This window comes from Phaethon aethereus (genome assembly GCF_964289735.1).
Source record: "Phaethon aethereus genome assembly, chromosome: 14".
Taxonomy (NCBI): domain Eukaryota; kingdom Metazoa; phylum Chordata; class Aves; order Phaethontiformes; family Phaethontidae; genus Phaethon; species Phaethon aethereus.
In genome coordinates, this window is record NC_138590.1 from 9,866,699 (window position 1) to 10,010,877 (window position 144,179).

At 48.4% G+C, this 144,179-nt stretch overlaps 1 protein-coding gene across 2 annotated transcripts; it reads right to left on the bottom strand.

Moving 5' to 3' along the window:
• Window positions 1–247: 247 nt before the first annotated feature.
• On the bottom strand, window positions 248–95,777 carry NEURL1B (neuralized E3 ubiquitin protein ligase 1B; the record flags this gene model as incomplete). Of its 2 annotated transcripts, none has more annotated exons than XM_082005978.1 (5): window positions 248–492; window positions 1,283–1,408; window positions 2,367–3,074; window positions 5,881–6,441; window positions 95,717–95,777. In XM_082005978.1, the coding sequence occupies 5 exons, from the start codon at window positions 95,775–95,777 to the stop codon at window positions 248–250; spliced, it is 1,701 nt and encodes a 566-aa protein (XP_081862104.1). The 2 variants fall into 2 exon arrangements, with proteins under 2 accessions (XP_081862104.1, XP_081862105.1); XM_082005979.1 differs by lacking the exon at window positions 95,717–95,777 and adding an exon at window positions 32,002–32,801.
• Between the last annotated feature and the right edge of the window lie 48,402 nt (window positions 95,778–144,179).

Genomic DNA, 144,179 nt, shown 5'->3' on the forward strand with positions numbered 1-144,179 from the left:
TCCAGACCGCGATTCCCCGGGTTCGCCCGTGGGCACACAGCCTGGCCGGCACAGCTGCTGTGCCCTTTGGCCCCACATGATCCTCAGCTCAATTTTATCCCTGAATTGTGCCCTACCAGTCAAATTAAGGAAACACAGATAACGAGCCACTTGATAACAACTGACCAGCACGATAACCCATAAGCAGGGACGGAAAGGCATGGTTACTGCTAGCGGCATTCCCCCTTCCTACAGCCCAAGCCGGGCACTAAGGGCGGTATATTTTAATAACATCTTTGATGACCCGTCGGCAGATTGGGCAGCAGGCATTGAGCTGCTTCTTCAGCTTAAGACCGCAGGTGTTGCAGAGGCACATGTGTCCGCAGGTGTAGATCACCGTGTCCACCTCACTGTCAAAGCAGACGGTGCATTCCCCGTTCTTGCTGCATGATGGCTCCGGAGGGGGGAAGACGGGAGAGATGGGGGGGCTCAGCGGGGAGCTGGGAGCAGTCACTGCAGAAGAGGAGGAAGGAATGAGATCATTTAGTCACCGGGATGGTGCAAACCTGACACTGCACAACACACACACACTCAAGGCAATTTTTAAGGCTCTTCCTTCCTTAGTCATTACCTGGTTGGTTTGGCCAAACAAACGGTATTTTAATTGGTAGCACAGGTACAGCTCCGGGCAGAGCCTGCCATCCCCTTTCTACAGATGGGGCAAGCACAGCTCGCCTGGGCTTCCCCAAGCAGGGCTGTGATTTTGCACGCCCGTTTCATGGTGTGGGTGTGCAGAGCTCCGCTCTCCCCGAAGGAGCCGTGCTCCACGCAGGGTGCTCCTGCGTTGCGCCAGCGTGGGCGGCTGCGGCACTGCACAACGGCAGCACGGGCAGGGGACGGTGCTGGGCAGGGCACCCTGGGCCGTCTGCCTGGGACCCAAACACCAACACATGAGCGGTTACGTGGGCATTGCAGGAGGGCAGTGGTCTGGGTGGTGCAAGACCCGCAGACATGATATCGCAGCCCCGCTACTGCGGCACTGCTGCTGCAGCAAGGGCAGCCGCGCAGGGACCACTTCTGTTAGACGGACTGATGCAGCAGGAAGCGACAGGCAGCCCCTGCTCAGGCTGTGAGCATCTTCCCACCGCTTTGTGTTTTCTTCCAATTATTTCTGTTGGCCTCGCAGGAGATGCACCACCTCCCCCCTAACCTTGCCCTGCTGTCTTACGTAGACCCAGCATCGTCCATCAGCCCCGACTCCTGTCTCGGCGCTGCCGGGTGCCGAGGGCTAGGCTCTCCTTACCGAGCGATGACTCTGAAGCAGACGACGACCTGTTGACGCTGAAGGCCATGTCCGAGTCGCTGTCATACTGCGAGCCGCCGGGGGATCCTGAGGGAGAGACGGTCACTGGGCTGGACTGCACAGTGCCTGCAAACACAGGAGACAGCTGAGCCCACCGCGGGGCCAGTGCACACCCAGACCCCAGCTAAATGCCCCTCAGCCCCGTGAGTTGCTCCCACCCCATGTGCGCAGGGTGCTTTAGGAGAAAGTCCAGCTGCTGGGTTAAGTGCTGCCCCTCAGGAGCAATGCAGGTGCGTGGTTTTGGATGCGACCTGCAGGGCCCGGACTTTGCTATGCCGTTCTACAATTTCTAGTCAGTGCTTCCGTGAAGTGACCATCAGGTTATCTGATGCCATCATTTGGGGTGTAAAGTCACTTCCCCGTGGTCCCGATCTTTCCAGCAGCAGCAGCCTCAAGCTATCACTGTCTTGCTGTCAGGTCAGGGGCAGCTGGGAAAGGGCGTTGGTTTAAATGAGAAAAACGTGCTTTACAAAGTCATCAACATCAGCTTTTCTGACAGAATCCTTAACAAGAGGCAAGGAGAAGCACTGTAACCAGTCACCAAATCAGCAGTGACATCTGATACCCAAGCTGTGGCAGTGCTTGGGGAGTGATTGCTGCCCATCAGTGCTTAAACCAGAGCTGTGCTCACAGAAATCATCGCCCTTACCAAGGCAGGAGTTTAATACCTGATGGCTGCAATAGTGGGTTTATAAAGAACCCTTTTTAAAAACAAACCCTCCAAAAGCCAGCCACTCACACTGCCCCCTCAGCCATACCTGCTGCTCTACCTGCTGCTTATTTTATCTCTCAAGTCTCATCATGTTCTGGGGGACTGATACAGGCTGCATACATCTATGTGACAGCTACCATGTCTCACTCAGTCTTGTTTGCAAACACAAGGTGAGATCAGGACCTGCCTACTCACGTCAGTGACCACCTGCTAAAGGCAACGCTGTGAATGCAAACCCGTAGCTCCCTTTCTGTCCCAGGGAACGTCACCAGCCGGGTCCTCCCCGTTATCATTTCTTTTGGCTGCACTTACCCAGTATTTTGAGCTGGTTGATTACACCATGGATTGTAAAAAACACCCAGAGAGACTGTGAGGTGTCCACGCACATTAGCATTCCTCGGCTGGCTCCGTTCACCCCGTGGTGCACCTCTCCGTTCGGCAAGACCATGAAACTGAGAATGTCGCCGCTGTTGAGGACCGGGAACGCTCGGTAAACCACCCAATACTCCTTGCGGTCCAAGAGGAAGTCCGGATCTGCTGGGAGCTCATTTGTCCGTAAAGTACTCGGATCACAAGAGGTGACGCCAAATGAAAGGGCCCCATAGTATGGCAACCCAAGATGTCCTACTTCCACAAAGAGGCTTTCACCGATGTGCAAAGGCCGGTCAGAAAACACCAAAGTCCTATTGCTTTCTTGCCAGTTGGTGCATGCAACCATTCGGTCCTGAGAAAAGGTGATGTCAGGTCCACGGGTGGGGTGGAACCGCAGGTCTGTGTCCAGGAAGGCTGGGACCCCCTGGGCATGCTGACGTCGGTTTGGGCAACAGGGGATGATGTGGTTGTCTGTCACAAGTCCTGGTACCCGACTTAGGTTTAGGTTTGCAATTTTGGCCACCACTTGATTATTCTCCAGTTCATTGTTATTGAAGTTGGCTGAATCATGGCTGCTCTGCGGAAGGCAAGCGCTGAGACGGGCAGTGCTGAGACGGGCAGTGGTCATGGTCTCTGCAAACATGCTGTCTGTGAGATAAACCCAGTGATAAGGGACATTAGAGTCAAGATACAATTACCTACTTTTATGGTTACAATTGTTATTATTTCAGCCTACAGATTATCTGAATTCTGTTCCTCTGAATGGAAAAACAATGGAAAAATTAGCCAGAGGTCAACCACTAATGAACAGCTAATGGTGGAGAGTCACATGTGGAGCAGGCACAGAAATAGCTGCGTCTTGGCACTAGCTGAGGAAAAACAAGTGTTTTGAAGTACCCATGTAATCTGTGAGCTCCTTGCATTGGTGAACTGGGAGAGGCTGGTGGTCCTACCAGCTTTCTCAGTAGAGGGGTCTAATAGCTTTGAGGTTACTCTGTAAAAGAAGGAAACATCTCAATACCTTGTTGTCCAAAGGTCTTGTGCAAGCCAAATCCACAATACAGTGAGGGGCAAAGGAGCACAGGCATGAATAGATATTCTTCTCACACTCCTTGTCATTGCCTTACAGCTGTGAGGTGTCTGGGCACAGGTGTGTCCAAGAGAGGTCATTTTACAAGAAGATTTCAAGCCTCGTATCTCAGGGGTGTTCACACCACTGCAGAGATTTTTCGTTGAGAGCTTGTCACAAAAGCTACTTGCTGCAGGTGTTACAAAGATTTTTACAGTTGAGAGCTATTTTCCCCTTTCACAGCAAAGGGAAAGTCAGGATGCTGAGTCTTATTTCATTTCCCAGATTTTCACCTTGGCCACGCCAGGCCAGGGGCGGATTAAGGTGTGGGGCAGTTCGGGAATGCCCTTCCTTCTAACTCCAGCACTGCTCGGGGTGGCTTGGATGCTTCACTCCAAAGGTAAGGCATTGACCAGCTGAGCAAAGTCAAAGCACATGGAAGTTAAGAGTGTGTATGAATGAAGCAAACTCCTGGTCTTCCCAAAGACGGAGAGGAGGGAAGCATCCCAGCACCAACACTGCCTGCTCCTCAGAGGAGAAAATCACCAGGCTGTTACCAAAGAAGAAAAAACACCCAAAATGCATCCAGCAGCTGCAAAGCAGAGGCTGCCTTTGCTCAGAAGCCTGTGCAGGAGAGGCCACCAGTGGAGGTTGATGGCTGGACCAGTTGCTTCTAGCAAGCACAGGGTATCTGGAAAGAAATGCTCCTACAGACAAGTAAGGCACATTCAAGCTTCATGATGCTGAAAGATGCATTTTGTGCACAAGTATTTGGGCTATATTTCACAGCTCTCGACTTGCAAAATTTTGGGAGGAAGAGACAGAGAGACAAACACGTCCGCTATGACACCACCATATCTCTGGCAAGGAGGCTGGGTCCCCTGGTGCCCCAGACGGCTGAGCATCGCCTTGATTCCTGGGGCAGTTTGTGGGGCTTGATACTTTGATCAAAAAAAAATCAGAGTATGGGTGCCCTCAGGCCAAGTCTTTCACTCTGCACACTTGGATGCTGCAGACCGAACTGGGGCATGGGGGGCAGAAATAAGCTGCATTTTATTTTTCTGACTATAATCTAATGAGGAAGAAGGACTGTTCTGGTGAAGCAGCTGCACTGGCCAACAGCAAACGCTCCTTCACCTCTGTGATGAGCACCAGAGGCTGGAGTGCATCGCAATTGCAAGTACAGGATAAGCTACTGGCAACGTTTAATTACACATTTGAGGCAGAGTAGGCAGAGCAAAGTGTTATTTATGTGTAGCCTTCTCGCCCGTAAAATAATTGGTACCATTCAGACGAATATGTGATGAAGCTGCCTGCCCACTGGACTAACCATTTCACAGCTTATCGCCGGTGTCTGCTCGGTGTGAGGATGGAGGCACCGTCCCCTCGAGCAAGTGCAGCTTAGTTTGGCTGCTAAAATTAAATCAGCTCCTAGGAGCCTCCAGCAAAGGGCAACACTCTTGTAGTTTAAAAGGATTCCCTGTGGTGTAGACCAGTTCAAAACATTCCATCTAACACTGAATTCACTTGAAATTTCAATGCTGTAAAAGTCAGGAAAGGAAAGTCATTCCATGGCAATCGGCTCGGTTTGCTAATGGGAACAAATTCATCCCCTCTTGCAGCCCTCCCCAAAGAGGATGCTTGTAAATCAGCCAGGCACCCCCTGAATGCAGCGACCTGCTTAGGCGTGAGGGGAGATGTGGCATGCGGTAGCAAGGATCCCAAAGCACACAGGAGCTCGTGCTACATTTTCTCATCACTCTTGAGCTGGAGGGCTGCATCCTGCGCTGCAGCCGGTGCTTTGCAGATGTACAGTGATGCCCGTGGCGGGGGGAAGGCTAAGCCGGGCTATGTCTGCAAACAGAGCTTGTTAAGCTGCCAGCCCAGGTGGGGACCAAGGCCACGTGTTCAGAGAGGGGCTGGGGAAGGGTGGCAGGAAATACTTGGGGAATGGGCCATAGTAGTTTTCCAGTGGACTGGCAGTAACTGGTAGCTGGGGAAGAAGAACTGGTCACTTTTGTCTCCTTGGTCCCAGGGACCTTGCTGTAAAGCAGCACCGTGTTTTTCCAGGCCGTAGCAGCACATCTAGCTGAGAAAAGGCTGGGTAAAGTTACGTGTAAAGATTTCCATCTAGCCCTTCACACAGCAGCTATAATGCACAGTCCTAGGGCCTTCCATCACTGACATTTCTGAAATATATTGCTTTCTGGATCCCCACTGCTGGCAAAAGAAAAACGGTTAATTTGAAGTACGAAACTAACAGTAAATTAATGTTCTTAAGTGTCCCATAGAAATGATCAACCAGATAGATCATGCATCTTTTCTCCATGATTATGCCTCTGTGGAAAGAGCAACCAGAAAAGCAAGCCAAAAACACACACTTACCTAGTATTTGCACTTCATGGGTAATTCCATAGACGTCTATGAGTGCCCAGAGAGGACCAGAAACTTTAATACCACAGTGAAACAATATTGGCTCCTCATCATTAATACTGTAGAAGACTCTCCCATGACGGTCAACCCAGAAGGCCAAGATATTGTCTCTCACAGCAAACCTCTCTGGCAAAGCTTTGGCCCAGTATCCGGGTCGGGTCACTAGGTCTGGACAGGCATACTTTGGTATGTCGTCAGAGCTCATCTGCGATGGGTCATGAATGGTGAAGCCGAAGCGTAGGGCCCCGCTCCAGCCATGGTGCACAGCCACCAGCTTCAGCCTGACTTTCTCATAGAGGTGGATGGGCCGGTTGGTGAAGGTGACCCCGTTGCAGAAACTGTTTCTCCGCGTGGCCTTGCGGGAGTGCGCGTCCAGACGCACGTTCTTGCCTTTGGCTTGGGAGTGGAAACGCGGGGGCTCCGTGATAGCGAGGACCGAGCGCCTCTCATGGCTGCTGTTGGGCAAACTGTAGTAGGGGCGGCTGGAGACGGAGCGGGTCTGGTGGCTTGTGTCTGCAAAAGGAGAAACCGGCAGCTCCGTCAGAAGTGCTTGACCTGAGCCCTGTGTTAACTCAGCCCTGGAAACTGCAACCGGCTTGCCACGCGTGCTGTGCATTACTCGCTGGGAACCACACTGTTTTATCTTAAAACGCTGTGCTTTTGTTGCACTGGTTTGGCCCTCAGCTTTATACAAATATAAGGCAAGTACGGCTCTTGGGGCAGAGGTTAGGCGGCTTCCCTTCTACGCCCTGCAAAGCTGGATGAAAACGAACGTCCTTTTGTTCCCATCAGATGCATCCTATTGCACTCGGAAAGGCCTAACACTTGTGAGACTGGCTCTGAGTTTCCTACTGACAATGCGTGTGCTGCTAAACCGCCTGCTGGTGGCCGGTCCCACCACCTCTGAGAATCGTGGCTGTTAAGATCAGAGATGAATGCAGATGTAGGATACTGCTTTTAGGGGCACATGCTGCCACTGGTTTCTCTGTCCCTTCGTTTTGTAATGATGAACGGGAGCTTTTGAACAACACAAATAAACCAAGACGTTTAGCAGCTGGAGTACTACTTCTGCGTCACCAGACTGTTGTTCTAAAACTTTCAACCCAGCCCCTGGTTCAGATATCAGGTGCAACTGGCACATTAAGGAACATTTCGTCCCGCAAAGCCTTGCCGTTACACAGAGCCTCCCATTTGAGCTCAAAGCACTTTATAAATGATGATTGTTTTCAGCTTCACAGCACCACAGATGGCACAGAAATCCTGCCATCCTCATTTTACAGATGGGAGAAGGAGGATTTATGGGTGAGATCTTGCAGCATTTAAAGTCAATAGCAATTTCAAGACCAATTTCAAGAAAAGCAGATTTGAGGCCTAAAGTGAAGTTCAGACAAGCGTGAAGCAGAAATGAAAAAAGCTCAACTTTTAATCTTAAGCCTTAGGTATAAGTTCTCTGAGGAGGAGACAATCTCTTTTGCATATTCCTGAACACACAGGGTCTTGCTCCAGGACCACGGCATTACAGGCACTTCGATCACCCCATTTCCCACCCACTCCACCTCTTCTCCTCTTTACACCCAGCTTTGTAGATTTTTAAAGCAAAAATGGAAGGCATCCTGGGTGCTCAAAGTCATCCTGTTAAATACAAAACTGCATCACATGCACACATTTCTTTTGAAATATTTTGCCACGTTTGAACCTTTAGAAGCCGCCTGCCTGGCCCTTCCTTCAAGCGGCTTCCTCCCCGTGTGTAACCCTTGGCTTTGCTTCATGACAAGGAGAGGATTTTCTGAAGCTTTTGTCTCTTGGAAAGAAACACCAGAAGATGCCCGGAGCTCAGCTGGGAAAGCTGGCCGGAGAGCTGCAGTTGCAGCTTCTTTTGCAAGCAGAACCACAGCAGGTAGGGCAGCGAGAGGCTGGGACTTGCGTTCATGTCTGAACTAACAGAGGCTCTAAGCAGCCGCTGCCTTTGCGAATGCAAGGGAAGAGGGGCCACAGGCAAGGTGTGAACACAGGATTAGCCCCTGAAATCAGGCATCTGGAGTCAGAGCTACAAAGGCAGAAAGCTCCTGTTTGCATCAAGACAAAAAGGACAGTCCTAAATTACGACAGGCAAACGCCGTCACTAAATAAAAGGTCTTTTGTGTCCCTTCATTTGTACTGCACGTGACTGTCGCTGCGTAGCACAAGGTAATGGTTAATCTCGTCGTACACTACTGTAAATACATACATCCTTGCCCCTACACCAGTGGGGGATTTGCCATTTCCATGCCCGGGCCATGAAAGCAGAGTCCTGGGGGAGACAGGGAGGAGAGAAGCCCCCCGGGTGTTAAATCCACTCGGGGCAGCCCCCCTGCCCGGCACAGCACCATCGCTGGCAGCATCGCTGCGGGCCAGGCTTCCCCCCGGGCTCTCCCAGTGCAGGAGGGGTTCCCTGGGTCTGCGGGGTCAGCCTTGGCCATGCTCGCAAGAGATATGGGTATTTCTCTTTGGTATTCCCAGGAGAAATCTCATTTTTTGCCTCCTGAAGAGCTAAAATGCAGAAGATGGCTGCTCTCAGCAGAGACCCACCCGCGGCTCGTGTGGGTGCTGCTCCATGTGTCTGCCTGCAAACGTTCCCGACAAATGGTGCTGCTGCAGAGGAAATACGGTTTGGGGTTTCCTCAGCAGAGAGAGGCATGGTGGCATGAACCCAGCCAGCACGCAGCGCTGGGCGAGTGACCCCGCGCAGCGAGAGGTGAATCCTCTCCTGGCCACGCTTGCCCACACCAGCTCCCCGTTTTTCATCTGGATTCACAGAGCCTTTGTGCCGTTCAGCTGGGACGTGGGTTAAGCGAAGCCACGGTCAGGTGCTGCTGGGATGGGGCTCCAGCGGGACCCGTGGGCTCAGTGCTGCTCTTTCACATCACACCCGCCTCGCTGGGCAACAGCCTCCCCGTGCAAGAAGCCCTCGTTTTATGATCCACTGAGCTGCATTTTCGCTAAAATGGTTAAAAATAACTCCCCTGAGAAAGAGTGCCCTCGCCTGAACGTCCCCGCGCTGGCCAGGAGGAGGGAGGAGGGAAGGGAGCTTTCCCCGCTGCCCGCTCGGCGAGCACAAGCCCGGCCTTCCCCCGCTGCGCGGCGCCAGCCCTCCTCCCGCCTCGGCCTGCCGCGGGCAGCACTCGCGTAAAGGCCGGAGGAGAAGCTCTCCGGCACGGCTGCCGGGCAGGTCCTTCTCACGCCGCTGTCGGCAAGCGCGGAGGACCGCGGCGGGAGCGACGGTGACAGCAGCATGACTGACAGAAGAGCGATGACACGGGCACCCACTTCAAACGCAGCTTTGGGTCCACCCCGCCAGAGAGGAACTTGGGGCCAGCGTTTGACTTTTGTTTTGTTTTGTTTTTTTTTTTTAAAAACAGGAAAGCATATTGTGCCTAAACAATAGGAAAGTCTCCAGAAGGAAATGAATGGATAATTTATTTATAACGCCGTTCCCCCCTCACATGAACACCTGCCGGTTGCCACCAGGAATAAAGCCTGAGATAACCCAAGGCAGGGGAGGCAGAGCTTTCCCACTGAAACACGCCTGAAGCCGAGCTTGGGCATGTGCTTTACTCATTACGTACTGATGGGGACGAGGCAAGCTCAACAGGATGTTTGTGCCTTTGGATTGCCCTAATTTGCGGCTCGGCTTCCATAATTTGGATCACGTTTCAGTCCCTCTGCTATTTCTCCAAACGTTCCCCTCTCCTGCCTGTGCTTTCCTACCCAAAAGACCATCAGTGGGATAATGACAGCCAAGCTCGTGGCAGAAATGCCACCCTACCCAAGGGTGCCAAGAGCTACGCCAACTCTTTGTCCAGCTATGAGATTCCTACAACGCTTCGAGCAAGTAATTTCTTCTCTTCATGCCTCACTTCCCTGCCTAAGAGAGAGCAATGGTATTCCTCCACCTCGCAAAAAGCTAAAAGGATTAAAGATGCAAGGTTCTCAAATACGTCAATCCCTGAGCCCCGTAAGCATGTCAGCAGGCTGGCTAGACCATCAAATGGGACAGGAACCCACTGGGTCCCCCGGGTGATGTCTTGAGGTCCCATCCAGCATTTCGCTGCTTTTCATTCCAGAGTTTTCCATCTTTCAGGCAAACACGATGCTTGCAGCATGAGTCCCTCAAACGCATGAGCTTTTTTGAAGCATGAAGCAACATGCTTCAGCAAGTATGAAGTAAGCCAGGAAAACGGAAGAAAAAGCTGAACCGAAGGATTAAGGATGGTGTAGGGCTCCTCACTGAAACCTGCAAAAGAAACCCTTTTGGCAAGGCAGCATTTCCATCCACATCTTTATGGTGTCACACTGAAACAGACTTGGGTTATGGGGGCCCATGCTCTCAACTGCAAGTAGCTATTGCACATCTGAAACTTCACCTGCTTTCCGAAAGGCCAGCACATTTCTTAGGTTATGCTGACCTTTGGAGAGGTATTTTAGCAAACATGCACTCTGCATTTCACAAAGGTACAGCAGGCAGACCCTGGACAAATTCCACATATTTATCATGGTTCCAGTTCTAAAAATAAACATTTTTTTCACCCATTTGTTCACAGCATCGGGTTTGCTATGGCACTGTAATCCCACTGACAGCAGCAGACAGAATTCAGAACAAGAGCCCTCTCCAAGGCTGCTGCTCCCTGGGGCATGGGATGGAGGAGGCTGCTTAGCTGGGGAGTTGACCTTAAGGCAGATTGATCCTGTCTTCGCTTGCCCAAACAAGCCAGCCAGGAATAACGTCACAGAAAGCCCGAAAATGAGGGAGAAGAGAATAACGTCCAAGGAGACCAGAGCTCCAGCAGAGAGCTGCAGCGAGGGCAGCCTGACAGTCGGAGGAGGAGAGCACTGCCTTCCCGACGCGCCACGGGAAATCCTCGGTCTCTCTTAACCCTACAACCGCTGCACCAAGAGACGTTCCCTGGGTCCCACAGCCCTTTCCCGAGGACCCCCTCCAGGTAAATCCGTGACAAAAGACGCGCAGGATCACAAGGCAAGCAAATTACAGGGCAGCCAGGTGCCAAGCAGGGATGCATGGGGGATGAAGCAAGGATGTCAAGGGAACAGGAATCACTGGGACCACTACCCCGCGGGTGAACGGCTCACAGGAGATCCAGCTCATCAGCACGCAGCTGGAGTGTGGTCGCCCCGTGTTGTTCAGGGAAAAGGCTGACAGGTAGCAGCGTGCAGCCTGAAATCTATCTATTAACGCTCGCTGCACAGGCGAAAGGGAATCCACCCAACACGCCTGCGTCTTATCTTTATGGCCGCTGCTTTATCTGTAACATTAGAACTTTTTCCTATTACAGTGGATAGATAGTTCGCTGCTGCTGCAACAGCCCTGTTGAACATTAAACACGGTGTCTGGAGAGAGGGGGCAGGTGGCTTTTGCTTTGAAACAGGAAAATCCCAACGGTGGGGACAATGGGGTCAAGTTTACTGCATGGTCGTAAGCTTGTAGAAACAACCCTCGTGGACCGAAAGTCAACCACAGTGCAGTCCAGTAAAAGCACGGTCCTCGCCATGCTCATCCCACTGCATCCTTGCTGTCGGAGACGATGCAGCTGCCCGCGGGCGCGCGGGCTGGAGCCTTGCCGGAGGCTGGAAGAAGCAGGCTCGGCTGTTACTGCAGATAACAAACGTTAACAGTAACACGAAACAGGATTCTGCGATCTTATCTTCTGAGAACAAGAGATAAAAATCTGTTCACATATAAATTTAGTGCACTGCCTAGACATTTTTTTTTTTTAAATACAGAAAATGTGTCGGGGAGCTCTGCGGGAAGCACTGGTGTCACCTATTCCACGCTCACCAGTGTGAATTTGTGATGTTAGGCTACCAAATCCACTATAAGGCTGCTATAAAAAATTGGCCTCATTTCCGAACATCCTACTGGCTCAAACACTGGAAAACTCAACATGACAATTAATAAATATCCCTCATTTAAATTCCTGTGGTTTGCATGACCAATCCAGAGCCCTGTTTTGATGTAAAGTTCTCCCTGCCTGGTTCTTTAACCCAAGACAAACCCCACATGGTTCAGTTTTAATATATTGACACAGAAATTGAAGCATTAGGGGGAGACTGAAAGAGCCTGTAGTGAATTGCAGGAAATGTGAGATTTTTTTAAGAGACTAATTTGGGAAGGAGGGGAGGAGGAAAGACAGAAGTTGTTTTTTCATTAAAAGAAGGTGTGTTGTGGCACTGAGGTTAACTCTCAATGCAAATATCTAATGGACACATAATATTTTTCTTTGCAAAACAGTCTAGAAAAATCCCTGGCAGAGAACAGGGATTGACTTTAGCTCACAAAATCAAGTTGTACCTGCCTCCATGAGGATTTTCAAGTGAGAAAACCCTCTTGCTTCTGTGGCTAACGCTTGAAAACAAACATTTTATGGGGAATTTAAAAAGAAAGCTAATTTTTTTCTAGGTGGAGGCTAATGACACATTTATTCTGGGCTTCTAGACCAGCAGAGAGGTATTTCCCAACAGCATTAGGCAAAATCCTTTCGTTTTGATCTTTTTTCTCAAACCAGCAAACATGGGCAAGTCCAGCAGGACCTTGCAGTATTTTCCAGGCTGCTCCATCCCCTGTCTCCCACCATGTCCTCAGGAAACGAGCTCCTGCATCACTGCTCCTTCCAAATTAAGCCCTTTCCTTGCAGTGGGGAGCTCATACAAATGCAAACTTCAACATTATTTAAAAGAGCGGCTGCCTTGACAGGAAAGCCAACGCCAGGCGTTAGCTCTCCTGGGTAACTGAACATCATATCATGACACCACCATTGGATCCAAAAGATAACAAGTGCAGCTGAAACACCAATGTCTCTCTCCAAGATCCACCAGCTGGCTTGAAGCAGAAAATAAACCAGACAGAAGGCCTGCTCCAAGGATGCAAAGTGCTGATAGCAAATCTTCCACGACCTAGAAGTGATCACAGAGCCCCAAAGACTGGGGAGAGCCAGCGCCCTCCCAGATCAGGCAGGGATACTCTTCTAAGCCACTTCCAGACCTTCTGCTTGACTTTGCTTTTTGGTGGCAAAGGAAATCAAACTTGACCCAAAGAAAGCCAGTGAACGACACTGACAGTGTGGCATTTTCGGAGCTAAGTGGGGAGCCCTGAGCTAAACCAATATGGTCTTGCAGATCAGGCTATAGAAGCAGGGTCTGCTATCAAAAAATCTACTGTTGGGTCTGCAAGTATAGGTAAGTAGACCTGCGCTCACCTCCGTCTCCCTGTTCCCCCGCCTCTCTCCTGTTGTGCCTCTCACTGCGTGCACGCATGAATTTTGCTGCAAAGTTGGCCCCATCTTTATTACAGGCTTTTAGTTCTCCTGCATATAAATAGCGCTAAGAATACACAGAAGCCAGCGATTAAGCACAGAAAAAAACCTCCTCTCTCCCGTATTATTAGCAAATCTGGGTCAATGAGTCTGCAACTCTGGTAACAAATTCTTAGACTTGGTTAATGAAAGACAGAGCAAGAGCGAGCAGGAGAGGGATGGCGAAAAGGCAGGGTTCATGCCATAATCCCCGCTTAAGTCTTTTGGTGCAAGCGATGAAAGCAGCGGCATGATAGATGAGGAGCTTTGGAACTGGCACGACTTATTGTGATCCGTTATATGGACCCGACACCCAAGTCCACTGTCTTGTGTCAGTCAGAAGGCCATGCTCATGAGCCAAAGAGCTTTGAAAGATGTCAGGGATTTGAAAGTCATAAAATATGGGATGCAAAGCTAGATGAAACTTTTTGGCTACTGGCTAAAGATAAAAACATCTTGTCAAAAATAATCAGTCAGCCACTCTTACTGGAATTTTTGGACTATGTTCTCACTAATATGCTGCATATGCATCGCATATGATTTCACACACCAGGAGAGCAAACCTGTGCCTCTTACTTGATGTATTATGTTTTTGCAGAATTGTTTCCTTCTTTAGAAAGTTACGTTTAATTTGGGGAGAGCAGAGAGCTGCTCAGCTCACTTTATCTTCTAGTCCTAAACTCAGAGTCCATAGCACAGTTTTGGGAGGTGATCAAAAGCAATGAGAAGTAAGCAGTTGACATCTGTTTAAGCAACTCCACAAATGGTTTCTGAGGACTGCTAGGTTGGGAGACTAAATATTTTCCAAATCTAAATGCTCAGCTTGTCAATCTGTGATTAAAATATGTATGTTTGTGATTTATTATTTTCACTGTTTTCTAGAAACAGACAATAAAGTGCACCATAAAGCGGAGAGCACTAGAAGGTGTAACACTTCAGGCTGGAAAGACTGGTCTGGAGGAATGAACTCAGCTGGAGAGCCAAAGATGGGAGGAGAGGAGCAGGGATGTGGATAAAAACCCTCATGTTCTCTGGGGAGGTTGGGTTCTGCTTTAATTTACTAAATTCATACAGAAATGGGGTCCAATTTCCATGGATTTACAATACTGAACTATTTTTTTTTGATGGCTGTTGATGGCAGGTCTGAGGCCCACTACCATCTTCTGATGCATCAGTTTCGTTAAATCAAGTGCATTGTGCTCACTGCAAGTTAAACCCAGCTTAGAAGGCCAACATCCAAGGATCCCATTTCAACAGTGGCTTTGCTGTTATGTCAAGCACCATTTTCCTTGTGCATTCCCTTCTTCCACAGCCTGACTCAAGGACAGTCCCACAGTACATGTGTCAGGGTGCCTTTTTCTCTGATGACTGCTCCTACAGTCATTAGAGACTTTGTCTTCAGTGCTCTGCAGTGTGGCTCAAGTATGGATTTTCGTGGCATCAAGACAGACACAGAGATATTCTTAATTTTATAGGATATTGTGTCACTAGGGTCTGTCCCAGAGATCCCTTCCCCTTCCTCCCTGCTCCAGGCCAGCACTGTTCACTGCTGCAGCAGAGACCACAGACACAGCCTAAAAGCAGCCCAAGAGACCCAAAAAACCTGCTGTGTTAGTGAGTGCTGCCGGTCCCTCAAGGCTTGAGGCCACCACGTGGCTCTAACTTTGAGGTGGGGAGGGACCCATCTGTTGTGTCTACAGGAGACCCATCGTGTGTTCCTGATTAATCACACTGCACAGAAAAGATCCTAGCTAGAGTATTTTTCACAGATTAGGAAACAAATCTGGATTTGTCTCCTTGCCCCCAATTCCTCTCCATTCATTCATTCTTCACTTCCAAGACAACTTTTCCCCTCTAGACAGTGCAAAGAGCTCAGAACTCTTTTTTCTGAGCAATGCTTTACCTTTAAAAACCATTGTTCTGAACCAGTGTTTTCATTTTCCAATCACAACTGTGATTTGTTGAAGAGCTACAAGAACACGTGAGTGGCGTAATCACCGACGTTGAAACAACACATGCCCTCACCCCCTCCCCTCACCGCCAGAGGAGCACGTAATGACCATTAATGCAAATAGACTCCCTGTGCCATCGAACCTCTTTTCTTCTGACCAGCTGTACCAAGTCATCTGCACTGGGGATTTATAAATAGTGACCCTGTCATTCCAATGTTAATGGCTTTTAATGAAGCGGGAGAACGAAATGCATTCCCTTTTAATATCCTCAGAGAAGCGATTTTATTCCATCCCATGGTTTCAATACAGGGCTCATGGAAAGAGCGCCGGAGCTTGGCACATCCTTCCCACAGCCCGTCAATGTGTCGCTTCCAGCACAGACAGGAACAAAAAGAGGGAAAGAATTTTGTTGTCTCCCTGATGCAGGAAACCCACCCATTCCCTACAGACAGGCAGCGTCACGGCTCTGCACCAGGAGGGCAGCTTGTGAAACAGGGAGAAAAAGAGACCTGAAAGTAATAGTGGCAATTTAGCTTCGCTTTCGATGTATTGTTCTCGGAAAACACCCTAAAAGCCCCTGTTTACGTTCTATTCATCCCTCTGGATTTGGACTGAATACAGTTTATCCTTGTGCCCTTCCCACCTCCAGAACTCATGCTTGCAGAAAGGCCAGTCCATAAGACGTGCTGGCAGAGCCCTCCCCGGGTCCGCGTGCGTACCGTACTGTACCACGCTGCCGCTGGGCTGTGCCGCGGGAGGCGCGGGTGGGGTGCGTGGTGCCGGAGCCCAGACGCGTTACCAGCTGCGCGTTTCCCATGCTCGGTAAAAACGCAAGAAAACCTTCCTGTAAGCGTGGGAATTGTCCAGCGCCGGGACTACAGAGCAAGAAAAGCTGCGGATGAAGGGCGAGATCAGCACTCAGGGCGATGCTACAGGTGCAGAAAGGAGAACCTGACCATTGATTTCTGCCTTCAACTTTTTCCAAGAAAACCTTATGATAAAAGGAACAAACCTGCTACTTTTCTTTGCCTCAAATTTGTTACAGAAGCCTCTTTCGTCTTTATCTCCTCTCTTCATAGTGGTTCTAAGGGCCTCTTTTTTTTTTTCCCCCTCCTAATTACAACTTCTCTGTGCTCAAAGGACAGGAAAGTATTCAGTTTAAAAGTAAAAAAAAACGGTGGAGCTATTTCTGTCCAAACAGGGGTGGATAACCAGAGAGCCATTAGAATTAACAGTGGCACCCATACAGGGCTTTTGATCTGTCCTAAGGGAGCCGCAAAACCAGAGGAAAAGGGGAAAAAAGGCCTCTAGGAAGATGTTCTTTCCAGCAAGCCCTGCTCCCAACATGGTGCAGCATTTTTAAACGTTGTCCACAGTTCCTTTTATATTTACACACAGTTTAAACAGTGATCTGGCAGCGAGAGGGGAAAATGCTTTGGGAGGAACACATGGCTGAGGAAGCTAAATAAAGAAGTGGCCAGGTCTTCAATCATCCTATATTTTATATATACAAAGCCTGTGATTCCACTAAGCTTTTCCGAAACAATATGTAAAGACTCCAAAACAGGGCAAAGGGATGGGAATAACTGGTTATAATTAAATTGGGGGGGGGGGGGGGGAAGTACAGCTCTTCCACTCTGCCAGGCTAGTTTCCCTGCAGGCATGGCAAAGCACAAAAGGATTTTTGGTGGTGGGAGCCGTAATGGGTTACAAGTAACTGCACAGGGGCTGAGTCCAGCCTGTGCTGGGTGGGCTGGTGCTTGAGGCCAACACTCTCCCAGCAGGGAGGTCTTAAATAAATTTAATACTGGCCAAACTCTCATTTCAAGTGTTCTGAAGGGCTGGCGACTTCACTCAATTCATGAACAGTCCAACCTGTAAAATAATATTAAATATTTTCTTGGCTGTTTTAGTTAATGTTCAGACAAATAGCCTGTAGCTTTCTTCTAAATACAGTACATCTTCAGAAATAAAACCGAAAGTCTTTAAAGGGGGGGGGAAGAAAGTGAAAGAAAGAAGATGAGAGTTCTTTGCTGGTCCAAAACCAGAGGAAAACATTCCACTAAAAAAAGATGCATCCTTTTTTCCTTGGTTGAAATTTTTTTAAATGCATAGTTTTCTGCTAAGCTATGAAGCCAGTCTGAGAGGCAGGTGGTTGTGCAACACTTGGCTGCTGCATGGCTGAGCTGTGAGATCCTTTTCCATGATATTTACAGGAATTAATAAGAGGAAACAAGAGCCACTTGAAGACATTAAAATGTCCAAACAAAAGAAAACACAGTCATACCGTTACTGGACACACAATGACCTCAGCCCCTTTCTTCATCTCAAATGTCATCGATTATTTCAACACAAAAAGGATTTGAGCAAGAAAGGTTTATTTTTAAGCCTCCATGTCAATCTTCTTAACACCAGTGGGATTTGATCCCAGCACATCTAAGTCAACATTTTTCTCCCTTTGCTCTCCCTTTGTGCTACCCCAGCTGAGAGATGATAAAGGCAGGTGAACCAAGGAAATCTCCAGATGAGAGAAAATTCCTTGCATTGGTGAAGATAAATGCCAGCTTTTTTGGCCAGAAAAACGCCAAAGTCTTTTTTTGCTCCCTCCCCTGGAGGAAGGAAACGCTCCCAAGAGTTGGGGCAAATGTGTGAATAATAGAGCAAACAAACAGCCCTGCAACCTCAACAGTGATCGCCCACGGACGCCTGCCTGCCAGGGGAGGTCAGGGCAATATGAAAATTTTTCGGTTTTCCCACCTTTTAAGGTGGAGCCTGGACCACCGTTGGGCAGAGCACACTTGGTCAATGCCTTCAAAACAGTTTACTGCAGAGCTGAAGCTGTTGTTATTTTTATAGCTGCCTTTCTTACTTTTTTTTTATTTTCATAGATCATTTACACCTATAAAACCCCACTGTACAGTGAAACAGCACACTCCTTAGTAACTATGGAATTGGAAATTTTAGAAATCCCACATGAAATGATATAAACAGCTGTCTAAAATCTCCTATTTCCACCCAGATGGCTCTTGTTTCAATTAACCGAATCAAACTAATTCAGAGTCACTCACTGGCCTTGTTAGGACTTACTTGGAAAAACACACCTATAAATCACATATGAAAAACTGTGGAGAGAAAGAACTTTGGGCGGTTCTTTTAGTTCTTTCTTTTTTCTTCTTTCCTTGGTAGAACAAAATTTTATTACCAGACAAAAAATATACAATTACGTGTTGACAGCTGACAGCCTCTGGTGGCTGTGGCCACAATAAAACCCAGGCAGCAGCACGACTACACGCTGCCCCTCCTCTTCTTCAAAATAGATGGCACTGAGTGTCTCCCATGCTGCGTGTGCCACCTGCACCATCTCCCAGGGACTTCTGAGCTGGAAACGTGCTGGAAAAGGGATGCCAAATGCACGGAAGGCCTGAAGTCATCAAAACGGACCCACGCAGGGGCTCTCCCTGGTCCCAAATCCACCAGACACTGGGCGTTACGGGTGCCGCTGCTCACAGAGTGCCCTCTGGAAATACCAGATCGGAGCAGTCACTTGAAGAGCTGCAGGAAAACCCTCTCCTAAGCAACTCACTCATGGCAGCGATCTGCTGCTGGCAGAAGGAGAGAGGCTCAGCTTCCCCGAAATCTCCCCGCATCCCACAGAAAGGCACGTTCCCCCCGAGCGGGCACGCTCCCGCCCGCCCAACCCCTCGTCTGCCAGCACATCGAGGAATTGGCTTCAGCTGAAGGGAACTGCACTCAAGACGTCTAAAAATAACGCTGAAAATCATCTGAATGGCAGTGGCCAATGTCCACCCTGGCACAGCTCTGTCGGCTCGGGTCCACGGAGGGCTTCCGGCACCAACGTGCTGCATGTGCCACAGCAAGGTGTGCGTGCACTTCGGTACGTCTCTGAGCTTCTCCTGATGGACAGGCAGACCAGAGTACCCACCAAAGGCAAACTTATCGCCCTTTGCTGGTGAAACCAGCCTGCTGCTTTCAAGAGCTGCTCATGGCAGATACTAGGAGTGGCACTGTCCTCAGCATCACCCTGGGCTGTACACCACACCCCAAACGCCTGCCCCGACCTAGCCCTCCTTACTCCTTTCATTTCCCATGCTTTTGTGCATGCTGAGATGCACTCAAAACCCCTGGTTCCCAATGAGACAGCCCCTTCACTAGCACCGCAGCAGGGTTTTTTTCAGACAGAGCCTGGGACGTGGGAGCAGCAAACCTTCTGCCCATCGACAGCCCCAGGGCGGAGCACGTGCCTGCCTGATCGCAGCAAATTCAGGGATGCTTTCCAGCACACCTTCCTACGCCTGCAGAGCTCGGTGAGACGGCAGTATGTCCTCCACTGCCCCTTTAGGTTTATTCTAGGCCACCCTGGTCAAGTAGAATCATCAGCAGGAATGTTTCACGCCATTGCTAAGCCACCAGGAGCCCTCACCTGCGCCCAAGCAGTGCCATATGGTCGCGTATTAATGGCATATAAAAGCTCTCTGACTGCAATGGGAGAGCATTGCTTGGAGAACACAAGATGCTCCAACAGTGTCTTATTAGCTTGAGGCAGTGGCTAATAAGGAGGAGCTGCTGGTGGGGCAATACCAGCAGACCCTCCCCAGAGCAGACCCAGCCATGCTGTGAACCTTTCCAAGCCACACAGGCAGCAGCGGGAGCCTCCCCCGGTACGTGAACGGTGTTCGTTGAGTATTGCACAAGGCATAGGCTTGTGCCTAAAGGCCCTGCCCTTTGCTCCTATCTTTCTCACCTGCCTCATGTTGATGCCTCATTTCTCATAGCAGTAACTGCTGGATTTAATTTTTTTCTGCAGCTCCCCGTCCTGTTACAGCAGGGCAGGCCCACGGCATTTTGGATGGGGAGATTTTTTCCTTCTCTTTGTCAGACCTACATGTCCACGTCGGGCGAAGCCCAGATGCAGCCTGTGCACCCAGGGTTGCATGGGGCCACCAGAAAGATGGAGCTCAGCTGGCATGTCTGCCTCCATCACTCCCCACCACCACAGGCCTGGGGCTGCTCCCCAGCGTGGATCCCAGGCAGTGCTGTGTCTACACCCCAAACACTCCCTCTGCCACCAACATGCCTTGCCTGAACACCTCTTTGGGGAAACGGTCACTTCCCTGGAGAAAGAGCATTTCGGGTCCCAAAACCCACAACCCTCCAAGGCAACAGAGTGGTGAGCTGTAAGGCAGCATCACTCCCTTCAGCTACTCTTTCATCGCCACAGAGAGAGACAAGTCACAACTTGTGCTCCCAGCAGCGCTGTTAGCCCCAGGGAGAATGATTACAAAAAAGACGGAGAGCTTTGGAAGAGCGTTGACTCAGTAGGGCAGAGACCCGAGGTGATGAGTCTGCAGTGATCAATGACAGCTGGAGATGCACAACAGCAACCAGTCCAACGTGATGACCTGGCTCAGAACAGGAATACAAGCACAGAAAGGGAAAATACAGGCACATAAGCACAGAAAGGTCCTCAGCACTGACCTACCTAACATTTCTGCCCAGCCCCTCTAGTCCATTGGAAGGGAGGAAACAAGGACTGCTCGATGCAGGGCTGCGTTCAAGACGCAAGAGGCAGGGAGCAAACCAGGGAGGGGGAAAATACAGTCAAAATCCAGAGGCACACAAGGAAAGCTTCTCCCTCCTCCTGGGACTGTCTCATGAGGTTGTACCGTTAATCTCATCTCAAAGGAAAATCTCAGCAACTAGCTAAAGCCTGCCTGACGTAGTTTGGTGATTGATTCTACTGGCGTGTCCCATAGATATCAGTATTTACAGGAGTGCAGGGTTTTTTCACATGTGTATAAACATTTACTAAATAGGAATGCATACAAAAAGTAGGCTTGAAAATAGTTTGGTTTAAAATGAGAAGCGGCTGTGACCCCTCTGGGAGGAGTGTACCTCTGCCCTCTGCTTAGAGATAGTCAGCTGAATGCTTGAAGAGGGTGGGAGAAATAGTAAACATGTTCAGGGAGCTGGGAAGCGAACTATTATTTTTGTTCTGCTTCTAAAACTAGCTTTTAATATTTCTAAGAGCAAGAAGCATTTCAAAAGAAACACGATCCCTCCACACTCAACTTTGAAAAGGGGCTAATTTTTAATCAAAATAAATTTTAAAGGAAAAAAGTGCAAACACTTCTATTAAGTAATAAACTCTGTCTCTTCCACGTGGGGCCAGCATTTCAGGGAGAAAGGGCTTCGCAAAGCATTTTAGTCACTAAGCCTCACAGTGTCCTCGTGAGGCAGATGAGCCGGCAGCGGAGCCGGGAACTCCGAGCCGCGGGGGACCCCCACCCCGGCACCCATAGAAGGGAAATAACCTGCACTGCTATTAGGAAGCGATGGTAACCATCACGTTGCTTGTTTGAGGGAGGAAAGGACTGTTTTAACCAATTCATTAATTATGAATATTAAACAAATCAAGTTTTGAAGTTTCGTTTGTAACGACTCAAACTTCCGCTATTGTTCTGCTCGGTAAAATCAGGCTCTCCAGACAGCATCTGTCAATCTGATTATTCTGTAGTTAAATGAGGGAGAAAAAAAAGTGTTCTCTCTCACCTGAAAAAAGCTATCTGTGCCTTGTAATTATTTCCCTTGATAAATTTAATTTACTTGAGTTTTCCCTTCTAGATCTAGCTGGTCAAGTTAAACTATAAAGATTATTCACGGAAAAGCAACCACAGTTGGTTACTAGGATACAAAAAATCACTTAGCACGTTCCTCCGATGAATAATCCCAGCAGAACACACACAAATTCAATAAATTATGAATTTCTCTCTTACATAAACATTGGGGTTGCAGAGGCATTTCTTGGAACCCTTCAAAATAAATTAATATTTTAATTACTATGCAATAGCAAAACAAACAGAGGGGATAGCCGAGCCTTGCAGGTGAGCTGCATCCTTTGTCTAGACATGAAAGTTATTTTGGAACAAGGCAGGGTGCAAATGGACAGCAGATTCATTATTGCCAGTATCTATGTGCAGACACTGGTATTTGGCACACTCACACGCCTTTCCAAAGCGGATAACGTAAGCAGTAGACTAAGCTAATTTGGAAGAAGGCATTCTTATTTCAGAAAAAAATCTCTCTTCCTGCACAATTCCATGTATGCAAAAGGTCTTACATAAAAGCACTTGTTGCCAGATCTCTGAACCTAGAAGGCGAAGCAGGAGACAAGTTTTCCTACGCTGGCTGGCGGCTGCCAAGCCAGCCCGCACGAGGCCAGCGTCCACAGCGCAGCACAACTGCCGCTGCTGACGGGCAAAACAAACCACAGTCAGACCAAGTCTGCCCCAAGCCACTCAGATATTTTTGGAAACAACACTCAGACTTAAAAGATTGATTTTGGATACTCAACAGCATTTGGTCTTTGTGTGTGTGTGTGTGTGGTTGTACATTGCCCTGTCTTTTCCTAGCCCTCATAATATCCCCTAATAACAGCAGTCCCCAGGTGTGACTCAGTCCAGACTGCTGTTCAAGGCTGTGGTATTTTAAGACACACTATAGGGTCTGTTGGCTAAGATGAGTTTTTATAAACTCTATCGGAGATGGATTTCCTTGGAATTCTGACTTGCGAAGCATCTGTCCTTCTCACCCTCTCCCTTTGATCACATCGGCAGCACAAGCAGTGCTGTTCTGCTGCTGGCAAATCACACAGTAATTGCTATTTAAGACTCACAAATCAGATGTCAGTGTGAAGATCTGCCTCATACTCTTCAGAGGACATCTCCTTTCCAGGAGAGAGCAACCAAAAGGCCTGGCATACTGAAATACCCTCAAGCCTTCTTCCATGCAAGCGCAGGGAAGCTCCACCGGCATCAAGCTTTACCCCCTGCACACATGGTCTCCATGTTCAACTGTTATTTTTCAGCCCTCTCTGCCAACAAGGCTCTCGTGCAGACCCTGTGCCGTGTCCCCGTGTCCCCGCAGGCTCGTCCCCAGCCCATCCTGCACAGGGCTCCAGCCAAGGGGCACTGTGCTCCTGAGCAAATCCAACGCTGATTGTCAGATAAAAGCCAAGCCACTTAAGCACCCTTTCCATTGTGTAGTTTGTCCCCATGAACGATGATATGAAAGTTATCTCTGTTTTAAAAGCCAGCACAACGCCCACTGCACAATACACCAGCTAACGCTCTTTATCACTAAAAGAAAAGCAACAGCCAGTTAGTAAATTATTTCACCTTTCATCCTTAGAAACCCTTTCACTGTGCAGGACAAAGTAATCAAGAGTTTTTGATGGCACCCCAAGGAAAGCACCACCAAAGAACAGCCCTTTAAAGAGTCATTTCTTGGGGGCACACCTCTGTCAGGAGCCCGTGGGGCTTATCTAGCTCACCTTTACCCTCTGATGGGACCAGCTCTACTAATGCCCCTCCTAGCTGATGAATAACAAACTTGTTCTCTAAAGACCTCCAGTGATACAGATATTCCAGTTTACTGTACTCCACCAAGGCTTTCCTTTGATGTTGACCTGCCCAGCGCTCTTTTGGAGAGCACGTGCTCAGAGGTCCTGGTCCTGTCTCCTCCCATAAAACCCTATAATTCTCAGTAGCCTCTTAGCTGCTCCTCTTAGCTGTAATTTTCACCACCATCAGGACACAAGACCAGACAGATCTCAAGGGACCAGTGTTTTCTGTTACCAATAAAAAAAAGCTCTATCCAACCGTGTCAAGGTCAAGACCCCAAGAAATAGCAATTTCCCTTCATTAGGAATTACGCTTTCAACCTTAGCATCATGCTGAGGGAGATAACTTCTGAACTCCACTCCATAAATTACAGAACATGTTAAACTGAGAAGCTGGTGCTCCAGTGAGACCAAAACAGATAACAGGCTGAGAAAAGCTGTTGCCACAGTGCTAGTTATCGCTGAGGAAAGAGAGATAAACCTCAATGAAGTTATTTCATTTCTGCTGCCAAATGGGATATTCTATCTTTTATCTTTGGCTTGCCAAAGTAGGGCTTGGCAGATTTAACATGCGAGTTATGGAAGAGGGCAAAAATCAAATAACTTTTTTCCCTGACATTTGGAAACCTGATGGAAAATGTTCACTCAGGGAAATTCTCTCTTGACTGACTGTCTTCCCTGTCTTGCTACATGGGCTATGAAAAACAGAGATTTGCTTTTATGTGGTCTATTTATTTCTCCCACATAGCCATAAGACATTATGCCATCAGGAGTGCAATCACAAGAAACCTGGAGTCACAGACAAATGGATGGTTACAATAGCAGAATTCCTAAAGTACAAAAGTCTCATTATTATGTAAATATCCACAGTGAAACAAGAAAACTGAGAAAATGAAACCTGTTATACGCAGCTATCTAGCTGACAACTCTACAAACACAACTGCATCCATTTTTCTCCCTTCAAAGCATCAGTAGCTCTTAAAAAAAAAATCCTAAACGTGATTTCCCTGCTGCACTGATAAGCTTTGAAATGCAGTTAAATGGTTTGTCTTTAGAGAACCTTCCTGTGTAATTCCGGCAGCAAGCAAGAAGTCATTTCTTATCTTCTGATTTGGTTTCTTTACACCAGTCCTGTTGGTGTACAAAGGGAAAAAAACACATGGTTTTGCTGGAGCAGGGAAAGGGATGGGGTCTGATCCTCTCAGTAGGAGATCTCTGAGCTGCTCCACTACCAGAGGTCTGAAAGGACTGAGAAAGAAAAAACTCCTGGGTGAAAAGCAAGCCCTGCTTACACAAAGCAGGGGACGATATCTCCCTGGACACAGAGGGAAAAACAAATTAACAAGCAAGAAATCACTTTCCTCTCCCTCACTCCTCCTCAAAGCCTTGCTTCAACTGCTCAGACATCAGGAATTTAATGTTCCAGCACTAAGTAATTGAGACAATAGGGCATCCAGGTCTGGAAAAAGGGAAAAGCTGGCACAGGTATGCTGAGATACAGCTTTCAACCAGACGTCTCAGTGCCAGTGATTCATGCTTTTTAACACACAGAGGGGAAAAAAAATACAGCCATCATCAAGATATAGAACAACTCAGAGTAAACAGCATCTCCTTCCCACCAAGCGTGTCCTCCCATGGGCACACATCTTATCTAAGGGACCGTTAGGAAGGTGCCCCAGCTAATGCCTCTGCACAGTCCTGCTGTATTTGCAGCATGCAAAGAGGTGGGATTGGGAGGTCTTCAGAGAGGTGGTAGGACCTCACAACCTAAGGGCACTGGGGCCATCAAGTAGACACATGGACCGTTGACTCAGGGTCGCAGGACACAGCAGGTTAGTGACACCAACGGCAAGGGTGGGGAAACTGCTTAAATGAGAAGACGGAACAAAGTATGGAAATGCTCCTATAGCAAAACTTCCTCCAGCTGCCGCAGACAGAAAAGCCTCCCTGAGGTGTGACATGGAGCCAGGTCCCTCCCGACAGGCCTGTGGACTCCCCACCACTTTCTGCGCGTGTTGGTAAGTGAGCGCACGCCTGCCGTCTGGGTAAAGGCTGGAGAACGGTTTGCTGGCCAAGCTGCACTTTGATGCCAGGAAGCCCCAAATGAGCGTGTGGCCAAGGAGCTCATTAGGAGCAGGGAAGGCGCACACCGTGAGTCAGCCGCGCGGTTTGGCTGCAGCGGCAAGAAGCGGCAGCAGGCGCGGGACGCCAAACTGCTCCGGGCACAAGAAAGGAGACAAACAAAGGAGATAAGACAGATGGAAACACAACGAGAAGAGATGGAAGAGATTGCACACACCTTCCCCGTAAGGAAACTCAGGTGGCATCTGACGCGTGTTTCAGGGGATCACACCCGGCCTCATCCCATCTGGCAACTCATGAAGCCACCCCAGCAAACAAGCCCTCGCTCCCGGGCTCTTGCTAGCTCTCCCCCCATCTGGACCAGCAGATTTGCTTCCCTGCTTCTCTCCTGAACCCACCACATCCATCACGGTGACATGCACACTCCACCTTAGGAGAGCCTGCTCTTATTTTAGCTACCAACCCGCACAGGTAGGCTCTGTAAACAGTGCGGTGCGGATGAGAAAGAACATGTTTCCTTTCAAGGCAAACTGGGCAGCAGGACACCGACTGCCCAGAAGTGCAACTCCAAAACTGAGTGAGCTTGCGTGTTAAATCCACTGGAGCTAACAAGGACCAAGGTGCTTATTTGCATTCCTAATTGAAAAGCCATTGGATGTGATACCCAAGGAGGATCCTCACTAGAATGGGAAGAGAAGCACGGCATAAGCTTCAAGGTGACTCATCCTTTTCATGTCAAGTAAACATTAATGCCTGCACATTCAAACTTGACTGCCTAAAGTTAAACACCTTAACCGTACTTAAGCACCTCCATCGGTTGTCAAATTATAACATGCTGGGAGGCTGCAATTTCCTTTGCCTGCGGTGAGGGCTCTCTAAGAGTTTTGCCTACACAATCACAGACTTAGGGGTGTGATTTTAAGCATCTACCGTAGGGTCACATGGTGACACACAGGTCCTTCTGACCTACGGCAATTATCTGAAGAAACGAAAGGGGAAAAGTGCTGTTTGCCAGATATGCTACCTCTTAGTAAAGCAATTCTCCTCTAGAGCGTAAACAATTAAACAGAAGAGAGGGCACCTGCCCAGCACTATCCAGCGTGAGAGTGGAGAGCAACGAAAAGCTTTAATGACACACTTGGCACTGTGCTGCGTGTGTCTGACAGCACACCGGCCACGGGGCATGACACACAGCTCCACTTAGCACCATCTCGATAGGCGATGCCTTCCTGGATTCAAGTACAGTTGTTTCTGCAGTCTCAACAGCCAAGATGCCAATGGTAGCGCTGAATTAATCATGCCAGTTGGCTGCAGCACATTTTTGGGTATGTACTGTGCAAGGCTGGTTAAAGATAGTCCTCAGTATATGATCAACCTGTTCCAGCTCTAAATCACAGGGAAAGCTGAGCAGTTTCACAGGTTTCCTTTTGAAGAGTGGAAAAGCAGACAGCTACAAAAGAAGCACCAAATTAATCTGTTTTTTTGCACGTCTATGACCTTCTTCCCGGCAATGCTTTGTGCCTGCATGTTAATTAATTAACTCTCGTATACCCATGTGAGCCAGTGTTTCCTACCTCCCTTACATACAAAGCAAGACTATGATAAAGCCACTTGCTCAAAGGTCACACAGGGAGTCAGCAACAAAATCAATGACAGACTCTAGAAACCTCAAATCCTGGACTAAAAGGGGCAGGAAAACAGGCAAAATAGGGCTGTTACTGAGGCAGGATTAACACCTGTAATCACAGAGTTGAACCAAACCCAGACCAAAAACTGGTCTGAACAGGTACGTTTTTCACCCAAACCAGAACAACCGGAAGTGTTATTTTGTAGATTTGATGAAGTCAGACTGGAACCAAACCAACCAACTTACTGAACTAATTCCCTGCTCATAACACTGAGAACTCCTCCTACAGTGTATCACTAGCAACAAAACAGGGAGGAGGGACCAGAGAATGAATCTACACAAAAATGCTCCTTCAAGGTGAGATTTTAGCCACTGGAAAAGGCAGAGAGATCTTTTCCCACTACCTTGTCTTTGCTACTTATTTCTTACAAAAGAAGGGAGTATATTATTGTAACAGGCATCAGTATTTTGAAAAGGACAGACAGAAACATCCTCTTTTACCTATGAGCTGTAAGTTCCTGCTGCCCTACGGTAACCGGGACCCTCCGACCATCACTGTTTTGCAACAGATTGGCAGATGGGAGCATCAGCCTGGTGAAGGTCTAAACTTGGGATTTCTGCCTTACGGAGAAAGAATTAATTATTAAAAGCATTTTTCTTAAGAATACAAAATAATTTCTTGAAAGTAAGAAACTGAAGTCACTTCTGCCAGAACAAGCCTTATTCTCCCTTGTGTTTACCAGACACAAATGCCACTCATACTTGGTATTCCTCGCAGTTGTGAGGAAGGCTGTGGGAGAAGCACTGCAATCAGATCCCAGCCGGATTCTTAAAAGGGAATTTGGCTCCATTGTTAAATACCAATGACCCTATTTGGGCCAGGATCAACAACTGGATCCCAACTGGAAAGTCTTTTGCTTGTGCTTTGGCCGGCAAGTGTCTCCTGCCTGCCCTGCCCACCCGTGGCAGCAGCTGTCCACGCTCACCCCGCCACGATGAGCTGCTGAGCACCGCAAGGACACTTGTTGCCTGCCCAACTCTCCTAGACACTGTTCCTTGCTTCTTCCTGCACCTTGCAGCTCCATGTAAGGGCTTTGCTGGGTCAGGGGAATTTCAGCCTCTCCCAGCCTGCTAGTCCTCAAGTATTGCTGGGCTCCCTGCATCTTCATGGGAGGCTTCGTGCCCTCATCTGGCTACTAACCATTTTCTGAGCCCTGTTCAAAGTGTCTGCCAAGGAAAGCAATTTTCACGGAGAAATTAACACCATCCGTGAAGGTGAGGTGCAGATGCACGTCTTGCTGCCTCGCTCACCAGTGAGTTAAGAGAGCAACTCCTCTGCGGAGCACTGCAGGCAAGAGCAGCCGCAAAGCCCTACGTCGGTATGCGACCCATCCACCGCCACCGTCCGCGCGGCCTCCCAGCCCACTCTGCAAGTCTGGACAAGTTCCGCCCATCGGCTGCAATGCTGCACACCTAGTTTATCACCTGTAGGAGACAGAAAAATGGCGTGCCTCAATAATAAAGAATTCACTCTTGCCTAACCACCTGCCCACAAATCGTCTCCAACAATGGGCAATGGTAAGGGGAGGGAGGCAAGAAAGTATTGACATCCAAGCGTAAACTCCCACACTGCACGGGAGATGCAGTGGGAGATTCTCCCACTGGAGATGCAGGAAGGGTCGGCAACGGGCTGGCACCGAGCAGTGGCGGCGGCAGCACCACGGAGGAGCCCGAAGGTGAGGAGGTCCCGCTCACCCCTCCGGGTTCAGGCCAGTCGCAGGAGGCAACCGTCCTGCTAGAGGAATGTGTCGCGTATCATTTAGCTGTCATCTAGATAAGAGCGATTTCCACCACCACCTCAGGACCGTTGTTAAGCGTATCTGACACATCTCAGTTCTTTTCCATTCAAATGCCTCCTCAAGCGGTTCAAATATAGAAGCTGCCTTTCATTAGCTCTAGCCTATTACTCATTTCAATACCACTCTGGTTAGAAACCTCGCTGTTAATTTGACGAAGCCTTCAACCATTGTGTGTTAACCATCAGATACTTGGCAAACACAAGTTTCCCAAGCTCCCGATACAAATTTCTCCAGCACCGATAGCGTGTGCTCTTGTATCATTCCATGGAAATACGGAGAGAAAGGGTGAGGCTGTTCAAGAATTTAAAGATGCAACAAGCACAGAAAACATATTTGAACAAATTTAGGTATAAAAATGAGTTGAACTGTGTTCAATAGGATTTAAAATTGAATTCCACTATTTGAGAATAGTATTTCCATCTCTATATAAAACCTGAATTTTTGATTGTTTGGCTTTTCCAGGAGCCAAATGATGAAGGTCCCTCCACATTTCCTCTACATTTGATCAGAATGGAAAGACATTTTCCACCTTGACCTATTTATGGTGAACAAAACGACAAAAGGCAAACAACATCTGTAGGCTTCTACAGTTAATCAGTTTAACACAACAGGTCGGCAAATTTTAGTTTGAGGGTGTTCTGTTTGGTGTGGTTTTTTTAATAAATTACTTCAGCCCCTGGGACAGAGGAGAGCAACTCCTCTGTTAGTTAAAATGAGAGCGAAAGTGCATTGCTCAATCTGCCAGGATAAAGAAAGAGGTGCATTTTGGACAAAGAAGAGGAAAGACTTAATTCTGATTGATTACCTTTGAGTAACTCTAAACAGCCATAGCATTTATAAATAGGATTTCATCCAGCAATTCAGTCTTCTGGAAAAACTTTATAATTTTAAAAAGGACTGTTCCAAGAACAGTTCTAAACCTGCTTCCCTCCGCAATGCCATTTGGATAATGAAAGACAAACAATGCATCCGAGCACATCGATATGAAAAATTGCTGAGTTGTGTCCAACTTGAAAAAATAAGTTTATAAACTTCCAAATTGCAAACGTCCAAAATCTCATCTGCAGCTACAGGTTAACAGCTTCTTTTGACTGTCATTACTCTGTAAAAACTGAACACAGCTGAATTTGGGGAAAAGACACATTTTCAGCATCTTCCAGCACATTAGCAAATGGTGTTCAGGTGTCTTGCATGTTTTTTGCCTTGTGCAATTTGACAAATGTTTGCAAATGGACTATCCCCAGCAAAGCAATCCTTACAGATGGTCTCCACCTGGCAGGACAGGACCAAGATTTTCTAGGCCACCAGAACAACGTTGGAGTTGGGAGGTCTACATAAATCAAGGCTTCAGTTTTTTCCATCAAACTTTTCCTCTTTCTTAACAACTTCTTTTGAAAGCACCGCTAGGAACACTTTAATCACAGAACTGCAGCACAACCGATGTCATCCCTTTTTTTAAATTCACGTGTGTAAGGCTGTGCACATGAAGGCTGCTCAGGAGAGACTGTTCTAGCAATAGGCAGAACGGCTGATACAACTCTCAGCCTTCTGGAGCAGAGCTCACAGCTAGATCCCACATGCCAGCGGGTACAGATATTTTTTCTTTGGGAAGTCCTAGCCTTACGAGGGTAACCTCCCCTGACCCAAGGATATTTCCCTAGCTCTCCCAGGTTTTTTGCATGTGCCCCTTGATTTTGCCTCTAACCGAAAAGCCAACCCACAACATGAATTTTCTCCAAGGTCATGCACTCCTTACAATGACTTTATTTGCCAGTTGCTGAGGTATTTAAAAAAATGAAAACTTCCTTATTGTGAAAGGAGCTAATTTCCCATTTAAATGTAATAGAGAACGAGAGGAGATGCAGCTAGAAATCTAATCACAGGTTCACAGCTAAACCACAAGCCTAGCAGCTTTCCTTTGTGCCTTGAAGATCCCAAGCACCCTCTTTTTGCAAAGACAATATATGGCACATCCAAATGCAAATCAACTCCTCTCTTTATTCCTATATTCAGTTCCCTGGCTGATTACAGGGAGGCATGTGTGTATGTTCAATAGGTCCTCCTGCTTCTTTAAATAAGTTTAATAATACCCTTTTTATTTATGGGAGCCCAAAGTACAAAGGATGCAATGCAGGAGCTCTGCAAGAGCAGAAAAGAAAGGAAAAGAAAACAAAACTATCTGACGATACAGACTGGCAAGGGCTCAGTAATTCAATACTGTTGATTCTATAGAGACCAACTGCTTTTATTATGCACCGACTCTCTGAGGAGGAAAAAGCGCCACAACTATGAACTTGCGAAGGAAAAGAATCTGTGCATCTCTTGTGTAAGAGCAGGATTCGCTAAAGAGGCAGCTTAAAACCAGGGCAGTCTACCAAACACTTCAGACCTGCTTTCAAATAGTTTCCTTCTGCTGACTCTGAATAACTAGCGTCTCTCCACGTTAAAAAGTTGCCTTTTTTTTTTTAAAAAAAAAGGGGGAAATGAAAAAGCCCCTAAAAGGATTCGAGGGAAAGGCAGGGGCTTACAGCAGCCAGAGCAGCTCCACTTCACCCGCTTTGGCCGCTCCTACACGGGCGAAGCCGTACCCCGCCGCTGAGCATCACCGCCTCGCTGCCCGTCACGGTGGCGACCATTAAAAAGAATTTAAAAGCTGCTGAAATATCCGCTTGTCCCGGGTCGCTCCCTCCGCCGCGCCCCAGCAGCATCTCCCGGGAGCGGACGCGCCCCGCGCGGGGCAGCGCAGCCCCCGCGCCCACCGCCGCCGCCCCGCTGCCCCCGCCGGTACCTGCCAGGGTCTTGTGCACCGTGTTGCCCATCGCTCCGCTCGGCGGCGCGGCGGAGCCCGGGGCCGCCCGGCGCTGGCACGGCCATGGACAGCGCCCGCCTCCCGCCGCCGCGCCGCGCCCGGCCCGCCCCCCGGGGCTGCCCCGCCCCCGGGACCGCCCCCCGGCACCGCCCCCCCGGGCCCCGGTGCCTTTCCGGGGCTGCGGGTCCGCCGTAGCGGCAGCAGGCGGCCGGGGCTGTGGGTGAACACGGGCCCGGCTCTTTCCGGGAAGGTCCACCGACCCCAGGAAACCACCTTCCGCCTCTCTCCTAGAATAAAACTAAAAAAAAAAAAAAAAAAAAAACCACAAAAAAAAAACCCAAGAAAAGAAAAAAAGAAAAAAAAACCCTTCTTTCTCCCTCAGAAAAATTAATGGTGTGGAGAGGAGGAGGGCACGGCTGGCAATTCCAGCCTTATCCTCAGGAGAGACCCTTTCTATCAGCAAAACCTTCCCAAAGGGTACAAGCTGCGCTGCGAAACGCTGGGTGTCGATAAACCCAAGCTCTTTTCCCCTCCATGCCATTTACTTACAGGGTGACCTTGGATAAGCCACTTTGCGTCTCGGTGACACGGCTTCCCCATCTGGGAATAGAGGGTATTAGCAGGAGTGTTGTGTTGGTAAATTCGCTATTAGTTTGAAGCACACCGATACCATGGTGACGGAGGACACCTCAGCCTGAAGCACAGTATTGACAAGATTTGCCTCACCATTTCTCTCTGCTGATCTCAGACGTAAAAGCATGTTCACAGCCCCATTAGAGAAGGGCAAGGGCTTCCTTCCTCCTCGCGCTTGTGCTGCTGAGGGGTGATGTAGCCAAGCCTTTCTTCTCCAAGGCAGTTTTCATACTTTTAAGAATGGAGAAACGGGAACATCAGAGCTACAAAATGTGCTGCAGCCAACACACTGGGCTGCTGCCGCGGTGCACAGTGTTCGGGAAAATCCACTGTGTCCCTTAGCAGAAGTCAATCTGTGGACTACCACATGTCCTTAGACAAAAAAAAGTGGAAAGAAAGGGAGAGCCAAGCACCAGTAGCTCAATGGCCTGGCAGAGATCAGGCTCTGATCTATTGTAGGGAAGCTAAAATAACAAGCCTTTAATCTCTCGGTCGTGTTGAATGGGTCAAGGATGGCTCAGGACATGAGAGGGGACAGAAAAACCTAGTTTCCAGTATTTTTTGCCATTGTATGGCTTTGTTAAAAATGGGATTATTGAATGAGACACCAGCAGCTGTTTTTAAAAGCACTTGCACCCATCTGCTGTCTTCTTAGGTTCCTTCCTTCCTGTCTTCTTAGGTTAGCATATGTCTCCCACTGTCTTTGGTGCCCCGAGCTCTGAACCACATGCAGGAGCTGTCAGAGGGCAGGAGCCAGGGCACCGATGCACCGTGCTCCCCTTCAGGGAGAAGGGAGAGGGGAGCAATGTCATCCTCTTCACACCGAGGGGAAAGCCCTTGTTTCGCTAGACAGCGGGGAACGCGAGGCTTTGCCTAATCCTGGCTGGTTTTCCTCAGCAGGGAGTGGTAGTTGTTATTTTAGGGCTTAAATGAGCCTTAAAAAAACAGAGGCGACAGAGGGGGTTCTCTGCAGCTGGGTCTCCGCAGCTGCCTGAGGGCTGCCAGGGCAGCTCATGTGCGTGCCACGTGTGGGCTACGTGCCACCGCCCCGGGGGCTGCCCGGGAGACGCGCCAGGTCCCTCCTTCCACACCCCGACCACACCAGCCCACAGGCGGTCGCTGCCTGTCCCAAGGGTGTTCCAGCCCTTCCTCCTCCCTAAAAAATGAGGTAAAAATAGAAGACAATAAAATGGAAATGCACATCCTTAGGACATGGAGGCAGCCTCCAGGAATGCAATCAACGCTCCTACTTCTTGGCATTGTAAAAATGTAGAGTTCGTTAAAATAACCCGCTTCACACAATGCAAAACAATAAGCATGAGAAATAGTTCAGCGAGGACGACTTCAGCCCCCCCAGAAACCACACTGAGAAAGTACAAGAGAACCAGAAACCGACGCTGAGCGGGAACGGAAAGGCAATGCAAAGTCACTGCTCAGCCTGGAGAAATGCAGAAAGGAAACCGACTGTCCCGAGCAAGGAACCACAAATGAAAGCTCATTAGCATGTTAATAACCTTTCCACTTCAGCAAGTTTTGATAACTATTGATAACACACTTCAGTAATTTCTTCTGTAAGCCTGACAGATGGCTGCTTCTCTGAAGAAATCCCCTTCCCTCTCACCCTGATTTTGATCAAGGGACAGGATGACCTGCATGTGTGTATCATTTGCTTTGGTATCTGCATTTTCACTTACAGCTATAAAATAGTAATATCATCTAAGCGCCTTCCTAGTATTTTTTATTACTATATCTTGAGCCATTTTGCAGACAGGGTAAGTGACATTATCCTCATTTTATAGTTGATGAAACCAAGGCACAAGGAACCCGGGAGAGATGAACAAGGTCACCCCGTTGGCCATCAGCAGACTTGGGAACAGAGGACCCACAAAAGACTGACTGTGTAGGATCCAGCTCACAGAATCAGACACTTTTAGCTGTGCACACTGTACTGCTGCTTCTCCCTCTGTGTTTTCTGTGGCCCCCCCTAACAAATCCATCTCAGTGGGATCACTGGAGTAAGATCAGGGTAATACCATGCAAGGGAAAAGTCTCTGAAAGGCGTTCTGTATTACACGGATGTCAGGCATCTGCTTCCCAGCTCACTTTAATCACCTCTAAATCTTACTGTGCGTGGACGTGTACCCAGGCCTTTAAAATACGGGACAAAAAAAGAAGAGACAAATTTCTTTCTGACTCAAAAATGTGATGAATTCCACCTGAGGCTTGTCACAGACATGCGATACAAACCCTCCCATACCCGTGTACACAGACCAGACCTCTCAGGAGAGGGTATGGGCTGTACTGACTGTTAGCAGTCACATAAACACACTCCTATAAAAATGTAATGTTTCCAGAGATGCAAATAGCTTACAAAGAACAACTAAATCTCCACTGATTGATACCAGACTGAGGTGTAACTCTTATGGCATCAAACTGGTTGCAGTGTCTTTGTAAAACCCTTGGGGGCTCGAGTTTTGGGGAATGAAAGACGTTAGGAGATGTAAGGTATCGCTGTTAGCAGCTGCCATTCTTGTCTATCTAACAGATGGCAGTAAATAATGGCAGACTCATCTCTTTCAGCGACAGTGAGATAAAACACTGGAAAATCCGTCTGTCTTTCCCCCTTCAGGGCAGCAAGCCCTCTTGTGCTTGAGCGGCGCAGTCTCCTCCGATCCCCGTGGCACCGTGGGGTACACCTTCCCGTGCCCGCAGAGCAAGGCTGCAGTTGCTCCTGCTGCTGGCCGCCTCCCAGCGAGCCCCAGTTTTCCTCCTCCACTCTCAAACTGGACAGTTCTGTCTTGTTCACAGCTGAGTTCCACTGAAAACCTGTGGACCTCCCTAAATCTTTCTCTTTTACCGAAGGCCAGATTGCTCCTTGCAGACATTTCCCTCCAGAGCTGTGTCTAACCCTGCTCCACAGCCTGGGGGCTGCCAGCTCTCACTCTGGTTTCACACCCCTGCACCTTCAGTTCTTTTTTTCTTTTCCCTGTGACTCTAATCTGAGTAGATGCTTGGAGCATCCATTTCTCTCTCAGCCCCATCTGTCTGGAGCACTGAGACTGTCCAAACCACTTCCACTTCCATCACATCTCACCTTGAAACCTCCCTCTCCCTCCCCTACTTAGCAGGAGCTCCCTGGGAATTCTCAGAGACTGCAGATGAAAGATACCCTGGAAAAATACGTGAGTCGACTGCACAAGCCTACAGTGCTCTTCCAGCCTGCAAATACCATCATGTCTAAAAGAGTGCGGTTACTCTGACTTGTGCATCAGTGACACACAATACATCTTCTTCAACAAGTACATAGCCAGCACGGATGCACTAAGCAGCATCACAGAAATAATTCCTTCCTACTGACACGTGCACAGCAAAAAACTCATTTTTGTAGCTGTGCTGAATGGTGTTAAGTGCTTCCCCCTATAGAAGTCATGCTCTCACCAGCACCTTGTGTTTCCTTTCCTCATCCTACTGACTCAGGTGACTGTCCAGGGGAGAGCAGATTTTACTGATAAAAGCAAATGTTACTTATGTCCCAACTTCCCAGCCTCTGCACCTCACCTATGGAAGGAGAGTACTAATAAGCCTCACTCCTACTTAGGAGAAAAAAAAAAGCTGTTCCCTGAATTCCCATAATACACATTTAAAGAGGTATTTGTTTAGGAGGGATGCATGTATGGAGCATACTCCAGCACCGCACAAAGCCATCCTGCCACCCACGCCTTCCAACTGCTGAAGGCAATTACTTTCCTCCCCTGCTCTCAGCATTAGCACAGGATGCGCCAGGTCTCCACAGGTCACAAACAGAAACTGGTTTTTACTTTCCTTTTTTTTTTCCTGTAAGAAATCAAGGGAAGCAGGAGCTTCCAGTGCAACAGTAGGAAAATCTTCCAAAGAGCTTCTTGAACTGGCCTTGACTGTGCAGCAATTGAAGCTGTTTCCTGATCCGAGTCCCTACTGCCTGCTGGGGATTTGGCTGCCGTGAGGCTTATTTATCCAAAGCTGGGGAGATTAAACCACATTTTCTGGGAGATAGGGCGGAATGGTGTTGGGCCAGAGGTGTCCCATGGGATCTGACGCAGACAGGGAAATGCAACCCGCAGAGATGGACCGGTCCCATGGTCAAGCAAGACCTTCGCGGCTTCAAAAGAAGCCGTGACCATCTGCCCTGACCACGCTTCTATATTCAAAGTGCAGCAAGTGGCTATGACGTGCACCAGCCATGCAGCGTATGGAAAAGCGATCTCTGATGAGATGCCAAAGCAACTCTCAGCCGGAGAATGTGTGGGCATTCCTGGCAAAGAGGACTCCAGGATGGATTCCTCAGCTGCAGGAATTACAGTCCAGGCAGAAAGAAGAAAAGGAAACAGTGAAACCACAGTGCAGCAAAACACCGTTTGGTGTTATTCGCACAAGCCACGTCCCAAATGGCTTCAGTAAGTATAATAACACAGTCCCCAAACGGCAGCGGAGGCAGTCACAAAGGGCAGAAGCCGGGGTTGCAGCAAGGACAGCAAGGCTGCGGGGAGGAGCAAGGAGAGTGGGGCCAGCAGAGAGGAGGCATCAACGGGGAAACTCGGTGAAAGCATCTTTTTCTAGGAAGTGTGGTTGGGCTGGTTGTTCTGCTGTACTATTGCTTTAGATAAACAGCGCTTTCTTTCCAGAGAATCCAAAAGCACCACCTTGGGTCATTCCCCACCCTTTCTTTCCATAGGGCATGGGGAGAAGAGGGGCTTCTGGCAACGACCGAACACAGGTCCAACCCTGCAGCCCCGCAGGCACCAGCACTGCTGGGACATGCCCCATCTGCAAGTCCCAGACAAATGCCCTTTCCTTCGGCGGGGGTGGAGGGTGGGCTGGACCCATGTAAGGAAGAATTTCCAATTTAGAAACAGACAGAGGCAGTTCCTATTATCGTTAGTGGAATGTCAGCATCTCTGGTCCCAAGCACCACTGTCAACAAACAGGCTCACAAATGTTCCTTCAGCATCAGCCAAAATAAAATCCATGAAAGCATCTATAACTCAGCATTCACTACACACATAACAAGCTCTCCTTTTTCTTTTTAAATCCAGTCTTGTCCACGTAATTTTAACATAAAGGAACTGGTTGTGGGCTGTGTTATCAAATGAGTCATCATTTTATGTGACAGTGTAATATGATTTAGAGAATTCTTGGCACACCAGTATGGATTATGCGTTATAATCTCTTAATTTGGACTACTAGTGCCGTGCGGCAGTGACTGGCGCGGGAGGGAAGGAGCGGGTTATCTGAATTACCATCCTACCTCTGCTCCTGCTTTGCTGTGCGACCTTCACAAATTAGTTGCCCTCCTTCTGCCTTACTTTCTTCATCTGCAAAGCAGAAACAGGCCTGCATTTTACAGCAGGGTTAACTAGTGTTCGCCCAAGAGATCTGAAGAACATTACATAACTGCAAATTATTCTATTAATAAGGGAAAAAAAGCAGGAGGACTTTGTCTCGGATGCAACAGGCTGATCTTGGGAAGTACTATCAATTACCAGGGCACATTCTATGGCTGCTGTGTATCAGTCACAAGCTAATTGGAGATAACGAATGATTTTTAGACACACGAGTAATAGGAAGTGCTAACAGGAAATCTAGAGATTTGCAAACTGGGACTCTTCAGAAAATGAGCATAATTTCTGATAAACATTGATATGCAGAAGATAAATAAGAATGCTTGAGGAAACCCCTCTCCCATCCCCCAAATATTGCATGGTAATGTAATACTGAGAAGCAGCGTTGGGTCAACATCCCTGGAACTGAGACCAGTTATTATTTGCTGATGGGGAAACCCAGGAAGGGGCAGCTGAAGGAGGACCTGCCGCCTCCGGGGCAGGAGCTGTGTGGGGCAGGCAGGGTGATGAGCAATTAGGATGATGAGCAGCCGCCCTGGAGGACATGGAAGTGTGTGTGAATCAGGAGCTGTGGACACTTGTCCACTTCAGGCGGGACTAAAAGTACCAGAGTCCGTTTACCCTGTCCCACTTGTCAGAGCGGAAAAGTTTGGGATCAGAGTGTGCTCCGGAGATCCAAATAAATAAACCCAGAGCCTAACATCTGCAACTGTTACTCCTGACCCCCCTAAGCTTTCCATTCCCTCTGCTTTTGGTAAATATAAACTGGCCCATATTTAGCAAAGGGTCACTAGGCAGGGAGGAGACTGGGTACCCATTTCCAAAGCTATCCCATTCCTTTCAGCTAACTGCTTTCTGAGTCCATGAAGCCTGGCTTTGCACCATTCAGTGTAGCCCCTGGTCTGGTAGGTCTGGTGTTAGCAGGGAGCAGTATTTCTACAGGCAAGGAGGATGCATTTTATAAGACACAAATACCATGCGAAGAATTTTGGGCGACTGAGAAATCCTCCCCAGAGAGAAAAAGAAATCCATCCAGAAGAAATTAAAAAACCCACAATCTACATTTTCTGGCAGGAGGGTTTCTTCTGAGCTCTTTCAAAAGCAGCATGCTGCTGCCAAGGCGAAGCTGTCAGAACTGGGATGCATCTGGGGTAGAAAACTGGCCTTTCCTGGGGCTGACTAAGGAGCAAGCTTTTCCTAGTAAAGGAAGGGAGGTCAGTGTGACAGCAAAGCAGGCAGACAGCAATGGGTGGCCTCTGGGAGCTCTTTAGGGAAGGGATGACAAGCGAGAAACACAAACAGAGGACATCTGCCCGTGCTTTGAGCTCTCTCACCTGTTATGCATTTTCCCAGACAGGGCAATGACTGAACGGACACTTTTAAATGCAGTAGCTGATAATATTTTATATCTTAGGAGCTCATGAGGGGAAAAAAACCAAACCAAAACCCACATATACTGACACCTCTAACATCTTCTGAACATGGGATCAACTTCCTAAGTCGCTACTTGGGAATTATTCTCTTGAAATGAAATAGGAAGAGGGGGAAAAGAGATGGAGAAATGCTGGATAACACAGAAAACTATCAAGGAAAAAAAATCTTTCACTTCTTGCTCGACCTTCCCATTGTTTTCACGTGTATTGTAGCAAAAGGGAGTTGACCCCTGATGGCTCATAGTTAATTTATAAGCGGGAAGCTCTATGCCCAGGGGATGCTTGTGCTGCCATACCAGGTATCCAGGCACAAAGCCATTGCCTGATGGGCTTCAGGAGAGCATGGTCCAAGAGGCAGAGCACAGCCCACCAAAACCCTGCACCTCTGCTCGGCTGGACCTACCATGCCAGGGCTGCGCAGGGGACTGCACGCGGCCATCCGCCAGCACGTCACCGTGGAGGAAGAACGCATGCAGGGGCCAGCGAGGCGGATAGAGTATCCACGTAGAAACGAGCAAAGCCTTTTGTTCTGCACACCTCCTGCGTTTCATTCAGCGCACCCAGCACAAGCGAGGCGAGAGATGAGTCAAAGCCCTCACGACGGATGTGCCTCTCCAAGGGCTCAGCCGCGGTGCCCCTGGTTACAGTGAGATCAGCACCTGCCTCACCGCTGCGCCTCTGCGCCATGCCGCCCGCGCGCTCGCCCCCGCTGACTGCACGCCATGCTCGGCAAAGGAGCCTGCACCCCACCGCCCGTGCCTGCTTCACCCGGGCTGCTGGGGGGGAGGGAATCACCGCGACGTTTGTCTGGGATTGCAGAGCCGCCCATGGGGATTTCTGGAGAGAACCTGCACCAACGTGAGAGCAGGCTCAGGTTGTCCCACAGCCACAGCGCTGCTCTTGGCCTGGGGTTCACATTTGCTCAAACAGGCACCATAAGGATTTCCGTAGAGTCTAACAGCTCTTCTCTGGGGGCTTTCCTAGAGGAGGAGACCCTCAGGCAGCAGCCCCAGCTAGCAGAAAACGTACCTTTGGCTGAGGGATTCAGGTTCGTCCCTCCTGTAGGCTCTTCCCCTTAGCTCCCCTCGAGGAGGGGGCCACACAGAGCATCATTTCTGCTGGTACCCCAGTGCTGCATGAAGGCCACTGGCTCGGGCAGCAGGAGGGCTCCCTGGGGGACAAACGTGGTAGCTCCCCAGGGTGGCCAGCTACCAAACCCTCCTTCCTTGGGCTTCAGCCTCCCCTCCCTGCTCAGAGCATCTCCTAGAGCACCCCTGGGCATGGTACAGGTGTCCCTGCACTTGCAGGGCCCTTCTGCAGCACCCATTTTGGCTCTCAGGTTGGTGCCAGTTCCTTGCAAGGTCTCCCACCATTGACACTCCTTCTCTAAAATGCACCAGTGCCAAAATGGCACAAAACCTGTCAAAAAGTCCAGCCAATCAGCACAAACACAGCAGAGCATCTCTGGGCAGAAGGGCAGGATGAGGCAGCAGTGGGCACAGAGGGGCAAGGACTGGGATGGACAGCAATAGCTTACGGCAGTATTGCCACCAAACACCCCATGGTTTTGAACCAGAACCCACGCATTGCTCATATAAAAATGCCCCTTGGTATAGAGGAGAACCCAAATGAGGCAAACTCACCAGACTTTCCCTTAACTGTGAACACATCAGAGCAGCATGAATGTTGTTATTCCTTTTGTGAGCTCTACCTCTAGCACTCACAATAGGCGCTATCGCCTGTTTTCCACAGATTCTCCTTCCAGAGCTGAGGCATCAAATCCTGACCCCATGTGCAAAACACTGCTGTCTTTATCCCTAGCCCCGAGAACATGAAGTCGAATGACAAAGAATCCAATCTCAGCTGTCCTCTTTGGGGCAGAACAAGACATGATTTATAGATTCAAATACACACATGCCCATCTATTCATCCTCTTAGCAAACAGTTCATGAAGTGTGCCTTAAGCCTTTCTGAATCGGGCAATTCTCTGCTTAGACAATCAATCCCTAAATGAGAGTCTGCAGGGAAAGACATCATGTTGCAGGAATGCTGCAGAATCTGTTGCATATACTGTTCCCTTTGTTGAGAATAGCATCTTTGCCTTGGATATATTTTTTTCTCCCCCTTAGCCATTTAATTTCATGAAACGGGGCCCAGTTCCAGCAGGCAAGAAGAACATAGCTAGATTTTGCTTCTCCTTTCCTGAAAGGCTGAGAAACCAGATTTAAAAAATGTGCTTAGTGGGCGTTTGGTGGGACGAATTCTATCCCATAGTTCGGCATTTTTGAGATAGAGAGAGCAAGCAATAGTTATGTTGCATATGGTGCCTGGTTTTCCTTCTATAGCAGGTAGCCTAAAGAGTTGCCGCTTCCCCTGCCATGAAAAAAATCATAGTAGCTGTTTTAATTCCAAAAAAATCTGCAAGAGGATTCAGGTTAGATCTTTTGTCAAAAAGGCTCAGTGCAGAAATTTGTAGAAATTTATCCAGCGCTTGCATGTAATGAGAAGCAAATTATCCCTTGACAGCAACCTAAAGGGCAGGTAGCACTTTGGGGCATGGCCTGTCTTATTCGCTACAGTCCAGCACCAAACACACCAGTGATTCCAAGTACGTGGCTGGGTATAGGTGCGCACTCACCTATAACCACAAACAATAACCCTACTGAGAAACGTCTGATTCATCTCTCGCCTCTCACAAGGATTTTAAAACCAGGTGTAGCTCCCTTGGAGATAACATGAGTGACAGCAGGATCAAAGTTTCTACGCTCTACCGTTTGAGTCTAAGGGCATCATTCAGCATTACTATGCTTGCAGAGCTGGCAGAAAGGACAAATGGGCAACAGGGCAAGTTTCAATCCTTCTCTGTCCTCTGATGCCACCCATGGCAGTGATGGCCCCAGCAACTGTCCAGCCAAGCCTTTCCTCCGCATGCCCATTGTGGGGAAAAGGTGTGGAGCTTGGGTGGAGAGACAATAAAAACCAAGGGCGATTCCACTGTAACCAGTGATCTTAAACCACTGCAGAACAACTGGCGTGAAGACTCTGCTGACTCACCACACCGGGCATTTGCACGCTTGGTTTGCAGGAACACAGACAGGTGGAGATCTCCATGTACCGTTGGAGTTAGGAGACCATGTAAGTAAGGAACAGGCAAAAGGAATAAAACAGAAAGATTACTAATGAATGACATTCCTGTTGCCATGCATCCTTATTAGCAAAATAGAAAAACGAAGAAAACAATTGCCAAGGTGTGCTACATCTGCAGAATTGTCTCCAAATTAAATGCACATCAATGTTCTATGAGGCATCAGTAATTCTTAAAAATCTACTGATTTTTTTTTTTAGCTGCCAATTTCAGAGACTTCCAGGAGATACTGGCCTAAACCTGCTCTCTCAGCTATTAAATAGACAGGATATTTTATTAAAAAAAAAACAACCACACTCCCAAAAACAAAACACCAAGACTCAACAACTTCGACTGAAGATAAGAGCCCTGCAGCCACGAAACATGGTTTTAGAGACTCCAATAAATAGTTTTAGTTACTAAATCCTGTCTCTGTGTTGCACATGCTGGGCAAACTCTTCCGTTTGAGTTCATGGGGAAGCCCCTTTCCACCAGCCCGCTGCAGAAATCCATCTTTTTAACCAACGCACACCTCTGCATCACCCAACTTTTTGCTCTGCTTCCGCATGGGTCACTGCAGCTCCTGCCACAGGGCACCCAACAACATGGGCAGCAAGTGCATCATACCAGCTCAGCTCATAGCACAAACATCAGTCAAGAGCAGTGCCAGCCCTCCCGAAGATCAGCAATAGCATCGGAGTAGCTGTATGATAAGCCCAGCAATTGTTTTTTCCCCTGAAACTGAGTGATCTAATTTATGGCTATTTACCTACACATTAATTTTAACAAATTGTAGGAATGAATCCCAAGCCTGAGACTAACTGTGAGAGCAGGGAAGTTCCCCGGAGCCGGTTTCTGATGGCGGTGCATGCATCCACATCTGTGCGGGTATGTGCAGAAAGGGACCTGCCCGGCGGTTCAGGTTCCCCGTGGGTACCGTCAGCAGGACAATCTGCTCAGTCTGCACTTCACGCAGTGGGCTACATCCCGGCAGGCACTCGAGACAGTGAGTTTGCACCAGTTAAGACCCTACTCCTGCATCTGGTCAGTTTTTCTCCCATATACATGGCTGAGATCTGAACCTTGATGCCTTTTCCTCTGTGACTTGGAACGGCATACAGGATATCTCTCTTCCTTTGAGAGGCACTTTGAGATAGGCAGCTGAAAGACAACTACTACAGTGCCACGTGGATTTGGGGATGTGTACAAAACTGCAGAAATCAGAGCTGTCTAATGGAGAGAGAACGCTGAATTCATTACGCCCCCAGACTGGGTTTGGGCTCAGAGACATTTCAAATGACGGGGATGTTATGAAACTTAATAGGACATTAAAGACTTTCTTTTGCGGTGCCAGAGAACCAGCCTTTTGGCTTGACATTCAGCCCTTCCCTTTGAAAAAAATGAGCCCCATCCACAGCTCTGCACAGTCACAAACGTGACACAAACGTGACCACACTGGCAAGTCACTAAGCGCATCCGTGCCTTGAGGCACATACCAAAGCCAGCACAGAGGCGAGAGGTGAGGTAGTGGCCTGGCTTTTCTGAAGCAGCTAGCACCAACGTGTGCCCACGCCGACGTGCACTCCTGGCAGCTGACTTTCCCAGGAGGAGGGGTCAGCGATGTCTGGAAAACAGCTCTTTCCAAAGCATCTCACACAGACTTCTGAGAAAAATGAGGCCTCCCCAAGCAGCAATATCTATAAAACATTGCTGTAAGTTTTTTTTATAGGTTTTCCCATTTCAGTAGCCAGGCACCACACCCAGAGCAGTGAGGTGAGCCACAGCTCCCCGAGGAGGCTGGTGACATTGGCCAGGAAGGGACACGGGCTTCCTGGGCTGATCTGTGAGGTGATGCTGGGACACCTCAGCTGTGTGCACATGAGCCAAGAGGGATCCAGGAGAGCTGCTGTTGCCACGCCTGGATGTGCTAAGGCACAGGGATGTGCATGCAAGTGAACTGAACCATGCGCTGGCACACAGGGCTGTGCGAGGCTGGTCTGGACCATCTCAGCCAGCTCAGAGATCTGAGGTTGTGGTAGAAGCTCTATAACTATCAACTTCAGCAGCTTCTTGGAGGGAAGCTGTTTTGATGGGCATAGCATGGGAGAGACCTTCAGTCCCTCTATCTTCCAGCTAGCCCGGCTCTTTTCCCCTTGGACCAGCTTCACGCTGTCAAGCAAACCTCCAAGTCCCTTGGTTATGGCAGATAGCTTTGGTCATCATGCACTTATCTAGCCCATCTCACTGGTGGGATCCTTTAGCCTGGACTGGGTTTACTTAGCGTAAGAACTGCACTGAGTTTTAAGATTAAATCAACCAAAAATCTGTCATTGATTTTTCCTATGGCCATGAATTCACTCAGCATATTTTAAAACCACATCTATTCTGAACAGAAGGACTCATTCTTGCAGTGCACCTTGTTACTGATGGGTTTTATTTAAAGAGAAGTAGAAGCAGCATCTATCACGTATCTCTGTGCAGTGAAAAGGAGGAAATGTCTCACAGTACTTGTGATACCTCTAGATATTAAAGACAACAGTTTGCAAGACATTGTCTCCACTGCCTGGCAAGGACTGAGCCTGCTGCCTTCACTATGCTCTTGGCTTACACTAGCCCATCCATCACCTGCCTTTTTAACTGGCAATGATGAGAAATTATGCATGCGAGCAGCCACATGCATCACAGGGTGTAATTCCTATCATCCCATAGCAAACATTTTTCCTGGTGCTAGCAGGTGTTTCAATCCTTCATCTGGACTTTTATGAAGAGTGCTGCCGGGTATCTCCTTCCAGCTGCTCCCACTATCTATCTGTCAGCTGTGTGCCAGCTGAAAAAAAAATACAGGGAAGGTTTCTGGGGCACCTGGAGCAACTCGGTGGGCACTGCCATCACCCTGCAGCTTGGCCGTAAGGCTGGGAGAGGAAGAAGGCATGAGGGTGGTAACTAGACCAGCTGCTGCTCCTCATGTTCCCTCAGACTCAGTGGGTTGTGTTTGTGCTGCAGCAGCCAGCACAGCACAGAGCAACTCGTCATGGCCAGGTCTGGGCCGTGAAGACATAGGGAGGGGTCGAGGAGGACCAGGCAAGTAGGTCACTCAGCTACTGTCCCCCCAAGGTCTCACTGATCTAAGCTCTACCCAAATAGCAAGACAGCGGTCCTCCCTTCTTCCTGCTTCCAAGCAAAGCTGCCCACAGCAAGTACATCATACGCAAGGCTTGTCCCTGCAGCTTAAAAAAACAGCAGTCACAAGAGCTCAGGCTCTGCCTTCTCAGGAGGGGTTTTCACAACACATTTTTTCCTACGCATCTCAGGGCTTCATAAAATACAAACGAGCCTCAGAGCACTCCGAGGAGGTGGTGGCTGTTGTATTACACTTCTACACTGAGAAAGCAAGGCACAGAGATGTCACGGAGCTGGTCGCAGCCCACTGAAGTCACTGGGAAAGTCTTCTCCTGCTTCAGTGGGAATGTGGGCTGTGGCCTCCAGCCTTCTCCAGACAGGGAAGCCCTTGGCACAGCTAAGCAAAGTTTGCTGTTGCAAAACCAGGAGAATGGCACCCTGACGAGCCATTCTCCCCGGGGACGAGAGGACTCCACATAAGGAAGGAACCGGACTGAAGCTGGCTCCCGGACTGGAGCTGGCTCCCCACAGCAGCACCACTTCATGTAACGTGCGTTCTGCATCACGCAGGAGAGAGCCGGCCAAGTCCCCAGCCATTCACCACCTGCACCCAGCCTGGTAGAAGATATTTATTTCTAGAGTTGGTGGGATTTTATCAGTGGGCTTTGGCCTACAGCATCTCCACACATATTTCTGGGCCACACACAGCCCTGCTCAGCCTGGAGCTGCAGCAGTCTCCTACCACGGTCCTGGAAGGACTCAGGGTTGCACGGCGTATGGAAGGGGCTCTGTGCTGCTGGCGAGCTTCACATCAGGCTCCAAAACGACTCTCATCTCTGGGCCGTGTCAGTCCCAGAAGCCAGCTCTCCAAAAACCAGAAGGTCAGACCACATAGTGCGTTCAGCAACACGCTTGTCACAGCACTCCGTAGTGGATGGTATTTCTGGGTCTGCAGCCATTTAAAGTCCCCAGCAATTAGAGAGGCAGAATCCCAAGTCTCTCTCTGAAACAAGGCAAATCACTGATTAACGCAAAATGGAATAAGGAAAAACAGGACATGGGTTTACTTTCCTTATTTCTTTTGCTGTAATTGTTCCAGATCTGTCCAAGGAAAGCATCCCTCAGGGCTTATCAGAGCAGCCACCGCAAAAGAGAACAAAGGAAACACCAATCATTTCCAGTAAATCAAAAAATGACAAGCTTTAACCTTCAGAAAAGAGCAGATTCCTGCAAAGGGTTTGGCTGCTCTGTCTTTGAGTTTCCTTTTCCCCAGTCCCGGTTTCCTAGCAAAAGTTTCCTCAAACAATAGAGATTGGCATCAAAAGAAAAAAAAAATGAAACTCCCCTCACATTTCACAAATAGGCTTAAAATGGAAAGACAGGGCTTGTCGCTTGGGAGCGATGGGTTACTCTTTGCAGCGTGGCAGCACTGAGGACTTGGGTCAAGTGCGGCAGCCCTGTTGTGCAGGTGCTGTACTGTCACACAGGTCAAAAAGATGCTTCTTGGCTCTTTCTCCCTTTCTACGAGTAGGAGAGATGTGAGGGGACTGGAAAGTGGCTACTCGTATCACAGAGCTGTTGCAGAGAATGACTGCCCACCACAGCAGCCCACCGTGAGGCTGCTGAGCTGCCAGCAGAGTCCAGGAAGGGTAAGTGCAGCCCAGGCTCCGCGTACCAGGCGCTCAGAGCAGGGCACAGCCTTCCTCAGGCACAAGCTCAGAGAGGATGGGGTGGTCCATGCATAGCTCTAGGAAGTGGACACAGCCTAACCCCGCTCCTCTCTGGCACCAATTCCCTCTGCAGTTTGCCCAGCTCATGTGCATTAATGTCCTCAGATGTAAAACAGACTTAGAGAGGTGTCCGAAGACAAAACCAGCTAAATGTAGATATTCTGGCAATAAGGGACTGGCCCAGACACCATGCTGACCCTCCTCTCCTTTCAAAAAACCACATTAGATGCTGACCAGGACATGCTTCTTATCCAGTGGGAGTCAATGGGAATTCAGTCCGACCCAAGGATGCACTGGTTTAAAAGATGGTATCACCTAAATCAGGAGGAGCAAATAAACCACACACCTGCACACACACCTGTGATTATCAGAAAAGAAATCACGCAAGGGTAAGGAACCAAGAGATTACTTGAGAGCTGCAGATGTTAGATACAGCTGTGTAATTGCTCGGGCTGCTGTAAATCTAGACTCAAGGGCCTCTTTCTCATGGAGGATGCTTTTCAAAACCCCCCAGGGAACAAAGAAAGTCTTTCCCATTTCACCCACATATTTTTCTTCCTTACCTAGGAAGAAAACAGGTATCTCAAAACCTTCTTTTCTGAGGAATGAAACACCACTGTAGAGTCGCATCCATGGGGAGTACATGTGCGTGACGGGCTGGTGTGTGGACTGGCTGCCGCAGATGACCGTGCCTCCTGGCAACGTTCAGCCCTGGCCCAGCGCAGAGGGGCTGTGGCCCCACGGCCCTCACCCCTGCGCAGGGAGTCAGCTCAGGCCGCCGCCTGCACCGAGGCACCTGCCAGAAACACGCTTAGCCCTGGAGGACATGGCAGACATCCGCGGCAGCTGATGGGGAGTGTGTGTGATGGCCCATGACGCTGGTGTCTGTGTGCGTTCACTCGGCCCTGCTCAGGTGCAGCAACCGCCTTTACCTGCGGCTGCTGCTGCCAGAGCTCGCCTGCTGTCCACAACAGCCACGATCCCGGGCCAGGCAGTGGGTCACCGTAGCTGGGGTGAGCTCTCAACAGGCTCGTACCATGTGCATGGCTCTACCTTCCTCTTGTCTCAACTCAGGCCCCATTGTTGTTCCATCTGTTAATCTAACTGGGCAGTTAACGACAGGAAAGATTTGTTCTTGAGACTCACTGGGGAAAATGCCCTAGCAGACTGCAGCTGGAGTGAGAGCTATAAAAGGGTAAGTCACTGCTCCCAGGAATGTGCACCAACCTGAATAACGGGCTGTGCAGAAGACTCTGCTTAGACCTTTGCTGGAGCCAGAACTTGAGCAGCACGGGCTTGGGCACTACACAGGCAGAGGCTCTTGGCAGCACGCACAAACGACTGCTCCGGCCCGTGCAAAACCCCTCACACGGGGGACGATTGATCACTCTTAAAAAAGATAAAATCAAGGTGATTATAACAAAGTGAAACTTCTGGTATTTTCCCAGTTATCAGAAATCTTCATTCAAGGGATTATTTAGCAGAGGGGAGAACAGGTTTGCTGAAGTGGAAGCAGGTCATTAAAAGGTAAGAGAAAATTGTCAGGAGAACACCTCAACAACAAATGCTCCTGCTGAACTGAATTGCTACCAGGGTGAACAAGGCAAGGACATCAAAGGCCTATCTTTGCTTCCCCGGTGATGTTGTGGCCATGTCCCAACAGCAGCCATGGGTTTCCCTAGGAGAATACGGCTGCACTAACATTGCCTTATAAATAATCATGCGTTTGCCCTCCCTCAACGAGCTAGGCCATGGTAATTACGATATCCCGAGCACTGACGAGGCCTCATGCAGCCTGTTTTGCCAGTTCTATGTTTGAGAAGTGACTCATGAGCACACTATCGGCTTACTGCATTGTGGCCGCTGCAGCCACCATGCCTGCCAAACACTGGGGGAGAAAACCCTCCCTGCTGCTCTGGCACGGCTCCTTCCAGCGTACATCGAGAGGTTTTCAGAAAGTTTTTTCTTCAGAGAAGAAAAGATTACGGTTTTACAGCTGTGCCATGCTCATTGCAGCCATGGGGTGGATTGGGAGAATGAGGACAAAGAACTGGTTGGGGTCACGCTCCATCAGTTTTGTAGGAGGACCGCCTTCTCCCCCCACATCTCCAGGAGGAAAGGATTCAATGACAACTTACATCTATCCATCTACATCCTGCTTTGAGGGATGGTTTCCAAAGACACCTGAGCTTCCCTGACTCATTTGCTACCTGTGTTGACAGCTGACTGCTAGGGTCAAACTGCCAGAGGGTCACTTCTGTGCTGTGGAGATTGGCCCTTACCAGAGCGATCCACCCCACCGGCTTCCCCATAGATGGGGGACAGTGACCTCCTCATTAGTGCCAGGTTTCCGACAGCTCCAGGCAAAAGCTGTTCCCAGTGCTATAGATGCTGCAGCAGGTCACAGGTTGTCTGCAGGAGTGTAGGAAAGCACCAGGAAAAGAACTTGGACTTCCTTTGGGTGATTGACCCAAACACAGCACCCATATCTTTGGAGTTTGCTCTGATAACAGCCTCCCAGATCCTGACTCCTTGAAACCCAGCTGCAGGAAAAAAATGTCGTGCAAAAGAGCAAAGCTCTCATCCTTTGTTTTGCAGATTTTCCCAGTACACCAAATTTGAACTGCCCATCCGTCAAACTCCATCATCCCAAAAATCGACCATACACCCAGTATCTGCTGCTCAGAGGGTGGATCCACAACCCCGAGTCCTTAACAAGGTCTCACTAGAATGACATTACTTACACGAATCAACACTACTCACTGAGCAAAGCCTGCAACAGCTGGCTGCCAAAACTGTTCTGCACTCGTCTCCTTATTCAAAAGCGAGGTCCTCAGTGGAGTTTGTGCCCTGAGTCAGTGTGGAATTAAACTAACTGAAGTGAAAAAAAAAATCTCAGGAATAACTCAGGCTTATATAGATAATTTGTTACAGCACTAAAGCAGAGAGGCACTTGCTCACAACACACTTTGGGTTTTTTCAATAATTATGCTGGAATTAGCCATGCTCCTTTACCTAGCCCTGTTTCTCTGCTTCACTGAGTTCTCACCGAGAAAATGCTGACTTTTCCCCTGCCAAAAAATGAATGAAAATGAAGTGAAGTCTCTGTCAAAATGTTCGACTACATGAAAAAATATCCCACAACAATAACAGAGCTTTTGTTCAAAAACTCAGAACCATCACAGAAAAGAAAGGTTCTCTTCAGCATTTCACATGCTCTATCAACTTCACTGTTGTAAAATTGCTTCTGCTTTGAAAATGGTCAACCTGCTGACGTTTCAGTTGACTCAGAGCAGAGTTAATTATGCTAATGAGACACCAGGGTACACCAAGAAGCTTTTTCATCAGCTCCACACTGAAAACCTGTGCAGCTTTGAGTGTTTGCACTATGTGCTTGCCCTGCCGTTCCATCAGCAGCTTAATTAATTAGGACAACTTCAAAAAACCATAAAGAGAACACCACAACCCCCTTTGATTACGGAGCCTCCAGGTACGTGCATCGCTCAGCCAACGCTCCTGTCAGCCCTGCTGTGAACACTGCTGCCGACCCAAGGTCTCCTGGGCTGCAGCTCTCGTGAACGTTCAAAGTCAGTCTAACCCAACATCGCTGGTGAAATGAATTCATAGTTCCTTTAATCTTACCTACATTTCCCTGCAGGTTAGCTCTAAGCCAGGTCACTTATCTAATCAGTTCATGCACTTAGACACATGGGAGGAGCCGGTGTAAGGTAGGAGGATAGGCAAAGTTACATCCTCCCATGGAAGTGGTGGCTTTGCCTCTCGAAGGGTAGCTAAAGCCCTACCCTGTAGGTGTTTTTTGTGCCAGCAAAGGCATCTAGTACAAGCCAGTGGCAGCGCAGGGTGAAAAGTAACCACTTCCATCACACTGCTGCTTCTCTGTGTGGGTCATAACCTGCACAGTTTTGGATGGTGTGAAAATATATAGTAATTTTTTAAATTAACCAATTTTTTTTTCAATCAGGACAAATTCACAGTGCTCAGGGAGATCACGAGTGATGCCTCTGAAGCAGCAGCACCACATTTTCCTTTGCCGCTGGCCCTTGTAAGTGTCATGAACCACCGTGCACGTGGCCGTGTTCAAGGCTGTAGCTACACACGTTCTCCAGGTTTCCAATGGCATAAGTCAGAGCGGGACACAGCCTGCAGCTACCCCAGCCCACCCTGCCCACGGTGCTTTGGGACCTGCTTCTGCAGGACAGCAGCCGCCCACCTCGCAGCAGCCATCGTTAGCAAAGGGCGCGAGGGGCCGAGGCGGGAGCTCACGGCCACGCTCCTGCTGGTGCCTGGGGCCCAGCCCTGCCCGCAGCCTGCCTCCCTGCCAGGGCTTCAACACACCCCGCGCGGCTAAAACGACTAATATAACCCCCTGTTTAAATTAGTTTCCTTCAAGGCCCACGAAGGCCCTTTGGAGACCAGCCTGCCTGTGTTTGAGCCATCGCCCAAGGCTTTGGTCGGTGCCCTGACCTCTCCTGCCTCTGCCCGTTTGCCGCTGGGTGCAGAGGATGGGATGAGGCCATGAGGTGAGTCGCTCCTCTAGCAGCCGTTGTCTCATTCTTTATCTTGACAAGGGCTGGTGCAGAGAAAGTATCCCCATTAAGGAAATGATAATGAGGGTAAACCAAAAAGGCTCTTCTTAAAATTAAAACAAATAAATAAAAAATAGAGAGAGCGCACAGCGCTCATTTTATATAGATGGAGCTCTGGGCTGCAGAAGGCTTTGCAATCCCACCCACAGAACTATTAGTTCTACAATCTAATTTCTCCTATCCATATTATTCACATGCTAATGTTGTTCCCTGTGATTTAACCTAGCCTGACTTTATTTCTCAAATATTGCCTTTTAAAGATGCAAGGCTCTCGGCAGCTCCCAGGTCATGGGGATGCAGTAAAAAGTGACAAAGCAGTGAGAGCAGAAGCTGTGAGTAACTCGATGCATGAGGACAGGACACTTGTGTCCTTAATAGAGAGCAGACCCTTTGGGAGCACGTGTTGGCTCCTTTGATGGGCCATGAGCACTTCAGATAGGGTCGAGTCCAAGAAAAGAGGGCTAGGGCAGCTGCCAGGTTTATGATTTCTAGGATGAGGATGGTCTCCAAGAATAGTCCACTTGTTCTCCAAAGACCATCGGATGAAGTCACAGACCAGGAGGAAGAAGGGGAGAAACAAAACAACACACAGAATATATGTGTTTAAAGGTCCCGAAAGATATGCTCAAGCCTCTGTTCGTGATTCCAGGAAAGGGCAGAAAGTTTGACATCTGGTTATTTGTTTTGTGCCTGCCATACACTTTGGACTGAAATTTGCCTGGAATTAAGGGGCTGAGAGTCACCACTCAGAGACATCAAAGGGCTCTCCTAATGGGGAAGGAGAAAGCTGCAGTTCCCTCTCTCCCAGCTAAGGACTTTCTGCCGCTTGCTCAACTTGTCATCGAGAAGGAAAACTAAGACGGCATTTAACCCACACAGCTACTAATTAGGAATGATTTTCTTACATGCTCCTCATCTCTGATGCCTTTAATTACAAGGTGGGGTAATTACTTAGCTCTGCCTGTCTCCTCCCAGGATAAGGAAAAGTTGGAGAGAGTTAAAATATCTCACCTGGGACAGGTTCCCATTTTCCCTGAGCCATATTTACTTTGTGTGACCGAGTGCTGTATGGACAACATGCAAAGTACAAGTCTGCATCTCCATGCCTGACAATGACGGTGTGTGCACTGGGGTGCTGCGCATGTGCTCTTGCCTGCATACCAGGCCTGGGTTAACTTTGCTCCAGTTTGGCCCCTTCGGGACAACGATGCCCCTGGTATGCAAGGACTGGAGGCAAGCAGCAGCACTGGTATGTGGCATCATCCAGCCCCTGCTTCCCTCTCCGGCTCCCTGTTCTCACCCCTGCGTCTGGTCTCCTGGCCACAGGATACGAAGCATTCAGCAGCGGCACAAGATTCAGATGCCTGCAGCCCTTGCTGCTTGTTCCCCACCCTGGTGCCCTGCCAAAACATGCCTAAACCCCCTTCTCCACTTGTTTCAAAAAAACTGCCCTGGGAGTACCGTGAACCAGCAAAAGAAAACTGGTCCAGCTTGCAGAAAAGAAGCCTGTACTCCAGTTCACAGTGCAGGTGCAGTCGAGTAAGCCCTGGCATTAGAACTAGGAAAAATATGGTGCTTCCAGCAAACAGCTCATGACATAAATCTACTGCTTTAAATACGATCTGCAGGGCAGCTCATAATGGCTGAGCATGATTTGATTCGATCAAAACCTAAAGATAGCAAGGACACACTTGGAAAAGGGAGCCGTAAACATATCGTTCTGTGTTAGGCAAGATATGGACATAACCCACAGTCATCAGTCCTTGTTCCTCCTAACCCAAGGCACCCATGCAGCTCTCACTCAAAAACCTGGCAACAGGCACACGCTTCCTCCACGCTACTTTTCTGCCCAACTCCCAGCTGCAGATTTGGGGTTCAGAAGAGGATTTACTGCTACGTCCTACAAAGTTCAGTGGGAATGCTGAGGGTGAGGCCAAGTTCTTGCCTTCAAATTAGGCCTAGAAAGGGCCCCTGTCAGAGGGTAAGGTCTGTGCCTACCACTGGGGTTCAGGAGAGTTGGAGCTGAAAGAGGAAGATGTATTGCCTCACAGCTTCCAGAGCTCCGTTGCCTTTTGCAGGTAAGCTTAGAATGGGTCCTTGGCATTAAACTTAAGTCTGTGCATACTGTTAGGGTTAAGACAAGATCAGCGACCATGCCAGATCTTGATTTTATCATATTGAGAACTAAACACATGTAATTATCCTATTCTTAACCAAATACTAAACTGAGCAGACTGGCTGCTCTCGTTCTGTGCACTAAGCATGGATGTAACCCTAACTCAAAGACAGATTAATATAGGTAGCAGGCAGCAGAGGTTGGTTTTTCTAGGGGATCAGATACTTGCCAGAAAACAGCGTTGCCCTTATCCGAATGACAGACTCTAAGCCGGATAACAGAGTTGACTTTATATACCCATTTATTGCACGTTCTCAGTCTACAAACACGAATTTTTGTGAAGCACCAGTGACACAACTCCTGCAGCAAAGATGTTTTCCCCCGAAGCATCCCATCTTTACTGGAATTCAGAAGACCATCTCCTCAGCCAGTTCAACCCATCCCAGCCTGGGAAGTCTGACACCAAGCAGTACAGTAGTGAATATTGGCCATTCCTCAGATGATCAGGCCTGTTTTTGCTGGGGCAGTAAAGGCAGCGCTGCTCTGAGTGGGCCTGGTGCCTGACAAGACCAACTTGGTGGGGAGAAGAGACTCAATATTTCTATGCATATGGCTTGTCATTTGGCAGAGCTGCTTTTCAGACTTCCTAAAGGTGCAATGTTAAGGTAGTTAGGAGTTCAAAAGATGGATGAGCTAAAGTGAGAGAAAAAAAATGACTGCTTCTCTTGTTTCTGAAAACAAGATACCTCACATTTAGCAACAATATGCACCCAGTGTCTCAGAGGTTTTCCCTATGGCCATATCTGCTTACAAAAACATCCATGCTGGCTGCAGAGTTTTAGTCTTCCCTCTAGAGAAGAGCCACCAGCTCGCTACAAAAAATCCCATACTGCACAATCTTTGTTTCATGTTGCTTTTCCTGTACACAGACAGATAAGTTTCTATCTGCCAGTCCTACCAAACCCCAGCATACCTTTTCCAAGGGATACTACTAAATGCTAATACAAGTATCTTTGATCTTATCCTTTCCATACACTATTCAAGCCCTTGCATCTACCAGCAAACAAAACTGTCTTCTGGATGCCTGGACCATCTTTGCCCTTTGAGAGATCTATCAGAGCCAAGAAGAAGCAGCTTACAAGAGACACATTGCACATCTGTGAGTTGGCAAGAGCGCAGAGATCACTCGACTTCAGCCATCGGTGACGGTCTATCGGAAGTCATGTGCGTCAGGGTATAAACTCCACCAAGGTTCACAACTCTTTGCACAATGGAAAGAAGTGGCTATGTGATACTGGACTAGTGTAAGTATCTGGCTTTTCAACAGGAAATGTGTTTTGGGACCTAGGAGGAGGACTCCTTAACCTTCACTCCTGGAAAGAGTTGTTGATGATCTCACTGCATGGCTATCAGTGTCCTGGGCCAAGTACTCCTTATGCTCTTGGACTTCTGATCAGCTAACAAAGCAGATGCATGAACTAATTAAAGAAGCAGAGCCTGTGTTTTCTGCTTCTTACAGCTCTATATTCAGTAGCTGGTACATGACACCTCGTGAGCTGATGCTTGTCTGTCTGTGATCCAAGATGAAAGAAACATTCACCAAATAATCCAGGGGGATGGGAGACAGAACAGTCTTTGCTGGGGCTGTTTCAACATATGGAGAAACAAAATCAATTGCAGAATCCCAGATTCATGGGCAGTATTTCTCAGGAATGCTATTAGGAAAATAAGCTGATCTCTTCTGGCTGGAAGTATTTCATACCTGAGATGACATCACCTAGAATTTGTAATCTGATTTTGCAAGAGGACAGACTCTGTGACCAAGTTCCATAGGCCTTTTTAATCTTTAATTACAATAGCATATTTAATCTTATATTTCATAGGAAGCAAGTGACTGAAAGTTACCTTGGCTTAACACAGAAAAAAGAGTGCAAGTGTTTTCAATGTCACTAGCCTGTCGCTGTTTGATTTATGCTCTCAAGAAATTTTATAAGGCACATGTGAGGAACATCATTAAAAATAAAGCAAACTGACCCATAATTTAGAAAAGAAACCTTCTCTTCCCTGAGTTATTTATTAACCAGTTAAGAATCTGTCAAGGCCTTCTTAACTATTAACAAACAGTTGTTGAGATCAGGACAGAACTCCAGACCAAACTGCACAATTCAATGACATGAGAGTCTGAAATTTATTGCTTTCCTTATACAAACATTGATCTGCAGCTGCACACAACCAGCTATCCCCCAAATCTCCAAGAGGAGGTCAGAGCTTGGGGTCCTGCTCTCTACAAACACTGCTGCAGGGGCTATTCCCAACACACCAAGGTGACACAGGACTAAGGCGGCCATAGAAACTTGAGGCAGACAAACACCCAACAAGGATGATGTTCCCATACACCCAGTATTGAGAAACATACTTGACTGAGAAAGATGTATCTTATTGCCTGTTTCAAAATTGAAAATATATCACTTATCTAGCAGGAAGACAACAGAAATAACATGCATGGTAGATCAAGTGTTAAGAGAAATAATGACCAGGAAACAAAACCTTTCAGCTTTAAATGGTCACAAATGCTTATGGTTGGGGAATAAAAATAACAAATGGCAACTGAGGGCAGTGACTCTCCCACTCTAGGTGTGCATCCACCTTCTCCATCACAGCTCGGCTCTCAAATCTGCTCAGGAGCAGAAAGTTTTCCCCAACTGTTTCAGAGGCTGGGAAAAAAGTCTTTAGGAGAAACTCGCTCCTGGGGTACGCATATCTTGCTAAATTCTCCTTGTGGCTACAGTTTGAATGTTAAATAAAAGTCATATCACCAATAACCAGAATACACCTGATGTGGACAACTGACAAGGTCTGAAACCACCCCACAGAAATGGTGCTTGTACAGACACTTTACACAAGACAGTGACCGAAGTCTCTCCACAGAGCTGCCTTCCACCAGCTGCAGTGCCACACCATTTATTCATGAACAAGGACCCCTTTGACACCGACTCATTTCCACCAGAGCTCACTGCCACTGCAGAATGATGGATATACATTCGGGAGAAAAACCAGCGGCTCCCTCCTGCTTATGGGCTCGGCTTCTTACCCTCCATCGGATCTTCCCCACACCTGGAAGAGTCTCTCCCTGCCAGCCTGCCAAGACACCGCCGCTGCTCCAGCCTCCTCCCCAGCCCTCCTGACATCCCTCCCCTTTCCTTTGCCACAGATCACCGCAGGCCGTTGCTCTGTGTCTTACTGCTGCCGTCTCTAAAAGACGTTGCAACCAGAGTTTAAGTCCATTTATAGGTGAGACTCTGGGTCCATTTAAGAAGTTATATGAAAGAATTGTTGTAGCCACCTAGAGGTCTTTATGCAAAGGCTTCAGAGATGGTGGGATTTAAACTCCCCTACTGAAGCTTGATGTTAACAGCTCTCAGGAGATGCTCTGCAGAACACCCCTGTAGGCAGCAACTGCAGAGGTGGAAGAATCCAAGAACTTAACAACGCAACCAATTGGCCCAGTTTCATGTCATGTACAATAACTGTTTGCATGAGTAGAAAGAACAACTAAGTGCAATTTGTTTATCACCAGACATACGTCTCTATAAAATAAAGGAACTCAGTTCAATACAAGGCTCCTTTGGGCAAGGACATGGCATCTAAGTTATGTCTGTGGGCACAAAGCATATGCCCGATGTACCGTAAAAATAAAGATGTTCTCTTAACCATTATCTACAAAATGCAAAAGAATCAGCATTGCTGGAAAGCTGTGTTTTGACATTTCCTTCGCCCTACCTCTCTCATGGGTATCCTTTGGGCTGGTCCCAAATTAAATCTGAAAAACATTCTCTGCTGCTTCCCTTTTCAAGCTCTTAACATTTGGAAGACTCTGTCCTCCCTGTGGGGCATAAAGGATCTTTGACATGCACACCCTCTTCAAAGTCTGCATTATGGCAAGGCTAGCTATCATGCTGACTGGTAGAAATCTGGTTTACTTTTGTTTTGTCCTCAGAAATTTCAAGCAATGCTATATTTTGGTCACCGACAGTGCCTGTGGTAGAAAGCTGAATTTTCACATAGATCCAGCTGTATCTGAAAACTAATGACAACAATCTGGAAGGAAACCTTGCTGCAAGCATTACTGGAAGGTTCTCAAGCAAACTAGATCTTTCCACACAATAAAAACAAGCTAACTCCCAGCTGCAGGTGGGGATCAGATAAGGAAAAAAAATATTGTCAGTAGAAAAAGCCTTTACAACATCATGATTCTTTTTTAGTATGGTGATCTTAGGCTTCACCTCCAACTGGACATAATCAATTATGTCTACTTTCAGGATCCTTCAGCTGAAAAATGCCCAGCCACACTTCTCTTGGAAAATGGGCTTTCCTCCCCACCATCTGGAACACGCTCTTCTGAACTAGGAACAATTACTCTTTCCCCCATTGATTTCATCCCTTTCCACTTGAAAAATATCAGCTTGAGCGACTTCCTCTCTTTCTTAGAGGCCACGTGCCAGAACAGCTCTGCCTTGTTCATCTCCTTTTCCAAGAGCAGCATCAGTAATTCCCATCAACACTAACGACACCCTGGAAACATGACTTCTTAATTAGCAAGGCATATTCTGCTCAGAGGAGAGCACAAATCCCACAGGGTCCCAGTGACAACTTTTTGGACTGCTGTGATGCTTAGGAGAGCGTACACCAGGTCAGGATGCTCTCTTTGCCTGTTCTAATTACAGATCCTATAAACTGCTGAAATCACCCAGTCATATTTTCCTTGCATCTTGGATCATTCCCTGGAATGGACAGTCAGTGATTGGGATCTAGTTGTTGTCGGGCATAAGGTGATAGGAAATCCAGCTGACAATTTTTGTTAGTTCGGTAAGCACATGAAATGTGTCAACACAGAAGAAAGGAGGGGAGCTATTGAGTAACAAAGCAGTCATTTTTACAGTCATTTTCTTAACAGTTGCCACATCTTCCATGCGCAGTTTCCTCCAGGCTCTTTTATCACTCTGCTGTGATTGTTGCTCCCTGGTTGCTGCCATCTCTCACACAAATGCCCACACGAGAACACTTTTCTACCTTAACATCTCTCTCCTTCATAAATGCCTTCAAAAAACAAATTTCTTTTTCACTTACACTTTGCTTATGGGTAGTCAGAGATGTTTATCTTATGCTCCTGCCTCTCAGCAGCCACAGTCATGTGCGGGACAGCTGGTGGGTTTTGCACTCAGGTTCGTCCAGTGTCACTCACTCTCCTGCGTGGAGCCCACCTACCCCTTACTACAGCAAAGCAGTGGGTACAGGTGAGGCAGCATGGCCCCACACCAGCCACTCTGGCCAGCACATGGTGTTTGGTGTGTAACTGCTTGAGAAAAGGGAACAGAGAGCAGGAGCTCCTTAGCAGGGACCCAATTTCTTCCACAGATGCCTCAGAAGAAAGTGCCAATGTACCCACCTTTGCCACCTCCTCAACTGTTCAGTGTCCTCATCCCACTTCAGGGGAGACAGCAGCTACCACCATCCCACTGTGTAATCAGCTGATGACCTCAAGCATCAGTTTTTGGAGAGGAATTTTAGATACTACAACTGCAATGCTGCTCTTGGGGCAAAATTTGACCTCAGCTACATTTGTGCAACTTTGGAGATGGTAACACAGTGTGGATTTACAAATTATAAAATCCTCATTTGTGGAATATATTTCAGAAGACAGTTTCACTTTCCTTTCTCCTTTCTAACTTTTAGCCTCGATACCTCAGGTGCATTCATGTTCTCTGCATATGAGGGGTACCTGTCCCTGGAGCTTCAGACCACCTTCTCCAGGTGAGATCAGTCATTCTTTTCTAGAGTCTCCCCTGTTTTATTTAATTCAGGTGTTGCAAGATAAGCGACAATTCTGTTTCCTTAACTGAAAATGCATTGTATTAGCCATTTGCCTCTCAGCTTTCCAGTGGGCAATGTTGAAAGATCCTGAACTGCTTGGGGCTTGTCCCAACATAAGCTATTCCTCAGTTGAAATATTCTTCCTCAAAAGAGAACGCACCATTACATTCAGCAAAATAAATTATCCCATTGACTCCAGGGTGCCTACACACATTATGCATCTGGCTACACTATCTGCTAGGTAGAAGTACAGACAGACAGGTAAAAGGCACATGACTCCAAGGCATACTGACAATAGCTATCAATTTGTATGGCTCTTCTCCTTTACTAGAATTTGTTTGCCTTGTGGTCATGAGTGTTAAATACTTCATCTTCCTCTACATAAAGTCTTTGGGAGATGAGGATGCTAATGGAACAAAGATAGAAAGGCCAAAGTTTCAATTGCCAAAGTCTCACAGTTTCTGAGGACAGAGTATAAAGCCAGTTGGAGCCCACATCCTACTCCCATTCCATTAGGATTAACCCTGAGAGCTATTCTGGCCACCGGCATTACCTTTTTTTTTTTTTTTTAAAACAGAAGACCAAATGAAAAGGGGGACCAATGTCAGTGAATTTCCACTATTTTCCTGGATGCTGTTAGAGGTTAATTCATGGATGTGGGATTCAAGAATACCAGATCAATCACAGATGTAATCTGTGGGGTGAGATTGGAAGGGAAGGTCTAATTCACAAATCTGGCTGCCTCCAGGATCTCACCTCCCATTTGGATATCTGCTAGCTACGCTGGAGGGTAGCGGACTGGGCCTTTCCTTGATCTGATAGCACAGCGAGTGAGTACTAAGGCAAAGAAAGCCCACAGCTGTTGTGACAGAGAAAGAAGAATCTGGAAAAGCAAGAAATCTTCCCCTCACACCCTACTCCAAAAGGACTTTGTGCTCATTAAGTCAGATTTTGCTGACAGTTTCCAAAAGCATGGGGTTACCTGGGGGACACTAGGCTGAGATACTAATCACCTTGCTACCTTAGTCACATCTGACACTGCTTATGAACTTACGAATTTTACAAGGCAAGGAGAGCTAGTGTTAGATCATCTCAGACCATTCCCAATTTCTTCACTAAGACAAATCTTGTTGTGATGTTCCTGATATCCCTGACTCATCCCCCCATATAGGATGCTTGAATGGCTGTGCATCCCCACAGATGGCTGGCCCTACCGTCTCTTTTCATGAGCCTTAGTCACTTTATTGTAACACAAGAATTCCTGGTTCAGTTCACAGATCTATACAATTGTGCAAAGCAGTCAGGAAGGTTTGCTTGAAACTACATAATTGCATCATGCACCCTACAGTATTACCATCCACCAAGCACCTGGAGCAATGATGTTCAGGTTTTAGCCCTACAAACACCTGTACATCCAGTTGCAATCCTAGTTTGTCTGTTGTTGCATGGGGGTATTTTCTGTTATTTGAGAGTGGGTCTAGATCTCGGTGATCATGGTATTTTCATGCCCCTCTACCTGGTACACTATAAACTTCTGGCCCTATACGTATCTTACTGTATGTTAACCTGTTATTGAGCCCTTTCCCACATCACTACACTCCAGCCCGCTCCATATTTGATTCTGCACTGCAACTTTCAAGGTGTTCAAGCCAGGTTTGGGTTGGAAACCACCAAACAAGAAGCTATAGTCAGGAAACCCTCTTCAAATCACCTTAAAGTACTAATCACATGGAAAGAAAACTATTCTCTCTCAAAAGCTGACTAATAGTAATGAAACCACCAAGGCCCATGAAAACTAATAACTTGCATTTAACATACACATGCATTTGCCAGAATCACACAGCCATGCAAAGTTGACATACCTTTTAGACCCTCTGTTGAGGGTCTAAAAATCCAGACCCAAGTTCAGAGAGCAGTTTTCAGATTGCAGACTGTTCTCTGTGTTATTTTTACTTGCTTTCTAGTAAGAGAGATTTTCGTTCATCAAAAGAAACCCCATTTCTGCACATATTTATCCCTAAATCCCCTGCCAGAACTTCAGAAAGTGTTGCTCTGGACACCAGTGAAGTCATGGGCTCCAGCATTGCACAAAGAAAAGGACTAAGGTTGAGCTGGCCACCACTCTGGCCACTGCAGGGTGTAAAGACCTGCGTGTTGGGAAGAAGGTTCTGGGCTGATAGGTGGCTTTTGGGACCAAGCAGCAAGGACAACTACCCCTGATGCAGCTAGGCAGAAAGAGTTGGGCTCTCAGTTGGCCCCATCAGAGGCCCAGGGCTCACAGTGGGATGAAACTTGCACAGCTGCAGACCAGAGGTCTGAGCTAACATCCCTTGAAGTTAATGCCAGGCTTTACACTGGCTTGACTGTGCTTTGAATGAGAGCAAAAGGCAGATCTTCTCCTTCACTCCAGTGTTTTGAATTACCAGACTTTGTCTGAGGGGAAGAAGAAATCTGATTAAATTCCCTGTTAAGAAAGAGACCAAAGGAAACATGGGCTCTGAAACCCTCTCAGTCTTTTGGGAGAAGGTGCATATCTCTAATTCTATGATAGTGTTCAGATCTGGAAAAGGAAAGGGAGGAAAGAAAGATCTTCTTTTAAAGATTCATTTAAAATCAAGACCCATGATCTTGTTACCAAGGTATTTAGGATGTTGAAAAAGACAGGCTTCTGTGGGTGGAAATGAGCAAAAAGATCAACTGAGACTCCAGTTCTGTGTAGCTATCTTCAGCAGAATATAGCATGAGAGGGGAAAAAAATTCCCCATGCAAGAAATACAGAAGATGAAAGCAAGCTGGCTAGGGAAGAGAGTGACTCTGACACCAGAAGATCATCTGCTCCTTAACAGTAGACTGAAGACTGCACAACTTCTTTTTAGGAATCACCATATACTAGGAGAGATCTCAAATGACCTAAAAAGATATGTAAGTATATATGCATATAATATATATATACACACACACATATATACATAGAGAGAGGCTATATATAAGGACAGATCCCTGCAGCTTTTAAGGCTTAGAACCAATTCACTTCCTGCTGTGCAGTCATTGAAGCTCCCCATCACTTGGGACTCCAGACTTGCTAAAATTGCGTAGCTCCAGATCAACATTTTAACTAAATCCTATTTTCTGAGGAAGCAGACTGCATCTGGGACCTCAGCTGAAGAGCCGCCTGTTCTCTTGGCACACAAGAGTAGCTCATGGGCTCCATCTTGGATGTTCCTAGATAAAGGATGCACTCTACAAAATGGGATCTGTTGCTTAGGTGAAACCTAATTTCACATTAAAAGCTGAGGCAGCTGTCACCTACTCATAGGAGCAATCTGTGAGTCCCCTGCAAGCTGGATGGTGCAGCCCTGCATCATGTGGGTTTAGGATGTCCCTAGCTCAGATCATGGACATGATTATGGGGCAGCATAACCACCAGGCTGTGTCCTGAGGCAGCTGCAAAAGGCCAAAACATTAATAAGTCAAAACACACCCAGTCACAGACTAATTTTCAACGATGGGCCTGTTTTATTGGTCATTGCAAACACCAGCTCCTTGAAGTCCAAACTGCTGTGATACAGCCAAAACTGTGCTATTCAGAAGCCCAGTGGAAGACTATATCAAGTTTTTCCATGGTTATTAATGGCATTGGGTCCAGACAAGGGCTACTGATGACATTCCGTTCATCAACACAAGATTTAGTGAGACAATGGTGTCTTTCTGCAGCCTGAGTGCTACTGTCAACAGCAAGGGTAGGCAGAGGGGTAGACAAAGGAGCCTTGCAACCACCTGAGACATGTCTTTATCAGCTCTGCCCTTCAGAAATGCTGGTCCATTCTTCTCCAACACAACCCTATCCCACCCAACTCTATTTCACCATGAGCAGAGGGCCCTTTTTCTCCCTCACCCATCTCTAAGCTTTGTGTGGCCTTTCTTTCTCTGCATTTATCACTTGGCTGCGACTGCTCCAGACACACATGGATCCTATTGCCTGTGTGAGGAGTGCGATTCCTCCTTCTCTGACAGCAGACATCGTGGAGCTGAGAGAGGATCCTCCAAGCAAGCAAGCAAGCCAACACCTCCACCCCCATGAGCCTCTTCCTCAGCAAAACCAGGCAGGTGCATCCCCGCATGACTCTGTACTGCATGGCAGCGTCTTTACAAGTGCAGGGACCCACCACTGCCCTCCACAGAGCACAAAGCCAGCTTTTTCAGCTCCAAGGGACATCGCCATCCTCACCGCCAGGGAGATGCCACAAAAAAGTCTGAGGACTAGGGAAGACACATGAAGGCAATGACAACCTCATTGGTTTTCAACCTGCAAATTCTGTGATCCCCAGGTCTAACAGGAAAGAGAGTCTCTTGTCTCCTTAGTTCCCAGCCTGACAATAACACTGACGTATTTTCCCCCTGTATTTAGCGGCCATGTTATCTGGTACTACCATGTGCTGCCAGGAGTAGCTCTGTCATCTGACAGAACAGTGGGTATGTCAAGTTCTCTTCTGTTTGTTTTTGGTTTTTTTCCTCTTCCCTTCTCCCCAAAACACTCACACAATTTCCTGCAAAATAATCTTATCTCCCTCCTAGGCAATGCTATCAGCTGTCATCCAGCATCATGTGCTTCTGCCTTCGCTGGATCGCTTACACACCCCACACCACTTTCCCCAGGTCTGTCACAGTTATTAAAACCTCGTAACAAGCTGCTTCGCATTTAATCGCATCTGTCATCAGATCCTGTTTAAACACCAAGAATTACCACTTTAATGTAACTACTTCCTAAGACATGACAGCTTTCTTCCATTGATCTCAAAGCGTTCTGCAAGAGAAGCTGAGCATCCCTGAGCCCCTTTCTCTGTGTGATAACTGATACACAGTGAAATAGGGCAGCCCAAGCAAAACGAACAACCTGACATCAGGAGGCACAAGACAGCCAGCTGACATGTCCCAGCCTTGACTTGTAACTATTACATCAAGCTGCCTACAGTACGCAAGAGCACCTCTGTTTTTCCATATGTAAGATGCAGGCAGGATAAGAGCACATAAAATCTGGAAACAGCACAGGTCAAAGTTTGAATGCATGCACCACTGAGAAGAACACACCCTTTTCATGTCCACAGAGAAGTCACGTTAGCCCACAGAAGCACTCCCATACTGCTAGAGAGTCTCTCTCGGAGCCTGCGACGTGGGCTGCAGTGGCTCAGCCCATTCAGGACCCCTGTCCCTGAGGCAGTGCGTAGGGCAGGTTGCTGAAGAAACTAATAGCACATCCTTTTGTAAGACAGGATGCAAAAAAAAAAAAAAAAGAGGAAACTGAATTTGTTATTATTCATTAAATGTACTGGATCTGCCTTATGTGCTAAATGTTCTTACCCTGATGATCTTACCAGTTAATTAAAGAAGACTGATGAAGTATGATAGAAGCAATGTGTTAGTACATCCAAACTACAAATGGAAAATTGATGCAAAGAGAGCACACATATAAATTACCTACATGAAGTTCTGTAGGAAAGCCAGCCCTATTCCTTCAGATCAAAACACTCCTTCCTCTCTTTGAAACTCCGCACTAGAATGACACATTAGCGATATCCTCCTTGCCAAACTAATTACCTACATTGTAATGCAGCCCAACAGATTTGAGTAGTCCAGGACTACTGATCAGTGAAACTGGTATCTGGTAAGTACTAAAGCTGGGAAAGTTTTGCCAGAAATACAGTAGAAATTGTCCCAACAGAAATGCTGGCCTGGGGCCACTTTTGGAATTGAACTTGAATCAAGCCTTCTGGAAGGGCTTATTTATACTTACATGGGACGATGACACCAAACACTGGGATACCACGAGAAAGCTGGTTCTCATGGAGTTTTCCATCCTACATTTAGGACGTTCAGACCGTCCAATGGTCCAAAGTCCTTTGAAGGAAATCCGACTCTGTACCTTTTGGGTTTCCTCCAGCAATCAGCAAGACAAATAGGGAGCACTCAAGTTACAACTGCAGTTCCCAATACTCCATCCAGATGGAAATGCCCCAGTTATGTACTTAAAAGACTAAGTCAGAACCTGTGTGTTGTAACTTCAGCCAAGGAAAGGAGTTCAGGTTCATGCTCGGCTGTTCAGCGCCTACCCTACTTACGTTTGTGTATTAATTACTACGCATACTCAAAATGCCAGGCACGCAAGTGTTAGACACTACCGCAATGAAACCCTTGGCATCCGTACCACTGGTCATAAATCTTGTGAACTAATTCCTTGTGATTTAGTTCCTACTTCCAGTCAGACTGGAATTCCCACAGGACACTGTCTGTCAGTAGCTTGACATCAGAAATTGCAGATACTTACAAAAATGGAAACAACTTAAAGAAAAGCCAACCTAGCTTATTTTGTTTTAATTCATACTTCTCAAGAGATTCAGGTTGTGGCTGATTCATAAGTCTAGGCTGGCTCCTGCTTTATCCAAATCTGCTTGCCGTAAGCATGGCAAAAGGGCTGGATCCTACTTTCACTGACTTCAAAAGGAGGAAGGTCCAGCCCAATAGTTGCATTAAAAACCACAAAACGTGTTAGATCTTTGGATTCTTGTTCATCAAGCCACATCCTAAACGAGACTCCATCCAGATTCAATAATGTTTGGACAAGCCAAATCATAGCTTGATATTTAACCAAACTATTTGATGGTTCAACAGCAAAGCTCCTCTGATTGCAAGCAAGGTTGAGTTGCCAAGTTTTAAACAAAGAGTGTTGTGTACATCTAACGCAGAGATGGGACGGGACACAACCTGTTCCTCACCGTGCGGCATTGTGCACTGCAACATCAAGCTCGCAGGATCTTTCTCTGCGGAGGGAACGACCCTCTCCCCTACCAAAAGGCGGGGGCACTTTGGAGGAGTTGGTGGAGTGGCTGTGGGGCAGGTTTGACCAGCTTGATGCTGAAAGACAGAAAGACAACCAGCTGGCAAGCGTGTGTAGGTGGGGAGAGTCACGTTGTCCATATTTGCCAAAGGGGCAGAGAATAACACATGTTCCTGTGTCTCAGTGGAAGGGGAAGTTCCCAGAAGCTTGCCTCATCTTTCTATTCTTAACCCTTCTCTGGCACCCTCACAAGTCTGGGTACTAGTAGAGGAATTGCTCTGCAGAAAAATAATTCATAAAAACCATTCCTCCCCAGCCTGGCAGCCTCTCCAGCACCGGAAGGGCAATAGCCAAAATGGTTTTCCCAGTATGACACCACGTGAACCGGCCCCAAAAGCCTTGTTTATAGAGAAATGAACTGTGGATGTAAACAAGTCACAAGTGCTTTCAGAGCAGGGTCCTCGCCCCAGACAGGGTTGGGGGAAGTTCTCTCCCCTCCACCACCCAGCGAATGCTCCAGTTGCCAGTCCCTAGCTCAGCGAGCTAGCTCATATGTTGCAAAGACCAATACGGTGTTTCAGAGAATGGAAAGACTCAGATAAATATTTACAAAACCAAAGGAAGGTGCACTGGCTCCACACTTCATCTAATCCAGTACAGCATTGTTAAATGGAAGATGTTGAATTGTGCCCAACGGTGTAAGAAACCTTGGCGATGAAAGTATATCCATCCCCTGGTCACAACTACTGTCTGTAGATATCTGAAGTTCTGATTAAATGTGTCCATGTCCAAAAAGTCATTCTGGCAGCCTGGACACCATTTCTCATCACTCTTGTTCCTCTGTCCCCTGGGCTGGGGCAACTTTTATCCCACGAGCACAGCTCTTGCTGACCCGGCTTTGAGCAGAGTTAGGACTTGAAGGTCTCCAGAGGTCTGCCAAACTTGGCGACCTTCTGCTGCTGTGAATCACCTCCAGGTACTGACTTGCATCAGTGCTAGAGGGATGCAAACCCTCAGTTCTGAGGTAAAAAAATCCTAAACCACATTTAAAATTCCCAGGGCAAGAAAGAGGCTTTCAAACCAACAGACTGGAAAAGGATTTTAAAATATTTTTTTTTTCTGGGAAACAAAAATTTTTCTCTCTCTGCTTTCCTCTGCATCATTCCCAGGTCACCGCTGCGAGATACTGCCGTGACAGTGAATTTGACCATGAGGTGCTGGCACAGTCCGTGCTCTACTCCACCTCATGTTTGGGACAAGCTGTAAATCTGGAGCAGAGACAAGAGGTCATTGCTCTTTCCTAAATACCCAGCCAAGGTGATCAATGAAGCTAAGAAAAAGCCGTGGAAGGACTGAGGGGAAAATGTTTCCCTGCCTTGGAGGGTAATTTGTATAGGAGCCAGACTGACCTTCAGGGGCTGTGATCTTTCAGTCTGTGGGTTAATCCCAGCTTCTTTTTCAAATTGAATGAAAGTTTCCAGCATTTGTCATTCCAGCTTGGAAAATGTAAACTGATCCCTTGGTTGGTTTCTTCTAAAAAGCTTGGAAGAATCCAACTTCCTGCAAATTAGCTACCAAAGCTGGGAGGGACAGGAAGATGGGGATGGCAGATTGGGGCAGCATTAAAAAGTTAACAAATACAAAAGCCCTTTTCATTTCTAGACCCAAAGGAAGTTTACAACAGATTCTCCTCCTCCACTACAGTTGGAAAGTAAGGAAAACCTGGCAGTGCATTGAGGAGGGCCAAGCAAGATGCTGGAAGAGCAAGAAGGGGACCCATTCCTCTCACTCCCTGTGTGCACTGCCCAAAGTCTCACCAGACCTAAGGAAGGAGCAGGAGGAGGCCAAGAAAATGGATAGCCATGGACTCGAAAATTGTGGCAGAGGGAACTGGAAGAAAGAGAAGTGAATAAATAGATAGGTAGGTAGAATATAGGTTCAATAGTGACCTCCTGTCCCATCCCGCAGCACAGTAACAAAAAGCCATGGCAACCCAGCAAGGCTGTGCAAAGGAGCAGGCAAAGGTCTGTTGTGCCCGTGCTCATTCTGCTTAGGGGTGAGCATGGCTGAGGGGAAGAGAAAAACAAGGTACCGAGGAGGGTACAATTCTCTCCAGGTTCACACGTAGCAACAGTGCAAGTTTCTATAGCAACACCAGGATTATTTTTAGCATTAGTCATATTTTAACAGTAGCAACCCAACATGGAGCTGGGGAGGAGGGCTGCATTTCACCCGCTCCACCGCTTTTTCCTTTCCTCTCAGTGATACAGAAGGACACCCTGACAACTGTTTAAGTGCATATACACAAACCAACCATGCCTACAAATAAAGTCAAAAGGAGAGGGCGTCAGGCAGAAAAAGACCCTTTTTTTTTCCCCTGTGAAGCTCCTTTGAGCCCCCCCCCCACTTCAGTGGAGGCTCAAAGCCCTGGTGAGCTGCAGTCCCCAGTGGCAGTGGGGCCAGACACCCAGCCCAGAGAGGACATTTTCAGGGTGTTCTTGCAGCTCCTTTCAGTCTTGACGCATTCTATAAACATACAGGAGAGAAGAGAGGAACCACCTGTGTCTGCTGCTGCAGTCTGCCATGACAGGGGCTGAGTGATGGCTATTACACATGGGCTGTGTTCGGAGGGGTGCTGCTCCACCGCATTGCCTGCAGGCATTTGTGGCAGGAGGGGCTGAAGGCAGCTCCTGGGCACAGGAGGGTGCAGAGTGAAAGAAAAGGTGCAGAGCATCTTCCCCAGCACTGGGGCCATGGGGAAAAAATACCCACACCGCTGAAGCGCAGGTGTGCTGCCTTGGAGAGGGGGAGCAATGGGATCAAGTACAACCTGCAGCTCGTACCTTTGATACTGCAGATATACAGAAGGCCAAACAGATGCAGCTTTTCAGCCCTATAAATGAGCAAATATCTTCCACAATGCCAATGCCTATGGCTGTCACCAGGTGACTAATTCCTTAGGCGAGTTTGTAAATTCTCTTTCTTGTTCTACAAAGCCCAGCGCAGCACAGCCAGCCTTACTTAACTGCTACAGGAGCCAGTGGCAAACAGAGCAGACCCATGACAGTCATGGCCAAGCAAAAGCAGGAATACAAATTATAACATCTCCTAAGTATCTGTTATCCACCCACACCCCCACAGACAGCTCCTATTGCCGCTCAGAACAACCCTAAATCATTAGCAATAAAAATGTGTGTGGTAATAATTAACAATTTCCCTTGCACACAGTTTCTTTCATGCAAAGAAAAGCCATCGGTGCGTCACAATTCATATTGCCACTGAAGTGCAAGCAGCTTTTCATGACCTTTATCCCCTCCTTCCAGCCATACATGCATACCCACAGGAACCAAGGCAAATAGCTCAAGTGTCCAGCTATGGGAATGGAATAGGAGTAGTGCTGGTGGGATATGACAGTAAGAGTCCCCAAGCCTTAGTTTCCTGACCTGAAAAATCTTCCCACAAACAAGGTGGCAATAAGAACAGATGGAAGAAAAGGCAAGTGGGTTCACAAAATTATTTCATCCCTGTCGGTCACAAGAATTAGCTCACATGCTAATTCCCATCATGCTGCTGAGACTCTGCCAACACTACCAGGAGGGGTGGGTGTCTGCGTATGCCCCGAAAACATCCTGATCACTTCAAGACACCTGCTTGTCCCAGGGCCTCCAGGCAGGACCTGCCTGGGCTGCCTCGGGCAGCCGAAAGCACAAGGGTATGAGGCGCTGGCTGGCATCTGCAGCATTGCCCTTCCTGGAGGTGTGCTGTGTTTGCTGGACATCTGCCTGCGGTCAAGTCAAAAAAAGGGCAGGGAATCTTTCCCTTTCTGTGGGTCTTGGCATACCTTAGTTTATCACGTAAGTCTTTTATTACCCTGTTGCTTCCAACAGGAGGCGAGTCTGGGCTGCCCTTCAGGCTGGGAGCAGGTAGGATGGTTCCCAGGCTGCCTCTTAGCAGTGCAACACCACCCTTTATGGAGACAGCTGCGAAGGAGACAGTGGTGCACCAGGCTTCCCATCCTCCTACCTGCCTGCCTGCCTCCTTGTACCACCAGCCAGTGGCTTTGTTTTCATGGCCCATGGATCCCTGCTATCCACAGAGTAAAAAAGATAAAATCATCTATTATACAGCAACTTACATGTTTAGCAGGATCCACTAAAGGGAATACCTTTACTAGGAATGTTTAAGAATACATGAATTAAACCAGCTTTTAAACCCCCATCAAGTGAGCCAGTTTCTGATCACATCCACGGAAAGCAATTTCTGTTTGTTCTCATTTGGAGAAGATTCACTTCTGCTCACTCCTGAGCCTGTACCAAACGAGACTCACTGTGGAGCCCTGCTCAGAAGAGTGGGGAACTGCTCCTGGAAACAGCCACATCAGCCAGCTGAGGCAGGAAGCAAGTTTTCCACCTTTATTTTCCCACTGAATACAGTGTTTGCCACACCAGCTACATCACTGCATTCAAATGCACAACTTGCTAGCTAGCAAGATGGGACCACCACTCATGGTCCCCAACACCACTAAACAACCTGATTGTCCCTGGCATCTCATCCAGAGGAGCACGATGCCCAGACGGATTGGAGAAGTCAGTCCTTTTTTGCCCACTGGCTTATGCAGTCTGTGGATACCCTGCATATTCTGGAACAGGCAGCAAGTACAAATGCCCTTGGGGAAAGGCCAAGTTTGTGTTGCGAGTTAATTGCCCATATTCATGGCATCCAAAAAAATGCAGAAGCTCCTTAGAGACAAGCCTCCTGCCTTGTGAAATTACAGATACTGTTTTATCACTTCAGTAAGTATTCTGTGTCCCCCCAAAAAGGGAAGGTTGATTAAAACAATTTGCTCTTCAGCCTTTGTCCATCTGCTAAAACACACTGATCTTTCCCCAAGAACACTTCAGCACAAGCCAAGTCAACAGGAGCAGAGAAGATGGGAAAAGCTCAGATAATTGGGCTGTTCCTGCCATAAGGGAACTGTATGAGCCAGGAAAAAAAAAAAGGCTTAGTGGCTGTCTGCCAGGAGAGCTGTCATACCCACAGGTGAGCTAATATTAGACTCCAGGAATAGAGTCAGAATAGGCGGTTTGGTCTGCTCCTACACCAGCTTCCGCATGGCTCTCGACATCGACTCACAGTACTCAGCCCCGCGCATCACCGTATTGGGAGCATGTTATCCGGGAGCTATTTTCAGACTGTGACAATGAAAACCAAAAAGACCTGCGATGCCCCAGCTGAGTGGCAGCCAGAGGAGCTGCTGCCGTCACCGTGTGAAATCCTCAACACCTGCCACCTCTGGATTTGGCATCCCTCCCCCAGGCTCCCTACCGGCATGATAGTACCTGCTTTTCTGACTGTATTTCAACATCTACCCGACACGGAGTTATGTAAAACCCCACGATAAAGAAAACTTCAGCAGGACCCAGGGAATTTAAGGATGCTCCTGCTCTGGAAGGCAGGGGTCACTACCTGTCAGCCCCTGCCCTTGGGTGTCATTCCTCTTCATGGCTCTGGCTGCTAGTCTCCAACCTCAGCGTAGCACAAGGCAGACCAGACCCAACCTGTGTTTGGCAAGCACTGTGAGCTCTCTGGAGAAAGATCAGCCTCCAGGTACTTACCCTTGACGTTCCTTGATTTCCCCAGGTCACCAGGGCTGGAAGGGCTGTGCATAAGAAGAAATTTGCATTTTCTCCCTGTTAGCCCAGGACACGTAGGGGCTTCTGGGGAGGCTGCAGCTGCACAGGGCTGCAGTGATGTTACACCCTCACCCCACAGCTCTTGCTTGGGCTTGTGCTTGGGTTTAGTGTCATGATGGTGTTTTTTCACTACGTACTCAGAACATTTTAAAGTGGTGCAGACCATTTGAATAGTATTTAATTTTCAGTCTTGAAAATTAAAAGATTTGAGCTTTAAAGGCATACTCCAGTGGATGGTGCTTAATATGATTTAGTCTGGACTAAGGTCAAAAAAGATACTCTCACTTTCTGCCTGGCAGCTGAGACAGAAGTATGTTGCTGAGCTGCCTGGGAGTTCCAGGTAAGAAGAAATCCCGTGGCTGAGGAGCGTTATAGAGCACTATCCCCATAATCTGATGAAAAGCAATAGTTGCTTCAGCAACCAGTGTGTTCAGGTCCTCTAGTAACTGTCCCAACATCCAGCTCTTGCTACTGAAGTATTGCAGAGGCCAAATTTCCCTGGTGCTGACTCTGGACAAAGATAAAGTACTGGATTTCTGGGACTGGCTCTGAGCTATAGAAATGGCAAGAGAAAAAATTCTCACGGCCAAAGTTGTCCGGGGGAAATGCAGGAGGGCAGTACCAAATGTACTCAATGGGGCTGGGACCAACAGGCTGAGACTGACTTTTAGTATCAAAGTCATCACTTTGGAGGGTTTGGAAAATCTTTGCAAGGTTACAGCAGAACTGGCAACTCAGGAAAAAGAAAATTAATTGGTAACTCAGGAAAGCGAAAATGAATCAGTGCAAGTTTGCAGCATGATTATTCCTGTAAGATGTGTGGCTTTTTGGAAAAACAAGACACTATACATGCTGGCCTGAGCTGCTACTTGTGGAAGGACCTGAAAGTACCACAGTGACTAGAATTTAGCTTGTTTACTCTAGGGCTCAGCAAGTATGTTAACCAAAGAAATTAATTTTTATTGTTCTTTATTCAGTCCTCAATTATTTTACACATATTTAGCATAAGGAGCTTTTTCATGAGCCTGAGAGCCTCTTGCTCAAACCAGGACACCAAGGAAGGGAGATCCCATGGGCTGCAAGGCATTTGACTGCAGTCCAGCTGCTACCTCATAGATACTCAAATTCAGCATAAGCTCCCCAGTCTTCTGTCCTGCCCCAGAGAACAGAGGGCAAAAAAAGCAAGAAACAGTCTGCATCTCCAGAGACCTCTGCCCTCCCACGCTGCATTTCCACAGGGATGCCATGCCAGGCTGATGAAGCACAGCGTGCCTGGCCTGCCCTCAGTTACAGTATGTTTCTCTCTTCCCCAAGGAAACACAGAATTTTTCTAATTAAGCATTAAAGTGATTCAATTATGAGGAATGCTCTCTTGTTGAGCTAAAATCCATCCCAGACAAGAGTACGGCAAGGCTTTGGACAATTCTGGAGAGGTTTTGCTGACTGGTGGGTCAAGAAACATTGCATCTCAGAAATGGGAATTTTTTTTCCCTTATGAAAAGCAGTAGATTGTGTTCTCTGCAAGTGCAAAAGAGGAAAAACAAGAGAAAATGATACAGACAAAAAATGAGACACGCAGGCTTCTTGAGCTTCAGAAGAGGGTCCAAGCAAAAGCATACACCCAAGTATTTCAGGCTGCTGGGGCTGTTAGTGGGGGTGCTGCCCCGGCACCTTCCTATCTGGCATAGACAGGAGGAGGTTGAGTTTTGGGCAACTAAACAGGATTGCTTTTGCCAACATAGTCCTCACAACTAATCTCAAAACCCTAGATGAAACTTGCTAATTGGCACATCAAACCACTATGACTGACAGCTGTCAAGCCAACACAGCCCAGTGTCAGTTCTGCAAGGCAGCTGAAGTGAGAAATGTTCCACATCCCATGAAAGGTGCATAATTATTTTCGTCTTGAAAACAAACAGTCCCCTACCCACTGGGCTGCTATCTCTGACGTGTACCGGCCCTACGGCGGCTCAGCCCTGCCTGGCCGCGGTGCTCGGTCCAGCCCCAGGAGGGGCTGCTCATCCCAGCCAGGGCCAGGCTGCAACAGGCTCCAGTGCCCCGTGCCCTCCTGCCCCAGAGCACGGGGGATGTTCACCCAGGTCCCTGGCAGCACTCAGGAGCCACCACTGCAAGACACAGGCTGGATTCATCTGAATGATGAGGACAGAGCCATAAGGGCAGGGAAAACCTCCAAAGAAAGGACAGAAACCAAGGAGGAGAAGAGGAAGAAAATCTGTGAAAGCAATTTGGCTCCACAGCTGAACTGCAAGCGATTGTGTATCTTGGGTTTAGGGGTAACAGCCCTTTAGCCTCTTCCCAAGCAGGACTCAGCCCAAGTCTTCTCCTCTTCAGTCTCACCAAAGGTGAAGGAGGAGCAGGGAGAAGTCCTTTGGTGCTGCCTTACAGGCTTTCTCCTCAGGAGTGCCCTGGGAGATCAAGGTGGGGGCCAAGGCCGCACTGACAACCCAGAGAACACACTTTAATTTGTAATGTCTAATATGGACTAGGCTTTGGGACAAAAAAAGAAATAATAAAAAAATTACAGACACTGTCTAGTCAAACATAGCCACCTTCCAGGCCTCCCTTCCCTCCCATCTACTCCTTTTGCCTTCATGTACTCCAGCTGGCCTGTCCAACATCCCCTCCTTGTCTGCTGCTCTGTGCTAATGATGTCCTCATTTGTTTAAGTGTTTGGGGAGCTTGTTCCAAGACAGCACACCACACACTCGGGGATAGCTGCAGAGCAGTCAGCCAGCAGCACAACTGTTGCTCATGGAGCCATGTCTGAGCTAGCTTTATACTGATGGAGAGGGTATTGACAAGAGTAGAGCTGCAGTAGGTTGGAGCTCAGTCCAAAATCTGGCCAAGAAACTGAATAAATATTCATGCAGGCAGCATGCCATGAGCTGCCTGTTGCTGCTATATTGCTAGCAGCACAGCTACATACTTGTAATGTGGACAAAACCCTACAACGTGAGTCTCTGGCCCCATGTCAGATCCAGACTCTGCAGAATACAAAAACGCATTTAACTGATTGAGCCACAGTGTTTTGACAGCATCTTCCTAAAGGGTCTGAAGGCTGGGTGAGAGCTGAGGGACACAAATAAGCCTCTGTCAAGGGTGAGCTCTGAGACGAGGGAGATAGTTGCTGAGAACCAGAGTTGAACACAAAGCCTCTTCCATGTGAGCAGCCACCTGAAGGGCTGGGTGTCATCTCCTCTCTGCTGAGCAGCAATGAAGTTCTTTGCAGCAGCAAGAAGTTGCATTCAACAGAAGAGCTTCATAGCCCTTTGTTGACATAAGCATCCAGAGATCAAGGAATGTATATCGACTTGCTTTTCCATGCCAGTCAGCAAACTGCCCTTGATACTTGACAGGGGCTTATAAGAAAGATGAGGACAGACCTTTTACTAGGGCCTGTTGCAATAGGACAAGCCGTAATGGTTTTAAACTAAAAGAGGGTAGATTCAGACTAGACATAAGGAAGACATTTTTTATGATTAGGGTGAGGAAACCCTGGCACAGGTTGCCCAGGGAGGTGGTAGATGCCCCATCTCTGGAAACATTCCAGGTCAGGTTGGACAGGGCTCTGAGCAACCTGATCTAGTTGAAAATGTTCCTACTTATTGTAGGGGGGTTTGGACTAGATGACCTTTAAAGGTCCTTTCCAAGCCAAACTATTCTATGAATCTTGAAACAGCTTACCCTTCTCAGCAAACATAGATGGATACAGCAAGCTCAAACCAAGAGCCAGCACCACAACGGATGCCCTTCCCAAACAATTCCTACACCTTCTTCAGTGAAGCTCAATGAAAAAAAAGCATTTTCTTTTTTTTTTTTTTACTTTTCCAAACTATTTGGGGAAATAGGTTTCTGTCCTGGGTGGTGAGCTGACACAGAGTGTCCTATGTTCCCACAGCTTTGAGGCACGAGCTCTGATGGGAACAGAGCACAGAGGGCTGTGAAACAAGTCTATAGCAGTAGGTGACCTTCCACAACCCAGGTAATTTGTGTCCTACTTTACTTAATCTCTGGAAATCCCGGACCATAACCTCAGGACCTGCCTGCAGCATACTATGCTAAAATTAAGCCAAACTTTTTCCAGTGAGGTTTGCAGACCTCAAGCATGTATTTTTCTACTCAGAAGCTTTGCAGTTTAACTGTTTACAACCCAGAAAGGTGACCTGTGGATGGACCTGTGCAAGTGTACAAGAACCGTCTCTATGGGATCAGGGGTCTGTGGCAGCATCCATGTTGCTTGGTCAAACTGTAAGAGTTGAAGGCCTCAGTTTTGCCACCTGCAAACAGAGATTATGATCCCCATCTTCACAAAGCATCTTATGTACCCCAAGTGAAAGCACAAGGAAATGTCTAAGGACTCTTCTTCTGACATAAAATTACCATTGAAGAAGTCGAGGACAGAAAAGACTCCAAGACTGTCACTGGGGAATAAGCAGAGATCATTGCTGATACATCATTCTCACCTAATCCTTTTTGTGCCCATACACATCTCTTGGCTCACTGCTCCCAATTTGTGCCTTTGTGTCCCCTAGGCCAGGACTGAGACTGTTTTTACATCCAGCTGGAGAAAATCTGCTGACCAAGAAGCGCCTTGTTCTCTTACCCCCAGCAGGAAGCAGGCAGGAAGATGCATCCTCAAAAGGGATGAACCATATCAAATGAAGAGTTAGACACAATTTGGCTCAGGTTCAGCTGACCTAAATTCTGCCTAATTTCCCAGCCTAGTGTGGTCTGTGGGAAGACCCACAGCTTTCAGCAGCATCTGCCAATAGCGAACACCAGACAGAGACAAAGGTGGAAATTAGGGCATCTGAATCTGGGCCAGTGCTCTTCAGTCCTGAGATCCCGTCCTTCATTGTGGTCCTGCCCCTGCTGCTGGGATGGGAGGCCAGCAGTCCAGTTGTTCACCATCTTGAGGATTTGGGCTGGCTGTTATTTTGCTTCTAATACTGGACTGACAGCAAGAAATGGAGAGGTGCAAGAACAACCTTTGTGGGGGAGAAAAAAAGGAAAGAGAGCCCATCAGCTCTGGGAAATGACACCAAAAACTTGGTGTAAGAGAAGATGAAAGACTGAAGCCTCATTCACCCACACTTTGTTAATCGACAACCTCCTGCCACGGTGTTTAACCCCGGCTGTGGTCCCAGCTGCAAAGCTGCTCACGTCCCCAGTCCTGCGTGTGCATCAGCGCACGTGCAGACGTGCGGCAGAAGGTACAGTGAGGAGAGGTGACCAGTGAGCCAGCACGACACACACATCACTAACACTGCCCGTGCGCAGGCTTCGTGGCTATGCGCGTCTCCTCTCCCTGTGCATTACAAAGCCAGGCCAGCATGTGATGGAGACATGGAACTTCAGCTGAAAATCAGGGGCTACAATTCACAAGCAAACTATTTCCCCATTCATTATTCATCCATTTCAAGCAGCGCACACTACTTTTCCTGCCACTTTGCCGCATTTCAATCATTTGCAGTAAAGCAAATCAATCATTTACATGACTTACTATTTGGTTCAACCTACACACAGCTAAAAAAGACAAGGGCTCTCCTTGAATGAGGACAGCACGTTACTCGAATGAGGCTGACAAGAACAGGATCTCTTTGGCTCATCTCCTGCCACTCACTGACAGCAATTTAGAAAGGTCTGTTTGACAGTAATTTCCTCTTTATATTCTTATTCTGCCTGACTGTAAAACTACCAGTGTGGAAACAAAACTGTTCAGAAAAAGACAATCAGCCATTTGAATCAGGTGCCTCTCTAGTTACCATTTGAGATTTTGAATAATTTTTGAGTAAAAGCAGGGAAGACCATAGGCTCCACAGCATGCTTGCAAAACAGGTCATGCCTCCTGGGCATCCTCCCGCTCTTCCCAGGGATGCTGCGACTTCTAAAATACTGCATGGCCACGACACCCCTCCTGCTTGGGGGGTCCTGGCAGCACCAGGAAGCTTGTGGATGGTTTGCACAGCTTGTTTTGGGGCATGCTCCACTTATTGGGCCAACTGCTCAGAGCACTCTCAGCCCTGGGCTCAGTTACATATTGGGGACTGATTTTTGGAGCCTGATGCATATTCCACAGATGCATCTCCTTGCTGCAGAGTCTTTCTGGTGCTTTATTATTCTTGAGATCTCACCTCTTGCAATCTTTTACCCAGGCACTCTGCTGTTGAGCTGCCAGAGGATTTACTTATACATGACTTCTCCTTGGAACAGCTGCCAAAATCCATGTCAGTCACTACCACACTCAAATTCCACATCAGGCAGCTTTCCTCACCTGCCTGGAAATGTTATTATTTTAGCCTGCTGCCACAAAGAGACAGATTGGTATCAATTTTAGATCAAGCTATTTAAAATATCCTGTCCTCCTTTTCAAATCTAACTAACTGCAGGCCACACACCCACCCTCAAAACGCCTGAACTGTTGGTGCATATCATGGGCATAAAACCCACAACCCGCTTCTGTAGGTTGCGCCTACAGAAGTGAAGGACCATGTGTAAAAAAGTAGCCCTTGATTTGCAATATTTCAACAAGAGAAAAATTACAACAGAGGACAGAGATGGCTACGAAGACCAGAAAGAACATAAAATCAAGGATTAGATGGGAAGAGAGGAAACCTCACAAGAAGTCAACTAGCTAACAGCCGTGCGGCCAAAGGAGCGCATACGCTGTTTGAATGCAAATAAGATGTAGCATGAACAAGACTTAAGAAGCCAGTCTGTTTTAACACAGATGAGATAGAGGTGAGCATGAAATCCCTTCCTAGTATGCAAGGGTCTTCGTCACAGTTCTAGCTGTGCCTGTATAACCCAGCACATACTCAATTACTTACACATACTAATGAATACATGCTCCCCACTGGAGGGAGAGAGTCCTTCAACAAAGCCATCAGGACACAAGAGCCTTTACTGCATCTTTTATGATACACTTGGGGGTAAAAATCCTTTCTGCTCCGCCTACGCGCCACAACAAGCAGCTTTATCAGACATCTCTCTATCTATAGCTGCAGAAGCTGTCAGATTAATCCTAGCCCTTTTCAAAAATCCACCCACTGTATTTTCCCCTTGGAGACTTGCGTGTCTGCGAATCTTCTGTGTGGCTGTGAGTTCACATCCTTGAAACACAAGCTGCAAAGGGGAGAGACGTTGCAGGCCTGAACACGCTGCTGAGACCATGTTGCCTGTGTAGTATATCAGCATGAGGGAGGGGTCGGGGACCTTCCCTTCGGCTGCCATGTCTCAACTCAGTGCTGCCAGAAAATTTCTTGGAGGTCCAGAAAGAATCAGTGGCGATGAGAAGAGCAACAGGAGACACAGCAATGAGGACGAGAAAGTACCTTTAACAAATAGGCATAGGCACACATAGAAGGAAGATGGAAGAGAGCAGGCAATGATTTCCTCGCTTAATTTCAAGACAGATAGTCAGGCTAAAGAGATTTCATATTCGACCTTTTTCTTAGCCCTTTTTAATGAAAATACTCTGCTTCACTTCTGACATTCTCCTCATCAGAGTGCAGAGGATCAGGAATACAACCACACCAGTTTGTCTTCCTTACTCAGGAAAAGCAAACAGGGAAGAAAAGCTTTAAAAAAGCATGTACATTTTCAGACTTCCTTTACACACTGTGAAGAAGGGCACGAGGGTCAGTGCCTCTACTCTTCCTCAGTCACCTTTAACATGAAGCATACAGCACGCTGCAGGGTTCAGTCCCAACTCTTGCATTCACTAGAGGAAAACAACTGATTTATGGGACTGTAGCATTGCTTCTAGGCCAAACACAACTAGAGCCTCAGCACTGAAATGCCTCGTAAAGCATTAGCCTGGCTTTCTTTTCTGCCGGCCTTCTGTTTATGCAGGCAGGAGGCACTTCCTCTGTGCTTTGCTGTGCTTGGCAGCCTCTTGGGAATGCTAAGTCAGGCAGATTGCCTTTCAGGCATGGGAAGATCTCAGCTGAAACCATAAATAGATTGTGTGTCTTCATCCGCTGCTTACGCTGAGCTTATCAGCACATAAACAAAATGAGAGAAAGCGCAACGCGTCACTCGCGCCCCAGAGGAGCTCTTCCGTAGGACCTGCACGAGCCCGCGTGAAACCTGGACCACCCGGCTGCTTCCACAGAGGGAGGCACCACACAAGCCACAAGCCGTGCAAACCACAAGCTGTAGGACCCAGCAAGGAAAGGCCAACCTCTCCAAGTGCAGCAAAAGCATTGATATATCCACTGGCACGTGGTTTGCTTTGCAAAGGACAGTGCTGGTAAGACCCCAAGAGCTAACTTTATTTCCTGAGTTTTATGTACTTGATGCAACCATTTTCCTTGGCAGCGTGGGAAGCCTGGAGACCTTAAACATCCAAGACCATTCATGCATGTGCACTGTTTGTGGAGGCATTTACTATCCTCAGATCCAGGCATGAAGGCTGGACACTGCAGAAGCACAGCCATGGCAGAGAGTCACCAGAGGCAGCAAACTCCCTTCCTCAACATGCTTTTCACCTTTCTGCTTCTTTCCCTGATCTTGTCTACCAGCTTCTTGCATCCAGGCCATGTTTCTTGTTCCCCTTGCCTGGCATTGAATGTTGCTTCTCCAACTTCTCCTAGCTCTTTCCTCCAAACATTCCTCACAAACATCCCTTTCCCTTTCAGAAGGCATTAGGAAAATACATGAGGGAAAGCTGAGAAACCAAGTCTAAACAAAAGACAGGGCATCGCAATCTGAACGCGAGATCGCTGATACTTTGCCATTAGTCTTTCCAGCCTCCACCCTTTCAGCTGAATCCTTCCATTTCAGCTGCAAACTCTTTGGGGCAACAACCTCTTTTATAGTCTGCCCCTTATGCATTCTTTGGGAAGTGATTAAAATCTGAAGTGGGCAGGACCACAGACTTTTTGGAGTCCACAAAAGCCCAACATCTCCTTCTCTCATATTCTATAGGCAACTTTGTGAATGGTTGCATGTGTAATGCCAGGAGCAAGATCTTGAGCTGAGCAACTGGCTAACTCGGGGCATGGCAGCTCATGCACACCATCTGGAGCAAATCATAACAGTTTGGAACTGAAAAGTGCCAACTGGCACAAGCTTAGACGCAGCCCTGAAAGCCACAAGTGCAGTACCGTCAGTGAAGACCAGGCAGCCACCGGGAGCTCCCTTGGCTTGAGCTGGATACTCTTGGAAAACGTATCTGCTGCAAAAGGGAGCCAGTGGGACTGTCCACATGCTCCACTCCAAACCCCAGCAAGGGCTGGTCAGCTCAAAGATTCCAACAAACACCGTAATTTCACCTCCTGTCAAGGAACCACCTCTCGTCTTTTGCTGAGCAGATGTTTGAAAGCAAACATGGAGCACCAAGGGTCCTCTGTTTAAGTGGCAGGTGAAAGGCTTTCAGGTTGTCTCACGGAAGCTCATCTTAATTCCACAGGAGTGTATACACAAGAAACTCTCACGAGGCCCTCTTTACTCACAAGCAGTCCCAGTGCCATGCCTTCAGTGGGCTGAAGGGGCAGAAGAAGGGGAGATGAGGACACATGGCATAGACTGCATGTGGTGGAGGGGGAGCAGCCAAGGTCTGAAGCAGCTAAGGACAAGTGATATGATAGCAGATTGAACTGCCCACAGAGCGAGCCATGAGCCTGCCCAGAGCATGAGTTTGCTGGCCAGGCTATAGCCAGCCCTGGCTCTGGACCACAGCCAGAACCTTCTCCACAGCTTCCTCTGTCCTTTCCCCCACCCCAGCCTCCAATTTTCTCCCTCTCTTCGTCCCTCTGTCCTTCCTCATGCAGTGTGTGTCCAAGCGCTCTCACACCCCTCACACACACATCGTAAGCACAGCAAAATCCATAGACCCACTGGCACAGAGCAGCCCCATGCGGACCAGCTCCCACCTCTCCTTTCCTCTCCAGCTGATATCAAGCCTAGCACAACCCCAGGAAGCCCATTGCAAACACAAACATTTTATGGGCAGACCTGTAGTTACACCTTTGAGGCACTGACATACAGATGTGCGTGCCCTTGTGCTCTCCTCCACAGCCTCAGAGATGATTCCTGGATATCCCAGTAACCATGGCATCTCAGAGGTGGTAACACTAGGAGCCTCTGCCCTGGGAAGGGACCTTTCCATCCCAGCCTGACACTGAAATCCCAGGGCTAGGACCACTGGGAATCTAGCAATAAATAAACTAGAGTGCAAGGCTTTCTTGTGGCTGCAGCCAAGCATGAACTCCCCTGAAGGCATACACATGCTCTTTGTAGGGTACTTGATGCCTTGGAGTGTTTGTGGAAGGTCAGCTATGTAACACAGCAAATTAAAGTGGCCAAAGAGAGTTAATAAATGCTTTGCTGCTGTTAGCAAAGCCCAATCTGAGAGATACAGCTCTGCTCTTGACTAATGAGCATCCTTCCCAACTCACACGTGACCAGTACTAAACCTCAGCAGCTCCATCAGCCTGTGCTAGCACCCACCTGCCCTGTGGACTCCCCACAAAGGCCCTCTCAAACTGGCCTTTCTGTTAGCAAGTTCGGCATTTTCTCTTCCCGGAGCAGCCTCCGTTTTGCGTGGCACTTGAGTGTGTATAGCATTGTAAATCATCACGTATGCCTCCGTCGCTCCTATAAAGGCCAACAGAGCAGTGCTGTCACTCAGGGAGCAATCCATCCCCACCGCCTCCCCCTTCCCACGCCGGGCAAACCGAGCCCTGGCCCTGTTGATGTGCAACCATACCACCACCGCAGCGCTGTCACTTCGACCACGTCCCTCCTCTCCCTCCATCTCCCCACCAGGTTCCCTCCAACATGAAACATCAGCTACGCATCCTCTCTCTCACGTCCCTGTAGCAGCTCTCATTTCTTTCTCAATTCTGAGCTGCACAATATTCTCTGCCATCACTTTTCCTCTGTTCCTTTTTCCTGACACTTGGATGAAACACCTCAGTGTTGTCTTATATCATTTTTTTGTTTCAGTCCTTGCTAAGAGGACTGCCAATCACGTCGCACTGACCCACATCACACGGTTATTTCTGTCAGACAGAAGTATCCTTTTCAAGAAACCAGTACTATTTTTCCCTGTGATCTCAAAATTGATGAGAGTCAAGGTTCTTCCTGGGCAATATCAACTTTGAGTTACTTACACCACCTCCCTGGCATGTCAGATAGAAAAAAAACCCAAAACCACAGAAGAGAGAAAAACTAATATTAAAGTAGGAAAAAATCCCCAGCCCACAGTAAAGCCACTCTTCCCACTGTGGGATTGTACCAGCTCTGCCCTGTGTGCTATAAAGGGTGATCAAGCACCAGCAAGAGCAACATGGATCTGTTCCAGATCTCAACATGACAAATTATGCCCTTAATGAGGGGGCCAGAAGACAATAGTGAACTTGTGACATGCCAGATCCTAAGTAGCTTTGACAGGACAATAGAAAAATTCATAAATAGAAAAGCAGAACCATTGGAGTGCTTTCAGTTTGTGAGAAAGTGACAGCAGATTTTGAGTGACTTGATCCAAAAGAGGGAGAAAGTCTGAATCAAGGAGAAGCTTTAAAAGAACTTGATAGAAGAAGATAGCCCTGGTCTTCTGATATAGCTCTAGCCTCAGTTGAGGCTGGAAAAGCCAAAGCTTGTGGAGCATCTGCCTGAAGAGCTTTGTGGTGAGCAGTCACAGGTGGGAAGGATGGTTGGGAATCCCACCCAGATACATGGTGGCACCAGAAGGTTGGGTTTTTGTAATGTTCAGAAACAGGCAAACAACTCCAAAAACCTCATCCTAAGGAAAAGAGTACATCCGTCCTCATTCCACTGCAAACACTCACACAGGCTCTTAGCTTTCCCAGAGAAGCTACATACTTAGTGCCACTGCTTACGTCATTTTGCCTGTAAAGCCAAGATGATCAAGAAGTACTTGATCTGTTAGAGAGAAAAAATCTGTTAGAGAGATCTGTTAGAGAGAAAAAATAAAATTCAGAAACTTCTATAAAAATCCAAATCAAAATAGATACCACATAGAGGATATTTTCAAGACTGAACATCTAATACCCAGAGAAAGCTGCCATGCCCAGTTAACAAAGGGAGGTTCCCAGGTGGAACAAAGCATCCAACTTGACCAAAAAAAAAATTGATCTTAAAATTTATCCTACACATTAGGTTAAATTTGTCCTATGCATTAGGTTTAATTTGACATCCAGGAAAATCTCAAACACCCAAAATCAAGTGCATTAAAGTATTTATCCCTGCCATGGCAACAAAGAAAAAGCTGTGAAACACCTACAGTCTGAGGCACACCCACTCACTGGAACCAAGCATCAGGACTGTGATGAACTCAGTCATTTTGAGTAAGTAAATTAATGTGCCGTGGATGTCATAGTGAGGTGGTCTAAATTTGGAGAGTTAAATACACACTGCAACACATCTTGTGTTCACCTCCACATTAAATTAGAAACCAATAATTCTTGATCTATGGCCTTGTATTCAATTTGCTCAGTTAATTTTGCAGCTTAAAAGGCTATTGAATACCTTGGGGAAAGAGAACTACACAGACAAATATAATCTCATCAGATCCTCTGCCCGCTGGCTGCAACTGAAGCATTAGCACAGCCAATTCAGCTATTCCCACGGTGAAGGAAGCTCAGAGTGGGTCAACCAAGCAAAGAGCTTTGTTCTATATAACCCCACCCAACCAAACCTAAAAAAAAAAAAAAAACCAAAACAACTTTGCTCTTTGTTCACATCTACCTCACCCTTTTGCTAAGCAGCATCCTCTTAAGGGAAGCTCTGAAATACCTGCTGCAGACAGACAGGGTTATAAAACCTGACACCTACATTGCTGTGCTTTTGGGCATCACCAAGCTGAGATACCAAAAGGCTGCTCAGGACAAGTAGGCTCCAGCATCCTCTGCAGACGTCTGGCACAGAGGTTTCCATGACATGCTTTTGTTGTCTCCAACATCCCAGGCACCGCCAGCAGCTCCCAGCCAGGGAGCGATACAGGACTTGGTGGGCCAGTACCAGCAATTCCAGCAGGGAGCTGGGCACCTACACTTTAGCAAACCGAGACCCACACCACTTCCCGATGGTCATCCACAGTCTCTTGCACAGCAAGAAACTAGCCCCAGCTCTTGTGAGCCCACATGAGCACTTTACCTAGCAGGCCACCATTTCTCTTCAGGAAATGCTAGGCATATTTCCCAACTAAGTAAACTTGAACCCTTAGCACAAGGGAAAGAAAAAGAGGCAGCTCCCACCGGGCTTGGGGTGAATTCTTGGCAGTGGCTGTGCTTCTCATCGCCAATGCAGCCACAGCTAATGTTTCTTTTAGTGAGTTATCTTTACAGCCAGGAAGTGGGTCTTTCCATCTGGACAGTGTCAGTCTCTTGGCTGATTCTGCCTAAATCTTAACAAATCCCTGCTGCTGCCTTTATTTCCCCTCCTCAGGGATACTTGGAATTTTTATTTTTCTTCATAACCACTGAAGAATACATATTTCACAGAGTCCCGTGATCTTGTAAAAGGACTAACAGAGACAGAAAATCACACTGGGTCTCAAGGTTATCTGTTTAGCCTAAAAAAAAAAAAAAAACCCAACATAACGCAAAACACAAAGACAGAGGTTGCACAAGAAATTTGCAGGTCCTTAGGGGATGAAAGGCTCATTTACCAAATGGATTTCACAGAGAAATCCCACGAGAGAAAACAGATATAACTAGATATAAACATATTTGCACAAAATGTTAAGGTCCTGTTACGAATGGATATTTATACAGTTTGCAGAAAGTGAGATGGAGAGAGGCTTATGGGCAAAAATAAGAGCCATGGCTGAGCTGTCTTGAGAGAGTAAAAAGCACACCCATCCTGAGAGGAATTGAGGCAGAAGCTTCACCCCTCTGCTTTATCCACAGGCGGCACAGAGGAGCCGCCGTGGGATGAACAACTCTCTGGGTCTCCCACAGCCTCAGCAAATACCACCTCCCGCATTTTGCAGGAAGAGATGGCCGAGTGGAGCAATGCAGTGCTCAGTCAGGGATGATATCCCTCCCTGTCACCGCTCACACAACTCTGAAACACAGCATCTTCTCCACAAGCAGTGGGCTGTTCTCTAGGGACTTGGCCTGGTCTCATTACAAGTGTGTAAAGCATGGGGATATGCAACGCCTTCCTTAGGTCAAGCACTTTAGATCTCCTGCGGCAAGAAAAGTTCATCCCATTTTACCCCACTGCAGTTCTCAACAGCCTTTCTCTTCTCCTCAATATGGGTATGGATCCAGAAGAGCAAGGATGGAAGCACACATGCATCGTGCTCCTCCTGGCAGGACTAGGGCAGCAGGAGGCGAGCACCATAGGACCATGCTGCTGGTACCACCACAGCTCCTTTGGGTTTGGCAGGAGAAGCAGCTGTGCTTGAAAGCCACAAGTGATCACACTAATTAGGGATGTGTGAACCGCCTTCGCTGTCAGCCACAACTTGGCTCCTTCAGAGCAGCGGACTGAGTATTTACACCCACAGCCCATCACTGCAGCTATTTCTTTCCCACCCTGGAAGACCCAAGATGCTAACTCAGGAGGTCACACAAAGGCAGAAGAGCCAAACTTTTTTTATAATTTGAGAAAAACTGCTCTGGTATAACTGACATCAGGTGCTAGCCTTTGCCATAAGCATCTGTGAGAAGTTTTCATCTCCCCCACATTAGCTGTCATTTAGCCAAGTGGTTCTCATCATCCTCCTCTTAATTCTTCCATCCCTGCTGCCTCCTTCCACTGGTGTCCCTCAATATTCAGAAGATAGCCTCCACCAACCACCCCTCCTACAGCAAGTGGAGACAGCAGCTCTCCAAAGGGAGATTTAACATGGGCTGCGAAGCACCTTCAGGCTACAAGGCACTCAAAGACCATGAGGCCTCTTTTCCCTTGGTCTTTGCTACACTGGCCATGTATTTTAAAACAGAGCTCTGCAAATCAGTAGTGCTTTGCTCCGGCTCCTGCAAACAGGGCCAGTTTTTAAGCTGTGTAATTTCAGAGTGACCCAAAACTATTTTATTTTCTCCCCCTCGCTGGACTGAAAAAGGTGAACTGATCATCTGGCTCAGATACAATGTTTTGTTTGTCCCGGAGCAAAACTCTTGGGGAATTTTGGCAAAGGCAAGCACAGGGTTAGACTCCAAAGGATCTGACTCTTCCAGAACAGCTGGAGGAGAAGTTCCTCTCATCTCCCAACCCAGTGTATAAAGAACTCACCTGAGGGATGGCCCCATACAAACACATACATGTTTCACACCAGGTGGAAACCTTCACGGGATCCCTGTCAAAGCAGCTTTTACTCGGCGGGGCAAGGGAACATCCTTTGGGCAAAAGAGTAAATTGCAAAAATGCACTGTCCTCCATGCCATGGGCAGGTCCTCAAACCTCTGGGTGAGAGGTGAACGTCACTCAGTCCAACCCTTCATTTTAGTCCAGCTGTCACAAACCAAAACATTTTAGAAATGGCAAGAAACGTCCATTATCAGATCAAATTTGTGAAAAGTTTAGTCATACTCTAACTACATTTTTTTCCCAGTGAAAAATTACTCAATAGGGGCAAAATATCTATTTTTAAGTCAAATTCAACTTCTCCACAAAAAAGATTCGGTTCAAGACAGGACCTAAGAGGGCACATAGTTGCTATGCAACTCCTGACAGGGGCTGGCAAGTCAGAAGGGTGCTTTCACAGAATTAAAATTTTTATAAAGTCAAACTAACCTTATAAAGTGTTATTTTCACTGCTTCATGGTCTATCTAATAATTATAAAAATCTGGCAAATAAACCCAAATACTGATGGGAGGATGTTTCTGGGAGCAGATGAGCCAGGATGTTTAACTAGGGAAATTCTGTCTTTATGGAGAAATATCTATATTTTCACAAGATAAGAACTGTGACTTTCTAAAGGAAAAAATACTAAATGGCCAAGAGGACCTTCTTGCCAAGTTGGAGTGCTTTAGTAACCCGCTCCAAGAGCAGGGCAGTCAGCACCGCTCGCTCTCCGTCAGCCAGTGCAGCCCAGCGTTCACGGATGCATAACCCTCAAAACATGTTCCTATTGCACCGACGTTACTGAAAGCACCCTGGGTCGTTTCTGTGGGTGGGAGCTGCTAGCTCGGCCAGACTTCAACATCAAGGAACATAAAATACCCGGACACAGTTCAGCAGAAACGGAGCTTTTGGTCACGGTATGCTTTTATAACCTAATGGGTTTGCTTAGTAAAGTGGCTGCTCTTTTCCCTGTAAGGGAGGACACCCACCAGTGGTAAGGCAATTCTTCTGCCTGCATAGAGCACCCTGAATATTTTACATACTGCTGTATGTAAAAGTCATAAATCATGCCTCCCCCTTTCAGGGAGCTTGTTTTGCCCGAGCCTACCTGTAGCTTCCCAGCTGCACGTGACCCTGCTTTGCAGAGCTTTCAGGCAAGGTCACAGCAGAGCACTGTATGCTGTACCTTCACCTAACAAACCCTCAGACTGGCACAGAGACTCCACAGCCGCTGCTGCTGAGAACCAGAGGTAACTCAACAGGATTTGTGAGAGATAAGAGGAATATGCACGTTTAAAATAGAAAAAAAAAAGCAAAGAGGAGATAGTGAGATGCCAGTGAGGTGCAGCTCTCTAAATGGCTGAGAATCAGTCACTGGCACATAAATATATCGCCAGATTCAGTCCAACTAGGTGGAAAACATTCCTGGATGCACCCTGGGCCGTTCTGCACAAGCAATGATGGACAGACATTGGACAGTCATTGCTGAGCAGTGGAAACAGGACCTCTGAAGACCTGCAGCAACCGGGCACCTCATCCATCTCCAGACACTGTACTGAATCCAAGCTGCCCTGTAGGGCAAGGTCTTCCCATGCATATTGCTCTCATTTCAGGCTCAAAACTATATTTACTCATTCCTGGGCATTTCTGTGCTATCTCTATGCCCAGTCCAAGCTCTAAAGTTTTAATCGCTTTTCTCATTCCCTTCCATGAATCACAGGTATCTCTTCTCTGTCATTTCAGCATTCAAGCACAATGTGGCAGCTGCAGACGTGACAGTTACTAGAAGGAACTCAGACTGATTTTGGGACAGGCTGACCCATATTATTCATATCTTGAAGCAACATAAACCCCCTCAGGAAATGTTGTTGAGGAAGGAGAAAATAATGCCAGCTACAGCATTTTAGTTCTCCAAGCATACCTATATTGATCCTAATGACAACCTATGACTAGATCAGTCACTAATGGGCAGCAGAAAGCTGTTAATGGGATGCAAAATGGCTCAAAATATGCAGAAACTTTTAGTATTATCACTTCACAAGGCACTGCCTTTGTGCCATTTCTGCAGGTAGCGGGCAGGTGCTCTCAGCCAGAAAGGCATTGCTCCTCTGATGCAGAAATGCCTAACCCATAGCTCAAACAGCCTGTCTCAGGAAAGGAGAGGTTTGTTGGTTTCTAATCATCCTTCAAGACAGACTAATGCCCTATTCCTATCAGTCCATCACGACGGAGAAAGTCAAAAGCCCCAGCCAGGTCCCACCCAAGCCAGGAGTCGTCGTTCTCCAACTCCGAACAATGCGAGCCCTTTGCCCGCTTCCTCCTCCGACACAAAGAAAGGCAAGAAGGTCCCAACGCACACGCCGCTGGAAGCAGCCACGCTGTCTGGCCAGCAGCAGGCAAAATCCCCGCGGCTGTACCGGCTGCAGTACGATTGTGTGCCTTATCAGGGGTTTTCCCCACAACTCCAGCACACAGAGACACATGTGCACGCTCACCAAAAACAGCAGCTGTGTTTTAAATAAGGGCAAAACACACGGCATCCTGGAGGCGCACATCACAAGCAGCAAGGGAGAGCAAGTCTGAAGTCCAACTGCCAATTTGAAGACACAAAGCATTTTCCACGGGAAAATACATGGGACCTCCTAGTCCAGCCCACCAGGGATTGCTGGGGTTTGCTGGCATTTTTCTTTAGCCTTTTGACACAGGTCCCTGAACAATAAGACCAGGTGGCCTCTCTTGTTATTTGGTTTGATGGTGACTGTAACCTTTTGTGCCAGACGTTGGTGACACATCCTCTACTCCAGAGTCCGCCACAAACAAGTATTTGGACCAAGATTGCACTTTTTCCCCTCCTTATCTTGGAAAAAAATTGGTTTGGCATGGGAACATGGAGACGTGGTTCTTTTCTTTTGTCCAGTGTTTCCCCAGAAGTTCCCAGAAGAATCAATGACTGAGTCCCAGGTCAGCCCAGCCTCACCACAAGCCTATCGCTCTCGTCTGCTGTCTCTGGGAGAAGGTGAAGCGTTAAAAGTGCAGAGACTGGGGAGAACAGGAGCGTGCTCCGTGCAGAATACAAAGGAAGCCAACCCACAAATCTGTGCATCAGCATCAATGCTTGCAGCAACAAAGAAAACCACCACATACAATTATGGCAGGTAATCTTATTTTCAAGTTTGAGATAATTTGTCCTGGGATGGAAGATGGGAACCACAACCACTTACCCAGTAAACCACATACAGCATGGAAAGGCTGCAGGGAGGGAAGGGAGGCTATAACAACCTCATTTCTATTCAGCAAACCCTACCGCTCACATACTAGTATTCCCACAGACTTCAGGATATCGATGCAGGGGAGTTGCACTTTTTTTTTTTTCCCCTGCAAGGTTCTCAGAGGAGAAAACACAGAGGAAAGCAAGAAGACTCAGCCCAGCCTGGAATACAGCTCTGATAGCTGCTCCCAGATGGGTTCCCAGACCTCCCGACAGGATACTGTTGTGCATTATCAGCAAGGCACAACTTTCCATGTACATTAATGAGAAACACTGCTGCGCTACCAATTTGTCTGGCTTGGTCTTGGCAGTGTTTCTAGGTTGGAAATCCCATAGTTCACATAACTGGTCTATTCACCCCGCTGCTTAATCTGTCTTCACTTGAGGAGATGAACTCCACATATAAACATGCGATGCTGTATATAAACAGCCCCCAGGCCCGCGGACAGCAAGCATTTAGCATCGCTCTGCGTGTATATGTGTATATGCATATGTGTGTGTCTGGGAAAGGGGCTATTATTTGCTTGTTTATTATAGTACTCTAAATTGTAAATGCAAAGTTATCCAAACCTCAGGCCAGGCTCCAACCTCAGAAATAAGCCCTGACCAGAGAAGGCCTGGCAGGGGTAGACTCACAGGCGACAGGATACTCCGCTGTTTGTTGTGGTTGGCAGGTTAGTAGAGATTTCACTTTTTCTAAAACAAAATTAGGGGGAAAACAACTAAAACCATCCTGATTTCTGGAATAGAAGATTAAGAGGTGCATGGATCGCAGGAGACCGCCTGGGCTGGTGGGGCAGGGGAGGAACCAGCATCCCGTGAGAGTGAGACTCAGCCTGCTCCCAGGGTCCCATCCGCCTCGGACCCGGGGATCTCAGCTCCTTGGTGCTAGGAACCCGCGGGAGACACCCCCCCATGCACGCCCACCGGCACGGCGCGGCTCACGGGGCCCGGGCTGTTTCTTATAAAGAAATTACAACAGGGAAGATCATGTTTTCCTGCACATTCTTTACAGAATTTGCTAACTTAAATGAAAACAAATCTCCTCTGATTCCTTGACATTTTTCTCATGCTTTTTGGTTGGCGGTTTCATTCTTTTCACAGTATTAACACTGGTTTCTCCCAAAAACATCAGAAACTGTTGGGGGGGTGGGGAGCAGACGGGGTAGATGACACCAAACAAAAAACCCACCAAAAGCTTAAAAGGGGGAAGAGAATTCCCACACGCACCACTGAGCGAAATCACCTGAGGCCTGAGGCGACGCGCGGCCGAGCAATGCCGCCGGCCGGCCGCAGCGGGCTGTGGGCCGAGGGACGACGTGCGTGCCCGCAGCGGAGCCCACCGCGCGCCTGCGGCACGCGCCGACACGGTGAACGCCTCCGCCTGCGAGGTGTGAAGGTCAATCCCCCGAAATAAGAAGCGGTCGAGGCAAGAGCGTGGCTTGAGGCCCGAACGGCCGACGGTCTGGCACAACTGCGGCCACTTCCCCGGCGCACTCTGACTCGGGGCAGGAGGAGAGCTCGGAGGCAGGGGTTCCCAGCCAGTGCCCTATGAGACACACAGACATCTCACTCTCTTCCTGAATAAAGATTGGGAGGGGAAACGGAAGGAATGAGAAACTCCAAATTTGTCTATTTTAATTACTCCGTATTTTGGAGGAGGGGTTATCACAGGCAGCATCCCCTATACCGACGTAACTCCTCTAGGAAAAGCAGCGGGCGGAAAACTCTGATCTCCCGCTGATTACTATTCTGGGGACAGAAAAGAACAAGAAAACAAAAAAAAAAAAGAAAAAGTGATGCCTGGGTGGGCAAGCAACGGTTTTAAACTCGCAGGCTACCCCGCATCATTGCAAGTTGCATTTCACTGGTCTCAGCCCCTGGTGGCTGCGACCAGATAACGAATTCACTAAAAAGAAATAAATTTAGTTGGAGATATTATGTTTATCCTGCATGCAAGCTAATCACCGAGTGCACGGCATGTACTGTGCTCTTATGGATTTGTTCCCCAGTGTCTCCAAACAGCCTTCAGCAAAACAAGAAGGGAATAAAGAGAACCCAGGGAGACGACAAGGTGGATAAATTAGACACACGTGGACTCCTGTATCTCCCTGGTTATTCCTGAAAGGAACAGAAGCTGTGCCCGTACCTATGCCCATACCCGCAACAACGCGGCGCGTGGTTGGAGCAGCTGCCTGCGGGCTCCGGCCGTGCTGTGGGAGGTACGCAGTGAAAGCAGTGCCTTGAACCTCCCTCCGAAACGCAGGCAGCTGGCCTGCCTCCAAGTGCATCGTTGCGGGGTTAGAAGGGCTGCTTCTGTAAGCGTGCCGTCTAAAGCCCACGTGCTGGTTCTGTGTGCGCACACGCCACAAACCCGCGTCAAGCGGAAGGAGCCGTGCCCTCAGCCTGGGCTTTGGCACACGCTGCCCGACGCCTCTGCGGTCTCTGCGCCTCCTCCCGCGCTGCTGGTACGGGGGAAACCACCGTCGGCTACAGAAAACCTGCAAGAATTAATTCTGGAAAACACACCCTTGGGCAGGTGCTCCTAAAACAAGGACTTCTGCTTTCAAAGGGATAGGCTGTATCTAGGCTACTCCTGGAAAGCAGCCAGGGTGAAGAGAGCTTTCAGAGGAGGTCACCAGTCCTGCGCTCGGAAGGAAATTCCCACGAATTACAGTTGTGCATACGGGGATGGGTGCAAGAGTTTGTCAGCAGTTTGAAGGACACTTTGGTGGGTGATTCAGGGGCTGATGGAAGCACTCAGCTGAGGGAATCAGCATTTTTTTTTTCTTCAGAATTTGAGCTTTCTTAACAGAGCTTGCTGTCCCAAATTTGAAAGGGATTTCTTTTATGCTCTTCTGCAGACAGAAGCCTACAGAAGAGCTCCAGAAAGGACACGCTCACCGTGGCAGCAGAAGTGCCCGAGGTTTCTCTTGATCTAGGAACAGTGCGGGGAAAAGTTTGACTGCTTTATGAATCACATTTTAATGGCCTGGAGAATTTCAAACACTGCACGTCTACCTCCTTTTTACACAGCACATGAGAACGCACTGGACCGATGCTTCTTTGTCACTTGTACAGTTGCTATGTCTTAACACAAAACTCAGTTAAACCATGAAAATTAACTGCCCTAACCAATGAACCATGGCCCTGCTGCATTCTCTTCAAGTTTCTTACTATGTCCATCACCTGAAAGCCAACAAGGCTCTTCTACAGCAGGATGCTTATTAGGAGGGAGGGATATGAGAATTGCTGAAATCAATCACAACCAGTTCATTCCCAAGTGTCTCCAAACAGCCTTCGACAACACACAAATGGAGTACAGGGAACGTGGAGATGACAGAACGAAGAAACGGGACACGAGTGGCCTCCTGCATTCGTCTCCCCGCTCTGTCCCCAGAGGTGGGGAGGCTGCACCCCTGACCACACGTTGCTTCCTAAGCGACAAGACAACGCACGGTTAGAGCGGGTGCCCGCAGGCTTTGGGTGCATTGTGGGCGATACACAGCAAAGGACTCTGAACCTCTCAGAAACGCAAATACCTGACACGACCAGGAAACCCTACAGGAAAATTCTCTTGTTCCTAATAAAGAGTGGAGTAGCTGGCACATCACAAAGACAAACTGGGCCTGTTTTTTTTTTTTTAACCTGTACTTACTAAGACAAGATCTAAGCATCAGCAATTTCCTTGCAGGAACCCAGAGCATGCTGCAGAAGTTCAAGAGCAAGTAGCTGGGCCCAGAGGCCACAGTCTGACAAAAATACCACCTCATTTGCTAGGAAGCAGACTCAGCTTGAGAAGCTGGCCCTGGTCCAGAAAGCATCCCGAGCTAGACCTTTCCACGACTTGCAGCACAGCCAGAGCACCGAGCAGCGCCGAGGGAGGAGAGCAGGCAGAGGCAGCCCAGGCTTTCTGCAGGAGCCAAAAATCGCAGGCTCCAACCTCGCCAGCCCAACCAGTGGAGCAAAGTGCAGTTTTTGCCCCAAGGACTGATAGTACTTACATAGAAGGGTCTAGAAATAAAGCAACGCAAATCGACAGAGAGCCACATCACCAGCTCGTGTAAACCTAGGCAGCTCTGCTGCAGTCAGCCGAGGCGCATCAGCCTACCAGGAGGGATTTAATTCAGATTCATTACTCAGCTTTGGGTGCAGCACGTCCTATCTGGAACACAAACAGTGACTTGTACAGTCTGTCTAGCCCCTTACATCACAGAAGATTTTAATGCTCTGGGAGGATTGTTTTACCCCCCAGCACAAGGCAGTTGCTACCAGAGCAGGAGGCATCAGCTGCTTTAGCAGCACACAGGCCAGCTGCAAATGGAGAAAGCTGTAAAAGCAGGAGAAACCACACAGTTTTTTCTCACCAGACCAAAAAAAACCCCCAAAAAATATCACTAACATTTGTCCAGAACACTAAGGCCTTACAGCTACCATGAGAAAAAATGCCAGGGGTTTTAAGTACCTTTTTGTAATTGTTATCTGACTGTTCTGCACCTTCTTTTACATGGATTGCACATATTCCCAGCACAACAGATAACCACTGTGCCAAACACCTGGATGCGTTAATTACAGAGTTTTAGGGCAGATTTGGCATTCCTACCTTGCAAGCTGCTGTACTTCCCTCTCTTTGCTTCATTCCTCAGAGACATCGTGCCATGCATGCCCAGAATCCTTCCTCAGCTGCCTGTTGCCAGAAGGCTGCTTCCATCAGAGAAGCCAAGAAATCCCCCAACGCTCTTGCACCCACTTGGTCCAGACCCCAGCAGCAGGTCCTGGCTCTGGTTTGGGCTCTTGGACTCCAAAACACCTTCCCAGGGGCAGGCAGTGCTGCTGCCCCTGAGGCTCAGCCTCCCGCGGGGAAACCCAACACCAGAAGCAAGAACGGGATCAAATCCCTGATGGAAAGCCACGGCACCCGCCTGCCGTATGGGCACAGAGGGATTAATTACAGCTGTGCCAGGTGACTGAGTATTCATAACCCGAGCCAGGACACTGGCAAGTGGATCTCTGCACAGGGGGGATCATCAATTATGCAAAGAGGTACATAGTTAGTGTAGCTTGACCCACCCATGGGGTTATTAATTCTTCATCTCATTAACTCCAGTTGAAGGTCTGCCAATAGCTAATTCATATCCCTTGAGATCCCTCCTCTGCGCTCCTTTTCATCTGTTTGTCTAAAAACATTTGGCAAGTACTGTGAGATTTAGAGAAGCAGAACTTCCATTTTACAAGTTGGGAAACAGAGGCATCTTCCACTAATTCACAAAAAAAGCACAGAGGCCAGGATCTAAGGCAAGCACTGCCAGCCTCCGTGAGCACGCTCCGCTCACTGGACAACACGGGCTTGGCACATGTCAGTAGGCAGGAACAGAGAAGTGAGCTGTGAACCACACAGCAGTTCTGGAGTGAACCAGCTTTAAACATCACCACAGGAGAGAATCCATCCCCATACTGTGTCAGCTGAATGTCTCTATTAGTAGGGAACAGGAGATGCAGGTGTTTTTCACTGCAAGAGAACATCTGACACAGCAACCTTGGAAATGAAGGTTTCCTTCTCGCAGTGTTTTTCCTCCCGAGGCTGTAAGGACCCCAGAATTTCATACTGACAGCATCCAAGCCAGACTTCCACCCTACATCCTGTGTTATTTTGTTGAGGGTATTGGCCAGGAGGCCAGCAAGATGCTTTTGGTGGCCTTTGGGACCAGGGAGGAGCAGAGACATTTCACACTGGCAACCGTGCAGTTACCTAGTGCAGTTTCAGTTGAGGTTACCCAAGTCTTATTGGAGCTGTCTAGAAGTAAGAAGCTCTAATTCAATTTCCCAGTACAAACACGTATCCACCTCAGAGGAGAGGTTTGCTATAGCCATTACAGGGTTTCAGCTACAAGACGAATTCTCTGCAGCCTTTCCATCAAGCCATTAAGAACGTCTTATTCGTAACACTGAACAAATAGATGCTGTTTCTGCTGTTGCTGTGCTATGAATAGACTTTTTTTTTTTTTTAATACAAACCAACTTTCCAGATGTAATTAGAGATATTCCTCAAGAAACAGACTTTGCACTGCCTCAGGAGGACTGGATCCAATCCCAGCTCCAGCACCAATTCCCTCTGACCTGAGGCAGTTCACCTAACTTGCTGCTGCTCACAGCAAGACCTTTACAGATCTCAGTGGTGCTGTGAAGGTTAATTATCTGAGGCCATATATGTTCGGAAAGACATCTACATGTCAACTCTTAAGCACAACAAGATTGCGTAGACATCAGCTTTTAAGAACAAGTTTAGATGTTTAGATGTCAGTGAAGAATACGCTCAGAAAATAAGATTTTTTTTTAAAAACACAACTGAGATACTTAAAAGCATAACTCATTTTTCTCTAATTCACATGGACATACTTATCAGGCAGATAGCAGCAATGCAAAGAAACTCAAAAGGAAAAGTAACAGGCATATAGTGAATAAGGCAGACATAAAAAACCTCAAAAACCCAAAACAAACTTGTCCAGAGGTGGCTGCAATGTTCCCAAAACATTGAGAATGTCTGCCTCGTACCCTACTCCAGGAACGATGGTCCCACTGCTGTTTCTTTACAGCCTCTGCTCAGAGAGGTGGTGGGAGTGTTGCTGTTGATTTCAGTGGGTCAGGAAAGTCATGCAGATTGGCAACTGTTTGTTAGTCAAGTCATGTACTTTAATAAATGAACATCCTGCAGAAATAAGTCTGTGCAAGACCATTCAGCTCCAAGCGGGCAAAAGACTACATGTCCCCAAAAATGAACATCATCATTAATAACTAGATTACTTAGGCTGCAGTCTCGGAGCTTTTGCTCCTCAGAGTAGCACTTCAAACTGAAAGAAATGGCTTTGATTTCTGTAGGCATGCAGCACTCCAGCACCTCTGTAAAACCTATGCTAGAGCAAACCATGATGACAGACCACTGTCCCAGGACAGTCAAACTCTACATTGCTTATTCCAATAATGAGAATTACAGAGATGTCACAGCTAAAATGTGATCAGTCTACCAAAGCAAGAAAAACAGAAAATATGTGTCCATTTCTGCTCTAATCCCACCATTTCACACAGCCAAGGCAAGAGCTGGGCTCCTGCTTGACAGCTCCTGGTCTCAGGGCAGGACCACACAGTCATGTCCTAAGCCACGCCCTACGGGTGCCAGCATCTTTTCTCAGGCCAGGTATCACTGACAAATACTCGTCTCCTCTCCCTCCTTCCCTCTCCTTCCACCCTACCCAACTAATCACCAACAAGGCTTTTCATCCTCTCTTAATTTTGTTTTGCTTCGTACCACCCTGTCAGTTTTGTGCGTGTTTCCTATGTGGGACTGAGGCAGGAACCCAGGCCAGAATCCCACAGCAATATGTAATTAATTGCAACTACTCTCACAGAGGCTACAATTTGGGCTGATCAGCCAGAGACACATACTCTGCAAATAATGGTTCCAAATCACTACTCCTATTTAGCAAGCTGTCAAGGTCCTGGCTGTTCTTGAGCACATTAAAGCTGAGAGCATAACATGGTTTTTAAATCAGCCTGTGAAGCATACTATGGGTTTGTACAGCATGTAATACTTTATCTAGCGCAACACAACCCAGAAGGGCTTTTCGCTTTAGAAGTGTAAGCCACTATTGCTTGAGCAGGAGAATTAAATCCATTAGAGCTGACTCAGAGGCAGGTCCTTACACAGTATGCCAACCGCCCACTGGTGAAGACGTGATCTCTATACGTTTAGTGTATGTAGGTAGAACAGGGAGTGCGGCTGACTGAGGCTGATCACAGTATGTTCTGCCACTACACAGAACATAACTTAATTAAAATGGTATCCCCCCCCCCAAAAAAAATCAAAATAATGTAAGTAATTCAGGAACTTGAACCCCATTTATTTTCAACGTAGATTTAGGATCCTAAGACACTTCTGAGAGCAGAATTCTGGTTCCCCTCAACATTTAACCTCCAGTTAAAGAAATAAATACAACCCATCTTACAACCAGAGTTTCAATATCTAGAGCTCCGAGGCACAGTGAATGATCCAAGAGAATATATCCCTTTGAAAAAGTCTCATCTGTCTTCACAGTTATGGATTAAAACCTCATTCCAATAATAACATCACCATGACAGAAGGATACTTTTATCTGGAGCCAATATCCATATCAATAGATATGCTACTTATGGAATTACACCAAGGCTAGTTAGTAACTTACTTATGTTTTTCATCTCATACAATTTCAAAGTAGCCTACAATAGCTGATAAGAGCTACCAGAATTAGCATACTTTGGAAGAAATTCAGTTGCAAGGGATACATGACTTGCCCAAACTCACATACTAAGTAACTAGCGGATCTAGATTGTAAACTATTTTAAAAATGGCCAGGTAAGAATACTTTTATTTCATGTGTGCTAGACAATCTTACCAGTAAACCCTTGATATTAATTAGCCACAGCTAATAATAATTACTCTAAGAAACTTATCTTAAGAGACAACACATGCCTAACACTTGCATGCAAAAAACAGAGAAAAATGCCCAATTCCTGTATCCTTAGGAGAATTAATTTTGAGAAGCACAACTGCCCGAAGCTCTTGCTGTCTGGTGACAAAGCTGAACAAAACACACCATCGCAGAGACCCACTTTAATAATCATGGTTTCTCAACAATTATTTATTTTTAAGTAGGAGGAGTATTTTATTGAGGTGGGAAAGGGTGTTGCTCTTGGTGAGGACAAGCGGGTCTTCTTTTTCAGTGCATATTTTATAGCATTTTATATTTTCTAAATCTTAAGGAAACAATATCTCAGCAAGGAAAGGGTCTGGATCTCACATACGCAGGTAAGAGCCTGGAGGCAGTGCAGTGGCTTCCTCATGAGAAAGCCATGGACAGGACGATGCAGCACTGAGGAGGTTGGGAGATCCTGGGAAAGCGATAGCAAGAAGAGCAGGAGCTTGCACTTCATTTTGCACCACCGCTATTACTAGAACACTGATAGCATCATGCATTAAACAATTAGTGACTTCCGACCACACATTCCCAGTACCAGCTCAGTATCAACCAAGCCCTCGGGCTGAAGTAGGTACTTGATAAGAAACTCCACTTGGGATGTAGACTGGGTGAGCTCACTGCCTTGTACAGCATCTGGGCAAGGAGCAAAGGTCTAACTCACACTTTGGGGATCTAAGGTTTTGCCTAGAAAAGGCAGGTCAGAGTGAGGTGGAGCACGAGTGCTTAGCACAGCCCTTTGGCTGCCCATCTGGAGACCTCTGTTTCTATCTGCTCAGGCCAGAGGCAAAATACGTTCAGCATTCTCATTCTTCCCAAAAGCAGCCAGTACAATATGACACAACTGAGTATGATGCATAGTTCTCCTGGGCCAAAGTGGAGACAGAGTGCAGGTGATGATCACAATGTACTGGAGAAGCTGGTGGAAAGCCCATGGCCAGAGCAGACACGCCAGCCAAGCTCAGGGAGACAGATTTTTCTTTTGAATTGAAAGAGTTGAGATTTCTGGAAGAAGATCAAATCTTCCAGAGTCTTTGAGGGTGCTCTGGACTGAGGGTCTGGAATTTTTCCTTCAAAGATACAGCTACATCCAAGGGTATGAACACCCTCCAACTACATACAACGCATCTTTCCAACAAGTGCGTTTCCCATCGCTTATCAGAGGGAAAGAAACACCCACCTGTTCCATGGCTGTGCAGGGAGGTTTTTGGGGAGTGACTATGAAGAGCTGTGGGAAATACAGCGGAAAACACAGAGATATTCAGAGAAGGTGACTTGAAACTAGGCAGCTGGAAGAGTCGCACTTTCTGCCCTGAACAGTAAATAAGCAGAAACAAACAGGAAAAGCAAGAGGCTGAGCAAGAGCAGTTCCAATCCCCATTTTTCATATATTAAATATCACTAAACAATAAAATGAAAGAATACTTTTCTTGTGATCTGTTGTCTGTGCCTCTCACTAAATGTGTCTGGATTTTCCCGCATCTCTAAGTGAGCCTTGTCTCATGCTTAAGTTTATTGTTGCTGGATTATTCTGGGATAGCCACTCACCAACATCAACCTTGTCTGATGACACCGACAAAGATAAAGCTGAGGCCACCAGCACATGTCCCTAGAGATATGCAGGTGATGGTATGAACCACTTCACCCCACATGGTCCTTGTCCTAGTGGGGTCACTCTTAGGGTCACAAAAGGGCATCAACAGATCAGCAGTTCAAAACAAGTCATGGGTATAATTGATGGATTAGGTCTCAAAAGAGGCTGTACTACAGGTAGGAAAAATGGGGTGCAGGTGCTCAGCTGGGCGCTCCAGTTAATCGATGACAAACCCCTCCCAGCTCTGACAGGAGCAGGGAGCTCTAACTCCAAGGGCACGTGGCACACCAAAACCAGAGGCACTCGGTGCAGGTCTGACCACTGCTCACCCCCACCCATGGACAGGGGCTCCCACCTCTCTCCTGCACCACCGTTACCTATTCCCAGGGATAAACAGGAATGTGCTTTATTGTCCTGCCTTAGGAAAAGACACTTACGGAAAAATTACTGCCTTTGCACTGGTCTATCTTTTGTTGGGAGACCTAAGGGTGGCACGTGTCAAGACATCCAAAAGAACTAAACAACTGAGAAATTTTTTGTAAGGGAGAGACCTTATCCCCCATTTTACAAATGGGGAGAACAATGTCACAAGAGGTTAAGGGCATGACCCCAAGACCAAGCTGCGCCAGGGTCTGCGTTTCTATTACTGTCTGGAGCACCCTTGAACTGCCCCAGCGCTGCCGGTGGGGCGAGCACCCCAGCTGCTCTACGTCTCCACCGCTGAACCCTGAGGCTGACGCTCAGGTGTCTCCACAGTGGGCCAGGGCAGCACCTCATTTCCCCAGATACTCAGAGCTGGGGGCTTGCACATTTATCAGTGGACCAGGTTCAAGCTTGATGCAAAACTCGTTGTCAATAGAGCATCACCAGGAAATAACCCTGCCTCTCCTCTTCCACTCCCTCCCATTGCTGAGGAGCGAAGAGAGCTGAGCATTTGAAACTTCATTTGTTTCCCACTAATGCTAAAGTGTCTGGAGCAGGCGGAGTTTTATTAACAGTTGAGATCTCTCTAAACCTCCTCCCCAAAAAAGGAGGTAGGGGGAAGAAAAAGAGGCAAAGGTAAAAGGAATGGAGGTGGAGGAAGGTTGAAAGGAAACGTCCATTTCACAGAGTTCACATCAGAGCATAAAGCTGAGCTGCAAAGAGGACAAAAAGCAAATATAAAAGTCAAAGCCTATTCATGAGCGTGACCCTCTCTCCCTGGGTCTCTTCCTCAGTCTGCCTCTGACTTTCCCTGGGGAATGCAAGAACACATCCCAGCCTGCACAGCAATTGCACCAGGGCTTTGGGGTTATTTTTAAGATAGAATCATTACGGCTCTTGTGACTCACTGACTTGTAATGATGGAATTATGTTGTTTGATCTGCAGAGACACCAGCATCCAAATTAAAAAAAAAAAAAAAAAAAAGATCCTGAGAAAAAAAAAAAATGTTCCACAGAAAATAGCAAGACAAAAGGAAGATGGTTCAGTGGACCTGGGTCTCATCCTGACCCACAAGCATAGCACCAGTTCTACCTCTTGTCCCTCAATTTTTAGCAGCTCCTCACCCTTGCTGTCCGTGGCTTCCCCGAGCCCATTACAGGGCTGGTGCAAGATGGTTACTGCATAGCAGTGTACCAGAGGTTGTACGGGGATTGGGATAGGTTGGGACAGTCTAAACAGAAAATAAACCAGAATGAGACCAACCTCTGAAACACACTTCCTTCCTTCCCCCAGCTCCCTTTCCCCAAGGGCTTTTTGTGAACCCAGTTTGTCCTGGTTCTCCTTCACAGCTCTTTTTCTGTGGATGGTCTTAGGCTGATTTTCTTGGACAGAAATGGTAATGGGAGACAGCTGGCAAGAAGGACACCGAGAGAGAGCACCCCTGCTGGGTGTGCAAATGCCAAGGCAGGATCAAAGTATTGCTTATTTGATAACATCCAAGTGACATTCCTGAATTAGAAGCAGCAGTGGCACCAGATGCATTTCAGCCATAGCATGATTTGAAGGCCGATTTTCCTAATGTAGGCATGAAGAAGCCATTCCAGTGACTTAGAGACCACAGCAGTGCTTTTCCTCTGATGCTACAGAGTCATCCAGAGATAAACCTAGTACAGGGTTTTTCACTGGTCTTTCACGCTTCTTCACTTGCATAAAGCAGTAAAGCAAAGCCACTCTGGTTTCTGCTCCATATAAATCATATAGCCAGGGAGCAAGGATCACTTTGACAATGAACTAATATTTCTGGATTGCTATTTCTGTTCTTTTGTTTGCCTAGACAAAAAGACTCGGCCCTTTGTAGCTCCCAGATGACAATATCTATGTTGCATGAGATCATGTTTGTGTTTTTGGACACTTTTTTTAACAGCATCTACTGAACTCCCTCAACTCAGCATTTTCCTTCCTCTTGCTCTCAACTGATCAAACGATATCAAACAGAGACCTGGACCCATGTACATATATATTCCGTGTTTTTAATAAACCTGGAGGAGATAGTTTGCTCAGTGTGGTAACTTTTTGGGCAGTGGAGGAGAGAGGAAGTACCTGACAAATAAGAGGGAGCTGGAGCAGAGGTGGCCACAGCAGGAGCTGATGAACAGAGCAGCAGGAGCAGAAAAGATCAGAAATAGAGACAAGTGGGGCTAAGACTTCATCTAAGCGAAGACAATTATGTCCTTGCTTTGTACATCACCATCTCCCCAGGAATAGCACGAGACAAGGGATAACATCACCAGGTTGGTAGATACAGAGCAGAAGCAGCTCAAACTTTCAAACAGAAATAATTTGCTTCCAGGTAAATTTGGAAGAAGGGCACAGGGATGCCAGAAGCTCGCAGGTAGTGCTGGTGCACCCTCGGCGCTCCACACACTCACCCTGGTGCCCACGCCGCCAGGAGAGGAGATCCTTGCCTGGAGGGACCCTGACTGGAGGATTTCTGCATGTTCACCTCCACCCTCTTGCAACCACGGGACAGCTAACCACAGCAGAGACCCCCGACTCGCAGACTGCCAACTGTTTGGGATGGCCTCGTACTGCAGGGGGAGGCTCTCCCAGTGCTGATGCTGCAGAGGTGCGAGGCAGCAAGCCAGAATACTTCGGGTGCAGCAAAACTTAGAGAAACAGATTTGAGAGACAGATGCTAATTCACTCATCCAGAAACAAATCTCCAATTTCCTGGCCTCCCCACAGCTGGAGTTTTCAAGAGGAGAAAGAGTCATGAAACTCTGAAGGAACAGAAATCTCCTCTCTCCATGCCAGCTCACATCCTCCCCACAGAACCATAAATACCATGTCCCCCAAACACGCTGGATGCAAACAGGAAAACATTAAATCACGAGAGCTAATTAGCAGTCTCTATCCAGCGTGTTCTTTATGAAGAGGGGCTCCCTCAAGTCCACTTCTCTCATCAGCGTCTCTCCCCTTTATAATGAGCAGGGGAGGCAGGAGCCGCCCAACATGATGGTCCCAGCAGAGGGGCAGGGTCCCACATAGGGGCTGCCACCAGCTGCTCTGGCTCACAGGTCTGGCTCAGCTGTCCCACAGCAACAGGGACCGTCTATAAAAAGAGCTGACAGGATTTTAAACAACTGCTACCAATAACCTTGCCTCACTCCAGATTTTCCACAGACAGACTTCAGTTTATTGTAATTTCTTTAATCGATATCTTATTAAATCCCCTATAAATAGAGCTAACAAGCAAAGAGCATCCTGCAGGCAGGCCAGAAGACCAGTGCTAGGAGCAAGATGCCCAAAGAGAAGAGATACAAGGAGCTCACAAATTCACAGGGGATACAAGTCATCTCCAACTTTCCATGGAGATCGGGCCAGCTTGGCTTGGGGACCAGTGGTGCTACACAAGACCTTCGTACCCTGAATTTGCACCAATGTCACCAGTTCAGCCTCAGACCCTATTTGTGCTGCGATGCTATAAAGGCCAAGCTACCATCTTCCTGAGTACATGGACAAGTCCCACAGTGCTCATCTGCAGGAGGATTTTGGCCTCTTCTATGCACACATCACTCATGTTGGCAGAACTCCCACTGACCTTGATGGATGAGACACACAAAACATCTGCACCCAACACAACACTTTCCAGGAAACATTTTCTTCTTAAGAAAAACAGAAAGGCTGAGCTGCCCCGTGTTCCCATGCTGGTCACCAGTGTACAGGGCTATGGTGTGAACTTGGCCAGGAGGCATCCTGTTGGGCTGCCCACTCCAAAATAACCAGCCACTCCCACCAGTTCATAACAGTCATCGCACCTTGCTGCCACCACATCACCTCCCAAAAACCTTGTCACATCAGCTCCATGTCCTGGACAGGCCACTCACAAGGAGCCAGTTGGATGCAGGGTAAGAGAGGAGAGACTTCATTTCATCCACACCTTCTCCTTGTCTAAGACATGTCTATGGGGCTGATCTCTGAATTTAAGTGTGTAAAGCTAGCAACTGCTTTAGTCTCATTTTTGAGACGGGAAACCGAAGCGGAATGGGAATAAGTGATCCACTGAAGTTCACACTGGAAGCAGGAGGCAGAGAAGGAGCAGTCCTGTAATGGAGCAAGCATCCTTCCTCTGCCACTGCAAAAGGGCTGGCAAGTAAAAGCAAGGGAGACCCCTAAGCAATGCACCTGGTGTACAGCTTTCCAAAGCAGTGGATACCTGCAAGGACAGTGCAAGGAGTGTGTCTGAAGTGTTGATCAGGTGTCAACATCCCTGCCTGGAAACCCGCTCAGTGCCTCTGTGTTGTACTCTGGTCCCTGCAATGCCAGGCTCACTCCCGAAAGGCCACTGCAAGAGCTTCCCAGCAGCTTCCCATCCTCAACAGGAGGGCATTAAGAAAATAAAACATAAACAAATAAAAAGGTATTTTAGTTTATTACTTTGCAAGCGCCATTTTTGTGACACCGATGCCCAGTCCCACAAGCAGAGCCGGGGAGGGCTGCAGGCACAACCTCTTGGGCAGAGAAAGCTTGTCCCAGCAGTGGCTTTCTCACAGTAACTAATGACAAAGTTTATGATACTTCTCACAAGACAGTCAGAAAGCTGCCCTTAAATAGTCACATGGAACATTAACCGACTGCAAATTACTTTTATTCTCACTAACCATTGTTATGACCCTTGCTAGTTTAGATCTAGTAGAGGGCTGGTTTTTTTTTTTACAGTCATTCTGTGATAAACAAATGGAAAACTTGAGAGCATTTTCCCAAATAATACTCTATGAAATACTCACTATAAATTAACATTTCCATTAAAGTTGCACTCAAAATTAAAACTGAGAAATAAATTAGCATTTTGCCAGTTTGAGGTGAACTGCAGCGCAGCAGGAAGCTGAGTGACCTGACCAACGACACACAGTAAATCAGTGTCAATGCAAAGGATGCAGTAAGTCTACTCTCAGCTATACAGAACTAATCCAACTGCACAAAACTAAGCAATGCCTTTATTAACAAAATATGGGATGATAGAACTGTGCCAAAAAAGAAAAACCCACACGAATTGCTGACCATCCGGTGCCCCAGGGCGTTTTGGACAAGGTAGGACCTCTCGTGCCATCCCTACCATTGCCAACCCCGCAGTGCGATCCTGCCCCGGGCCCACGGAGCGATCTAGCTCGCAGCACAGACACGTATCATTACTCCATCAAAAGGAAGAAGCTAAAACAGACAGGGATCAATTGCTGCCCCAAAAATCACACTGGGAACCTCTCTCAAAGCCAAACACAACAAGCAGAGCCCCCGATGCTGTGCTCAGACAACCCCTGACCTCCCACTGCTGCTTCTATATGAAAAATGCCATAGTTTTGTGGTTTGTTATTTTTTTAGGAATGAAAATAATCCTTGCACAGATATACAAGGATCACAGTGCAATCTCCAAACAAACACTCCGCTTGCTGGCAAGGAGTTTTGTTAACACAACTAAGCGTGCTGAATTATGCACACAGTTTGCCTGAACACATGTTGAAGTCACAGAGATCGCCTGGAGCCCTCGATCCATTTTTAAACCAGGCTCTTTGAGGGCTGCGCCCAAACCATCCTGCCCAGCAGCGCGGAGCGTTGCGAGCAGCACCGCCAGCAACCGCACAACGAGGTGGCCCGTTCGCCAGCCGGCAGCTCCGGGGAGCCCGGCAGCTCCGCTCCGAGCCCCGCCAGCCAGCGCTCGCAAGGGCACCGGCACAGCGCGAGGGGATCTTTTGGGTTGCCCTGGTGCAGTTGCTGATGGGGGGTGGGGGGGGTGCTGGAGAAAAAAGAGGGGGAAGGAATCGTGATAAAAACTTTGATCAAAGGATTTTTTTTTTCCACATCCATCCTATGGTCTTAATGGTTCCTAAACACCTTGTGCTAAACCACCATCTCCTGAGCTATGGCTCCGTCTTACACAGAGCACAGAGAAGAATCAGAGACCCCGGCGCATAGTTGGGGAAGTCACTCTGTGCCTGTAGGCAAGTAATTTAAGTTTTCTCTGACCCTCTTTTCTCCATCCATACACAGTGCAATACTTGCCTCCTGCACAGAGAGGGGTATGCTATTCCAAATCACTTATCTGCCAATTTTCATATTCAATCATATATCTTCCAGCATTCCCAAACTGTTTTCCTGTGTTTCTTTGCCTGACACACTGTAAAAATAACCCAGACCGCAAAACTTGCTTGATGTTTATAGGACACCATGGAAATTTGCAGCTCAAGATAATTAGCTTTAAATAAAATGTTAGTCTGCAGTAAATACAAAATAGAGGACAGTTTGGGAAATACTCTGAAATCCACTGGTGGAAGTCAGCGCACTGTAGGTACGAATTAGTAACATCTATTAATGGGAGAATCTTGGTGGCTTCGGCAAACTAACAAAAGTAATAATAATTAACAACATTAAGTCACATAAAACATAACTGACTTCCAATGGCTCCTAATGTTATTTTTCTAATGAAGATGCTGGAAATCAGTCAAAGCTGGCTGGATAGCTTATCAGGGGACAGCCACAGTCGGCAGGATTAGCTGCTTAGTGCCGGAGCGTGATTCACCCTGAGGAAGAACCGATCGTCCTTCCCAGCATCAGGAAGGAAATTTTCGGCAGTTGACTCTGCTGTTCTTTCATCCCTTTCCCAGACACCGGCAGCTCAGCCTGGGACAGGCGGGACGCCCAAGGGACCCGCGCGTGAAGCTGCCTGCCAGGAACCGGTTGCCCTTTTTATACCTCCACACCGATTTGCTTGTGGTCATGGGCAAGGGCCTTACCTCCCCTTTTTGAGTTTGTTTTTTCCTGTCTTAAAATGATGTTTACCTTTGATATCTACAGAGAAGAGCTTGACTTCGCCACCCTTGCACATGAAGATGTACATGCTGGCCGCTCAAAGCTGCCTGCTCTGGAAACCAGGCCTCTTCCTCTGGGTTAAGTGCCTTTTCCACAAAACCCTTCTGCAAATAGCAACTTACTTCACATTTTGCAAGATGACTTGTCAAACTCTGGAGACAGTCTAATATTGCAACCACTCGGTGACACCAGCCATGCTCCTTGCTGGGCAGAGAGGAAAAGGGTCCCGCAGAAACCGCCGCTTTCTGTCCGGTGAAGCCAGGACAGGTCACAGGCTCCATCGGGCACAGACTGAAAACAAATTTCTAGACAAAGTGAGCTTCACTTTTGCAGCGCTCCTTCCCAAGCCTGAACTCACCACTATCCCACCACCTCCCCGGCTCCTGTCACCCCCCAATATATCGGTCCCTGCTGACCCATCCAAAACGCATCCGCTGGTGTCCACAACGCTTTGTTAGCCCCAGGGATCCCACACGCTCTTTTACTAGAGCATCCCTTTCCCCAGCGGGGTGCTAGGACCGTCCCTTTCAATTCCTCCATGCCCAGATGCTGCTTGGAAAACCTCATCACTTCTCATCACCCTGAACATGCTCTTCTCAGCCCAAAACGAGACAAAGGACGTGCTTAACCCGTACACAGGCTGGTAGCGGAGGTTGCTCGGCCATGCCCCGGCCGCTCCATGCCTGCCTGACACTTCAGGCGAGGTGGGCACAGGGCTGCCGCTGCCACGAAGCCACCCAGGAACCACCCCAGTGGGTGCTGCACCACGGCCAGCAGCGACAGCACCAACGGGGTCTGTTCCCAGTGACTGCTGAGGGACTGCCAGCTGGAATGACGAGGACGACATAGATCGTCATCTATCCCTCCCTGAGGAACAATACAGCTTTTCAGCAATAGCAGTTAATTGAGAATTAATATCCTCAACGTGGCACGGTGTCAGCGTCGCACGCCCCCGTCTCCCCGCCTGGTTGATGGCCTTCATCTGATATCACCATTTTTTCCCCGCTCAGCAGCAGTCAATCAGCTATAACAGCAGTGGCCTTCATCAACACGTCCCAAGAGAATTTGGGGAGGACGTTCCCACCCACCCGTGCTTCTCCACAAACTGCCCCTCATCTTCCTCAGGGACTGGGAGGCTTGGACTTTCCAGTCATTGCAAATATCCCATTCACGCTGGCTCGGGGAGCCTCCGGGAGAGCAGACAAGTTTGTTATGGAGAATCCAGATCACATTTTTTCCACCCTGAACACTATCTTGTTTGCGCCCTCCCCACCCGCCTGTCCCTTCCTCCCTCCCAGCCAAGCTGGCGGGAAGCTCCACGGGGTTTTTTTCCCCCCTGACCAGATGTTTCATCTGCTTTTGTTGCTACAAGACACACCGGTCAAGTCCTGGCAACACGCAGCAAATCCTGAGCTGCACAGCTAATGACTAGCATCTGCATCCAAGATTAATCAAGGAGGCGGGAAAAGGCACATCCAGCAAGAAAGCGCAAATCCCCACTTCTAATTGTTTCACGCTAGCAGCAAAACATTTATTTCCCAGGATTTCCGAGAGGCGGAAGAGGCGAGTGGATTTCTGGGCGCCTCCTGTTTACCACGCCGAGAGGGGAGTGGGGTTTACAGAGAATTTCTTGTTCCACAGCAAAGCGTTACATTCTGGAAGAGATCCAGGGAGAGATCCTTTGTCTTCAAGAACAAAAGGGACGGCTCCCTGGTTTGGGGGAAGCTCTGCACGCTGCGACATGACCTAAGCTGGCAGCACCACCACACAGTGATGTGATGCTTCCCAAGCACTTGCCCACAGGTGATGGAGCTTCTGCCACTCCTTGCACCCCACCACTCTCGTCGTGGCTGTGCTCTGGACCATGTGCCATGCTCCCCTCTAGCCTGTCTCCTCCATCTCCAGCACAGCCCCTGCACTGCTCCAGCCACCCCACTGCAACACGCTCCCTCATCCCCTCCCAGCCCTCTCGGCACTGTCGTTTTGACGACCCGCAGCTCGGAAGCGCTGTATCTCGGAGCAGCCCTGGCAGTCTGAGGCAGCCGACGTGCCTCCACGCAGCCCACGCTGCTCTGAAGTCTGTGAGCCAGCAGGAGGGACCAAAGCCAGCCTGCCTCATCCAGGCTCTGCAGCTTCCTGGTGTGGATCGCCAGAAACGACAAAACCTCGGAGAAAAAGCCTGCTCAGCTGCTCACAGACACACCAAGGGTGGCAGCCGGACCCACATGCTCCTTGTCCAGCCCTCGCCCACCTGTGACCTGCCCTGTGTCTGGAGACCAGTGCACAGACCTGCGGATCCTTTGAGCGTTCCACTGACCTCTTGCCGTTTCTTCTTCCCCGCCATGTTCCTGGGCAGCCCCACAGATAAATCTCATGCCATTTTGTGGAATGAGACTCATAAGAGTTGCCCCACACAGACAGAAGGGAAAGGCACCTTAGTGAGCTCGCAGCCAGTCGGCTCCCGTGGGAGATCTATTCCCAAAGGCAACATCTGGAGCATTATCAGCATCTGGCCTGCTCCCTCCTGATGGCCTGAGAAGGTCTGGAAGTATTTAACACCAAAAACTCAGGTCCTGTCTACTCTGCCCTTTTTCCTCGAAGTCTCTGCAGACAACAGGGAATTTAGTACAAGAATATCTAAAGAAGGAAGTCCAGAGCTACTGCTGACTGTTCCTAACTTGCTGCTGACTTTTTTTTCCTCCAAGTTCTCATTTTATGCTCATGTCCATTGTTTTCCTCATGGAGAAGTGATCTGTTGATATCTTCAAGGCAGGGAAAGTTCCCAATGGGCAGCTCTTCCTAAGAGACTGCAACAAAACCAACCTGACATGGCATATTTAATATTTGTAAGGTTGGAAAAAAAAAAAGAAGCAGTACTTAAAAAAACCCAGTAACTTTCAGGTTTCATAAAAGCAGAACAGCAGGCACAAGTTACCCCACAAGTCACCTTTAGGCTACAGCCATTTATTTTTAATTACAAGGCTCAAATAAATAATTTATTACTGTTGTCTTAGTGTAAGCATCAGATTACAAAGCCTCTTGGAAATAAGAGGCAAGAGGGAGCGGGAGGAGATCCCAGTCGCCCAGGATAACCTGTCTCCCATGCAGGCTGCTGCTACAAGGTGCCCATGCCAGGTGTGACTTACAGCCCTTCCCCAGACACTGGGGATGCCCACGGGGCTCCCAAATTCCCAGGGATGGTTTGTAACAGCACCAGCACCCAGTCCAGCTCCCGCTAACCATGCAGGATTAGCATTACTTCCCTGCCTCTGCGGGACAACTCCATCCACGGACATCTGTAGAGCACTGAGCATGGGAAGCTCATTATACCTGCGCTGAGCAGGCGAGGAGACCCCTGCCAAAAACGATTGCCTATCTGGGCTGTCTTCCTTCCTGCCACAGCGATCCAGGGCCAGTTCCCATGTTTCCCAGGACAGAGGCTCCCACACAGACATGCTCCTGCCTCGTGGCCCCACCAGGGACCCCGAACTCCCCTGCGCTCTCCCGCGCTTTCTTCTGCCTGAGCCACGCACGCTGGCCCAGGTGGGCATCCCCGAGGCCACGCACAGGGCTGTCAGCTCCGATGTCCGTTGAGATGTCCGCTTCCTGCCTCTCGATCTTCCTTATTTACAGCCCCTAAAAAATTCACTTCTTCATGGAGCTGGGCCAAAACCAGCAAACTGCTGCTCCTTCCCCCTCCTGAGGGCTCATAGCCCAGCGCACAGAGAAGGCATTACAACTATGTAACCTGGGGTCACGTTTCACCCTGGACTCAATTAGCAAGGGTTAAAAATGGAACAAGTCTTTACTTTCCCATAGGAAAGTTATTCTCCATTGCCCGTGCCTCCAGTGGCCTTCTGACACTTCTTCTATAGAAAACAGCAGCATCCTCTGTTCTGGTTCATAGGGATTTTCCCCAGAGCGCCTTCCGCGCTGGCGGCTTCCCAGTAGACAGTCCCTCTCCAAGCCACCACATCCTGCTCGTGCGGAGCATCCCTGGGTGACTGGTCCTGCTGCAGGGGGAAGGACCCGCCAGCCTTCGCACAACGGCGGCAAATACAGCAAAGTCATCACAGCCCTCAGCCCCTTTGCATACGAATGGGTCCAATAAAGAAGGCTGAGCTGGGAAAGGCGATTCAGGAAAAACGCCTATGGAAGGGCATCACTGAGGCCAGCAGTTTGAGCGCTGCAGCCACACCAAAACCCCTATGCTGAGAGGCTCTAGTAGCTCGCACCACATTTTCATAGAAACATAGAATGGTTTAGGTTGGAAGGGACCTTTAAAGGTGACCTAGTCCAACACCTCTTACTCTTCCCTAACCAACCAAGACTCATCCGCCTGAGCAATGGACAACAAATAACAACAGAAATCATGGCAGGCCTACTGATGGTGAGGCCCTTGTTCCAGCGCCAGTTCATAGGACCAGGGGACCTACGATTCTGCAAGGTCACATCCGGAAACACACAGGGAAGCTGAGACCCCCCACGGGCCACAGCAGCTCTGCCATTAACTGCCCTTATTGCCTCCTACCTGTTTCTTCTCCCCTTTCTGTCCTTGCTCTGGGACGGAGTTTCGTGCAACATGACCACAGCTTGTGCTTCCCACAATTACCCACTTGTCACGGCCAATTACACCACTTGTCCTGTGTCTCTGCTGGTCCAGGGCAACCCACTGGCCAAGCAAAAGCTGTCCAAAGCACTCTTCCTTTAACTAAGCATGTAGATACCTGCCAGGCAATCAGGAGTGCGAGAAAGGCTTAATTTTCCCAAACCTCACCCACAGGGACCCCACAGTCACAGTGCACGAGTTGCTGTGGGAGAAAAATAAAAAAACAAAACAAAAAACCTCAGGGCACCCGCCACACAGAGGTCCCCCCACTTCTGCCCTATGCAGGAGGCACCAGAAGGTGCAGAGGGGGCACGTGGGGCCATGGCCAATTCCCACTCCTGCAAGAGCAGCTCAGGGAGGGATTTTAAAACCCACAACTATAATATTTCTGCAACGTGCATGCAGAAAAGGAGAGGCAAAACCACGTCAGTACATACAGCTGCCTCATTGCCTCAAGCCTCTTGGGACAGAGGAGTCTGTTGAGCAAGAATTGAGCAGCTGGTGACCTCCTCTCCGCTTCCCCAAATACCAAGCAGGCCCTCAGCTCCTGGGAACACTGTGATCACAAGCAGCAGCAGCACATCCAGCTACCTGCTCCTGTTCAAAACCCACCCAACCCACACCAAGCGGCTGTAAACGTCCCAGAGGGAGCGCAGGCCGGAAATCAGGGGACCTAGCAATAACTGCCACCTTGCACGGGCTGCACTGCCTGGAGTCAGGGAGTCCACCCAGTTCCTCAGCATCAGCTCCATGAGGAGCCAGAGCAATGCACAACCTCTCCAGAGGGTGGCAAGGGCCAGAGGCAGAGCTCCGAGCCAACTGCAAACTGCTGCTGGCATCCTGACAAGTGGAGACATGAGAATCACCTCCCTTAGAGCACAGACAGCATCTTCATCCAGCACCAAGCCCTGCACTGGGGTTGAAGACAGCTGTAAGATGTAGCTTATCCAAAGCTGCACGTCCCGGAACAGCACGTCCCACCAACACGCCAAAGCACAAGTGCATTGGGTTTTCTATACACGGCACCACTCACTCACCCCCCGCTGCTGCTCTTGCTGCATCAGCCAGGTCTCCCCTCAAAGCTTCAAGCAACATGACATGCATCAGAAGAAAAATGAGAAAAATGTTTTAATAGCATAGCCATTGGAAGCGGAGTGAGAAAACGCAGCAGCCCTCAGACTGGAAGGGCTGCCCCGCGCTTTGGGAGGTTTCCCAGCTGAGCTGGGAGGCTCTGGAGCCACTCGTGCACGATGCCTGGGCAGAAAGGATTACCTGCGGTTAGGCGGGAGGAGGAACTCAATCCACAGATACACGGCAACGAGTCTCCTGTAGAGACTCTGCTACTATCTTTGTCAGTCGCCATTTAGCCCATTAGCTCATGCAGCCACGTTGCTGTGTGGAGCTGAGGGAGCCCCACTCGTGCCTCTCACGGTCCACCCGTGGACTGCAAAGCAGCTTTGCCCCACGCCCACCCTCCCTCACGCTGCCCTTTTAATGACTCGGACGCTCTCCTGCTGGTCAGGGCTGGGACAGTCCACCATGGCAGCGGTGCTCGGATACCCCCGCTGTCAGCTAACGGCATCCGGGCAACGCAGAGGAAAGACGGGGCAGGACGGGGCTCCAGCACCTGGTGCTTCACCGGGGGAGGGAGCACGGGGCCCCCCTTGCTCGCGTGGGCAGGGTGGGGGCCAGGTCTGCCGATGGTTAACGCTCGCCCCAGGGGTCAAGTTTCCAAGAGCTCTTGCTGGGACGCATCTCCAAAGAGCTCAGCACCCAGCACAGGAGACGTTTCGGAAAACCTGGCCCCCACAATCCAGAATGTTTCATTAAAAACACACACAGCAATGTATATTCTCTCTCCCCCACACACTGCTGCATATATAATTTCCACCGCAGCAAGGGGAGAGATACACATCAATGATCTTCTTTCATTTTTCTTGCTGAAAGCTGCTGGCTACAGAATTTGGCAGCCAGGGACCTGGTGGTACAGCTCACATAGCCGCTCCAAAGGGCATGCATCAGCTCCACACGCGGTCCCATCTCCTGGCCTCTGCCCTGTAGCAGACCAGGCTTATTTCTATAGCTCATTAGAGAGGGATAAAAGTAACCTTTAAAGGTTGCTTTCATGTGAAACAAGTCTAAAACCAAACAATGACTTGGCAAAGAGTGAATTGGATTTTTAAAAGCAATGCATTTCACTGGAAATCTTATTTCTTTCTTCTTTTTTCCCTTCCTCTTCTTTTGAGCCTGATGGTGGATTATTTTTCCTTGACACAATCCCGCCTCCGCTGTGATAGATGACGGCACATTTAGCAGCGTTCAGCCAAAACTTTTTATCTCCATATGGAAGATGGATAGATGAGGACTCTGAAGCCCTCATCATTCCTTCAAGAACAAACAAGGATCCAGCCCAGACCCCCTCCCAGGTTTGTTTAAAATACACAGAGCATAGGGGAGAGGATGTGACCCTATAAAGCCCCATCTGGCACCATTTGCCTTGTTTATGAAGCAAAACGGAACAAGCGCTGCCCAAGACCTCCGGCCATCTCACTGGGAAGCACGAAGGACAGCTGTAGTTCGGATGGGCTTTGTGCTGGGGGCCCAGGACTGCCTGCGCCTTCCCGTGCCGGCCATGCTATGCCAAGCACTGCTGCGTGCGGCAGGGTGGGAGGCCTGAGGAGGAGACCCCAGCCATCCGAGCAGCGACCACCTACAGCTCCTTGAGGGCAGAGGCTGGAAGAGCCAGAGAAGCCACCAAATGGCTGTTGTAAAAAATAAGAGGCAGTGCATGACTGCAGCAGTCCTCACTAGGAGCGGACAATGCAGGAGTCATTCTGGATAAGCAAAGCAGAAAAGGACATGAGACCCAGGAACAGCTCTGTGCTTTGAAGGTTGCCCACCAGCCTGGGTGACTCCCTTGCATCAGCCCAGACACCAGTTGCTGAGGCGAGAGAGCAAGCAGGTGATGCTCAGGACTGAGTGAGTCAAGGGAGGAAATCCATCGGCATCACAGCTCTGTCTTTCTTGTCTTTACATGCCACAAGAGATGGGGCCACAAGCCTTCAAGAAGCTCCTCTGAATGCAGCTGAGCTACAAGCTCAGGAGTGCCACATCCCACAAGAGCAGCTCCCAACCCCCTAACTGCTCTCGTACTGCCTCTTCCCACCGATACCGAGAAGTACAAAGAGCAGAGGTTACAGGTAAATTTTCCTCTCCGCAGGTTGTGAGTAAAACTCCAGAGAAAACGTGCTGGGGAAGCACTAACCTGAGCAGGCAGGGTAGAAAGGACAGCACAGGACGGACACAAGAGACGAAAGGGACTGAGCATCATAACACCTGTAGGAAAACGTTACTGCTACATCCTTGCACAGGGCACAGCAGCAACAGCCCTTAGATGAAACAACAGATGCACCGTAGCACACACACCTCATTAATAATGCCTAGAGCTCCTAACACAACGTGCCAGAGAAGTTCGCTAACCAGCAATAAAAACGTCTTTGGCCCCATCTCAGGTAGAAAAGCCAACACTCTTCATCTTGTAAAATGCAAAAAGCCCCCAGATGTTTATAAACTCCGCTGGGCAGCTCAGCACAAATGTTGTTTACCATCGAAGTATTAGGGATCAAAACTGACCATCCAGCTGACAGGAGCTTCGTAGCTGCAGTCGTGTAGCGGCAGCCTGAGCCTCTCCAGCTCCCCCCGGCACTGGAGCGGCGTGCCCCCACGCCCACCACCTCCTGCCACTCCAACCCATCAAACGCCTCTGCTTGCGGTGCAACGCCAACACCTACCGTCCAGCGAGGCAGGAACCGCGTACGCACGCGCGCGCGGACGTATGTATGTGCAGGTAAGCGGAAGATGCTGCCCACGAGCAGCGCGTCCACACGGACCTCGTGGGAAGGCGAGACCCGGGCTTGCTGCACCTGCACGGCTCCTGCTGTTTGCTGGGGGCTCTTTCAAAGGACGGGGCGCACGCGGGTGCCCTGCAGCGCACGCCGCGGGCTGAGCGCGCAGGCTGCCCGGCGTCGCTCTGTGCCGCGGCCGGCCAGGTAAGGCAGCCAGGCCGGCACACGACGAGGCGTGACGCGGAGGAGCTCCACGGGGATCTCCCAGCGACAAACGCCGTCCCCGCTCAATGGCTGAGACCAGGCCAAGTAAACGCAGAGTATATTTATTGCTCCTAGGAAATGCTTTCACTTCCTGGCCCCCCTCCTCCATGTACACTTCAAGACGGCAGCGTGAGCTACAAAACACTCCCTCCATGTGGTAATGTTAACCATGGGAAGCGAATACACTGGCTCGGACAGATCATTATCCCTTCACACATGGGGCTGAGGAAGGGGGTGGTAGTCTATAATGATGCCAATTAAGTCCTTAAGTGTCTTGGTAAAAAGCAGGTAAGACTTCAGCACAAGGCAGAATATTCCATTAGGACAGGCTTCACCATAGACACAATGCTGCATAATGGGATCCTGTAATTATGCCTGCACTGCAGAGACATTTAAAAAAAAAAAAGGAACCCTGTTTTACATTCTCTAATGCAAACAGCATGAAATGACGTTGCTTAGAAACCTTTACACTCCTACAGTGTGTGCAAAAAAGTTATTCCAGACATCTGTATTTAAAATAAAATTTAAAAACAATCCTACCGCACACACTCACATAGATCTTGGCTTCACGTTGAGTGATGAAGCCTATGAAATGTCAAAGGAAATTTAAATAAAAAAAAAAAAAAGACAGATGCATTTAAAAACTTCAGCAGCTTAAGTCATTCCAGGTTATGTCTGATGCTGTTCCACCTCACCCCTTCACACAGGGCTCTGTCTCAGTGGATCGATGGTGCCATTCGTACCAATCCAGACTTACAGGCTCATAATCGGTTCCCCATTCATCCTGACCTCAAACACCTGGAAAAGATTTTCTTTTCCAGAGAAACCACCCAAGGTTTTACTCCAGAATCGGCACACGCAGAGCAGAGCACTGTCCAGGTCCCAGAGTCACAGGAAAACCCGTGCAGCAGAACTGACGTGACGATTTTACGCATGAGTTACAGCGGAGGGCACAAGACCCCGCTGCTGGTGACCACTGCTCAGCAGCTCACATCAGGCTGAGCAGGGTGGGGGGAGGCTGTAGCACCCTGAAATTTCCTACATCAAAGGCAATACAGTCAGATCCACAGCAGCCCATAAATAGCATTTTACCAAGCACCACCCTGATACTTCCTCCCTTAATTCGGGCATCGCATCCCACAGAGATGGCAGGGGAAAGCTTCATCTCGATCCAAGTAGGCAGGCGGGAACGGGACTTTCTGCACCCACAAAATCAAGCAAAGCACGGAGGGACTGTCAGCTTCACTCCGTGCATCCAACCCCCGGCTCTGACCTGCCCCCCCCGCAAAGCACGGCCCCGGGGAGCCCCATCCAGGCTGCCTCCCACCCACCCGTCGCTCTCCCCACCATCTCCTCCTCCTCCTCTCCGAAAAGGTCACCCCTCTTTGCCTGGCAACGGGGACGAATGCTCGGCGGCGGGCGCGGCTGATCGATGCGTCACAGCTGCCGCCACGCCGTCACGCTGCCGCGCAGAGGCCGGCAGTCACTGCAACGGGGCGGCCGGGACGCCACAGCCCGCGGGCGCAAGGATGCGCCCCAGCTGGCTGCACCAGCTTTGGCTCGCTGCAGAACACCGATCCGATGCGTCGTCCCCTTTCCGCCTCCCAAACCCCACAGCTTACACACAGGTTTGCAAGGGGTTTTTTTTTTTTTGTTATTCCCCGCTGGCAGAGGGGGATGGAGCAAACCGCAGAAAATACATCTTTCCTGGGGGAGTGCGCGCAGAGCAACAGGCCTGGGCAGCTCTCCTTCTGCTGGCTGCCCTCCTCCCGCTGAGACAGGAGACAACCGCCGTACAGGCACATTGTCCTTTTACCTTTGATTGTTGCTAAAAATAATCGATACGAGCTATGTGGCTCAGGCTGTTCTCGCCATCGTCCATTGTGGCGTGAAGCCCGGGTCAGATCGAACGTAACCCCACAGGCAGAGCGCCGCCGGCCCCCCCAGGGGTCACGCCGTGTGGGAGCCGGTATCCGTCCCGTCCATCAGAGACCCGCAGTGTGAACGGGCGTGAGCACACACACCGATACGATGCACCAATCTGGCCACCAGCAAGGGTGGGAGATGAGAGGTCATGCATAGAAATGGAGGTAAGGAGCTGGGTGTCCCCATGTACAAGTAACCGAGAAGCTAGAAATCCTGTGATCTTTGAAATAAGAGAATGTTCAACCCATTATACCCATACAACACCAGTCATCTCCACTCTGGTGTCTGTACAGCCAGCTGAAAACTCAATGTGTGCTCCCTGAATCTTCTGCTCATGATCAAAGTTCAAATGTAAACCACAGCAACTACATAGGTTTTTTCTCCCAATCCTAGTATGGTGAGACCAAACAGTTAAAGAACGAGCCCTAAGTCTGAAAGATAACACTATGAAATACAACATACAGGCAACTTTCGCACATCCTCCAGAACAAACCTCAAAACAGCAAGGAGGTCCCATTCCGGCGTGCACTTCCACTTTGCAGTGGCCTGGAGGACATCTGACTTCTTACGGATAATTAAGCAAAGTACAGGTTTCATCTGGCTGCCCTCTGCATGAATAATGGATATTTTACAGGGGGTGGGTGAATGACCAAGAGAAATAAAGTGAAAATCTGAAATTGCTGCTAGAGATGGGAAGCGGGTTAGCAGTCCCTGCAGAGCCCACGGGGTCGCTTCACCTCCTGCCCCAACAAGTCAAGACTGTAACGTCCCTTCGGGCTGTATCTGCTGCACAGTGTTTAAGGGCCAGCTCAAAAGCCTTGATTCAATGCCCACAGCAATGTAGAACATTTCCCAACTAGCTCCAGCAAAGAGTTAAACACATGCAACCTGTTGATTAATTTGCAGGCAACAAGCTGCACTAATGAAGCCCCGGGGACCTTAATCAAGCTGTTTGCTGGATGCCAGACCAAAGCAGGAAGAGGGGCAGAGCTGTCGGGATGGATTAGTGTTTGCCCGCTGGCAACACTTCTCCTGAATGAAAGCAAGCAGGGGGGAGAAACATGTGCATGCGCACATATATATGGAACCGCACATCCCGGAGGGGAAGTGATGCGCCGGGCACTTGCCGGCAGCGGGTCCCGAGGCCGGATGGCTGCGGGAGCTCAGCAGCCGACGCAGGGGAGTTAATCACAGGAGATAGTTTTGCATCTTGCGTGTCACATTCACCTCCATTGTTTGCAGTTCCTTCCGAGAAGATGGGAAGGAGCTATTGCTTCCTTTTTCTTTTTAGAAAGACCTCATCCCTTTCCATTCAATAAATTTTCCTGGCCCCCATTCTCCTCCTGTTCTGTGGAGAATTGAATGAAAAAGTTGTTTATAACTAACCCCATTCCGAAGGGTTTCAGTGACACACATTGGGGTGAGGACGTTTTGCAAATTCAGCTTAAGTTCAGACGGTATCATTTCATTATGACAAGATTTGACTCGGGTGCCTTTTTCTTTCTGCAGCATGTACCGTTCTGACATGGCACCATCAGGTTAATCACAGAATCACTAGGTTGGAAAGGACCTTTAAGATCATCAAGTCCAACCATTAATCCAGCGCCACCATGTCCCCTAAACCATGTCCTGAAGTGCCACATCCACACATTTTTTGAACACTTCCAGAGATGGCGACTCCACCACCTCCCCGGGCAGCCTCTTCCAATGCCTGACCACTCTCTCAGTGAAGAAATTTTTCCTACTATCCAATCTAAACCCCCCCTGGCGCAACTTGAGGCCATTTCCTCTCGTCCTATCACTAGTTACTTGGGAGAAGAGACCAACACCCTCGTCGCCACAACCCCCTTTCAGGTAGTTGTAGAGAGTGATATGGTCTCCCCTCAGCCTCCTCTTCTCCAGACTAAACAACCCCAGTTCCCTCGGCCGCTCCTCATAAGACTTGTGCTCCAGGCCCCTCACCAGCTTCGTTGCCCTTCTCTGGACACGCTCCAGCACCTCAATGTCCTTCTTGTAGAGAGGGGCCCAAAACTAAACACAGGATTCAAAGTGCAGCCTCACCAGTGCCGAGTACAGGGGCACAATCACTTCCCTACTCCTGCTGGCCCCACTATTGCTGATACAGGCCAGGACGCTGTTGGCCTTCTTGGCCACCTGGGCACACTGCCGGCTCATGTTCAGCCGGCTGTCAACCAGCACCCCCAGGTCCCTTTCCGCCGGGCTGCTCTCCAGCCACTCCTCCCCAAAGCTGTAGCGTTGCATGGGGTTGTTGTGGCCAAAGTGCAGGACCCTGCACTTGGCCTTATTAAACCTCATACAGTTGACCTCGGCCCATCGATCCAGCCTGTCCAGATCCCTCTGCAGAGCCCTCCTACCCTCCAGCAGATCAACACTCCCACCCAACTTGGTGTCATCTGCAAACTTACTGAGGGAGCACTCGCTTCCCTCATCTAGATCATCAATAAAGATACTGAACAAGACCGGCCTCAAAACCGAGCCCTGGGGAACACCGCTTGTGGCCGGCCACCAGCCGGATTTAACGCCATTCACCACAACTCTCTGGGCTCGGCCATCCAGCCAGTTCCTCACCCAACGAAGAGTAAACCCGTCTAAGCCATGAGCCACCAGTTTCTGCAGGAGAATGCTGTGGGAGATGTGGGAGAATGCAGCAGAATCCAAACAAACCCTCTGCCTTCCCATCCCTTAACCAACTGCAAGGAGCTCAAGTGGAATCAGTACTGGAATAAGCAAGAATTACAGACCTGAACTCTGTTTCTGGTTATCTGCTGGGAAACTTTTCATCTTTTAAGTAGCTAAACTTTATTTAACCTGGCAATCTTTTTCATCAGAATTATGCCCCTGTGTGCTGCCAGGGAGCATCTGTCTTGGGGTACCAGTTTAACAGACTGCTGTGAGCCCAAGTGGATGTACAGAGCTTGTAAAACACCTGACTCTATACAGGAAAAAGCAAAGAATGCCAAAAGATTTTTTTTTTTTTTTGCTAAACCTTAACAGACCAAGAAAAAGGAGCAGAGAAATCCTCAGCTGTGTGTCTGTCTTATGTCAGGTATGTTTGAATAAGGCCATTTCCCTCACTAGCTTTCTGCTGTTCCAGCCAGCAGGAATGAAATGTCCTGCGGGCATTTCTGCAGCTGGTGTAAATTGCTACAGATTCACTCATAGCAGCACAGCTTTGATAATTTACATCGGCCGAAGATCTTCCTCTCCTCTGTTTACAGCTCCACTGAGCATCACAAGGGACATGAGCAGGATGTTGACACCTCATGACTTGTACCCATGGATGAAGGGGATGGTGAGCACTAAGCAAATGCAAATGCAGCTGCGGATTAGCAAAAAGCAATTATGAAAAGTAAGTATTGGAAATAGTGATTCATCAGGAATTGAATCAGATGTTGGGCCCAGTCCTGCGCTCGGTGGATTTGGTGACAGCAGTGAGGACACTAGCCCTACAGAGATAATTTTTAAAGCTATTTAAGTGCAAAAAATGCCCAGTATTAGTTTTACAACACCATCTTTTTGTCCACCCTGTCAGACAGCTCAGGACCTTGGAACGTGTCTGTGCCATCCTTCTCACCCCACAGATACCTCTCTCCCTACCAAAACAACGAGTCAAGAAGAAACTCTGCATAACATGGAAGCCAGATAGGAAAACCTGTGTGAAACTATAGCTCGCATCAATCCAGAGGCCGGGCTGAGTGCTAAGAGTCCCTCTGAACCCAGATATCATAGATACCCCTGCATACCTTATTCCATGGCAAATCTCACAGCACTTTCAATATGCTTTAGAAAACACTGGCAACGTCAGCAGTGTCCCTTTATAATAGCTGGAAAACGTGGAGGCACAGAAATGCAGACAACCTTGTTCAAGGTCACATACTCCAGCAAGGCCACTGGGTGCTCTCAGCCACCACCTCCTTCACCTGGAGGAAACACGCCAGGCATTATGCCAAGCACAACCCCAGCGGCCAAATGCCATGTTAGCTTTAGCCAGTGCCAGAAGAAGGTCCTCTTCAGGTAGAGGAGATAACAGCCGGCATGCTCTGTACCTTGATCAAGAGAGAACTTAATAACTAGGAACACCTTCTCCTAAGACAATATTTCCATTGCTCTCACCGGAAGCAGGATCAGATCTGAAGTTGGGGAAGGGCTGGCACAGAAACCTTACAAGGACTATGGACTATCAAACCCTGGGTTAGATCTCTTCACACCAATTGAGCAAAATGACCTCACTCCATTAACATCAGCTCTCCATCTGCAAAGTTTCATGTCGAAGCATCACAATTAAAGAATAAAGTCAAGTATCAAGTGAGTCACTAACATGAAGATGAAATAAGAAAGCTCTACTTGAATCCCCCCACCCCACTCCAGAGTCAGCAGCCAAGACGTTCCCCATCAGCTGCAAACTTCCTGGATTGCCAGTGAAATCACAAGCAAAAAGCCAATATAGCTTTTCCCTCCCCCCTCAACGTTCACAGCATGAGCAGCAGTTTGATTCCCACAGGCTGTAAATCCACCACCCTTTAGGTAACTCAAACCTCTGCCAGAAACATGCTAACGCCACGCTGGCACACCGCATCTGCCTGGCTGGTTCAGCTCTGCCGAGACCCTCGCTAAGGGGCTGCGCTAGCTTGTGTGCTGGGAATAATTGATGTTGCTCTGCCTTGAGTTAGGGGAGCTGGCAAGGAAGGGTTGGTCATATAGACTCAGATTTTTCCCTACCAACAGGTCAGGCAGATACAGGTGAGCCTCCCCCCAGGGGAGAAACATGGGCCCAAATACAGCGAGGGAGGATTTTCTGGCATCTCACGTCATAAAGAGACTGGTGAGGTTATACCGATGAGCAGGCTACACAGAATCACCAGAAAATGGGCTCTCCCTGGAGCTCCCTTACCTCCATATATTTCCTTTGGTGGAGCTAAGGATCTAACCTGGGTCCTAGCCAGGATCTAACCCATGTTTGCAGCCCCCTGGGTGCAAAGCTGCCTGGGACAACCTCTGGGAAGGAGAAAGAATATCCTTCAGGATGTTCAGGCCCTTACAAGAACAACCCGGTACCATGCCAGAGAGATGTCGACCATCCAGCAGTTTCAGTACCAGAGTCAACAGCAAAGTGGCCAGTGCCACCAAGACCCTCAGCATCTGAGCTCCCAGTGCAGCAGGGTCCATGCTGTAGCCACACAGGTTGCAATCACTGATGAAAAGCAAACTTTGCTCATAGGCTACCTCCGCCCAGAGCATCACCGCACAGTCCCTTCTGACAGTCAAATTATTTGTTGGTCACTTAGGCACAGCATCCCCAAAGCCGTGGGTATGCCATGGGAAAGACAGAACTACTCTACAGTTCCTCTTCCAGCTCCGTTCCTATTTAACAGTCCCGAGGGTAACAGTAATTCTGGAACAAAACCCCAGGCAACACGCTGCCATCAAAGAGGAGAAAAAGCCTAGCTAACCACAAGTAAATCAATGGCAACAATTGAAATGTAATTTCCCAGCAAAAAGCTAGAATATAAAGATAGCAGTGGGAGTGCATCGTAAGATAAAGATTCAGGGGAGACAAAATCAGTAGGGATAGGGGTGAGGGAAAATCCAATGCTTGGAGCTTGGATCACACAAAAAAGTAAATAGGCAAAATACCTATATTTTTTCCTTCACTTAGTGTAGCAGAGAAATTATATAAAAATATAGAATATAATCTTACTGAATCCCATGGAGCATGACTATAAATTACAGCTGACAAACAGATGAAAAAGTCAAACCAGGAGATCATTTGCAGAAGAATTTCAGATGACTCTGTGGGTCACCTCAATCTCCAGCAGTTAAGGAAGAAAAGGAGGATACAGAGGAACTAAATTATTTATGTCAGTCAAGCTTATCTGTCACAGGGCTACATCTTTCCTACCACAGCACATTTCTGGGATTAATGATCAGGCACTATCTGGAACTGGGCATAAGACGACGACAAGCTGAAGTGATTTGGTTATTTGGAAAAAAAGACGCATCACTCAGCTAACAAACATTGAATTTCAGAGGAGTATCTTCCTGAAGCACTAAAAAGATGCGCTTTGTGATAACTAAAAAAACCGAAGCACTGCAGGATAGCGAGAATGACATCTCTACTGAAAAGTGCATCCAGGAACGACAAGTCAGTTAGTGCGGTACCGATGCCCGAGAAACTAATTAAGATGCTAATTAAAAACAGAGCACTTCCCCATCTGGGGTTCCCAGCAGAGACAGGCTATAGCCAGAAGAAGTCTCGCCGGGGAAAGGGACGGGTGACTAAGGCAGGCAGTGCAAGAGCACTGACTGACAACGCAGTTAGCCTTTCGTGCCGTCTTTGATGAGACCCTTCACAAGACGCTGTTAAAGAAACCGAGCAGTCATGGGACATGGCAAAGCAGCAAATGAGTTAGGGAGGGGATAAGGAGAAGAAATAAGCAGGCAGTTTCATCAGGGCAATTTCCTCACCTTAAAAGACCAGCTCCCCGTGCCAATCACCGGTTTATTGGCCTAGAAAACAGGCTGAGTGAAGAGAGGTTAAAATCCTCTCTCCCTTCCCCAAATTATTCTCAAACAAAAGCTGGGAAAACTTCAGAGGAGCAAGACAACAGCATCTGTTGGGTAGCAATGGCACTGCTAAACTGACAGAAGTGGAAAAGAAATCACATTTGTTCACCCACTGGCATGGTCAGCACCCACGCAGGAAGAGGTCTGGGCAGCTGAACAACAACCCATGCCCAAAAACAGGTGAGAGCAACCTCGAAATAAAACAACTTAGCGATGTGTCCCATGTGGAATAAGGCTTGCAAGCCCAGTCTACACCCATAGACACCAGCACTGAGAAGGGTACGAGGCCCCAAAAGGACGAGGAAAATGTTCACCTTAAAAAGGCAGAGCAAGCAGGTGACAGAATAAGTCCCAGCTTTCACTTTTTCTTTCCAAGTCACCGATTAAAAAGCATATTGAGGCTGTGAAACGAAGGATTGGAAAGTCAGTAATCACCAGAGTTTATGCTGGGTAATCTTAACTCAGCCATCCTGGATGCTCATCCTATCCAGGGAACGGAGCAGGTGTCTGTAAGGATGGGGAGAAAGAATGCATTTAAGGGTAACCTTTGTGCGTTTATCTTTGCAGCCTTTCAAAACGTTTATTTTTGTTTGGGTGTGGACAGACTTGTTAAAGGAAATGATTTAAAAGACACCATATAATTGCACAAAAGCACATTGTGTTTCATTGCGATAATCCTCCCATGAAATACATCACTCAGTGCGCCATCACCGCAGGGCTCCCACAAAAGCCTTCTGTGCAAACCACAAAGGCTCAGCCCAACCTGCACAGTCATCCCAGTGCTGGCTTTCACCTTGCTCATGATGGCATTGAGGTCCACTTGGCTCAACATGGGTCCCACACAACCAGCTCACCTCCAGACAGTGACAGGAAAGCTCGCTTAGACCATGTGTGGCACCAGTGGTAGTCATATCGTCATCAAGAGGGTTGGCAGAGCTAAATGTGCATTAGCTGGTAGTGGAAAAGAGCCACCAGCCCAGAAAAAAGTCTTGCAGAAGAGGCAGCGGCACCTGAGGTGGGTAGGGACTATCTTGGATGGCTCTTGTCCCCACTTCTCAGGGTTGGGGAGCTGCACGGTACCCCAGGAGCTGAGATGTGAGTGCCACCAGCCCCAAACAGGGCAGGAAAGGCACCCAGGGACCCTCCATTCTCACCATCAGCCCAGGCGCAACAGGTCCTTTGGCACATCTGAAGGGCCAGGCAAAGCTGATAACACAGTATCATTCCCCATGGCCAGCAATCAGTGAAGCAGACTCAAAAGGAACAGACTGCACAATTATCTAAATAGCGGGATGATCCGGCATTATAAAATATGCTGACAACAAGATCTTATTAAGTACTTCTAGGGCATGTTACTGCCCTTAAGATAGTCTCAAAAGGATTCAAATGACAGTTTGAGAGTCAGGAGTGCATTATTCCACCTGGAATTTTACCAGGGTCCCTTTCACCATCCCCTGAACCATCTGAGGCCAGTAAGGTTTTGGAGAAGGCTCTACTGATCCATGAGAAAGGATCCCCACAGCAGTTCAGCAGTGTCTAAGAAAAGCTCCTTCCCAGCAAACAACTGTACTGTGAAAAGGTGGGTGGAGGGGGAAAACAAAGGGTCATTTTTGGTTTCCACTGGCACCAATTATGCTTCTGGCATGTTTATATAATTTTTTTCCATAATCAAGATAGTGAGGTTAGACTTTTTTTAATAAACAAAAGCCTATAATGGGTAGTCTGTGCTGTGCCATGTCTGGAGCCTCCAGCTTATCAGAGCCATCATGAGACACAGAATTTTTGCTCATTTTATCTGAGAAAAAAAAGCCACTGAAGCCCACAGACCCAGCCCACAGGAGTGGAAGAAAGGTCCCCCTTATCTCCAGCAAATACTGGATTTAGCATGTCAGCTTTGACTGGAGGTGACAAGGGGGCAGAGACACAGCAATTAGCAACCAAACAGCTTCTGCTGCCACCCCAAGCTGTGCTGGGAGACTCAAGCACTGGATAGCAATTAAAAAGTGCAGAGGGAAACCAGTGATACCCATCTTCAGCTGCACATTTCTAGTCCTGAGAACGTACTTTCCCCAAAGACGCAGCCCAGGGGGATTTCTCAGCGTCCCTCCCTTGCTCTCTCATATCCTTGGCCAGCTTAGTGTTCAGCCTGGGACTCCCTGGAGTCGAGCTGATGTTTCCCATGGTCAGATCTGATGACCACCCAGTCCCAGGCATCCAGCAATGAGTTGCCTTAAGGGCCCACGCAGTCCTCTCCCCTCAGAGGGGCAAGGACCAGGTTGGGATGCAGTGGGGTCGCTGGCAAAGGAGGGCACTCGGGCTGTGTCAGGACTTGCCTCTCCCAGCCTCACTTCCCACATTTATACACTACTGGGAGAGCAAAGATACTTGACAGCTGCAAAAAAGCAGATAATTCTGCCTGCCGTGGCTGTGTTTATGCAAAAGCCACTGGTTTATGAGGAAGAGCTTAGTCAAAGCACACGAAGAAACACCCTGCAATATTTTTTGAAGAGATTTTTTTTTTTTATTGCTTCGAGAGGCAAAAGTTTAGCTACAGAAATAGCGAAAACAAGGCAGCTTAACAAAACAACTGCTTCTTGTTTCTCTTATTCTGCATCTCTTCCATCTTCTCGCAAACCCCATTGGCCCCCAGCTCGCACCCCAGGTGCTCTGCACACCTCATGCCTGGGGACCTTCCCGCTCCTGCCCGATGCTGTCACGCATGATGACAGATCCAGCAAGGAGCACCCAGCACCTGCAAAAACATGCAGCTGGGGAAGGGGAAAGCCCCGCAGCGTGGGCTGGGTCACCACGTGGCCAGGACAGCTTGCATTTGTTTCTCCACATCAGTGTGAGGGAAACAAGAGAAGTGAGAGATCCTCTCTCCTCCTCCTCTTCACACTCTCCAGCCTTCTCCATGACCCAGGCTGCTCCCTCTGCCCACGCTCCTCCTGCCACCCACATGCTTCACCAGCTTCAGGAGCTGCATGGCCCAGGTCCTGGCCTGATCCCACCACCGTTAATGGCACAGAGCTTTTCCGCCCCCCCTTGCTCTTGTGCATGTGGGTATGGATATGAAGTAATCCTGGAGTCACCATCCCTGGTATCAGCAGGAGCCCTGAAGCATCTTAAAATCACCGTTGAATGCGCTGTTCATAATGGAGAGACTAAGAGCATCCAGCTGTCTAATCCACAGCCAGAATGAGAGGTCCAGTCAATCGCTGGTGAGTTGTGCTCAGTATCCCCCCCCAGCTCCCTCCAAACCTGACGGGCTGTGACAGCTCAGTCCCGAGCAGTCGCAAGCCCAGGGATGGCGGTGACAACCCAAGCTGTTCCCAAGGGACAAGGACCAGGCAGCACCCCTGGTCACGGGATTTCCATCGCAGGAAATACTCGGGTTATTGTTACCGTGTTGCATTTAAGAGGCTTGTTTGTCTCGGCCCCATTAGCATTCAGCAAATTACAAATAAAGAACAAAAAATTACAAAGAAAAAAAAAAGTAGCAGCTCACAGGCTCCGGCCAACCTGCTTTACCAGTTTGCAACACAGACTTTCATTTCCTGAGAGACAAACCACGTTATCCTGGTCTGGATAAAGTAAAAAACAACTCCTGTTCCTACAGGATCCCAGTGCCTTTGGCTTCCCTCTGCAAGGCATGAGCAGAGGGAAGGGAGAGCTCCAGATCTCCCCAGACAAAAGTGCTTTTTCCTGCCCAAATGTCAGGTGTCAAGGCCGTGCTTTTCCTTGCCCTTACAGACAAGATCACGTATGGCTTGAACGGGGAGCTGTGCTGGTCTGAACCCCATCGGAGAAGCCTCGGAGCTGGGGTCCCGAGCCACCCCCACTGGGTGCATCTGAGAGGGCTGCGTTTCTTCAGAGGGTTTTGCAGGTTGAAGGTTTGAATTTGTTGGTACGGGAGTGCCACATGCAGGAGAAGAGACACACACACATTTCTGGGAGTTGGAGTCTCCTACTCTAGGGCTTAAGCAGAAAAACAAAACAAGTTTGACAGAACAAATTAATTCAACATGAAGAATTTCTTTGAAAAAAATTATCTTTGACACATGAAAAATAGCTAAATCCTTGCAGAAGATTACTTAAACAAGGCCAAAAATCCATCACAATGCTGAAGAAAGGAGGCACAGATAAGGCTTTAAAATGTACGTGATGTTTTTATACCCCTAGGCATCGGGAAGGCAGCACAGCTCGGAGATGACAGCAAGGATCCTAGCCAGAACTCCGGAACTCTCCCAGCATTGGGGGATTGCTACAACCATAGAAATCCTCCATCCACAGCAGGCATTAAACTGCTACAGGTAAGTTGTATCACCTCATGCCTCAATTTCCCCTTCACATAATCAAGATAGTAGGACAACCCCACAATTGTGGATCTTCTGAAGATCTTGTCTTGTTATGCAACATGATGTTTGGATGAGTATTGAGGGTGAGTGTTTCTGTGCCCAGAAAATGCAACGTTTGAAGCAGCCACGGTGATCTGGAGTATAATGTATATCATTCCCAACTCCAGCTTTTCCGAGCTCAGTGCTGGGTTTTAGACCCTCTCTAGCATCCCTTCTTACTGGAAATACAGCCCCATGGCCCTACACCCAAACACCATGGACCTCTCCCCAGTAACTCACGCAACTCTCCTTTGTCATACCTTGCCTTCTTGGCTTTGATGGTCTAGGGTTTCGTCCTTGAATAACACATAAGAGCTACTTTACATAGCACTGAGATTCTCTTGTAACTTCTTAAATACACACACTTTATTCTCAGAAAACACAGGGGCACACATACCTACATACAAAAAAAACACACACCAAAAAAATACTCTGCCCCATCTCCTCAGCAAAGCTCTTTTTTTATTTTTATGGACTCCTCCAGGATCCCAAAATCCTACTCAGTTTTCAGGCTGTCTCTCCACCTTGCAACATGCTCTTTCCAGCTTGTGCAGGTCCAGTATTCAGACAGCTTCTCCCCGGTCCCACCAGTGTGGCACAACCCTGATGGCTGTAATCCCAAACACAACTTTCTGTGCTTTCCTTTCCTCCTGCGGAATTTCCAGCCTCCCTCCCATGCCCTGTCCTCTCAAACAACCTGTGACAACCAGTTCCCTTCAGCACAGCCTTTAGCAAGTCCTCTTATTATATTCATCCTATTGCCAAAGCAAAGACTTTCCAGGTTAGCCGCCTCTGTGATAGTTTTGTAGCTGCTTTCAAGTTGGGCACATGTTGTGCCACTTCACGTTTATATTTATGGATCTCAAAATGTTTTACGTACATACTCCCAGCCCCGTTATACAACCAAGGACACCGAAGGGTACCGCCACTGTAAGACTCATCCAAGATTCAAACAGGAAGGCAGAGCAGAGCCATGAGTGGCAGATAATGCCTCAACTTCAGGCCCAAAAAGAGCACCCAGGGACAGGCTGTACAAGTTATTCTATTGTATAGGTGTAGCATATTGTATAAATTGTGCCTAACTACTCTTCCATTGTCCATTTACACTATTCCTCCTCGCATTACAGAAATCCAAGTTAACTTGCGTCAGCCCAAAGCCTCCATCTCCCCAAACCCAAGCATGCACCGCATCTGACCTTTGCATGCATTCTAAATTTGTATTTAGAAGTGCACATTGTATTTCACTAGCCTCTTGTACGTGTTTTCCATAGACACAATGACACAAAAGGAGCAGAGCCTGCGAGCCAAGCCCTGGAAAGACGGTGGCTTTAAATAGCCTCTTTGTCTTGCTTTTCCTTGCTGAAATACTGCACATTATTTAGAACTGAGTTTTAGTTTTATCAGAGACACAGAAATAGAGACAATAGAGGGTTGGGTGAATTTTAGCATCATTTTAGGGCCTAAAGTTTCTCGTTCCTTTCTACCCTCACACCATCTCGCCCTCCACTGCAGGATTTGTACCTGCATCCCAGGAGCCACCAGTACACACTCCCTGATGGGCTCTCAGACCCACAGGGGTGGTCTTGGCCAGAGAGGGAAGAGGTGCACAGAGAAGGTCGTATGCGTGCGAGAAACTTCACCTCTGCAAATTGAGGGCAGGATTGTAAAACTAAAGCTACTGTCCTTGATGTGGAAAAAGTCGGCAACTTGAACAGGCTTCCAGGCCGGTACCCAAATGAAGCCAGAAATGGAAAAGTTTCTCAGCACTAAATTAATGGGGAAAACTGTCAAGAGAGTAACAGAAGTGATAAACATTTATGCTACCGTTCACGGCAGGAGCAGGCATTTATAACTGTGCTATTTGAATGCCAAACTGAAAATTGGAACCCTTTCTAGTCAGGGCATATGGATGCTCCTTTTTCGGTATGTGTAGCAGCCGGCAGAAGAGATAAGATGCTTCATTTGCCCTCAAAGATCCCCAAATAGGGGTGTAACAGGGTGACATAATGGGAACACACCCATGAGGGCATTCCTGTCTCCTCTCAGGGCTGTAATTAGTCACTTCATCTGGGTCCTAACACACTTGTCTATGTTTTGTAAAGCAAATAGATTTTAGGTTCCTTTCATTTCCTAATTTCCCAAAAAGCAGCTGCAGGAGAAGTCAGAGCAATTTGTGGAAGGGAGAACTGTGCAGGCATTTAACCCAAAAATACAACCTACGGTGGTGGGTTGGCAGCAAGGGTGATGCTGGGGAAAGAAAGGCTGAGCCATACTAGAGTGGGCAAGGAGAATAAAAAGAAAAAGGGAAAAGCCTTATGAACAACCCCCATAACCTGCACTTCAGAATCACACACAAATATTGACTGCATCAGTCTCTCAAACTTTGCCATGCTAAAGGGAAAAGCCTCTCACTCTCCTTTGTTCACTAGGCTGCTAAGCCTCAGGTGAGTTGCAGCAAGGTGCCACTGCGTCATGTCCCACTCCTCAGGATGGTCCCCTGCCCAGTGAAGGTCTTTTACAGCGGGAACCAGCCCACTGGGCACTTTATGTTTGTCCCAGAGCAATGCAGATGTGCCTGCCAGCAAACATGAGAACCAGAATTAATCCATGTCCGCTAAAAACCAGCGCTCCTAAGCATCAGCTTGTCCTGAAGTCTCACAGCTCAGTGTAGCCCCAGGAGATGGGGATTCCACATGCCCAAACTTCTAGGCTGATCTGAAGTAGCACCATGCGTTGAAGAAGTAACACAACATGTACTCTCTAGCACTGCCTTTGCGTTAAATCCACATAAACGTTGTTCATTTATTAGTAAAAAGAAAACATCTAAGGTTGTTGTGTACAGTACGGTCCCAAGACACTAAGCAAGCTGAACTTGGCACAGTCTACAGCATTTTGTAGAGTGCTAAAGTGCAGTTCTGCAGAAGCAATTTGTTAATGAGAAAACAGACTACACCACACAAAATGAAAGTGTCTTTGAGTAAATCATGCTTAACATTAAGAGAAAACACTATTTTCCCCACAGCTAACTGAGCCCACCTAGAGCCTAATGTGTGCAGGTTAACTCATAAATGTAACTACTGTTAATCCATGCATGACAGGCAATGCAAGCAAACACAGCTCATGCAGGAATTTACTGTGGTACAGAGTATTTTGGCAGCTGGGTACAGTGACTCAGAGTAAGCAGCACAGCAGTAAGGACAAAACATGTGTGAATAAGTTCCCAGCTGTGTGAATAGCAAGATACCAGCCAAACTTACACTTAAATCCACAAAACAGAGCCAGCTTCGCCCCTGCCCACCATCTGCATAAGCCACATAGGTAAGGGATGGGCTGAGCCCAGACCTGCTGCTCCACAGGCTGAGAGGTGAGCAGCAGGCAAAGTGCTCAGCCCCAGGTCCATGGTGGAGCAGAAGCCCCGGGGAAGTGCAAAGCCCATGAGGGTTCTTTCTTGAGGGTTTGGCACCACCTAAGCCCAGAAATGGTCTCATTCATCCTTCCTGCTTCATTTCAGAGCAGAGAGAAAACAAAACTTTTTGATAACAAAATCATTTTGCTTCTACAGCACCAGGTCTTTCAGGGGAACCTTCCGCAGAAGAAATCTGGGAGCTAAGAGCTGACAGAAGGCCAGGAAAGATGCTTTCGGAAAAACCCAAGCACTGAAGTAAGGTCAGACGCACCAAAGAGCTGGGGGACTTCAGAAAGGTTGTAGGGGATTTTCCTTTAACTGCCCAGATCCCGAGAACTCTCTTGACACATATCAGGGAATTCTTGAATATTTGCTCATCACTATCCAGTTGAAAATTGGGTCCAGGAAAGATTTTCACAAATTGGAAGTTCAGCTGTCCCAGAGCCGCAGGAAGACTAACTCAGGGTGGGCAACTGGTGCCCCCAAAAACCCTTGCAAGATGGACATGGGGCTCAAAAAACAAGCCTCGAAGACCTGAGGAGCCACACATCAGGTTCAGAGAGATACTCTCTTGGAATCTCACTGGCAGACCACACACAGACAATAAATAGTACAGTGGGTAGGACAACACTCACAAGCTGGAGAGACAGAAACATGGAGATGCAGGGTTAGAGGGGGGTCCTAGTTGAAAGGTGGGTAAAGAAGGACAGAAGCGGCATTCAGACACTGCTGCTATGGAGGAGCTGCTGACCAAGTGGAGAAAGACTAAGTATGAAACATTTACAGTGATTTTTGTGATCTGCCCATAAATACATGAATACAAGCAACACATCCAGCACTCCAGTGCAACTGATGCCCAAATGGAGTTTTCAGACCAACAGCCAAAAAGTGCCTCAGCACAGAGGCCTGTGTACTCTGCTGAGTACACACCAGGTGACATAGTGGAGCCAGAAGCTCTCCTTGGACTCTCACTGAAAGGAGCATTTCTTTGAATCAAAAGATAGTTACTCCTTGGAGACTTGCCTGTCCATTGCAAACTTTTTCAGAAGCTAAAACACACCCTGGGATTTCCAGCCATCCTGTACAGATCTCAGGCAAACTCTCAACCAAAATGTCTCATTCAGGCATCAGCCTCCAGCCACGTCCACCTGAAACCATCCCAGTCAAGTGCCAGGCCATGGGGACGCCAAGGAAGGCACCCACACTCTGAGAATTAAACCTCTGTCCAGATACAACAAGCACTCACACTATGAGCGTGGCGAAAGCATCGCAAGCCATCAGCCTGCACCAGATCTCCGCACACACAGATGGACATTCAAGGAACAAGAACCCACTCCCAGCTGCGTCCTCCTCGCCTACCAGGAGAGATTTGGTCTCCTGGGGACCAGCATGGTTATTTGCTCTTCTGCTGACCAGGCTCAATCCCTTGAGCAACCCGCTCCGCAGTGCCCATTTCCTGGCATTTTTTCAGCTTTTGTTTTCTTTTTTTTCCCCCCACCCCCGTGCAGTTACGGAGTAGCAGCGCTGACTTTTTAATCCCGGCTGCCCTCTAGTGACAGCTGCCCGGCCCGGTGCCGCTCGGCCCGCCCCGGTGCCGCTCGGCCCGCCCCGGGCTCTCCGGGCCGGGGCACCTGGGGACAGCCGCGTCCCGCACAGCTTACCTTGCTACAGAGCCTGCGCCCAAGCCCCAGCTCTACATAAAAGACGTACAAAGCAACATTTCTAAATTGTCCCTCGTACATCAGTGACAGCTCCAGCTTTTAAGGAGTTACTGGTTTTTGGGGGTTTTTTTTAATCCCACATTCCTGCTTTCTGCCCAAACACTGGTACATCAAGCATGGCTAAGAGGAAAAAAAGCTCTTGGTCCCTTGCTCCAACAGAACCAGAAATTCACAGCAGTGGGTGGAAGTCAAGCAGTTAAATACTTGCCCAACGTTTTATAGGTTTTATAAATATCTGTCCTGGTTTCAACCAGGATAGAGCTGGTTTTCTTCACAGAAGCTAGTGTGAGACTATGCTTTGGATTTGGGATGAGAAACTGTTGATAATGTGCTGATGTTTTAAATTGTTGCTGAGCAGTCAAGGACAGTCCAGCTTCTCGTGCTGGGCTGCCGGCAAGGAGGCTGGGGGTGCCCGGGGAGCTGGGAGGGGACACGGCCAGGACAGCTGACCCAGGATGGCTGAAGGGATATTCCCTACCATACGACGTCATGCCCAGTACATAAACTGGAGTTGGCCAGGGGGCAGAAACAGCTGCTCGGGGACGGGCTGTCGATCGCCGGGTAGTGAGCAAGTGCTGTATTGGGCATCACTCGTTCTTGTACATCCCTTTGTTGGTATTATTATTGTTGTTATCATTGTTTCTTTCTCTCTTGCTGTCGTACTGAACTGTTTTTATATCAAGCCACGAGTTTTTTCCCAAATCTCTCCCCCATCCCACTGGGGGAGGGGGGAATGAGCGAGCAGCTGCATGGTGCTTAGTTGCCAGCTGGGGCTAAACCACGACAATATCCTAGGGCCAACGTGGGCTTTGGCCCCAGGGTAAGAATACTTTACTCGAGTCACTCCAGTGAAGGCTACAGAGTGCCTAGCCACAGCAGTAACACACTTGCTATTAGAGAGAGATATATTCCCTTTCTCACCCCAGAAAGATTAGCCCTTCCAGAGATGATTACATCAGAAATACCGCAAATCGGGTATTGCCACCAAACTCCAAGCCCTACTGCAGCTGGAGCATGCAGGAGCTGTTGACCAGTTTTTGTGCTCTTTGCACACTTTAGTGCAGACTGAGCATGGTGCCAGCAGCACAGGGTCCCAGCAGAAGGGATTTGCTCACATTTGGTAATCCCTGAAATCTCTCTACCCCTGACGGCGATCAGGCTGCAGAGGCTGCAGTGCGCAGCCCCATGGAAGCTGTATCAGGGAAGGTGGGTGGCTTGAGCATGGCAAGGGGGCACAGCCGAAATGTCAGCAATGGGAAAGCTGCAGAAATCAGCCTGAGTTTTTGGAACTGGGGCACAAGTAGGGCCACTGGCTTTGAAAAGCAATTTCTCCGATTTCTGATGACTATATTGTGCAAATGGAGAAATTACTTCACACGGAGAGCAGGCTGAAATTTATATATATTCTTTCTCAGTCCTTGACCATTAATTCAATCTTGGTTCAAATCCTTGTATCCAATACTGGAACTATTACCAAATGCATTTGTTTTCCTTCTCTGTTAAGCAAACAGGAGCGCAGCAGTAACCATTGACATAATGTATTATTGAGGTCTGACCTGACCGATAGTGCATTAACTTTAAAAATGTTATCTCAGGTACTGTTTTGCAGAACTGCCTTTATAATCAAAGACTTGATATTTGCATTTCAGAACAAAAAACAACATTGGGGAGCACAGTTATACATCAGTTAAAAATAATCTTCCGTTACATAGCAAATATGTAAATCTGATGGTGACTAACTACCCCAAAACTAAACATACCATTAGCAACTCCCAGGAGAAAAAAATACAAGAAACATGAGAACCCACTACAGCAGAACATTACCTGCACTCAAAGCATTCATTCATTAGTAATACAATCAGCCATTAATCCACTGGGGCTAGCAACACATGGCAGAATAGCAGAGGCCCTCCTTTAATGTACACACACTCCTGAACTCAATATTGCCCCACACACCTGAGAGAAACTGCCAGTAGGAAACAAGGTTCAAAAGTAATTTGCTTTTTTGTTCAGTGATTACCTATTTCCTGAAGTGAGAAGTATTTACTGCAGATTTAGACACCCAAGTCCTACTCTGCATTGCCCTACATCCCTTCTTCTTCTGCAGCAGGTGGTACTTGGCATCAGTGTGAACCTGCTCGACATGGGACAGCTGGATCTCTGCAAATGCACTTACCAGGAGAGAGGAGGCCAACACAACCTCATGCTCCAAAGGTTCCTGGCACAGCACCAGAGCGACCTTTCCTTTCCCTCCCCTCCGTATCACACACACCTGCACAGGGGCTCAGGCAAGGGCAGCTAGCAATGCAGCTTCACAGATTACTCTGCCGCACATCACACTACTGAACGTACACATTAAGTAAATGACACTACTGTCATACTTCCAGTAGAAAAATATTTTCTGTTTCCCCAAAGGAAAACAAAACAAGTACTTAAAGCTTTTTGAAAGAAGTCATTAAGTCACACCAAGCTACAAATGCTTGAAAAATTGATCGCATTTCTAACATTGCCATTAAGAATGGGGTGTGAAGAATAACAACCTTTTATTTAAAAAAGAAACTGTAGCAGGTCACACACATCTGAAAAACAGTATGCAGATCCCAAAGGCCTGAAGCCAAGAAGAGATTAACAAGTTCAGTCTTGTTGAAACTCACTGCTGTATAGTAATACTAGTAACAACGATGATGCTCCATGCTAGCTTACATGTTACCCAAGACTTTTCTTATTCCCACCCAGGATTATTTGTATTCTGGAGTGCTGGCACCTCACACCGGTTGGCTGAGTTCAGTTATCAGCTCCCTTCAAATCCAGCCAACCAGGCTGGCGGCTGTTGGACTTTTTGGACATACACAAGACGCATAAAAGGCAACAAGAACCTGACACCCCACTGCACAGCCAGAGCAACTCCATTTGTTTTCCCAGGTCTGTTTTCCCAGCCTGCGCACTGGGATTGGCAGGCAATTTTGGAGCCAAGGACTTTGAATTACAGCGGGTGGATTTGGCAGGACTGCTGCCCGGGCAATAACTGCAAAGGATGAAAGTGTATCTGTTGCCACAGCTCTCGCTTGGCGCGGGGAGAAGAAAAAGAAATCCCCCACGCAGCGATCTCTGGAGCTCGGTGAGCAGCACAGACGGACGCAGGGGCTCAGACCACTGGGTACCTGTCCCCTCTGCAGCGCGACGGCGGCTCACCCAGTCCAAGCACTAGCGTTTTACCTGCCACCTCCCTGCATGTCACCGCGCGTGTCACCGATGCCACGGTCACATCCTCCCCCCACCGAGGGAGCCCCTTGGGCTCTTCTGTCAAGCCCACCGCACAGCGGTGGTCCCGGAGGGGCGCGGGGAGAAGGCGCGCGCAGCCCCGCACTTACCGGTGCCGACGGCGCCGCGCAGGGCGGACTCGGCGTTCCCCATGGCCGGGCGGAGCGGGGCGCGGGGCGCGGAGCGGGGCGCGGAGCGGCGGGAGGCGGCCGGGCAGCACCGCGCTCCCGCCGCGCCGTCGATTCGAAGCTGCCGCCCGCCCCGCCCAGCGCCGCCACCGCCAACCGCCGAGCGCGGGCGGGGCCGCACGGGTGGAGCGGGGCGGCTCGGCACGGCACGGCACGGCACGGCCCAGCGGCGTCCTCGGCTCCTCTCCCGGAGGGGGGGCGGTGTCTGCACCCCCGTGCGCCCCTGTCCGCCTGCAGCGGAGCGGTGTCTGCGTGGGTGCCAGCAAAGGGAGGTGTCCGCGCCCAGGTACCCATCTCAGCTGTAAAGGGAGGTGCCTGCACCCATGGCAGCCGGCAGAAGGAGGTGCCTGCACCCATGCACCCGTGTCATCCCGCAAAGGGAGGTACTCCTGCCCCAGCATGCCTCCCAGCCCAGGTGTCTGTGTCCATGACCCCTGCCAACCTATAAGGGCAGTTTTGTTCATACCTATACTCACACCAGTCTATACTGTCTATACACAGTCTATACAACCGGTATACAACTAAACCAGTTGTCTGCACCCGCGCCAGCCCAACAGTAGTCTCACATGCCTTGACATTATGCCCGTGTACGGGCACGAGGCAACAGGAAAGGCTTCTCCACGGTGCCTGCACAATGCTGACGAAAGCAATACACTAGAATTGCTTTCTTTCCTGAAAAGACTTTTAAAAAAAACCCACCGTACTAGTGCAGACTAGTGGTCCACTTGCAATAATCTTCACCAGTGCACAGCTGTGCTCTGAGGCATGGCTGCGTCTAGGAAAGAGTCGAGACCAGGAACAGGCCACTGTCACATAACAGGATGGAGATTTCTTCCCCGCCTCAGATAGCGTGTGGTCCTCTTGTGCCGCAAAGCTGGGAGATTTATAGTAGAAATGAGTCTTGCTGCCCCAGGACACTCTGTTCCCCATTATCTCATTTGCTGTTAGATTTTGCACAGGACTGATATGGACTTGGGAGGAAGTAAAAGAGCAAATCAGAAGGTTTGAGATTCCTGACTGTTTCTACTGTCACAGCAGCCCAGCTACCCCTGGGAATAACAGCAGGGCAGTGCCAATTTCCTCTTCCACAGCTGCATCCAGAACTATCATTACTGGATGCCAGCAGCTTTGAATTGCTTAGATGCAGGTTAAGACACATTCTGCCCTGAAAACCATAGGCAAAATAATGGGGACATTATTTAATAATGGGAATAGTGCAGATGAGTGTGTTGCTGCTTTGAATCTGGGAACGGGCCAAGTCCAGGAGAACAGGAACAGCGACGCCTTGGCAGGAGCCCTGCTGCCTTCCCTCCTCCCCACCACCCCAGTGCCCCTTATCGGACACCACGGTTATGCGTGGAGAGCCCCGCTGAGGAAGGGATGTCTTGCTTGAGTGTGAGCAGGGGAGTGACTGTGACAGGCGGATACTCCTTATCTAGCTGCTAATGCACTTTTTATCTTCTCCGTTAGGTGACAGCAATATGGCAAGGTCTCTAGTACTTGAGCAACCTTCAAAGCAGCCTCCTGAGCTAGTGAGATGCTATCCTTACACATGGGAGTTTATAGTCACCTCATCACCAGGTTTGGGGTCATTAGTGCGGCTTGGGTTTCTAATAATAACCCTTGTAACAACAATAATAACAGCAGCACAATGTAGAAGAACTGCTGAGTGTTCGCAGTAACTCCTGAGCAAGTCAGGACTGGCGAGGACGCAAGCCGCAGCCCTCAGTAACGCAGCCGGCACAGCAAAAGGGCACCGATTTCTCAGACTTTCTCAAAGCAAAAGGGAGGAGATGTCTTGCTCTGTTTGTTCCCAGAAAACACTTAGACTTATTCTCATTCCTGAGGAGGGCAAGTTAGCACACGGAGCAGCTTTCCCAGCCCTCTAATGACAGGGAAGCTGCTTCCACCTGAGCAGGTGCAACGGGAACCCGGCTGCAGAGGCAGCATGTGCAGCGCTGCCGACCGCCGGGAAATCGCCCCAGCCGCGGGAAGGGGCCTGGGGCCCGGCGGCTGGCACGCTCAGCCCACAGCAGCACTCAACCATCTCGTTTGCTGCGGTTGGGCCAGGATCACAGCCCCTGCCACCCCGGCAAGAATTTACCAACCGATATAAAAGCAGCTTCCTTTTATCTCAGTCTTCTCCCACCCCTGCTCGAGCAGCCGTCGGGCTGTCCCCAGGAGGAGGAGGAAGAACCCCGGGCAGGTCACATCGTCTCACTCAGCCGGACACTCGCTGGCACTCAGAGGAGGCTGAAGGGAGCCTGACACCTCTGCTCCGAGGGGCAGAGAGAGAAACCCTGAGATGAGGATACAGGGGAGTCGTGTGGCTCCTTCCCATTTAGCTCCCAGCGATCGCTGCCCAGCCCCTCCGGGAGAGGCCTTTCAGGCGGCATTGCCTCGTCTGCTGGTCACAGCACAGAGTTGGGGTTCGGAAGATGAATAGTTCTGACAGAGGTTCTCTGTTTTCTTGGGCAGCTGTTGTCAAATCGCTTCAATCCCTCCATGCAGCTTCCCCCCATAAAGGAGGGATAATGCAGCTTGGGGGGGGTTGCATGGTTGGCGTTTAAAACTGGCCTGTGATGTTCGATAGTGTCTCAAGCAGGCAAAGGGCTATCTAGCATCACGTTGCCCAAAATAGCCCCTGCATAATCCTGTATTGTTCCTTGTGTCAGTGTCACGCTTTGCTCAAAGGCATGGTTAGGCTAAATTTTCACAACGTTTTTTCCACAGTTGCAATACCATGAAAAGCACAGATTTCCTAAGCAGATTTGGAGCCAAAACGCATTGATCCGGACCAAAGGAGAAAGGCTTTTTTATTCTTCTGTGCTTATTCAAGCTATGAATCTTCTCCTGTTGCCAAGAAGCAGTCTGGCTTGGAATGACCATGGTAATGATTTTTTTAAAACACGAACATCTGTCTCCGCTGGGAACCAAGCTGAGGTTCACCAGCTCATTTCATGCCGAGACCACCAAGCAGCTGTCAGCAGCACTAACCCTCAGCATGTGTTATTGGACTGGAACCAAAAGCCTTCAGCAAAGAAAGCTTTAGCTCCCATAAACTCTCACACCTCAGCTCTAGGGACACAGCATCTGCATCGCGCGTCGGCCGGCCAGCACAGCTGCGTGGTGCAGCCCACAGCTTTCCCAGCAAGAAGTGAGGAGGAAGACACTGCTTTGGAGTCCAGCCCCAGGCACACATGCTTAATCGTTTCCACAGGGGTAGGTCCAGTCGGGACTGGGTCAGCCTTGGCTTCACTGCTGCAGAAGCACATAGGAGAATGCCATCCTTAACTCAAAAGGTAAGCACAGACATCAGAGAGAGGTTACATGAGGCCACATCCCCTCAGCAACAGGTCAGTGAATTACCTCAGCAAGTAGCAAAACATGCCCTTTGTATTCCCCTCCTCTCCCCACAAGCCCTTGCTCTGGAAGCACTGGAAGAATAACGCAGCACACCAAACACACAGAAATGAGAGCAGCCCTTACACAAGCAGAGCACTGGAGCTATGGCCCGGGGCACATCTGGGCTCAGCCCAGTCCCCGCAGTTGCATACAGTGCAGTTGCGTAGCCAGTCTTCGGGTGCCCATGCACCGGCAGGCGGCTATGGAGAAGCCCTCGAGATTCCCTGTCCCCTTGCGCTGCCGGAGAGATGCTTGCTCAGCAGCTGGGAACGGTGCAGGCACACGGCTGCAGAAGACACCCTGGCTTGAGTAGTGTGTAGTAGCCAGGATCAGGCCCTCACTAACACAGTGATATTTTTGGTTCTGTCACAGTGTGATCCTGGAAAAAACATATTTTCCTTTCTGATACTCTGATGATTGCAGTAATAGTAATGATGCTTAGCTGCTTTTGTAACAATTTTACCAGCTGATCTCAAAGCAATCCAGAAACCTTGGTCCCCAAACTGCAGCGAAGCCCGTCCCCAGGGAACAGGAGGAATAATGTTTTCATCACGGTCGCTCAGTGGCAGTCCTGGTACAAACCCCCACATTTCCCAATGCTTGGACTGGTTTTGTATCCTGCAGCATTAGGGCATGCTGTTGCTCAAAACTCGGACACTTCTGAGTGCCTCCCCCAACATTGAAGATGCTATTGAAAAGCAAAGCGTTTACATTGAATCACTTCACTTTACATTTTTCAGCATATAACTCTGTTAAGAGCCATTTGCAAAATGACGAAACTTTGTTCTTTCTGTGAAGAACAGCTGAGTGGTGTGACAGATCAGCACAGCTCCCTCCAGCATCCCTCCAGCATCGCTGGAATCCTGACCTTGGATGACTTCACCAGGCAAGGTCCTGCCCCTATTTTTCCAGCATTTTCTCCCTCTGTGAAAAGCAGGTTAACAATATGGAATTCTCTCCTCAGGATGCTGTGGGAATTAAACAGCTACTTATTGTTCCGAAAATAAAGGGAAGATTAAAAATGCTCTGAAAACACAGTCATAAGAACTGGATAGCTCAATTGCATCATTATCGTTGTTCGCTTTACAGACAATACAGTCCGTTATGGACCCCCCTGTGCTGGTTCTGCATGGCTGTGCAGTAAATGCCTCTGCTTTTCGTTTTTCACTGCGCTCGGTGCCTGCCACTGCTGGGATCACCCACTAGAGGGGAGCTTTTCCCTACAAACCACCCGTCCGGCTATGGCAGCAGGAAAAGCTTTTCCAAGCCTGAACTGAAAGAAGGGTTTGCAGGGATGAATTTGCAACGACCAAGTTCCTGGCCAGCACTCTCGGTCGAGTGGAAGAGTTTCTCTCTCCGTTCAACTTGTGTCTCTTGGGAATGGGCTTGTTGCATTTGCTGGTGGACACACAGACGCCCATGGCTCTGCTGGTACTTCACCGTTCACCTCTGGAAGTAAACATTGGCACTCTGGATGCACAAAAAGGATGTCAAGACAGCCAGCAACAGCCGAAGAAGGATGACATCCTTCCAGTGAGCTAGTCCAGGGTCCTCTCCAGACAAAGCTGAACACTCATGTTGTTACAGTGTTTTGCAAGATGTCAAAAACTCCAGGAAAGATTTCAGTATGGGGTAGCTCTCTGGAGTAACCACAGACCCCACAGGAGGAGGGAGGGGAGATGATATCACGCAGACATCCCTTCACCTTCCACTGCTGCCTTTTGCAAACAATCTTCCCTAGGGCAGGAGTGGGCAGGAAGGAAGGAGACGTCCTTGCTGAGGCCACAGCAGATTTTTCAGACGTCTCTGGCAGGTCATGCATCAACACATACCTAAATGTCATCTGATAAGAGCATGGAAAACAAAAAAAAGAAGACAAAAACTCCATGTGGCTGCATGCCACATGAAATGAAGTCACTGGCAGTTCCCCACCCCTGGTCCCAGGGCTTTGTCCCCCAGAGACCAGCCAAGCCCGCGCCTGCCAGCCACGTGGAGCCATTCCGTCTTGTGCCGCAAAGCCCAGGAGATGGCAGAAAGACAGCGGCGGCAAAGAACAGCCTATTAATTACA